The sequence below is a fragment of the Ahaetulla prasina genome, chromosome 3, assembly GCF_028640845.1.
Source record: "Ahaetulla prasina isolate Xishuangbanna chromosome 3, ASM2864084v1, whole genome shotgun sequence".
NCBI lineage: Eukaryota > Metazoa > Chordata > Lepidosauria > Squamata > Colubridae > Ahaetulla > Ahaetulla prasina.
In genome coordinates, this window is record NC_080541.1 from 165392909 (window position 1) to 165537087 (window position 144179).

At 39.8% G+C, this 144179-nt stretch overlaps 4 protein-coding genes and 1 long non-coding RNA gene across 10 annotated transcripts; 4 read left to right on the top strand and 1 right to left on the bottom strand.

Moving 5' to 3' along the window:
* The first annotated feature begins 1169 nt into the window (after positions 1-1169).
* On the top strand, positions 1170-3423 carry LOC131195045 (CARD- and ANK-domain containing inflammasome adapter protein-like). The gene has a single exon (XM_058176671.1). The coding sequence runs from the start codon at positions 1170-1172 to the stop codon at positions 3420-3422; it is 2253 nt and encodes a 750-aa protein (XP_058032654.1). The 3' UTR covers position 3423.
* A 9527-nt stretch (positions 3424-12950) lies between these two features.
* MYSM1 (Myb like, SWIRM and MPN domains 1) lies at positions 12951-46897 on the top strand. The gene is made up of 20 exons (XM_058174341.1): positions 12951-13091; positions 16528-16603; positions 17044-17114; positions 17980-18057; positions 18318-18344; positions 18756-18834; positions 20286-20384; positions 25504-26231; positions 26897-27027; positions 29053-29156; positions 30425-30502; positions 31676-31764; positions 32071-32125; positions 32202-32252; positions 40867-40941; positions 41320-41508; positions 41705-41837; positions 43373-43478; positions 43594-43651; positions 45094-46897. Exons 1-20 carry the CDS (start codon positions 13015-13017, stop codon positions 45256-45258), a joined length of 2469 nt encoding a protein of 822 aa, XP_058030324.1. The 5' UTR covers positions 12951-13014; the 3' UTR covers positions 45259-46897.
* LOC131193921 (uncharacterized) lies at positions 41844-56299 on the bottom strand. The gene is made up of 4 exons (XR_009154061.1): positions 53106-56299; positions 50465-50527; positions 43682-43826; positions 41844-42967 (listed from the first exon to the last, which is right to left on the bottom strand). It is a non-coding gene; the product is annotated as an uncharacterized LOC131193921 (long non-coding RNA).
* A 2103-nt stretch (positions 56300-58402) lies between these two features.
* TACSTD2 (tumor associated calcium signal transducer 2) lies at positions 58403-60061 on the top strand. Its single transcript, XM_058174349.1, has one exon. It carries the CDS (start codon positions 58541-58543, stop codon positions 59465-59467), a length of 927 nt encoding a protein of 308 aa, XP_058030332.1. The 5' UTR covers positions 58403-58540; the 3' UTR covers positions 59468-60061.
* Positions 60062-60217: 156 nt separating this feature from the next.
* OMA1 (OMA1 zinc metallopeptidase) lies at positions 60218-109602 on the top strand. Of its 6 annotated transcripts, none has more exons than XM_058174344.1 (9): positions 60218-61377; positions 73090-73604; positions 74649-74877; positions 78426-78599; positions 78713-78820; positions 79472-79600; positions 85692-85766; positions 91906-92055; positions 105122-109602. In XM_058174344.1, the coding sequence occupies exons 2-9, from the start codon at positions 73114-73116 to the stop codon at positions 105314-105316; spliced, it is 1551 nt and encodes a 516-aa protein (XP_058030327.1). In that variant the 5' UTR covers positions 60218-61377; positions 73090-73113; the 3' UTR covers positions 105317-109602. The 6 variants fall into 6 exon arrangements, with proteins under 6 accessions (XP_058030327.1, XP_058030329.1, XP_058030326.1 ...); XM_058174346.1 differs by lacking the exon at positions 60218-61377 and adding an exon at positions 68888-70306; XM_058174343.1 differs by lacking the exon at positions 60218-61377 and adding an exon at positions 68889-70302.
* Positions 109603-144179: the final 34577 nt, after the last annotated feature.

Here is a 144179-nt window from a genome sequence, read left to right on the forward strand (position 1 = left end):
AAAAAGGCTCTGACGATCCCAGCTGAGCTGCCTGATCGTCAAAGCTGCCTTTTTTTACTTTTAAAAGCATTTTTTTACAATCTATTTGGCTGAATAGGTTGTAAAAAAATGCTTTTAAAAGTAAAAAAAAAGATTGCGCACCGCAGCTGATCACCCCCCCCCGCATGCTGTTCTACGTACCTCATGCCTCCTTTTGGTGTGCACTGCGCGCACGCACACCCCCCTTGCATTTGGTAGCCAGTGAACCAGTAGTAAACCTGTTCAGATTTCACCACTGATTTATCAGATGCCATCCTTATAATATTTGCAAATCATTTTAATCAAAATGCCTACATTTTTAAAATTAGTCTGTATTCTAAACTTGAAATTTAACTTTCCCCAAATGATATGTTCTTTACTAAAATGTGCAAAAATTATTTACAGACAGACACACATTGTGTGTATGTGTGTGTTTGTGAGATAGGGAGATCTATCTATCTATCTATCTATCTATCTATCTATCTATCTATCTATCTATCTATCTATCTATCTATCTATCTATACACACAAACTCACTCACACACACAGAGACAGATGCTAGTTATCATCATAACTTTAATAACACGAAAACACTTCTGGCTAAAGTAATTCTACTTGGCTTATGTTTGTTAGTAATATAGCAATGCATTTCTTGAACCCAGCATGAAAGCCTTTGTTTAATTAACTCAGAGCTTACTATTTTATTTCATCGTTACAAAAAGTCCAGTTTCATAGCAACAGTAAACAGCCTGCTGGTTACAGTAGTTACTGACATATTGACAGATGGCTCCTTATGGCAAATAATGAAAAATATTTCAATTCCATCAAGCGCTTAGATACAAATTCTGAGACACAGATTTTTGTTACAGAGTATTGGTCTACTGGAATACTTTTTAATTGGACTGTATTTTGGTTTTTGTGGGTTTTTATTTTACATTCGTCCACTTTGTTATTGAGCAACAGAAAAAAGAATCAGTGGCACTGAACAGTGAAAGGTGAAGAGTTTATGTTTTTTGCAGGAAGGAAAGTCTGTTCCTGATTTTTCCAGCTGAGCCACCACAATATTTGTTGGCATAAACCTCAATGAGCTACGATTACAGTAAATGCTGAACTTCAAAAGATTCAGTGTATGGTAGTCATCTAAAGACAGAATGTATTCTAGCTTATTCACAAATCCATATGCCACAGAAGTACTGAAAATGAAAAAGAACGAACTTGTGGAAGGCATAAAAAACCCCGATCACCTTCTGGACTGGCTGATAGAAAAAGGTATCCTTACATCTGAGAAAAAAATGATTTTATCCTACTATAGAACACGAATGGCAAAGAACTCCCGCATTTTGGATATCTTGGCTTCTCGAGGTGAGCGAGCTTGCAGACTTTTTTTTTATCCCTGCTTGAAAGAGATAGAGCCCCATTTATATAGCAATATAAGGAATTATGTGAGCGATGTGAATGAGAAAATTGGAGATGCTAGAAGGCAACTGATAGGGTATCTCCTTGAAAAAGATAGAGGATCGATTCAAAAGGATAAGGCTTCACATCAAGGGAAAAAAGATAGCCCTAGATCTATTAAGCCAAAAAAGATGGTTTATAATAAACCTAAATCAAAATCCACTTTGGCAGCAAGACAGTCTCTCAACAATGTTCCTACGGTCTTTGATTTGGTGAGGAAAGGAATTCTTTCCGATCTGGAAAAAGCCTTAAACCCAAGTAATGTGAATGCAACAAACTCTGCAAATGAGACTCTCTTACACATTGCTGCAGCTCATGGGCACACTGAAATAATTGACTATTTAATCAACAATGGTGCCAAACTAGAGGTCAAGGATAACAACGGAAGAACCCCACTGCACAGAGCTGCTGAGAAAGGTCACGATAAAGCAGTGAACAGGCTGCTCCAAGCTGGGGCCAACATGTACAGTTTGGATCAAGAAGGCAAAACCCCCCTTCATTTGGCCAACCGGAACCAGCACACGCATGTCCTAAAGAACATCTTAAAAGAAGAGGCGAGACGGCACAGGAATCAGCACAACTTCCTGCACATGGCTGCTCTCAAGGATGACAGTGAGCTGGTTCAAGTCCTTTTGCAAAATGGTGCTTTGGTGGATGCCAGGGATGAGAGAGACCAGACGGCCTTGAGCTATGCTGTATCTCAGGGACATGAGAAGACTGTCAAGGTATTGTTGGAAGGTGGAGCCAAAGTGGATTCCAGCATAATTGAGGCAGCCTTTAATAGCAACAGCCAATCTCTCTTCAAATTATTGCTGGAATATGCCAGAGGATTATCATCTGAATCTATGGTATCAGCCCTGTTTAAAGCCATAGAAAAAGATCTGCATGGCATCGTGGCAGCCCTAATTGAAAGAGGGACTGACATTAATGTCCGTAACGAAGAGCAGTACACACCATTGCTGGTGGCATGTAAAACGGGCAAGATTAAGTCAGCCAAAGTTCTTATTGAGAAAGGGGCCAGTTTGAAGGACAAGGCCCCTAACTTAAGTTGCCCCTTGCACCTAGCGGTTGAAGCTGGGGCCTTTTCCATTGCACAGATGCTTCTGCAGAAGGGAATAGATCCTAACATCACAGCTCAAGGAAATCAAACGCCCCTCCATGTTGCTGCAATATACAATAGAGGAGCATTAGTTGACCTACTAATTGAAGGAGGAGCTAAAATCGATGCGGTCACCACAGACCTGTTCACGTCATTACATGTGGCAAGTGATAAAGGTCACATTGATGTGGCTCTAAAGCTGTTGCAACATAAAGCTAATGTCAACCTCAAGAATAAGCGATCAAAGACACCTCTTCATCTTGCAGCTGAAATGGGGAATCCTGCAATGGTGGAGCTGCTTCTGAATTTCAAGGCCAATCCAAATGCAACGGATAAAGAGAAAAAGAGTCCACTTCATTTTGCAACTTTGGGAGGCCATTTTTATGCAGTGAAAGCCCTGTTAGCTAAAAAGTCTAGAGTTGCAAGCAAAGACATGGATGGCTGCACACCAATGCATTATGCAGCTATCAGTGGGAATGTGGAGGTATTAAAAGAACTTTTGATGGCGGGTGATAATAAAAATATCAATGACAAAAATATTTGGAGAAAGACACTATTGCATCTTGCAGCAGAACATGGACACAGCAATCTGATAGATTTTTTGTTGAGCAACGGCTCAGCTATTAATGCCTTGGACAACAATAAAGATACCCCGTTGCACTGTGCTTGCAAAGCTGGTCATTTTGATTCTGTACGAGCACTGCTCCACTGGTCTGCAGGAGATAAAGCAAATCTGCAGGCTACTAACAGCTTGAAGAAGACCCCACTGCAAGTAGCAGAATCCAGTGTCACTGAGCACCAAGCTCAAATTGTTAATCTTTTGAAAAAGAAAATGTTACTGATAAGGTAGATTTGCAAAGGGGGCATTATAGATACACCTTCTACCAGGGGTGGGTTCTACTTTACCTTTACAATCGGTTTGCAATGGGGCCTCGCGTGCTTCTGTGCATGCACAGAAGCTTCATGATGTCCGGGTCAGTGGGTGGAGCCTCCTGCCAATTTTACTACTGGTTCTTGCGAACCAGGGGCAACCCACCACTGCCTTCTACATTTAACTTAGGAGATCAGTGAAAGATCTAATTAATGCATATAGGTTGCCCCAATCTGATGTCCTCCTGATGTTTAGGCTCATAGATTATACTCACCAGAGTACTAAATCTTCTCAGTCAATCAATAGTTGGCTTTTCCCTGCAGGGATGAAGCATTCCTGTTTTATCTTTAACTGGCTCTGAGAAAAAAACAATTAAATATGCCCAGGTGTCAGTGGAAGGAGGATTGTAAATTTGATCTGGAGAGCAACCTTATAAAAACCTTCTGACCCATTTATTTGCACAGTCTGACTCACAACTCCAGACACAGTTAAAATTATGTTAAAGATACAAATCTTTCTAGAATAGCAACTGTGTTTTAAGCAGCTTACATTAAAAAATGTAAGCTATGTTTATGTGCATCATACTATAGACTAAGTTGCCTTCTGTAGGGCAGTTAGAGTCAACTTGTTTTATGACAGCAGTAACAAACCTGCAAAATGTTATACTGTGGGAATTTAAGACATTTTCTTCCTTCTAGCCTGTGTTCTTCAGAATAGAATAAAACTATTAACATTTTATAATGAGTAATGGTCAAGCCTATAATTATCTACAATATGCTACTTTTACTAACTGAGTAAGAAATTTCAGATAATAATAGAATAGAATTTTTTATTGACCAGGTGTGATTGGACACACAAGGAATTTGTCTTGCTGCATATGCTCTCAGTGTACATAAAAGAAAAGATACCTTCGTCAAGGTACAACACTTACACTTAATAATGGTCATAGGCTAAAAATTTAACACTTAATGATACAACACTTAATGATAGTCATAGGGTACAAATAAGCAATCAGGAAACAATCAATATCAATATAAATGGTAAGGATACAAGCAACAAAATTACAGTCATACAGTCATAGTGGAAGGAGATGGGTGATGGGAACGATGAAAAGATTAATAGTAATGCAGATTTAGTAATAGTTTGACAGTGTTGAGGGAATTATTTGTTCAGCAAGGATTGGTTTTACTCACTTCTTGCTTATAGTTTTGATCTAGCTCTAACATTATTGCAATCATTAATTTCATTTCTCTTGATTTATATGCACTGACCCATTTTATTTCTGTTAATATGTCACTGTTGTTTTTGAATGGACAATAGCTGCTTCAGGGCTCCAATTCTCAGAGAGGTGAAAGTGAGGTTATTGGCTTTAGTATAAATAAATAAGACTGCTTACACTACTAGAGCTTGTAACTTACTTTACATTCATCCATGAAATATAGATATTACCTGGCTGTATTCCTATAAAATGTGTTGATGTTAGCACCAAGTATAGCATAAGATAAAGTTTTATTACTAAACATATTATTAACACATAAATGGATATGTTCCAAAGTAAACCTGAAAGCTAGGTGCCACATTACTGTATTAGATCAATACTCTTTTGTTTAGAATCTAGAAACCATAATGGAATGTGTTTGATAGTTTAAACACAAAGCATTGCCATGCATTTTATATAATGGAAACATTTTTATATTCAGTGTTTTGAAACCTGTTCTTAATAAAGCCAAATTGTATTGATGGAGACTTCTACTCTCTCTGTATTGTAATTTATTACACACCCTCTTATCATTGACAAACTCAGGAAGTTTTACATTAGGTTTTCAGGCAATTGAGGAAATATTACTCAATTTCTCTTTTTCTTTAGGACAATAATGCCTCTTATTTTACATCCTAACTTGGAATGATTTACATGGAAATAAAACTCTATACAGGTAGTCCTCGATTTACAACAGTTCATTTAGTGACAGTTTTCAGCACTGATAATTTATTTATTTATTTATTTATTTATTTAATCATATTTATATACCGCCCTATCTCCCAAAGGACTCAGGGCGGTTCACAGGCGCCTAAAAACACAAAAACACAGAAAAAAAACAATTAAAAACTTACTTTACATTCATCCATGAAATATAGATATTACCTGGCTGTATTCCTATAAAATGTGTTGATGTTAGCACCAAGTATAGCATAAGATAAAGTTTTATTACTAAACATATTATTAACACATAAATGGATATGTTCCAAAGTAAACCTGAAAGCTAGGTGCCACATTACTGTATTAGATCAATACTCTTTTGTTTAGAATCTAGAAACCATAATGGAATGTGTTTGATAGTTTAAACACAAAGCATTGCCATGCATTTTATATAATGGAAACATTTTTATATTCAGTGTTTTGAAACCTGTTCTTAATAAAGCCAAATTGTATTGATGGAGACTTCTACTCTCTCTGTATTGTAATTTATTACACACCCTCTTATCATTGACAAACTCAGGAAGTTTTACATTAGGTTTTCAGGCAATTGAGGAAATATTACTCAATTTCTCTTTTTCTTTAGGACAATAATGCCTCTTATTTTACATCCTAACTTGGAATGATTTACATGGAAATAAAACTCTATACAGGTAGTCCTCGATTTACAACAGTTCATTTAGTGACAGTTTTCAGCACTGATAATTTATTTATTTATTTATTTATTTATTTAATCATATTTATATACCGCCCTATCTCCCAAAGGACTCAGGGCGGTTCACAGGCGCTTAAAAACACATAAATACAGAATAAAAACAATTAAAAAACTTACTTTACATTCATCCATGAAATATAGATATTACCTGGCTGTATTCCTATAAAATGTGTTGATGTTAGCACCAAGTATAGCATAAGATAAAGTTTTATTACTAAACATATTATTAACACATAAATGGATATGTTCCAAAGTAAACCTGAAAGCTAGGCGCCACATTACTGTATTAGATCAATACTCTTTTGTTTAGAATCTGGAAACCATAATGGAATGCGTTTGATAGTTTAAACACAAAGCATTGCCATGCATTTTATATAATGGAAACATTTTTATATTCAGTGTTTTGAAACTTGTTCTTAATAAAGCCAAATTGTATTGATGGAGACTTCTACTCTCTCTGTATTGTAATTTATTACACACCCTCTTATCATTGACAAACTCAGGAAGTTTTACATTAGGTTTTCAGGCAATTGAGGAAATATTACTCAATTTCTCTTTTTCTTTAGGACAATAATGCCTCTTATTTTACATCCTAACTTGGAATGATTTACATGGAAATAAAACTCTATACAGGTAGTCCTCGATTTACAACAGTTCATTTAGTGACATTTTTCAGCACTGATAAGAATGACTTGTGATTTTTTTCACACTTGCAACATCCCCAATATCATATGATCAAAATTCGGACGCTTGCAGTATCCCAGGGTCATGTGATCACCTTTTGCTACCTTCTTGACAAGCAAAGTCAATGTGGAAGTCAGAATCACCTAACGTCTTAACTTAACAACTGTTGTGATTCACTGAACGACTGTGGCAAGAAAGGTTGTAAAAAGGAGCAAAATTCACTTAACAACTGTCTCACTTAGCAACATAAATTTTGGGCTCAATGGTGACCGCAAGTTGAGGACTACCTGTATATTCTTCTAAGTAATTTTCAAAAGACTGCTGGTAAAAAACTTCAGCTGTGGGGTTCTTGGTGTTCTCTGAGCTTGTTTTCTTGCAGACATTTCATTACCAAACTAGATAACATCATCAGTGTTAGTAGGGAGTGAGGTTGGCTCTCATTTTATATTCTAGTGGCTTGCCCTGTAGCGTAGGTGGGAATGGTCTTGGTGGTCCCTTGACTGGACTGTTGCTTACTGTTAGCTTGTTTGACAGTTCCTTCACCGGGGCATTGTTTGCTTCTTGATTGTTGGTTAATCTTGATGTTAATCACTGTTCCATCTGGGTATTGATTACTGGTGAGGAGGTGTTTTGGTCTTTTTGTTTCCTTTTTGGCTTTTTGATTGTGTCTTTTGAATAGTATGTAGATGTTGTTTATACATATCTACGTGCTGTTGGTGGCCGATTTGTTCGAGTGGCAGACTTCCAGGAATTCTCTAGTAGTTTTGGACTTGGCCATTTCAGTGCAGGTACTGTAGCTCCGTACTATGGTAGTCTCTGAGCTTTTAACGAAACATATTACCAGCCTAAACTCTTAATCAGTTAAAGCACAAATTCTTAGTTCAGGACACAATACTTCAGAACTGTAGCTATAGCTACATGTGAGTTCTTTAGCTTAATAGGACAATTTTACGCATATGATTGACTGTTGCAGATTTACCAACACTTTTAAAAGCTTTTTAAGTACAACAGGGCATGTTTGTTACTATAATCTTGCTTATAAGTACTTTCACTAAAGTTAATGGAATTAATTATCCTTCCAATTGATTTTCATAAAACGCTGGCCCTACTAAGTACTATAAAGAGATTGGAAAGTCTATTTAATTTGCTGCCTTCACCGCTTCTTAGCTGCCTGCCAGTCACTAGACTGCACAGGCAAAGGTGAGTGGAAATTTAATGGGCTATGGGCAGTAATGGCTAATCTTTTCTGGGCTGAGTGGCCCGTGCACCCAAACTCCCAAAATCCAATATGCATGCGGCCCCCTGCATGTGCCCTCCCATGCATGCATGTGCGGCCCCCTGCATGCACCATGCACCCCACATGCACAGCCCCTCCCCACATGCACCCTACCCATCCTGCATGCGCGACAGAGCTGCACTGGGGCAACGGCTCACGGTCCATCAGAGAAGGCACTGCGTGCCATAGGTTCGCCGTTATGGGGCTATGGCATACTGTCCTCTGCTTAGGTGAAGAAGGATGTAACCATGTCAGAACTTCCTTCCCTTTGCTTGTGCGACCAGAAGAATAAGAGAGCTCTTTCACCAGGATCTCTAATCCCATGGTTTGGGAGAAGTGGCAAATGAAAAGAGAAATCCATTTTTTTCTAAATCTGCCAGGTCTCCAAATCCATAAACCCACTGGTGGGCTTTGAAAGAGCCCCATGTCCCAGCAGACCTGGGCTTTTGCATGCTTCAGAGGTGGGAGATGGGTTTTTGCAATATGCACAGAATAGAATCACTCTGAAAAGGAGTTCGGAGGCCTCTAAATTTGATAAATAAAATTAACTGGGTTCCATTTGAACACAAACTTTGCCCTCTTTTTTAAAAAAAAAAGTGAAATGTGTTATAAGGAGTCCAGAGATAAGGGAAGCGACTACATGGTAAAGCAACAATAGAGAGCCGGCCCTTTCCTTCTATAATATCATGCAGGTACCCAACACCAGTCAGTTTTCAGCTGAGCTTGAGATCATCTTAGAAGCGCAGTCAGAGACCCCTGGTTCAAAATGCCAGACTGTAATACAAATGCCATTGAGGTAGAGTTACATGCCTTGGCAACGTCACTTTTTTTCCTGCTATGTCGGCCTTGATATTGCCTGCAGTTCATCCTCTACCCAGGAGAGAGGTTTGAAGTGAAGTGTCCTTTGTTGTACCAGTGTAAACAGAATATTTTATCCCCCCTTATTCTTGCAGCATTCATGGGCAGCATCATGGTTGGTGTTTAAAATCTGCTAGGTTTTGTCACTCGTAAACTTTTTTTTTTGTTTGTTTGTTTACATTTATACCCCGCCCTTCTCCGAAGACTCAGGGCGGCTTACAATGTATAAGGCAATAGTCTCATTCTATTTGTATATTTTTTTACAAAGTCAACTTATTGCCCCCCCAACAATCTGGGTCCTCATTTTACCTACCTTATAAAGGGTGGAAGGCTGAGTCAACCTTGGGCCGGGCTCGAACCTGCAGTAACTGCAGGCTCTATGTTTTTAATAACAGGCTTCTCTATTGCCTGAGCTATCCCGGCAATAGAGGAAATGCAAGTGTCTTCTGTGATTTAAACAAAGATAAGAGAAGGATTCACAATGAGGACAGCATTTCTTCATCAGTATAGTATAGGTTTATGAAAATATAAGAATGGGTAGCTGCTCAGGACTTCTTTCATAAAACAGTTGCTAATACCTGAGGACAAAGGAAGAACAAAACTAGAGTAAAAAAATCAGTTCTAGGTCCAGGTAAATAAGGCAAGGATTCTAACAACCGATTACTGAAACACAGAAGACAAGGATTTTGTTAATAGCACACTAGATCAGGAGTCTCCAACCTTGGCAACTTTAAGCCTGGAGGACTTCAACTCCCAGAATCCCTCAGCGAGCAAAGCTGGTTGGGGAATTCTGAGAGTTGAAGTCCTCCAGGCTTAAAGTTGCCAAGGTTGGAGATCCCTGCACTAGATCATTTCAAACTGCCCTGCCCTAAATTAATTGGTGGCACTGATCCAATTCAGACCGCGTGTTTATTCAGGAGCAAACTCTGATTCCTGGTTGTTTTTCCAGAAACTTTCTCTGTAGAACTTTCTCTTCTGGAGCTTTCTGCTGTCTGCTTTCTCACCCTCTGTTGCTCTAGTGAACTGTTGCTTAGAGCAGCAGTCACCAACGGGTGGTCTGTGGACCACTGGTGGTCCGCGAGAAAATTTTGGTGGTCCCCAGAAAAAAATTTGCATTTTTTATATTCCACTAAATCAGGAATCCTCAAACTAAGGCCCCTGGACCGGATACGTGCAAAGAACGTTTGTGTTGCTGCAGAGAGTCTCCCCTTCAAGGTCTTTTTGTGTGGGTTGGGGTCTGCTTCAGCCTCCTGATGTGAGGCTTTGGGTGAAGGCTGGAGGGAAGCGCTGCTGGTGGTGAAGAGCCGGAGGACCTTGTTCCAGTGGAACTGCATCATGGCCTGGAACTGGCTGACCATCTCAGCCTGCTGAGCCTCCAGGCACTGGTACCCGGCCTTGCACTCCTGCAGGTCTTCCCTCTGCTTGGAAAGCCTATGCTCCTAGTCCTCAGTGAGGTGCTTCTGCTGAGCCTCCTTCTCGGTCAGATCCAATTTGAACTGAGCCGTTTTGCCAACTCTTTCTCATGGTGGCTGATTATTTTCAACAACTGCTTCCTGTTGGGGCCCAAGGAGCCTGGACAGGCAGGGGAGGAATGGGTAGGAGGGGAGGGGCAAGTAGAGACTGGCGAGGTGCCCCTCAACGTGAGTGACATCGGTTATGCCCACCCAGTCACATGACCACCTAGCCACACCCACCCAGCTGGTCATTAAGCAGATCATATTAGTGGTCCACGAGATTTAAAATTATGAATTTAGTGGTCCCTGAGGTCCAAAAGGTTGGGGACCCCTGGCTTAGAAGAACTTTGAACAGGTACTTTGCTGCAGTTTTCCCCCAATAATACTGCTCTGTTTGTCTCAGAACCCCCCCGATCTCCAAGATCCTTTCTGGTTCCTTTTCATCCTCTGTGGATGAATCCTTCCTGGGGGTCATGACTCAGGTACAGTAGTCCTTGACTTACAGCAGTTCCTTTAGTGACTATTCAAAGTTACAACAGCACTGAAAAAAGTGACTTAGGACCATTTTTCACATTTATGACCACTGCAATATCCCCACAGTCAAAATTCAGGTGCCTGGCAACTGATTCATATTTATGGTAGTTGCAGTGTTCCAGGGCCATGTAGTCAACTTTTGAAAAGCAAAGTCAATGGGGAAACCAGATTCATATAACCGTCTTACTAATTTATCTGCAGTGATTCACTTAACAACTGTGGCAAGGAAGGTCCTAAAATGGGGCAAACTCACTTAACAAATGTCTCTCTTAGCAACATAAATTTTGGGTGCAACTGTGGTTGTAAGTTAAGGACTCCCTGTATTCAGTTTGGAAGATATTCTCAACTGATGAACCAGGAATGCCTTTTAGGAGTACATTAATTAGAAGGACCGCTAGGTGGAAGCAGAGATTCCGGAAACACACAACTTTTTGCAGCCCAGCTCTGGCAGCCCTATTTTAAAGCAACATTGTCTTCTACAACGCTCCAGTCTAACGGAATGCCTTGAAAATGTCTACAAACACATGAATAAGTGATTCACAGACCGAATCCAGACTTCTATAAAGACTCCTATGACCTGTCAGAAAGGCCAGTGTGGCTTCTACATGCTGTTTGGAGAGCTACGAAGGTGGGAGCAATGTTAATACTAACTTTGGGTAGATATACATATACACACACACACCAGTGATGGGTTTCAAATTTTTTTACTACCTGTTCTGTGGGCGTGGCTTGGCGGGCGTGGCTTGGTGGGCATGACAGGGGAAGGATACTGTAAAATTCCCATTTCCTCCCAATCAGTTAGGATTTGGGAGGCAGAGAATAGATGGGGGCGGGGCCAGTCAGAATTTTTACTACCGGTTCTCCGAACTATTCAAAATTTCTGCTACTGGTTCTCCAGAACTGGTCAGAACCTCCTGAAACCCACCTCTGACACATACACATATAGTACACACACACATACACAGTGTTTCACTCTGCTCTGTAGGAAACTCTCCCTCCCCAGATTAAAATAGTCTTGATTAAAAAGAGGCAGGCTAGACCAAGGGTCTCCAACCTTGGCAACTTTAAGCCTGGAGGACTTCAACTCCCAGAATGCCGCAGCCAGTTTTGCTTTGCTTTGCTTTGCTTTGCTTTGCTGGCTGGGACATTCTGGGAATTCAAGTCCTCCAGGCTTAAAGTTGCCAAGGTTGGAGACCCCTGGGCTAGACTATTTCCCCAATGGAGAAAAATCTAAATAAAGAAAGAAAGCAGTCCCTGCCATAGGAAAACAGCTTCAAATTAAAAAACTTGCTGGCCTTTAGGAATGCAGATTTTGTATCCATTCAGGAAGACTGGGAATAATCTATTCATAAACAAAACGCACAGAAGGTTTGAACTGATGATGGTATTAAAAAAAATCTACATTCCCCCCACCCCAATTCCAAGAGCAGGACATGACCTTTGGGACCTAATAGGATTAACCCACCACCATTGAAATAAGAAAAGGCACATTGCACATTCCCTTGGAGCATCTGAGAAACCTATAAAATCCATCCACCCACTTAGCCACTTGGTCAGCCACCCCAGAAATATTTGCTTGCTGTCACTGAAGTTTCTGGCATCTAAATAAACAAGAGACCTCCTTTCCAATCAGCCAGCCTCCATTTTATTCTTTTTCTCCCGGATTGGAACAGGACTGGATTTTTCTACTTACAGCTCTTTCTCTCGCCACACTTGAGTCTCTTCATAGCAGGGGTCTCCAACCTTGGCAACTTTAAGACTTGTGGACTTCAACTCCCAGAATACCTCAGCCAGCAAAGCTGGCTGAGGAATTCTGGGAGTTGAAGTCCACAAGTCTTAAAGTTGCCAAGGTTGGAGACCCCTGCCCCATAGCATCTTTCCAGCCCAATCACGTTTTCCTTCGCCACAACCAACTAAGGGCGGAAGCAAGAGCCAACGGGGAGCCGCTCTGCTTTTGCGCATGCGCGGATCTCCCGCAACGTCATCCCGGCCCGAGTTCCAGGGCGGAAAACGCGCCAGCCCACATTGGACTCCCTTCCTGTGTCGTCGCCGCCATATCCGGTGGAGGTGCCAGTATGGAGGCTGTAGAAGAGTTAGATGTCGATGTCGAGGGAGACTCGACGGTGGGACCCGCTGCGGAAGCGCAGGCAGGGTAAGAGAGGGCGAGCTTTGGGCTGCCACCTGGCAATCGGGAAGATGGTTCTGTTTTGGAGGAGAGGCCTCGCGCGGAGTCGTTCGCCCAGACCCTTTTTCCATGGCGGGGGCTGGTTGAAGTCAGTCTTGCTACTGTTTTGCGTCTAGGAGCCAGGGATTCTCAACCTTTGGCCATTTTAAGTTTTTGTGGACTGCAACTCCCAGAATTCTACAGCCAGCCATGCCGGCCGGGGAATTCTGGGAGTTGAAGTCCACACATCTTAAAAGTGGCCAAAGGTGAGAAACACTGATCTAGGGCTTCTGGCTCGACTTGGGGGACGATGTTTCATTCCGTCTGCCTCCCATACTTTACCTGACTGCATACTTGTGCAGTCAGGTAAAGCAGACGTGTAAGTTAATTTATCTATTTTGTTCTTTTATGATTGCCAGAGGACAAATATAATGGGGGGGGGGGGGAGAATAGAAATAGGAATAGAATAGAATTTAATTTAATTTAATTTAATTAGTTTAATTTTTTATTGGCCAAGTGTGATTGGACACACAAGGAATTTGTCTTGGTGCATATGCTCTCAGCGTACATAAAAGAAAAGATGCATTCGTCAAGAATTCTAAGGTACAACACCATCCCTTACACTCCCCGGCTATTCTCGTATATTTACCAAAATAAAGCCGATTATTTTTTGCAAAGGAGAGATCAGCATCTCAGCATGAGAAGGAGTGGGTGTATTTGTTAGTTGTGGCAGCCTAGTACCTTCAGATATTTATCAGTTACACTTCGTGGCATCTTTAACTATTGGTAAGCTTTGTATGTGTTGTCCAGACAAGAAGCACAACTTAGAGTACCAGCTTTATCTTTATTGTAAGGTTGCATCAACAGAATGTTGCAAGTCTGGATGCACCCCTCCCTTCCTTCACTTTTACTCTCTCAATAGTTAAAATGTCCTTCAGAGTCAAATATTATTCACCAGACTGGGCTGCAGCTTTTTCTCCTGCTTCTCAAGGTTATTTTCACATAGCATCACACTATAAGCTGTCCTTGATGAGCTTCTTAAAATTATAACTGTTAAATTAAATTAAATCTGTGTCTGTGCTTGCTGCTTAGTCCTTCCTAGTAATCTTTCAGTGTGATAGCGATAATGATGGAAATTGAATATCTGTAGACTTCTTTGGAGGGTGTGAAGGATGAAAATGCTTTACTCATACAAATTTTGACCATTGTTTAAAAGCAGTAGCAAAAGGAATAATTGATGAAATCTTATCTTGTTTCCTTATCTGTTGTTTATCAGCATTTCATGGACCATAGATTACTTTTCATCTCTGTGAAAATAATTTACCTTTTCAAAGACTTCCATACCTTTTGTTCCACTTCCATACTTCATTGTTTCCCAACAATCATTGTATCATTTCTACTTTTAAAATTATTTTCTCTTATTATTTTAAGCTACTAAACAGTGCAGTTAACTTTTGATACACAGTGTGCAAAGGACTCTGATATTTTTAAGGATGATCTTTCCCAGCTACTGGTTCTTCAGATCAGGTGGTCCTAAATAGAATAGAATAGAATAGAATAGATAGAATTTTTTATTGGCCAAGTGTGATTGGACACACAAGGAATTTGTCTTGGTGCATATGCTCTCAGTGTACATAAAAGAAAAGATACGTTCATCAAGGTACAACATTTACAACACAATTGATGATCAATATATCAATATAAATCATAAGGATTGCCAGCAACAAGTTATAGTCATACAGTCATAAGTGGAAAGAGATTGGTGATGGGAACTATGAAACGATTAATAGTAGTGCAGATTCAGTAAATAGTCTGACAGTGTTGAGGGAATTATTTGTTTAGCAGAGTGATGGCCTTGGGGGAAAAACTGTTCTTGTGTCTAGTTGTTCTGGTGTGCAGTGCTCTATAGCGTCGTTTTGAGGGTAGGAGTTGAAACAGTTTATGTCCAGGATGTGAGGGATCTGCAAATATTTTCACGGCCCTCTTCTTGATTCGTGCAGTATACAGGTCCTCAATGGAAGGCAAGTTGGTAGCAATTATTTTTTCTGCAGTTCTAATTATCCTCTGAAGTCTGTGTTTTTCTTGTTGGGTTGCAGAACCGAACCAGACAGTTATAGAGGTGCAAATGACAGACTCAATAATTCCTCTGTAGAATTGGATCAGCAGCTCCTTGGGCAGTTTGAGCTTACTGAGTTGGCAGAAAGAACATTCTTTGTTGTCCTTTTAATGATGTTTTTGATGTTAGCTGTCCATTTGAGATCTTGCGATATGATAGAACCCAGAAATTTGAAGGTTTCTACTGTTGATACTGTGTTGTCAAGTATTGTGAGAGGTGGAAGTATGGAAGGGTTTTTCCTAAAGTCTACCACCATTTCTACGGTTTTGAGTGTGTTCAGTTCCAGATTGTTTTGGTTGCACCACAAGGCTAGTCGTTCGACCTCTCGTCTATATGCGGATTCGTCATTGTCTCGAATGAGACCAATCACTGTTGTGTCATCTGCGAACTTCAGTAGCTTAACAGATGGATCGTTGGAGATGCAGTCATTGGTATACAGAGAGAAGAGAAGTGGGGAGAGCACACAGCCTTGGGGGGACCCTGTGCTAATTGTACAGGTATTTGATGTGATCTTGCTTAGCTTCACCTGCTGCTTCCTGTTTGTTAGGAAGCTTGTGATCCACTTACAAGTCTGTTCCGGTACCTGTAGCTGGTTTAGCTTAGTTAGAAGAATGTCTGGAATGATGGTATTGAATGCTGAACTAAGTCTACAAAAAGGACCCTTGCATAGGTCTTTGGAGACTCAAGATGTTGTAGGATGTAGTGCAGAGCCATATTAACAGCATCATCTGTTGATCTATTTGCTCGGTATGCAAATTGCAAGGGGTCTAAGAGTGGATTCGTGATGGTTTTCAGGTAGGAAAGCACTAGCCTTTCAAAGGTTTTCATGACTACAGATGTTAGAGCAACTAGAGCAAATAGAGCAAATACGGCATACTGCTGCAACAATAACTGACTGTTTCACTGTTCATCTCATGGGATAAGGAATTATAGATATTTGCTATAAAATAATATTTTTCCAATACTTGTCAGGGGCAAATACCCAGAAGCATTTGTTGAGTCCAAAACATAGAAGAGTTTATTATTGCTATCTATACATGAAAATCTAATCAACTAATGATCAAAACTAATTTGACATTAGATAAGGATCAACAGAATTCAAGAGGGAGCTGGACTTGGGATCTCTTATGGCAATGTTTAACCCAGCTCTCTAATTCAGCCTGTTCTTCTACAGTATTATTTGTTAATCCATATGCTCTTGTAAAAGCAAATGGGTAAGATCAAGGGCAGGGCAATATTATAAGACATTTAAAAAGTATTAAAATACCATGCCTGTGATAATATTTATTATTTGGCTTTTTATTTCAGAAGTTATCAATTTCCATCATCCAGTTTACTCCAAGATCACTACCTTGATTCCACATGGAGAACAGATGTGGTTCTTGTAAGTAAACTACCATTATACAGAATATAATGGAAGAATATATTTTGGGACAAATGTTTTTTTTGATGTGTTTCAATTTCCATGTACTTTGGTGTATAAACTACCATAGGCAGAAAGGAAATATTTCATGCAGTGTTCATGAAAAATGTTTAAGCCTGGGAACAAGTATAACATAGCTAGTTATGTGCAGTATGTTTATGTATACGTCTTTGTCTTTTTGAGGCATGCTTATTATAATTGTTGCCCCTGTTCCTTTTTGGGTTTCTAAGGAAAGGATGAAATTTTACTAATTTATATTTTTTAAAACCAAGTTTTACCTCAGGTTTTCTGAGTTTTCCTACAAATATGCTTATTTTTTCACTTTGCATCTCAGATGATTTCTCTTTCTCTTTATACCACTCTTGTTATGAAAATTAATGTTGCATTATTTCTTCTCTTAGCCTTGGAGTCTTGACAGTACAATTAGTGAAGAAAACAAAGCTGTCATTGAGAAGATGCTTCTGGAAGAAGAGTATCCTTTTCCTGCTGAAAAGTGAGAAAAAGAGCTGTAATGCAGATTTGTAATCAGAAGGCAGCTATTAAGGATTATGACTGATTTTGTAACAATTTGTTCCTCATACCTATTTCCCAAGATACTTTCTTTTGCCAACAGTCTCCTAATCCTCTGTGGAAAAAGAGGATTATTATTTATGTCCTTGTTGATTAGACTTACAAGGACATAAAACATGAAGGCTTCTTTTCATACCGTAGATAAATATGACATACTTATTTGAATAAGCTCAGTAGTCCTGTGTGAAGAGGAAGAACTTGGGTTATGTACTGTGATTGTTTTCTCTACCACCAGTTTTTGTGCTTCCTGGGTAGATTTTTGCTTTTTCCATGTCCTGAAACTTAACTAAAAAAATGTAAGAGGAACCACTAAATATTTGAAAGTTTGGTAATGAAAAACTTACAAGAGAACAACGGATCTCAGAAAGTAGCAAAGACCCCTCATTTCAATTCCGAGCTACAAATATTATTTTTTATTATTTCCTCTGCAAGAAAGAAGTCTGAAAATAAATTAATTCTAATTTCACTGAATGTGGATGGTAGAGAAATTTTATATGTCTTATCTATGTTTTTTTTTGTTTCAGTTATAATCATAAGCACATTAAGCTTTCAATTAAATCTGATTAAATACATGTGGGATTATTTTTCTTCATTAACCAAGTGTGCAAGAATATGTGGTGTTATTAGAATATTTCATGAGTGTTACAACTTAATGAACATTGATTGGGTTTCAGTGACACTGTTTTTAATAAATAACTGCCCAAACATTCCTGTGAAAAATTTTCTCTCACAATACTGTACTTTCTGAAGTCCTTAATATATTTCAGATATTACTTGTCTAGCAAGTCTCTTCCAGAAAAAAATTGGCATGAGCCGAAGGAAAATGATAAAAAATGTACAAAAAGGTAAAATTTGCTCTGTAAAATTTGCTCTGTGGGCCACCAGTGTTTCTGACCACGCTGTTAATTTTTTAAAGCAAGAATTTAATATTTTAAAACATATTTTCATTCTGCAAGGTATAAAAATTAAAACTGAAAATAATAGCTGAAAGTAATCAGTATACTGAAAACTTTTTAAAAATCTACACATTATAAAGATAACTTTACAAATGTCTGCTAAATGAAGAATATTAAGTAACATTTATTTTTATTTTTTTATTTCATAGTCCACACAAGAAAGAAACAAAAATCACGTATGTACTTCTGATGCTAAACCTAAGTTGAAGATCGTTGTTTTATGCTTGTAGAATTTGTTTATAAACACTCTGAAATAATAGAATTTCTTGCATTTATATTGGATTGGATCCAAGATAATATCTTGCTGGTAAGACACTGCTATCAGGACAAAAGATTTTTAATATCATCCACACATTAACAACTCCCAAAACAGAATGGTGGAGTGATAGGAAATCCTATATGCAAGATACTGCAAGTCACAGTCTTTTATCTTGAACCCAAACCCTTGTTTAAGAAATGTCTACTTTTTAGACATGTAACATGCTCTTAAGTATTTTTTGTAAAGGCAGTTGGTTATAAAAAGTTTTCTTTTACATCCTATTATTTAAGTGTATGTGCATGAAATCAAGTATTTTGCTTTCTGATAGGCTTCGTTCACCTGCAAAATCAGCAACTAGTTCACTGAAGTGGACAACAGAAGAAAAGGAAAAGTTTGAAGAAGGACTGGTAAATATTACTAACGCTATAATTTAACATAAACAATTTTAAAATACAACCATACCGCATAATTGTTTAAAAAGGAACAAGAAAGTACAGGTGGTCCTTGGCTCATGACCACAATTGAGCCCCAAAATCCTTTGCTAAGCAAAACAGTTGTTAAGTGAGTTTTGCCTCATTTTAACAACAGCTAAAGTTGTTAAGTGAGCCACTGCAATTGTTAGTAGCACAGTTAAGTGAATCTTGCTTCCCTAGGTCACAAAAGTTGATCACATGACCCTGTGACACTGCAACCATCATAAATATAAGCCAGTTGCTAAGCATCCTAATTTTGATCACATGACCATGAGGATGCTGCAAAGGTTGCAAGAGTGAAAAAAGTCACTTTTTCAATGCTGTAAAAGAATGGTTATAAATTGAGGACCATTTGTAATTCTGCTTGGATTATTTGCTGTAATTTTGGTGATAATCAGCCATCCTTCAGCCTTAACATTAAAACATTCTGTGTTGAATAAGATAAGATAACCTTTGCAAGCCAGTAGGGATTCTAAGATGCATTACCAGGGAAATGCAATTCCTTTTACTGAGTCTCACACTATTGCCAAAAATCCCCAATCATTTACAGCAAATTTGAGAAGGAAGATGGAAACCTCTTATCTTCTGTGAGTAAGATATAATCTGGGTTTAGCTTCCTAATAAGGACTTATGCATCTGAGCTTTAAAACTATATTTTTATTCCTCTTAAATTCCTTAGTCTGTTCTGTTAGCAAAGTTATCATGCCATTCTGGAGATTGCCAGAAGAGTGTATCTTAAAATTAAATTCTAAAAAAGTTATTTGAGAAGGAAGTACTGTGGTTCACTTTGGGTCTCCATGATATTTGTGACTATAGTACTTGTTGGCAGTACAGGTAGTCCTCATTTAGCAACCACAATTGGGATTACTGGGCTACTAAGTAAAACTGCAACTGCAGCTTATGATCTTACTTCAACTCTCCTTTGCTTTTTGGAACTACAAAGGTCTGAATGCAAGGACTGGTCACAGTTTTTTTTCATCATTATTGTAACTGCAAATGGTTGGTAAATGAGTTAGCCGCTAAAGGAGGACTACCTCTATAACTGTTAGCCATGAGAGGTGGTCAATCAAGAAGGACAGTCAGCAGTATTAGATCTATTTTTATTGTAAGGTTTCATTAAGAAAATTTTGTAAGTTTGAAAGTACCCCTCAGTTTTACTCTCCTGAGAATCAGAGAACAGCTGAGGTATTTTTACAACCCCCTCCTCCTTCAAACTCAGTTTTGTTTATCAAACTTTTCTAGGATGAAGCTCTCCCTCCTGTCTTCCAAGGTCATTGCCACATATACATATACCATTACAGTCCCTTACAATACCCATGTTTAGATAAACTGCTATCTTTTCTGTATTCCCACTTCTGAATTTATATATATATATTTTTTGCTAGGCTAAATTTGGCAGAAGGTGGACAAAAATTTCTATGATGATTGGAAGTCGCAACGTTCTTCAAGTAAAGAGCTATGCCAGACAATACTTTAAGAACAAGGTAAATTAGAAATAAGTTTTACTTGGCAGGATGACAAACTAAATAATTTAACTATAAGAAATAAATTGCTCAAATCTATCCAGTGTCCACTTTCCCTTTTAAATATTATTAATTATTTATTTATTTTATTTATTTTATTTGATTTTTATACCGCCCTTCTCCCGAAGGACTCAGGGCGGTGTACAGGCATAATAAAACCGACAATACAATATACAAATTTAAAATACGATTTAAAAAACTTATTTTAAATTAGCCCAATAATTAAAATTTACCATACTAAGAAAACCCCGTTTAAAATTAATGAATTTAAACATTAAAATTTAATTTAAGCCAGCCCCGCGGATAAAAGATGAGTCTTGACGAAATGTCCAAGGTCGGGTATTTGGCGAAACCCGGGGAAGTTCTGCTCCAGAGTGGGAGCCCCACAGAGAAGGCCCTTCCTGGGGCCGCCAGCCGACATTGTTTGGCGGACGGCACCCTGAGAAGTCCCTCTCTATGGGAGCGACGGGTCGGTGGGAGGCGGTGGTAACAGCAGGCGGTCCCGTAAGTACCCAGGTCCTAAGCCATGGAGCGATTTAAAGGTCATAACCAACACCTTAAAGTGCACCCGGAAGGCCACAGGCAGCCAGTGCAGTCTGCAGGAGCGGTGTTACATGGAGAACGCTGTAGCTCCTCTATAACCCCGCAGCTGCATTCTGACTAACTGAAGCCTCCGAGCGCACTTCAAGGGGAGCCCCATGTAGAGAGCATTACAGTAATCCAAGCGAGAGGTAACGAGCGATGAGTGACTGTGCATAAGGCATCCCGATCAAGGAAGGGGCGAACTGCCGAACCAGGCGAACCTGGTGGAAGGCCTCCTGGAGACGGCCACAAATGGTCTTCAAACGACAGCCGATCATCCAGGAGGACACCCAAGTTGCGCACCCTATCCTTGGGGCCAATAACTCGCCTCCAACAGCCAGCCGCGGCTGCAGCTGACTGAATCGTGCCGGCATCCACAGCCACTCCGCCTTGGAGGGATTGGGAGTGGAGGCACCGCTTATCGGTGGTTCTCCTCCTATCTCTCCGACCGTCGCAGACGGTGTTGACGGGGGCAGAGGTCACCCGCGGCGCCTCACTTGTGGGTGCCGCAGGGTCGATTCTCTCGCCTTCTGTTAAACATTAAAATCCCAATTTAAGCCAGCCCTGCTGGATAAAAGATGAGTCTTGAGTTCATGACGAAATGTCCAAGGTCGGGTATTTGGCGAAACCCGGGGAAGTTCTGCTCCAGAGTGGGAGCCCCACAGAGAAGGCCCTTCCTGGGGCCGCCAGCCGACATTGTTTGGCGGACGGCACCCTGAGAAGTCCCTCTCTATGGGAGCGACGGGTCGGTGGGAGGCGTGTGGTAACAGCAGGCGGTCCCGTAAGTACCCAGGTCCTAAGCCATGGAGCGATTTAAAGGTCATAACCAACACCTTAAAGTGCACCCGGAAGGCCACAGGCAGCCAGTGCAGTCTGCAGGAGCGGTGTTACATGGGAGCTACGTAGCTCCTCTATAACCCCGCAGCTGCATTCTGACTAACTGAAGCCTCCGAGCGCACTTCAAGGGGAGCCCCATGTAGAGAGCATTACAGTAATCCAAGCGAGAGGTAACGAGCGATGAGTGACTGTGCATAAGGCATCCCGATCAAGGAAGGCGCAACTGCCGAACCAGGCGAACCTGGTGGAAGGCCTCCTGGAGACGGCCACAAATGGTCTTCAAACGACAGCCGATCATCCAGGAGGACACCCAAGTTGCGCACCCTATCCTTTGGGGCCAATAACTCGCCTCCAACAGCCAGCCGCGGCTGCAGCTGACTGAATCGGGTGCCGGCATCCACAGCCACTCCGGCTTGGAGGGATTAAGCTTGAGCCTGTTTCTCCCCATCCAGACCCGTACAGCTTCCAAACACCGGGACAGCACTGACAACTTCATTGGGGTGGTCTGGGGTGGAAAAGTACAGCTGAGTGTCGTCAGCGTACTGCTGGTATCTCACCCCAAACCACTGATGATCTCACCCAACGGCTTCATGTAGATGTTGAACAGCAGGGCGAGAGAATCGACCCTGTGGGACCCCACAAGTGAGGCCCTCGCGGTCGACCTCTGCCCCCCTGTCAACACCGTCTGCGACCGGTCAGAGAGATAGGAGGAGAACCACCGATATACGGTGCCTCCCACTCCCAATCCCCCCAACCGGCGCAGCAGGATACCATGATCGATGGTATCGAACGCCGCTGAGAGGTCTAATAGGACCAGGGCAGAGGAATATCCCCTGTCCCTGGCCCTCCAGAGATCATCCACCAATGCGACCAAAGCTGTCTCCGTGCTGTATCCGGTCGGAAGCCGGACTGGAACGGGTCTAGATAGACATCTTCATCCAGGTGTTGGGGCAGCTGTCGCGCCACGGCACTCTCTACAACCTTCGCAACAAAGCGAAGGTTGGAGACTGGACGATAATTACCCAAAATAGCTGGGTCCAAAGAGGGCTTCTTAAGGAGGGGTCTCACCACCGCCTCTTTCAAGGCGGCAGGGAAAACCCCATCCAACAAAGAAGCGTTGATAATCCTCTGGAGCCAGCCTCGTGTCACCGCCTGAGTGGCCAGTACCAGCCAGGAAGGACACGGGTCCAGTAAACATGTCGCCGTGAAGCCTCCCAACAGCCTGTCCACGCCTCGGAGCCACAGGGTCAAACTCATCCCAAATGTGCTCAACAAGACGTGCCTCCTCTCCTCGCTTGATCATCCCAAATTCGTCCAGACCGTCCCTCAGCTGAGCGATTTTATCGATAGATAACCACTAAACTCCTCGGCTCGTCCCTGCAAGGGTCATCCCGCACCTCCTGATGTAGGAGAGAGCGGTCACCCCAAACAGGGCGGCCGGGCGGTTATCTGCCGACGCAATGAGGGGAGGCCGCCTCGCCTCATTGCCACTAGGTAGGTCCTAGAATAGGTCCCAACTAGTGTCCGATCAACCGGGCGACTGGACCTCCAGGTGCTCTCTAGGCGTCTTCTCGGGCGTTTCATCTCCCTCAGCCCCTCGGAGAACCAAGGGGCCGGACGAGATCTACGCCGGGTCAGAGGCCGCAAAGGCGCGACACGGTCCAGGGCCCCGGCCGTGGCCCGCTCCCAGGCCACGACCAGTTCCTCAGTCGTGCCGTGAGCCACTGAGTGAAATATAGCATCATACAAGTAGACTTATCACTCATGACACGAGGCTGGCTCCAGGGGCTTACGAGTGCTTCCTTGTTGGAGGGAGTCTTTCCGGCCGCCTTGAAAGAGGCGGTGGTGAGGCCCCTCCTCAAGAAGCCTTCCTGACCCGCTGTTTTAGGTAACTATCGTCCGGTCTCCAACCCGCCGCGCGAAGGTTGTAGAGAGTATGGTGGCATATCAGTTTCCCTGCACCTGGAGGAAACTGTCTATCTGGACCTGCTCCAGTCCGCTTCCGACCCGTTACAGCACTGAGACGGCTTTGGTCGTTGGTGGATGATCTCTGGAGGGCCAGGATAGGGGTTATTCCTCTGCCCTGGTCCTATTAGACCTCTCAGCGGCTTTTGATACCATCGACCATGGTATCCTGCTGCGCCGGTTGGAGGGATTGGGAGGGGGAGGCACCGCTTATCGGTGGTTCTCCTCCTATCTCTCCGACCGGTCGCAGACGGTGTTGACGGGCAGAGGTCACCGCGCCTCACTTGTGGGGTGCCGCAGGGGTCGATTCTCTCGCCCCTTCTGTTCAACATCTATATGAAGCCGCTGGGTGAGATCATCAGTGGCTTCGGTGTGGGGTACCAGCTGTACGCTGGTGACACCCAGCTGTACTTTTCCACACCGGCCACCCCAATGAAGCTATCAAGTGCTGTCCCGGTGTTTGGAAGCCGACGGGTCTGGATGGGGAGAAACAGGCTCAAGCTCAATCCTCCAAGACGGAGTGGCGGTGGATGCCGGCAGCCCGGTACAGTCAGCTGAGTCCGCGGCTGACTGTCGGGAGCGAGTCATTGGCTCCGATGGAGAGGGTGCGCAATCTGGGCGTTCTCCTGGATGCACGGCTGTCTTTGAAGATCATTTGACGGCCGCCTCCAGGAGAGCTTTCCACCAGGTTCGCCTGGTGCGCCAGTTGCGCCTTTCTAGACCGGGATGCCTTGTGCACAGTCACCACGCCCTTGTGACGCCTCGCCTGGACTACTGCAATGCTCTACATGGGGCTCCCTTGAAGGGCATCCGAGGCTGCAGTTGGTCCAGAATGCAGCGCGCTGGTGATAGAGGAGCCCTCGTGGCTCCCGAGTGACACCTATCCTGCGCAGGCTGCACTGGCTACCTGTGGCCTTCCGGTGCGCTTCAAGGTGTTGGTGAACGCCTTTAAAGCGCCCATGGCATAGGGCCGGGTTACTTACGGGACCGCCTGCTGCTACCGAATACCTCTCACCGACCCGTGCGCTCTCACAGAGAGGGACTCCTTGGGGTGCCGTCGGCGCGACAGTGTCGTCTGGCGACACCCAGGGGAAGGGCCTTCTCTGTGGGGGCTCCCGCCCTCTGGAACGAACTCCCCCCAGGACTTCGTCAACTTCCGGACCTCCGAACCTTTCGCCGCGAGCTCAAAACTCACTTATTTATTTGCGCTGGACTGGGTTAGTTTTTTATGGGTTTTTTAATGGGTTTTATTATTTGCTAAATTTTAATTGCGGCCAAATTGAATAAGTTTTTTAGTGGTATTTTAATAGTATTTATTTTGTAATAGGACTGTTTATTTTATCTGGCTGTAAACCGCCCTGAGTCCTTCGGGAGAAGGGCGGTATAAAAATTTAAATAATAAATAAATAAAATGCAGCTTCAAATTCTTCCAAATGCCCAAATTCTCTATTGAAATTTTGAAAACCCCTGATTGAGTTTTTGTGTCTGCACCCCCTTTTCCCCCCATTTTGCATATAGGAGCAATTATATAATCTAACACAAGTTGAAAACACTGACTATTACTCCTAACTATAATTGGTTTTAACTGGAGAACGGGGCAACACTGGTCCTATTTATTTGTCTTAACGAGTATTCTCCTTTGTTTTGATTTTGTTAATTCAGTCATGCAATGCTTAACTCTTCTTAATGTAACCAGGCAAAAAGTGATGGCGTAGAAAAAGTGAAACAGCAGCAACAGCACATCGGTACTCCTCTTCCACAAAGCAGTGAGGATGTTGAAAGGAAGAAGGTGACATGGGCACCAGAGCACTTAAGAGGTCGAGCGGACCCTAATCTGAATGCAGTGAAAATTGAAAAATTATCAGATGATGAGGAAGTAGACATTACAGATGAAATGGATGAACTTTTATCCTTTGCACATCAGCAAGAATCTGGAAAGTCTGAGATAGTAGATGTTCCAAAAAGGCCATCTGAGCAAAGCAATTGGACAGAACCTGTTTTGGATTCTGCCCAACACATGACTGCTGTTCTCTTAACCCAGGACGTTACAAAGCCAGAACAAAACACAGATGAAACTGCAGTCTCCTGCTCTGAGAATAAAGAGCATCAGACTATAAAAACAGAGAATCAGAAGTGTGACGGAACAGGGACTTCTGAAAGTCCCGACTGGTTTCCTAGCCCAGAGCTTTGTGAAGAACAAAAGGACATAACTGATAGCGGCATTCATTTCCTTTCTTCTGAACACCTTGGGGAGGAAAATCGGATGGATGCAGAGGAACTTAAGTCACCAGATCAAGAAATAGCAATAGATAGAAGCATTATACTGGAAGAAGAAAAGCAAGCGATTCCAGAATTTTTTGTCGGGCGTCAAGCCAAAACACCTGAGCGCTATTTGAAAATTAGAAATTATATTTTGGACCAATGGTAAGCATTATTGATGAAGTGGAAGTTCACTTTCGGTTCATCTGACTCCTTTGGACAATAAATTTGCTGTTTTTAAGGGGATCTGATCAATGCACACACCGTGCTGGTGAAACGAATGCCATCGGCAATAGGGTATGCAACAAACATGTTTTGTGTAATTAAGAGTTCGTTAAACTTGCACTGTTACGTAGTGTCCGTTTACAATACATGCCTTGGTAACCATCTATGTCCGCATTTGTGCACCCTGATAACTTCCAGTTCTTTGCAAATCTGTAGAACAGTCAGATCTACAAGTGAAATATTCCTGGCAAACTTAACACCAATCATTCTCTTTCTGCCCAATTTATCTTATATGGTTGTTAACAGAAATACTGTTGTTATTATATATTTCTGTCTTCATATATAACTTAAGGCAGCAAACTTACCTAATTCTCTAACTCCTATTTTGCCCATATCATTAGCCCTATAAAGTAGGGCTGGGCTGAGAGAGAATGTCCATCCCAAGGTCACCAGCTGGCTTTCATCGCTTTTTATGGCTTCAATAGAAATTCTGTAGGAAGAATGGCAAACATCCCTTAGCTTTCATGACTGCCACCCCCTGAAATGATGAGATACATTTAGGTATGTCAAATCTATTTTTAAATTGTGATTCCACTTGGTTTTAGGGAAAGAATCAAACCAAAATACCTGAACAAGACATCTGTACGTCCAGGGCTGAAGAATTGCGGTGATGTCAACTGCATTGGGCGAATACATACATACCTGGAATTAATAGGAGCAATTAACTTTGGCTGTGGTAAAAAGAACACTCTTTCATTAGGTTTATGTCTGTATCCTTTGTTTTTTAGAAGAGTCTCCAGAGCAGCTCCCAACTACCAAAGACAGAAAATTCTAGAAAGCACGGGTAAACTTGAGGTAGAAAGAGAATAAAGATTAAAAATATGCTTATTGTGGTTGGAGGTCAGATGCCAGTCCTAGAGAATAAAGAGCTCATATGTGATTTTTCTCTTCCTCTCTTTTTTTATTACTTCAAATTTGTATTTTTCTGCTACACTGTGTCCTTTGTGGTAAAACAAGAGCACAGCTTTTTGTATCAAAAAGTATCCTATTTACCGTATTTTTCGGACTATAAGATGCACCAGTGTATAAGACGCATCAAGATTTCGAAGTGGTAAGTAAGAAAAAAAAGGTTTCCCCCCCCCAGCCCCTAGGAGCGCTCTACAGGCCTCCCAAACCCTCTGCAAGCCCTGTTTTTTGTAAAAACGGGCCCATTTTTTGCCCATTTCTGTGAAAAACGGGGCATGCAGAGCGTTTGGGAGGCCTGCAGAGTGCTCCTGGGGGCTGGGGGGAGGGCAAAAACACTCCGGTTTTTGCGAAAAATGGGCAAAAAGCGGGCCTGTTTTTGCAAAAAACGGGGTACACAGAGGGTTTGGGAGGCCTGCAGAGTACTCCTGGGGGCTGGGGGAGGGCAAAAAGGCCCCCATTTTGCAAAAAACACACTGTAGGCCTCCTAAACTACCTACGCACCCTGTTTTTGCGAAAAACGAGCCCATTTTTCACAAAAATGGGACAAGTGGGCCGGGGCTTCAGGAGGCCAAAAATGGCTGTATTCAGTGTATAAGACGCATCAACATTTCCACCCTCTTGTGGTGGGGGGGAGTGTGCATGTTATACTCTGAAAAATACAGTAATTATGATGGTAGCTTTTGTGGGCTGAAGGCCAGTTAAAAACTAAGTGAAGTTTCATCAGTAGTTCTGAGAGTATGCATACTTGATTTGGATTCTATATGAGGAGGTCAAGTGTGTTAGTTGATAACAAATATTCTATGAATAGTGTACCAGAAAATGAAACAAAACAATTTTATCCCTGTGTAAGACGTTGGAAACAAATTATCTTTTGATAAATTAGTTCTTTTATTTCTCTTCACTGAATTTTCTTTTGTGTTCAGTCACAACAAAGGTGCTCATGGTTTTTCCTCTTGTGCTTTTTTTTTTTCAAATACTCCCACTTTAGATGCCAGAAGTAGGTCTCTTTGTCTTACAAATGAGGGAATCAGTGATTGTTCAGTACAATATATGGAAGAGGAAGTATATGAATCCTAAATGTATTGGGTTTTATTATGACATCTTGTAATAATGTTACCAGAAGAAACATAAGAATAGAGTCAATATGTTGGTCAACTTAATTGGTATTGGCTGCTTAATCTGTAGAGTGCATGATTTAACTCTGTAAACTATGCATAAGGATCTACTTGAATGTAGATTTTTTATGTGTCTAGAATTTGCAGTCTGAATGAAGCATTTGCTGTTTTCTCTTAAAAGAACATAATTGGTTGCTGTTTCTTTTCCCCCTGTAGTTAGGTTTGGGGACCTAACTAGATCTGATGCCTGTACTCTATAGTAGGTTAGAGACGGATCCCAAAAGTTTATTTTATTATTTTCCTTAATGTTGTGTAATACCTAACTATATTGTAATATCTCTAGATCTTGGCTCCCCTTTTGTATGTTCCTACGTAGGTAGCATTGTTTATGTAACTTATAACAATTCTTAGTCCAGCATTCTTTACAAGGCTTTGCTGTTCTAAAGAGCACATACAGTAAATGAGCAAATTGATTATTTATTTATTTATTTTGGAAGTGATGCTCTATTTTGTCACATAAACCTTGTGATTGCATGGAAATTTTAACTTTAATGATACAATTAAAAAAAGGGCGAAGTTAATATTGTCATCAGATGTTTGGTTTTGACCCTTGGGTTAGTTATTTTTTGAGCATCTGTCTAAAGTGTAGACTGAAGGGCAACATCTCTTCACCTTTACAGAGCAAGCTGTGTATAATAGACCGCAAACAGTTGACAAAGTACGGCCCAGGGAAGGCAAGGATGCTGTTGACGCATATCAGCTTGTGCAACGTCTACAATCTATGGTGAGATGGAAAACAGGCACATGTGTTTGTGATTCTGTGGGTTATTTTTTTCCTCATTCTCTTTCTACTGCGTTCATTTGAGAATCATATTTGTAGAAATGCAAACTTGAATACATTTTTTTTGACACAATGCTGAGATTTCTTTGGCTTCATAAATTATATATTGGCATTTTATCCATGATCTCTTTTTTGCAGAGATTTTGTTAAATTAAATATTGCTGTCAACTAGATCATTGGGGCAGTATATTATAGTGGTTATTCATTTTCAAGTCAATGTATTTAAATTTGGAGGCTGAGGAAAAGGAAATTATTATCGTTCTCAAAAACTGAAGCTACCAGTTAATGTACTATACAGCTAGTCTTTGCTTAATGATGGTAACTGGAACCAGAATTTCCATTGTTAAGCGATGCAGTTGATTATGAGCAAAAAGTGAGGTTATATAAGAAAAGTGAGGTTATATAAGATAAAACAAACGAGAGAAAAGATAAAGATATAAGATAAAACAAACGAGAGAAAGCCTGCAGATTTTCCCCCCAGGCCATTAAAAGCAGCTCAATTTGTCATCACATGACTGGAGGGAGGGCTTAGATCAGGGGTGTCCAAACTTGGTCCCTTTAAGACTTTTGGACTTCAACTCCCAGAGTCCCTCAGCCAGCAAAGCTGGCTGAGGAACTCTGGGAGTTGAAGTCCAAAAGTCTTAAAGGGACCAAGTTTGGACACCCCTGGCTTAGATTGAAACAGTTAGCAACATTCTGCGTTGCCCAATTGTTTTTCTGGAGTTGTTTTCTCTGCAGTTTCCTGTTAAATCCAGCCCATATTCAAACCTGTTCTTTCTTTTCTTGGCATCTCTTTTGACATCATTGCATTTGGTGCTAATCTTAAGAATTGACTAGCTTGATGAAATAGGCAGATACTTGAGCCTATTTACATACTTTTCCCCCCAATCCTAGATTGGAAAGAATAGCTTGAGGTATTCTTTTTCCAGCCCCTTCATCTGCAATTGCTGTAGGAGTTGCCTGTAATTTTCTTCTGCATTGCATCATTGCAATGGGGAATTAGGAAACGAGGCTGGAAAGAGTAAAAATGGGTCAGATTGGGTCAGCTAAAGTTCATGTGTCATCTATATTCATCAGCCGGTAAGGAGAGTGGCAATCCGGATCACTGTACATTGCAATATTTTTGTGACAGTCCTTCATAAATTATGAAGAGAGCTTGCTGCCCTTGGTGCACTTGAATAGATATGTGAGTGCATTTCTGTTTGGTACAGCGTACGAGGAGGCGACGAGTGAGAGACCCATGGGGAAACTGGTGCGACGCCAGAGATTTGGAAGGACAGACGTTTGAGGTAATAACATTTTGGACTCTTGAACTTGCTTGAATGTATAGCTAGGAGGATGCCCTTTCCTGGAACACACTTCGCCCAATTGTAGCCATGCCTCCAGGTTTCTATGTCTGGAGGTTGATGGAAAGGATGTTAAATGCACCTCATGATTGTTAGAATATCACTCCAACTTTGGGGGTTGAGGGTACAGATGAGAAGGCCTGGGGAAAAAACCGGAAAAATTGGGAAAAACACGGTTTTCTGCGCCCCCCAAAGATGTTTGGAAAAAAACTGTTTTCCCCACCAATTTTTCTGGATTTTTTTCCAGGCGGGGTGGTTTAGAATAATACTTAGGGGCCGTAGACTTGTAGTCCCTTAAAAGTTAAGAGTTCAGAAAAAGGAATATTTTTTATTTAACCATTAAAATATTGACCATGGCATTTAACTATTAACTATCAGGCATGGGATTTTTGTGTTATGAGATCATATATCTCATAAGAAATTAAGAGTTGTGGCCATCTTATATCTGTAGCTTCCTTAGAACGCCCTATTATTACTGAGCTAGTTGAATGCTTTGATCTTGTTGATTATGACTATCCAGTTTTCGTGGCCAAAGATTAGATAGCCTATGGAGAAACAGATCAAAGTGCCATTGAGACCCAGTTTGGTATTGTGGGTTAGGTGCTGGGCTATAGACCAGGCATTTTTGAGTTTTAGCCATCCCATAGGCATGAAAGGCAGCTAAATGCCTTTGGACTGGTGACTCTCTTTTAGCCCAACCTATTTCACAGGTTTGTTGCTGTGCGGAAAATAGGAAATGGGAACCTTAGTTATGTATGCCATATTGAGTTGACCATAAATAAGGACAGACTAAAACTAAAGCAGACATACTTGGCAGAATAGTATATTTTAATATTTAAAAATGTCCTTAAGCAGTCTACCAATGGGAAAATGCAGAATGTTCATTCTTTTCATTGAGAGAAATTGTTTTGACTTCTGTAGAAGGGATTTGTGCATTCCTGACACTTAAGTTAGTGTATTTGGCATAATGCTAGTTTAATTGTGGTAGCAGCTGTTAGCATTGACCAGTGGGACAACTAAATTAAGGATTCTCCAGCTAACTGATTTCTTTGAGCCTGAGTATGTTTAACACTCAGTATTAGGTGGTTTTACGTAATGCAAATGTTTTGTTTTTAGCATCTCTCTGCTGAGGAGCTAGCAAAGAGGAGAGAAGATCAGAAGTATAAACTATCAAAAGCATTTAAAGGACAAAGACACACCAAAAGGTTTTTCTTTTTTTAAATTTGTAAAAACTCTTTGGAAGGAAATTGACTGGTGATTTTAGGTTTGAAAGTTTCCTGTCAGAAGAATTTGAGATTAGAATTAATTGAGTTAAATTAATTCTATAAAGTCCATGCTGCGGTAAAAAGATCGAAATATGCCAAGGACTTTTTTTCTTATACATAAAAAGTGCTTATTTGAACCAATCTTGGGATATTGGAATTAAAACTAAAAATATGAAAAAATTATGCAGCATTTAAATGTTTTCATTAATTTTCCAATTTAAGATATTTCTTTTTTTCATTCTATAGTTCATTTGATCCTTTTCAGCTGATCCCTTGCTGTTCCTACACAGAAGAAAAACCAGTAAGTATGATTTAGGAAAGATGAACATGTTTTAGTCTCCTTAAGCAAACTTTTCTTATAAGTTTTATCTTTTCAGGAGCCATTCAAAGTGACAGTATCTGCAGAAGCACTTCTGATTATGGATTTGGTAAGGCCTGTTCTATTGAAATACCTTACAAAATGGCTTTAAATTAGTTAAAAAATGTAATTCATGATTAAATAAAATTAAAAAATTTTTGGTGCATTATAAATGCATATTAAACTAATGCTTGATGTAACTGAAACTGATTCTGCTATCATGGTTAAATGCATTTTAGTATATGTTTAAGATTCTTAATATGGATTTATAGTGGAAATAGCCCATTTTTGTTTTTATTGGCAATTATATTAAAAACAATGCTGATTTGATGTCTGAGAGAATATCGTAATTATTCCTGCAAATAAGTTTGTCTCAAATATCACTTTATATCAGTGATCACCAACCAATGGTCCATGGACCACAAGTGGTCCGTGAGAAAATTTTGGTGGTCTACAGAAAAATTATTTACATTTTTTATATTGCACTAAATACTACCGTATATACTCGAATATAAGCCGATCCGAGTATAAGCCGAGGTCCCCAATTTTACCCCAAAAAACTGGGGTAAACTGGGGACTCGAGTATAAGCCGAGGGAGGGAAATGAGGCAGCTACCGGTCAGGGAAAGCCTCCCTCCCTCAGCCGAGAAGGCTGGCGGCCCCCGCCCGCCTCACTGCACCGCAGGGCTTCCCGCTAATGCAAAGCCCGCCAAGTTTGCACCATCCGGTATAATGTGAAAAAAAGAAGAAAAAAAAAAAACTCGAGTATAAGCCGTATATACTCGAGTATAAGCCGAGGGGACGTTTTTCAGCACAAAAAATGTGCTGAAAAACTCGGCTTATACTCGAGTATATACGGTATTTATCTTTTTAAAAAAATCATATTAGTGGTCCGCAGGATTTAAAATTATGAATTTAGTGGTCCTTGAGGTCCGAAAAGTTGGTGACCCCTGCTTTATATGACATTACATATCACACATCTCATATAAGTTTCATCTTCTAACATATTTTCGTGCTTGTTTTACTTGTTTATCAGTTAGGGACAATAAATAAAACTCCATCTCAGTATACCATTCCCTCTCTGAGGAGCTTAGTCAAGGCAGTAACTTCTCATGTACGTAGTGTCCGTTTACAATACATGCCTTGGTAACCATCTATGTCCGCATTTGTGCACCCTGATAACTTCCAGTTCTTTGCAAATCTGTAGAACAGTCAGATCTACAAGTGAAATATTCCTGGCAAACTTAACACCAATCATTCTCTTTCTGCCCAATTTATCTTATATGGTTGTTAACAGAAATACTGTTGTTATTATATATTTCTGTCTTCATATATAACTTAAGGCAGCAAACTTACCTAATTCTCTAACTCCTATTTTGCCCATATCATTAGCCCTATAAAGTAGGGCTGGGCTGAGAGAGAATGTCCATCCCAAGGTCACCAGCTGGCTTTCATCGCTTTTTATGGCTTCAATAGAAATTCTGTAGGAAGAATGGCAAACATCCCTTAGCTTTCATGACTGCCACCCCCTGAAATGATGAGATACATTTAGGTATGTCAAATCTATTTTTAAATTGTGATTCCACTTGGTTTTAGGGAAAGATGAACATGTTTTAGTCTCCTTAAGCAAACTTTTCTTATACATAAAAGTGCTTATTTGAACCAATCTTGGGATATTGGAATTAAAACTAAAATTGAAAAATTATCAGATGATGAGGAAGTAGACATTACAGATGAAATGGATGAACTTTTATCCTTTGCACATCAGCAAGAATCTGGAAAGTCTGAGATAGTAGATGTTCCAAAAAGCCCATCTGAGCAAAGCAATTGGACAGAACCTGTTTTGGATTCTGCCCAACACATGACTGCTGTTCTCTTAACCCAGGACGTTACAAAGCCAGAACAAAACACAGATGAAACTGCAGTCTCCTGCTCTGAGAATAAAGAGCATCGGACTATAAAAACAGAGAATCAGAAGTGTGACGGAACAGGGACTTCTGAAAGTCCCGACTGGTTTCCTAGCCCAGAGCTTTGTGAAGAACAAAAGGACATAACTGACAGCGGCATTCATTTCCTTTCTTCTGAACACCTTGGGGAGGAAAATCGGATGGATGCAGAGGAACTTAAGTCACCAGATCAAGAAATAGCAATAGATAGAAGCATTATACTGGAAGAAGAAAAGCAAGCGATTCCAGAATTTTTTGTCGGGCCAAGCCAAAACACCTGAGCGCTATTTGAAAATTAGAAATTATATTTTGGACCAATGGTAAGCATTATTGATGAAGTGGAAGTTCATTTTCGGTTCATCTGACTCCTTTGGACAATAAATTTGCTGTTTTTAAGGGGATCTGATCAATGCACACACCGTGCTGGTGAAACGAATGCCATCGGCAATAGGGTATGCAACAAACATGTTTTGTGTAATTAAGAGTTCGTTAAACTTGCACTGTTACGTAGTGTCCGTTTACAATACATGCCTTGGTAACCATCTATGTCCGCATTTGTGCACCCTGATAACTTCCAGTTCTTTGCAAATCTGTAGAGTGCATGATTTAACTCTGTAAACTATGCATAAGGATCTACTTGAATGTAGATTTTTATGTGTCTAGAATTTGCAGTCTGAATGAAGCATTTGCTGTTTCTTAAAAGAACATAATTGGTTGCTGAAAATTTTGTGCCCACTTAATCATACAATCCTTAACCAAATCAGTCTCTGAATCTATTTCTACTAATACATTATACAACCTCTTAATATGCTGTTGACCTTGATCTCTCATTTGTTTTAACAAATTATCTTTTGATAAATTAGTTCTTTTATTTCTCTTCACTGAATTTTCTTTTGTGTTCAGTCACAACAAAGGTGCTCATGGTTTTTCCTCTTGTGCTTTTTTTTTTCAAATACTCCCACTTTAGATGCCAGAAGTAGGTCTCTTTGTCTTATAAATGAGGGAATCAGTGATTGTTCAGTACAATATATGGAAGAGGAAGTATATGAATCCTAAATGTATTGGGTTTTATTATGACATCTTGTAATAATGTTACCAGAAGAAACATAAGAATAGAGTCAATATGTTGGTCAACTTAATTGGTATTGGCTGCTTAATCTGTAGAGTGCATGATTTAACTCTGTAAACTATGCATAAGGATCTACTTGAATGTAGATTTTTTATGTGTCTAGAATTTGCAGTCTGAATGAAGCATTTGCTGTTTCTTAAAAGAACATAATTGGTTGCTGAAAATTTTGTGCCCACTTAATCATACAATCCTTAACCAAATCAGTCTCTGAATCTATTTCTACTAATACATTATACAACCTCTTAATATGCTGTTGACCTTGATCTCTCATTTGTTTTAACAAATTATCCTCAATTTGCTTAACACCTATTTTTGATCTAATTTCCATCTAGCTTGTAGTTGTCCATATTGGAACCATGTATAATTTTTCCCTTCTTCCCCCATCTTTTCTCTAGTTTTTAATTGTAACTCCCCCTTTTCCATACAAAGAAGTTCTTTATAAGTATCTACCTCCATCTTTTGATATATATTTATATTTTCTATCATGTGTCTCGGTTTGCCCATATTGGAATCTTTCCATCTAATTTGTATTGATATTTCCTCCAAACCCTCAATAATGCATTTCTAATTATATTATTTTTAAATATTTTATCAACTTTCTTATCATATAATAAATAGGCATGCCACCCATATAACAAACCATAACCTTCTATATTCAGAACTCTTTCCTCAGTTAAATTAATCCAATCAGTAATTAATGATAAAACAACTGCTTCATAATACAATTTTAAATTAGGCATTTTAAGTCCCCCCCCCTTTCCCTCACATCCTGCATTACTTTTAATTTTATTCTTGGTTTTTGCCCATCCATACAAATTTACTAATCCCTTTTGCCATTCCTGTAATTTAATATCATTCTTAAACACCGGTATCATTTGAAACAAAACAAAACCTGGGCAAAACATTCATTTTATAGCCGCTATTCTCCCCAGCAAAGATAGTTGTAACTTCTTCCAACTCTCCATTTCTTTCCATACCTTCTGCCACAATACCTCATAATTATTTTTGTATAATTTAACATTTGAAGCTGTAATATATATTCCTAAATATTTAACCTTTTAACGATTTCAAAACCTGAAGTTCTTTCTAACTCTTCTTTTGTTGTATATTCATATTTTTAGTTATCATCTTTGTCTTTTGCTGATTCACCTTAAATCCAGATACTTTACCATACTGACCAATTATATCTTTTAAACCAGTTACTGAGTATATTGGTTGAGATACAGTAACAACCAGGTCATCTGCAAAAGCTCTTAATCTATAATCTTGATGTTTAACTCTAATTCCCTTTATTCGATCGGAACCACGTATGTTATTCAGAAGAATTTCTAAAGTTAAAATAAAAGTAATGGGGACAAGGGACATCCCTGTCTCGTCCCTTTCTCAATTTTAAAAGTTTCTGTTAACCCACCATTTACTATTATTTGTGCTGTTTGCTTCTGATATATTGCTTTAATTGCACGAATAAAAAAATCCCCAAATTGCATTTTTTCTATTACTTTAAACAAAAACTGCCAATCCAATCTATCAAAAGCTTTTTCAGCATCCAAAAAAAGGAATGCCGCTGATACTTGGTTGTTTCGTTCCAAATATTCAAGTAAATTTACGATTTGCCTCACATTATATCTCATCTGCCTACCCTTAATAAATCCTGACTGATCATTATGAATTATTTGATTCATCACTGGCATTAATCTATTAGCCAATATCTTGGTAAATATCTTGTAATCAGTATTTAAAAGTGATATAGGCCTATAATTCTCTGCTTTAATACCATCTCGATCTTCCTTCGGTATTAACGAAATAAAGGCTGTCCTCCATGAAGGGGGAACATCTCCTCCCATTTGAATTTTATTAAATAACTCTTTAAGTGGTTCAACCATCTCATTTTGTAAATTTTATAATAAACAGCTGTTAAACCATCTGTTCCTGGTGCTTTACCGATTTTAAGTTGTTTAATTGCTAAGAAAATTTCCTCTGAAGTAATTAATTGATTCAATTCTTCTCTTGATTTTCTGTAAGCTCACAAATATTTTGTTGTTGTAAATATCTTTCTATCTCTGTATCATCAACCATATCCCTAGAATATAACTTACTATAATACTCTAAAATGCTTTTTAATCAAGTTCTTTTGATAAACTTCCTTACCCCTATGTTCTATTTTATCAATCGTTCGTGATTTCTGTTTTTTCCTTATTAAATAGGCAAGCCATCTTCCTGGCTTATTGGCATTATTAAACGTATTATGTTTTACATATTGTAAATTAATTGCTACTTGATCTGCCATCAACATATTAAACTGACCTCTCAATATATTTATTGATTCTTTTATTTTACTATTTCCTGGGCTATTTATCAATAATTGTTCTTTCTTTTAATTTCCTCTTCCAGTTCCTTTTTCTTTTCTGCAATTTATTTTTGTATTTAATATTCATTTGTATAAGATTTCCTCTCATATAAGCCTTACTGAGTCCCAAATCATCTCTATAGATGTCTCTTTTTCATATTCATAATAAAAATTCTTTCATTTGTTTTTACATTCATTTACATTTTGTTCATATTTAAACAAATTCTCATTCAACCTCCATGATCTCCTAGCCTCCTTTTCCCGATCAAATTCAATCCAAACTGGACTATGATCAGATAAAGTTCTTGAACAAATCTTCGTCTTCTTCACTCTAGAATACAAGTCATTAGTAATCAAAATAAAATCAATCCTCGAAAATGATTGGTGCCTATCAGAAAAGAAGGTAAAATCCCTCTCTTCTGTATTATGTTCTCTCCAAATATCTCTTAATTCCAAGTCCTCCATCATGTCAAAAAGCCTTTGGTAATTTCCCGCTTGATATCTTCCTTAAGCTTTTTGTCTTTTGAGTATCCAACACACCATTCCAATCACCCATTAATATATATGATTTATAATCCCAAAATACTATTCTTTTATGTAAAACTTGAAAAATTTTCTTGTTGTTGATTTGGAGCATAAACTCCTATTAATAATGTCTTCTTTCCTCCAACAAGAGTTCAATAGCAATGTATCTTCCTTGCTTATCCACCTCAATTAATTTTGCTGATATATCCTTCTTTATATATATAACTAAACCATTTTTTTCTCCAAAGAGGAGGCAACAAAATGTACTCCCAGTTTTGAATTTATCAAATATTTCTGGTCTAAAGATCTAATATGTGTTTCTTGTAAACAAGTAATGTCATTTTAAATTGTTTCAAATAGTGAAATACTTTCCTTCTCTTCTGGTGAATTCAAACCATTAACATTCCAAGATAATAGTTTAATTGCCATTATCGGCCAAAGGAAACTTTTGGAACACTAGCCAAATCACATTTTGCTTTAGGCCTTGCTCCTCCACTGTTTCCGTTGTAGTAGTTGCCAGTTGTTGTTGTGCCTTCATCTCTTGTTCCTTGCGTTAGCAGCAGCTCTTGTCAGCCTTTGTTCTTTTGAATCTGGACCCGTCATAGGTATTTCCAACACTTGTAATAAATCTTCTTCCATCGCAATCTGTTCTTGAACCTGCTTCACTTCTCTTTCCTTCACTTCAGTCTCCTTCTTCTAGCATCCAGTGGAGAAAGACTTCCAACTTTAATGCCTCAACATAAAATTCTCTTGCTTTTCCAACTGTATTGAGACGATGTACTTTCCTGCATAATATACTATTATACCAGTTGGAATATCCCATCTATATTCAATCTGACGTTTTTAAGTTCATTCACCAGGAAGGCAAATTCCTTTCTAGCCCTTAACATTTTGGTGGAATTTCCTTTAATATTAAAATATCCTGACCAGCAATCTGAATCTTCTCCCCTTATATGAGGCTTGCAAAATCTGATTTCTCACTGTTCTATTTGTAAAATAAATAACAACATCCCTTGGCAACTTTTTTGCCTTGCTATCCAAGAATTCACACGATATATTTTATCAATTTGATAAGCCACATCTGCTGGACGAGCTGCTAATATCTCAGCAAATACTTCAGAAAAATTTCCTTAAATCCTCTTCTTTATTCTCTTTCAGACCACGAATTCTTAGAGCAAATTCCATATTTCTGTATTGTATCAAAACTATTTCATCATCTGTTTTTCCATTTTACTTTGAAATTCAGCCATTTTATTTTCTAATTTTGAATTATGTTGCTTAATTACTTCAACCTCCTCTTCTAATAAAATCACATTCGTTGCCAAACTTTCTACTGCAATTACAAATCCTTCTTTAACTTCTTTATTTCTCACTTGAATTTCTGTTATCTGCTCTTTCATTTCAGACATCTCATCAGTTATTACTTTAAATTTTTCTTCTATAAAGCCTTTTAAGTTCTCTTGTAACGCCTCTAAATTCAATGTTCTAGTCTCTGCTGTATGAGCTGGAGAGGCACCAGCTGATAAAGTTCCAGAGCTCTTTGTTACAGTAGACTTTAATTGTTTGGCTGCCATCTTCTATAAAATTATTTATTTATTTATTTCCAACTTAATATTCACTTTAAATCTTCTTAACTTCTGAGAAACACAGTCTTTTAAAGCAGTATTTAAAAATCTCCTAGATTCTATCATCAGGCAGCAAAGAGTTAAAGCAGCAAGTAACATGCAAATTACCAACTGCAGAGGCACACGCTGAAAGTATCACTTTCGCTTTCCACTCGTTAACTTGTTAACAATTCGCCTCCATTTTCTTGCTGTTTTCAAGCTTGTTACAAAGTATCGGGAATCGGCTTGGCTACTTGCATAAAGTTCTCCCACTTTCGTTCTGTCGGTATAATCCTTTATTGTCCAAAATAAATCTCGGCGTTTGGTCGTGGTGATTGGTTCCGCCAAAGCAGAAGAATCCTCGGATCTGGAGCTCTTCGGGTTGCTGGAGGGAACTTAACCCTTCAAACCCCTTTTTTCTCAGGGGCTTTAGGGAAATTCAACCTCTGCCCTCAGCTCACCCCTTCTCCTTCTCCCGAAGAGGGGGTTTTCCGAACCGCTGGACAGCAGATTTAAGCTGTCCTAGCGATTCCACATAATCCAGAGGTTGGTGATCGTAAAGATCACCGCCATCACCTACGGTGCCAAACAGGAAGTCTGTTATTTACATTTTTTATATTGCACTAAATACTATTTATCTTTTTAAAAAAATCATATTAGTGGTCCGCAGGATTTAAAATTATGAATTTAGTGGTCCTTGAGGTCCGAAAAGTTGGTGACCCCTGCTTTATATGACATTACATATCACACATCTCATATAAGTTTCATCTTCTAACATATTTTCGTGCTTGTTTTACTTGTTTATTAGTTAGGGACAATAAATAAAACTCCATCTCAGTATACCATTCCCTCTCTGAGGAGCTTAGTCAAGGCAGTAACTTCTCATGTACAAATTTTCCCATTTGTAACAATTCAAGAGGTAGCAACTGTTTCATAGAGCTTTATCACATAAGCTTCTAGTGTCTCTAAACACAATACTTAAGAAAATAGTTGGGATAAAATGTCCCAATCTTTATAACTCTACCTGAATATTTCTTTTCTATATATGTTGGAGAAAGAATGACAATGGGCAAAAATTGCCAACATTTTACAAATGATTGTTGAATTATTATTGCTATTTTCCTGTATTTTTAGCACGCTCATGTTTCAATGGCAGAAGTAATTGGTTTGCTAGGTGGAAGATATTCTGAAACTGATGGAATAGTTGAAGTAAGTATCATATTGATTTTTAAATTTAAAAGGGCTTTTACCTATTTGCTATGAATTCTAGACATCACGCTAAGTCCCTATGGGGATGCTTTCCTATGTCTCCTTTAGGGAAATAGAGAAACAGGGAAACAGTTCTGTTATTACTTCAGGGAATAATTTGGACTACAACTTTGAGTACAAGAGATGCATTACAGTGGACTAAACTGAACCAGAGTAGTTAAAGTATCCATTTATGAGCATCATCTTAAGAGCTTAATCATTGCACATTTGGAATTCAGACATCCATTTTAAAATAGAACATGTTCTTCAGAATCTAAAAAAACCCCCAATCCATTCAACTGTAGCATCCCCATTAAATTCATTTTTGTTAACTTACAGGTCTGTGCAGCAGAACCCTGCAATAGCCTTAGTACAGGGTTGCAGTGTGAAATGGATCCAGTGTCTCAAACTCAAGCATCAGAGATACTTGCTGCTAGAGGTTACAGTATCATTGGATGGTACCATTCTCATCCTGCCTTTGACCCTAATCCTTCCCTACGTGATATTGATACCCAAGCAAAATACCAGGTAATATCTCCCTGTTGAATAAAAGGGATAGAACTTATAACTGTTGGAAATGATGCTGTTTATTTATTAGCCATATACAACTTTGAATAATAAAACCACAATATACCACCATTATTGATAACCTTTGCATTCTGATTGATTATATGCAGAGAAAGAAAAGTATGTTTTTGTTTATTGCATTCTTATTTTTCTCCAGAGCTATTTTTCCAGAGGTGGCTCAATGTTTGTTGGAATGATTATAAGTCCTTACAATCGAAATAATCCTCTTCCATATTCTCAGATCACTTGCCTTGTGATTAGTGATGAGACTAGTTCAGATGGATCCTACCGTAAGTGGTTTTTTTAAAAATAATCCTCTCTGTTATAGGTTCTATTTCAATGTGTTTTAAAAGCAGGCTTTGGAGAGATAAGAGAAAGAGTCATTATAATTAAACTATGCTTAATTAGAAACCTTGGGGGTAGGGAAGAAAAGTATATGCTAGTTTTTACAAACTGAATGTTAATTCATGAATTTGAATCTTACGTACTGAGGTGCTAGTGTTACAGGAATCTGTGACCTGTGTTTGCATTTACAGTAAAGCAAGCTTTGGGGGTTGGAGTAAGTGGGCTTCCCCTACCCTGAATACAAGCCTATATTGAAATGACCATGCTGGCTCAGGGATACTGAAAAGTGGAAGTACATATCAATTTTAAGAATATTTAACTATAATCTGGATCGCATTGCAATTATACTAGACCTAGTTGTTTGCCTTGTGACTAGCAATGCAGTGTTTATAGCCACGTCAGTGGTCATAACATTCCTAGGAGACATTTATGCACCCCAAACTTAAATTACACATTTAAAAGATACTTTTAAAATGATCCAAAATTAACAGAATTGAACATTTCCCCATAATATTTATGGGAGGCAAAATATGCAAGATTATATTATATTGTTCAATTTGGGTCTTTTTGTTAAAGCATATTTACAAAGGGGGAGGGTCTGCATTATTACCCTTGTGCCTGACACCCAAAGAGTTGTTTTGTTTCTGGTTTGTATTAGAATGTTAGAACTCCGATTCAGTCTGACGTTCACAGACTGTCAGATGGTTGCTAGCATCTGCCTGACTACATTTAGTAACTAGTACAGTTTATAAATTATCTTTTTGTCTTTAATGTAGAATTTAGACAAATGAACATATGGTTGTCTTAAGTATCTGAAATGCCTGTTGTGTATAGGAAAAGTGTAGAAAGCAGATTTGGGGGTTTGAGTAATTTAGTTAAACCCAGTTTTTAAAAATATTATCAGCAGAGCAAGCTGGTTAAATTGGAAAAAACTAAGCAATAAGAGAACTTGCCTGTGGATTTATAAAATCTGTATCTAGCCTTTAATCTCTTGATATTATCAATAATCCTTTGTAAATTGATATCCAAAGCATGAAGACAATTGAAGTTTGTATAAATTGGAGTATAGGATTATCTGTGATAGAAAGAGGGGAGGAAAAGAAATTAATATCAATTTCAATAATTAAAGGTTTGAGTATCCAAGATGTCGAATGTTTCCAGTTATAATCAAATGGCTTTATAGTTTGTATAATACATCTCATTTTTGAAATTAACAAGGCATGCATTTTCTGCTCAATTATACTATGGACAAGCAATTAAATGAGCAATTCGACACAGATTTGAACCTGATTTTAGAACTTAAGCTAATTTGGTCTGTAATTAAGTTAATTAGATCAAGGTCTTGATGTTATAAACCAGTGTTGTGCATTTTTTTGTCAGTGCAAATAAAGGGAGGTGAACAATAAAGTTTAAATCAAAGAGAGTAGCATTTTTTGTATATGATTTTGTATAATGTGATATATGTTTTAATGGCTTACAGGCCTGCCATACAAGTTTGAAGTGCAACAAATGTTGGAAGAGCCTCAGTGGGAGATAGTATTAGAAAAAACACAGTGGATAATTGAAAAATACAGACTGTCTCATAGGTGTGTAGCTGCTTGCATTTTGGAATCTTTCAAGTTAGTCCAATTTAGTATGTATTTCAATAAAAAGCACTTTTATATATCCTCTGACATTGTCTTGCCATGTTTCATTCAATAGTTGTGTGCCCATGGATAAAATCTTCCATAGAGATTCAGACCTAACGTGTTTGCAGAAGGTAATCATTATAAAATTCTTTGTTTCTCACCTGAAATTTCAGGCAGCATAATTGTGCCTAATTACTATAGAAATCTTGAGTTGGATTCTGATTTCAGTAGAATTGTTCTAAGTGTGACAACTCATGGCATTGGTTTCAGTCATGTGTGCTTGGTGTATCTAAATCTGGATCCAACCTGTTAAATATGAGAGAAAGCGTGCTAAAAATCTGTGAACGAGTGATTACATATTTGCATATATTTATCATTTCTTTGCTGAGACTCCCAAGCAATTTACTCTTATAAAATACTGAAATCAGTGAAAGTTTGGCAAAATAGAATTCTCTTGGGTGGATTAAACTTGTCTTCCGAAACCTATGGCCTGGCTGTCTTGATTTTCATCAAGATATATAAATCTTAAATAGCTTAAAATGGCCAGAATTCTACCCCAATAGATGATCCTTGCAGAAATGAATGTCCCCACACTGAGTCTTCTCACTTTTATCTTTTCCCATCAGTTTCAGTCTACATGATTTTGTTTACAATGATCTGTTGATCATTATATGAAGTTGAGGTTCTTTAGGCTTAAGGAGATCCTGTTTTTTACAGATATTTCACTTGGTACTCCAGCAGGCTTTCTCTGTGCACTAGTTGAAAAGTGAGGAGCAGGTAGTAGATTATATCTAGTTCCATAAATGTATTGATGGTTCCTTTATTTGAATCAATGGAACTAAATACACTCTTACCATTCATTCAAGTGGCTGATTCACACCACACAATAGTGGACCAATCAAAATAGGGTTAGCACCATTTCCAAACATCAGTCAAACAATATTTGCCAAGCAGCCTCCAATCACCAACCAACACTTCCCCAAATTCAAACTCCGCATAGACTATAACATGCTGCAGAATGAATTTGGACTATCATTATCTCAAGAAATCCTTATGTAAACTTTGATGGATAAATGGTGTAATAAGAAGATTAGTGCTGCAACTCTCATTTTAACAAGTCTCACAAAAATTGCCTCTGTTCAGTGAAAAAAAGGGCAGAGCAGCACAGAACACATTTCTTGGATTGAAGAGACGTGTTTGCAAAGCTATTGATATGGCTTTCTATATATAGAATATTTGCATTGGGTAATGTTTGACATGTTTCAGATATAATCACATATAATACCTCTAGCAGAATATGAAGTACAACTACATTAACAAACTGGCTATTCGTCATGAAGAATGTTCTCTGCAGAAAAGCAATTTATTGAATCTGTGATAGCTAGTGATAGGTAGTGTGTGTGATATACATTTGTGAGTGTATGTAAATAAACTTGGACCTAAGGTCTTAATAAGTTTTGGTTGAAGAATCATAATAAATGTTTAGTTGTCTCCCCGCTACCCCATAACTCCTAAATGTTATTTCAGCAACTCTGACATTATTTTTGTCTTTATTCTCCCATCTTAAAACTAGCTTTTGGAGTGCATGAGGAAGACTCTGGACAGTGTAGCCAATAGCTTCATTGCTGAAGAATTCCTGACACAGTTAGAAAACCTGTTCCTTTCAGCCTACCAAAATGAGGAATGGACCGATACTGCTGAGGAAAATAGCATGTGTCCAAATGACCTGCCAACGTGATAACACTGGAAAGAAAAATTGACCACTTTATAATGAAGTGGCCATCGTTGAGAGTAACCGAATCCAGTGTGGCTGAAGAAAATTACTGTTAATGAAAGACAGTATGAAGCAATCATGGTGAACTATCTGACCTCTGGCATAACTTCTAATCTTCTAAAATTACAGTTATACAGCAGGAAAATGAACCATTTACCAGCCCACCATTTAGATAGTAGCTGTCTATCGCTCTAAAAAATTGAAGTGATAATGTTTTACTTGGACCAAGCACTATTAGCTCGATGTTGAAATAATTATATTGCCGTTCTGTTTAGGAAAAACCACCACGTTACGTTTAATGTATATTCCCTAGAGGCTGTCACGCGCATTTCTATTTTATAAAACAATCTATACCATATCCCAAAGGTTCTTTTTCATCCAAGTGAATGAGAAGTGAAACTTCTTCAAAGAAAAACCAGAAAGTCCAGTTGCCTCTTGAAAAAGAACCTTTGGGACAACCATGATCTGGATGACTGAGAATCTCCAGAGACATCAAGCTATGCCATATTTTATAAAATAAGCTTTACCATATCCTTCTGAAAAGGCAACAATCGGTTTAAAAGCATATCAGAATTACGGATAATCTCAGCCTTTCATTTCTCGGTTGTTGATCCATGCCGACAGTATTTGAAGGGGAAATTAAGATTGGGTTTACCTTTGCACCACATTTTGTGGAACTGAACTGAATTGAACAGAAACAAATTTATGGAATTTAGTATGTCTATAGAATAGGATGTTCTTAATGTTATGGATCTGAGAAAAGATACCCTCCAATTCTTGTCCAAATTCTAAACTTCGGACCCACAACATAAAATGCAGATACATACAAGGGAAAAAGACTATCTATAAAGGCATAGGAGAAAGCTGCAAAATTACTTTATAGATCTATTTCTTTTTAACCTGAATATCATCGGCAGGCTAATGTACTGTATCTTCACCCTAGCCTTTCTTGTTCCATTGTGAAGCCAAGTCCCTTCAGTTGTGATTATGGTGGTGTGCAACTTGTGCAAGTACTGCTGAATCGTAAATTTATAGCGCTTTCTCACCGAAAGTCAGCATATATTTGATTTAATTAATTGCATGTAAGGCTCTTCTATCATACCGTGCCATATAGAGTTGCTTTGATATGAAGTCTAATCCATACATTTGTTCCGTCCCCAGGCTATTACGTCAATCAAATTGCATGTGATATAATGGCTTGTATGTCCTACTGAGATCCTAGCATGACACTGAAACCACTGATTTCTAAAAGGAAAGAAAAGCCTCCCAAAATATATATGGAATTTGCAGTCATTGCAACATAATTTTATTGAAAGAAATGTTTACATTTATACTGTGTGTAACGAATGTTGTAAATAGCGTGCCTTTGTACAGAAAGAATGACTGAACTACTTTCATTTCATGTAAAAGCAGAGTACAGGTATATTTGCCCAGTGCGTGTGCATTTTTACGAGGAAGTGAAAGGAATTAACCACTCAAATAATAGAAAAGGCTTTTCCTGGCAATGTTGTATCTCCTTAATGACGTGAAGATATTTAAAATATTTTCCTTGTTTCAAATTGGCCTAAAGGGGACTTTTCATATAAAAGAAACGTAATACATAGTAGGTTTCTTTGTGTTTGACTCGTAGGATTGCATTTCAGAACTGTGGGGCAGTTCCATCAGCCCCTGGCTTATGCTGTCAATTGCAAACCGTACTCTTAAAAGCACATTGTAGGTTTCTAGCTGCACATGCTGCAAAAATTGGGATTTAAAAAAAAAAGAAAACCTGTTGACTATTCATCATCTATAAATATTGCATAAAGAACTTATCACTCTGGGCATTAAAAATGGGTGCCTGAGTAAACGTGTGCTGTAATTGGAAACAACTTGTTTATAATGACTTTCCATGGAGATTTTATAACTTGCTGCAGAATAGTTATTGCTCATAAAGGCCGTAATTGATTGTGCTTCAAACTTTGGACAGAGCCACTAGAGGGTGCTATGCAACAACTGATGCCTAATAAACTCCCTCGGGGCTTAGAGAATAGTACTGCACTCTTTTTCTAATTACCCAGAATTTAACTAAACAAAAACACTATTTTATAAAACCATATAGCTGGGAGGAACCTGCTCCAGAAATCTCACTTTTCCACATCATAGAAATTTGAATAATGGGATTGGGATTTCACTATTCCCACAACTCATTCTGAGAAAAAAAGCTTAAAGCTTGAATCATTGGACTGCTACTGCCTCTTATTTAAAACAATGAAAAACAGGAGAGTTGGGATATACAGGTGAAGTGTCAGTCGGTCTTCTCTGCTAATCTTTATTTGCAAAAACGTCTTTGGCCTGCAGAGTTTTTTTTTTTTAAGTTGAATGGCTTCAGCCAGCATTTTTTTTTAAACCATGCTGTACAAAAGACAAGCAGAGCACATGCTATGGGCTAAATGGAGTTGGGCAAAGAGCTTTCCACAATGAGAGATTACTATAGGCCATGTGTGTACATATTTGGTGTGTTTTACATGGGCTGGAAGTCATCTTGCTGTAGCAGACTATTAATGAAACTGGTTTTCCCTTTCTCTTCCCCCTCCTCTCCCCAGCTGCTAAAATCTGACCTTAATGTTTGAAGGAGGCATTATAATAGATTTTGAGGCTATGTGAAGAAAGAATCTGTACTGTCAGCAGAAAAAAAACTTTTTAGGAAAGCATAAACCTGGATGCAACACTGATCTTTTAAAAATGGTAGTTGTGCTACATTTTTCCAAATGTCTCCTGTTTGCGCTAGTGAAATTGGCATTTTCTTGTAAGTGGTTGTTTTTTCCCCCCTTCTCCTTATCAGAAGTAGCTGACTTGACAATTGTAACTGAGCCTCATCATTTTATTTTTTTGTGAAATGGATGTTGGGTCAGAAAAAGCCTTAAAAGAAATTGTTCTGTCGATTTCACCTTTTTGCTTTATACTAAGTTTCCTGCAAAAGCTGGGAAGAGAACAAAATGGCCTGATTCAGTTAATTTGGGAGCTTGACACAAAGTTTAAAAATGGCCAAAATAGCTTGTTTCATTTTGTAGTATATGAAACTTGCTTTCCACTTTGGGATGGAGCTTTTTTGTACTGGAAATGGAATTTTTTGAATGGGAAATATTTTGCATATCCTATACCCATGATGGCGAACCTGTGGCACGCGTGCCAGAGGTGGCATGCAGAGCCCTCTCTGTGGGCATGTGTGCCGTCACCAGTTGCTCTTCAGGTTTCCAGCGCTCTGGCAGGCGCAAAGGCCAGCTGGCAGGGATGCATGCACGTGCCGGAAACCAGAAGACTGGGGGACCGGCACACATGTGCGCCAGCCAGCTAGTCTTTGGGTTTCCAGGGCTCTGGTGTGCGAAGACCAGCTGGCTGGTGCACATCTGTGTGCTGGCCACCTCGTCTTCTGATTTCCAGTGTGTGTGTGCTGGTCTTCGAGTTTCTGGGGCTCCGACGCACATGCATATTCCAGTTTGGGCTGAAAAGGTTCACCATCACTATCCTATACTATTTCTTGGTTAATTGGAAACCCTGAATATAGCACCTGTTACATGGATATAACTATAATATACTTGACATTCTCTCTATACCTAGCGTCTAAAGCTCCACAAGTAATTTCTAATCAAAAGCTTTGTTTACACACTGCACTGAAACACATGCCTTGATGAACCTGGTCATATCGCTAGTTCTCCCCTCTGGCTCGTCAGAGTAGGAACAGTTCAGGCATAAGGTTGAGGGTTGGCTATCACCCATAGGAATAGCACCCTGATGAGTAGAAGTCTGTCCTTGCTGGAGCTGATCAAACAGAATAACAGTTGGAAGGGACCTTGGAGGTCTTTTAGTCCAGGGATCTCCAACCTTGGCAACTTTTAAGGCTTGTGGACTTCAACTTCCAGAATTCCTCAGCCAGCAAAGCTGGGAATTGAAGTCCACAAGTCTTAAAGTTGCCAAGGTTGGAGACCCCTGTTCTAGTCCAAATCCCTGCTCAAGCAACAGACCCTATACCTGTGATGGTGAACCTATAGCACGTGTGCCAGAAGTGGGGCACAGAGCCCTCTCTGCTGGCACCCGCGCGGTCGCCCCAGGTCAGATCTCCATGGCGTTTCATTCATGAGCTGTTTCCCTGCAAACAACGAAATAGAAGCTCATGAAAGAAAAAGACCTTGCCTCTTGCCTCACTGCTGGTGTTGGGATGCCCCGCCTCCCGCCAGCCAGCTAGTCTTTGGGTCTCTGCTATGCATGTCTGCATATCCGCACAAACACGCATGTCCACATGTGCACATTTGCATGCGCACATTCACGCACATCCGTGCATGCACATGTTCATGCATACGCGTCAGCACCTTTCAGTTTGGGCATGCATGTGCGTGCAGTTTGGACACTTGGTGTCTAAAAGGTTCACCATCACTGCCCTATACCATTTCAGACAAATGGCTGTCTAGTGTCTTTAAAAGCCTCCAGTGATGGAACACCCACAACTTCTGAAGGCAAATCATTCCACTGGCTTATTCTCATCAGGAATTTTCTCCTTAGCTCTAGGTTGCTTCTCTCCTTGGTTAGTTTCCAACCATGGGTGCTTGTCTTGCCTTCTGGTGCTTTGATGCTATCCTATCATCTCTAGTCCTTCTCACTAGACTAGAAATGCCCAATTCCTGCAACTGCTTTAGCCTCCATCTCCCTAATCATCTTCGTTGCTCTTCCCTGAACTCTTTCCAGAGTCTCAACATTTTTTAATATATTGTGACGAAAATTGGATGCAATATTGCAAGTGTAGTCTTACCAAGGGCTTATAAAGAGGTGCTATGTTGGCTTTTTTGATGTTTGTAGTACGCTGCTGGCTCATATTTAAGTGATTGTCGACTAGCACTGCAAGATCCATCTTGCAGTTACTGCTATTGAATCAAGTTTCACCTGATCTGTACCAGTACCCTACTTTTCCCTACATTGAGTTTCACTTTGTTAGATAAGGCAATGATGTTGATGTACTTCTCATTCAGCTGCCCAGCAGTCCGTCTGGCAGAAGTGAACTCTGACCTGCTTTCAAAAGACCTGAGCATGTGCCTTTTCTGACATTTTCATGCAGACCATAACATCAGAAAGAGAGCTCTTTTCTTCCACAAAGATACTTTTGTGGAGTTGGAAGGAAGAGATAAAAAGAAGGGATTACCTGCAGTCTGTCGGAGGCTGAAGCCTTCATCCATCTGTTTGGTTCTGGATGAGAGCTTGGAGTCTATGGAAAAAGCATAGTGGACCAAGTAGGAAATCAATGTCAAGAGATTTCCCATGATTGTTTTTAATGAGTAGAAGGAACAAGAGAAGTTGAAAGGGAAACTTTCCTGAACATGTTTTAAAGGGACGGTGCCAGTAGTGAAATCCATTTTTTTTTACTACTGGTTCTGTGGGTGTGGCTTGGTGGGTGTGGTGTAGCTTGGTGGGAGTGGGGGAAGGATCTCCACTCCCACCCCACTCTGGGGCCAACCAGAGGTGGTATTTGCCGGTTCTCCAAAATACTCAAAATTTCCGGTTTTCTGAGCTGCACAAAATTTTCACTACCAGTTCTCCAGAACATCTGGATTTCACCCCTGGACGATGCCACCATTGAAAAGCTGGAGACAGGTTTGTTTTTATCTCTCCAAGACAATATGCTTTCCCAGAAAGGGGACATTATCAAGGGATAGATAACGTGACCTTCCTGATGTTTCTGAGGACAGCTTGACTACTCGCAACAGAACAACAGACAACACAAATGTCTGAAGGATACAGGATCCCATCCTTGCAATTCATAATTATTAAAGTTGTCAGCTTTCCATCAAATTCTTCCACACAATCCCCACAATTTCTATCTACCGTAGATAATGATCTAACTTTGTTTTTTAATTCAAGGGCTAGGATAAAGATTCAGCTTAGATAGTTCAGTTACCAGAAGTAAAAGTTTAGACTGAATGAGACACAGGATGCAAATGTGAACATTAAGCAAAATGTGATGACTCACCTAAATGGCTCTGACCTAGCATAGATGAGAAACTGGAAAATAGGGAGGAGAAGGGAAAAGTAGGACAGGAATATGTCTATAGAACATGATATGAGGTCAGTTGTCAAAGAAGATCCAAGAAATGGCATCCGGTTTTATAAAAGGACAAATCAAAAATGTGACTGCAGATTCTTAGGTTACTTTTGGCCAAAAGGGAAGGTAAAGTTTGGCTGATTCATCCTGGAATTATTGGGTAAGTAATTAAACTGGTAGCGCAGAGGAACAGCCCATGTAAAAAAATATTCTAAATATCAGTGTTGTTCATTTTCAGAAATCATGTGAGTATGCATCAAGGCTACATGTTCTATACGAGAGGAGTCCAATTTGGCAACTTTAGGACCTGTGGATTTCAAGCATGCCTGATGGGAATTGTGGTAACTAAAGTCCACAAGTCTTAAAGTTGCCAAGGTTGGACACCCCTAGTCTAGACTTTTTTTTAGCCCAGCCGTACAGAAGAGTTTGAATAGTTCTATGTAGCACTGCAGGATAACTCTAAAGCAAGAGGAAGAAAGCAAAGACATTGAATTCTATGCAAAGGTTGGTTAAAGCTGTGCAAAAAAATCTGCTGGACAGAAATGAGTGGTCTGGAACAACTATGGTTGCGACTGAAATTATCAAGTTGTTTGTACTGTAAGCCAATTCAGGTATATGTCCTTATCAAGAGAGGGGCTCAACCAGGGGTGAAATCCAAAATTTTTCTCTACCGGTTCTGTGCGCGTGGCTTGGTGGGCGTGTCAGGGGAAGGATATTGCAAAATCTCCATTCTCACCCCACTCTGGAGCCAGCCAGAGGTGGTATTTGTCGGTTATCTGAACTACTCAAAATTTCCACTACCAGTTCTCCAGAATCTGTTAGAACCTGCTAGATTTCACCCCTGGGCTCAACTGTTAAGCATCTTGTTATCTACCACAGAGAAATAATGGAGGAAAATCTTCATTTGAACATGGATCTTTATTTTGATTAGGAAGTTCTGGGGAGAAGAATGAAAATGTTAGGAAGCTGTATGCAGAATAAATACTGTATATTAGCCCCATAAATTGTTTTGGGAGACCCTGTGAAACCCATATATTCCAGAATTTTTAATACTTATATTTATGCGCCCGAGACACTGGATTCCGGCTTGTGTTCTCACTAATGTCTCTCCTGCATTATTATTTAATAAAGACCATTTCTAAGAACTAAGATGATTAGATAAGTCACAAACATGGATTTATTTACTTACTTATTTATTTATTCATAGCATTTATACGCTGCCTATCTTACTTCAAGGTAACTCTATAGGGCTGCCTAAAAATGAAGCAGCTAACAATTTTTTGTGGAAATTTCCATTTCGTGGCTCTGGACCAGCCCCCAGAGGTGAGGCTGGTCCCTACTCTTAGGGTCTTCCAGAGGTTAGTAAAAACTTGGGTTTTCTGGAAGGCCTTTCCGGAGTAGCTATGGAGCATGGCTGTCAAACTTGATCACATAACATATCACTATGTTTTTTGCCTTTGCAGAGCCAGGGTGGGTGTGACCTGCACATGATGCATCTAGTCCACAGGCCGTCAGTTTGACACCCCTGCTATAGAGCAATGAGGGCTAGAGGTAGTATTTAAGGTAATAGTGTAATATGTTATGGCGCTATAGTTGTGGTTTAATGTTATTGTTTTCATTAGGTTATTTAAAAAATGATCTTTAAACCCCTAGAGTCCCTCTGGACTGAAGCAAGGATAAATTGCATAGCTAAATAAATGGTGCAATCCTTGATCCATGTAAATGTATGGAAATTAGGACTTACTTAACTAGTTGTCTTTTCCAACGAAGGATGGTTCACACACTTTATTGCTTTTGACCCATTATTAAATAGCTCATGAAAAGCAAAATAAATAGTTGCCAGGCCATCAATCTTAACTCTAGACCCCACCCCTTGTCCTGAAAAACAGGCAATGAGAACCTTATGGAGACAATTTTCTTGGATAGGTTCATGTAAATGGAACAGCTGTGGAAAATCAGCATGGTATCACATTAAAACAAGCATTTGTAGAAAGATGTGCCCTCCTGATTCAGCTGCAGATGCCTGCTGGAAAGCTTTACAGGCTATACAGTCCGTATATTGCCTTACAAATACAAAATAATTGACAGTTTACTGGAGAATTTAAACTTCTGTGCTCCTCTTGTTTCCCTCAACATTTGTAGAATAACATCTTTTCTACGGATGACATACTGCTTGCACAGTCTTCCTGGTTCTACATAGGTCGGAGAATGAATTAATACTAATTACAACGGTTTTGTAAAAAACTTTTGAGTGCATGCCTTTTTTTTTAAAAAAAAAAAGCCAAAGTAATTTACTTTATCTCAAGACTGATCAGAGCTATTATGTTAGCTTCTTCTGGCAGTGATGGATTATTGTGTTCTTATTCTGATAGAATTAGTCTACAGTAGTTTTTCCCTGTGCATCTTGTCATTCTGGGCCAATATTGGATTTAACTTGATAGTTTCATTGTATGATTTGGTCTGTGTTTTTAATTTGCCTGACTTCAATTGCAGGTGGCCTGGAAGTCTGTGGAAATAGGAAACTAGCCTATATATATGTAGGTCTTTGGTTATTCGGGTTTTCTCCCGCGTAAAATTGGAAGTGTCTTGGCGACGTTTCGACGAAGTCTCATTCGTCATCTTCAGGCTTCAGCTTCGTGCTTCTGGAAGCAATGTGTGATTACAGCTGTTTCTTCCTTTTTAACTGCTAGTGGGGGTTTGAACTGATTGGGTGGGAGCTTGGCTGTGCTCTGATTGGCTGGGGTTTTTTTTTGTGTGCTCTGATTGGATGGGGGTGTGTCCTGTTTGGGTGGGGGCTAAGCACATCCTAGATCTGACCAATCACTGCCTGTCCAACACATACTTCATCTATAACGGACAAAAATACAAACAAATAGAAGGAGCACCCATGGGATCACCCCTCTCACGTGTCATTGCCAACCTCTACATGGAACACTTTGAAACCCAAGCACTAGAAAAATCTGATCACAAACCCAAACCCATGCTGTGTGGGCGTTTTTCTATCTCGATGGCTTCTCTGATTATTCTGTTGTTAAAGTGTTCAGTTTTGGCGATAGTTCTGGTCTTTTTAAAGTCAGTATCATGTCCTGTGGCTTTGAGATGTTGGACCAGGGAAGAAGTGGGTTCCTCTTTTTTGACTGAGTTCTTGTGTTCTTCAAAAAACACTGAGTTCTTGTGTTCTTCAAAAAACACTTCCAATTTTACGCGGGAAAAAACCCGAATAACCAAAGACCTACATTCAAACACTTGCGAAAACCTCAGAAAACAAATATATATATACATACACACACACATATATAATCTTTGTAGTAATTAGGGAATGAAAGATAATGTTATTTATACTCAGATGTTGTTGGAGAGCTGAGACTAAGTAAAACAGAAGGCTTCACTCAACTATAATAGATAGAAGAGATCATATTCTAAGTAGCGTCTTGGAGATTAAAAACTACAGCACTATACTTGAGCTGTTAAATAGCACTTTTCCAAACTGCAGAAGGGAATAGGACCAACACCTCTTTTAGGCATAATAGACACCAGGCACCCATCTTTTATTACTTTTTTTTAAAAGATGAAAATTAAGTTATTGATTTTCATGCTTTTTAAATAACTTCTTATAATTATGCTTTTTAATAAGTCAGGCAAGTAATGTTTACATTTTGGGCCCAAAATGTGAACCTCCAACCAACCAACTTATTCATAATCGATAAGCATAGTGTGAATACTAAAATTTAGTATCTTAAATCAGAGGTGGTAGACACAATTGGCAACAACAGATCGCTATTACAAAATAATGCCTCTACTACCTACTGTTCCCATTTCTCTGAACAAACACAAAGAAAATGTTGAAAATCAGATTTCATTATATGCATTATAATATTCCATTATTGTTTTTATGGCAGGAGGGGTCCACCAAAGCACAGGTAGCTGAGCTCATAAGAATCATTCATGTAATCCTGGGTAAGAGGCATGCCTTTCAGAGTTTTCCCATATATACATGGGAAAACATGAATATACACAGGAAAAGCACAAATTACCCCATAAAATAACACAGCAATTATTACTGGGCAGAATTTTTCCTCCTTTCTATATTAGGATTCTGTTTGCATGGAATTTCCAGGACAGACGTTATTTCATAGATCGTTCCACAATCATAGCACCTGCAGTGTGTGTGTGTGTCACAAAAGTCAAGAAGGTAACTGTGATTGTGGGATTGAAGCCCAGCCATTTTTCACATGGCTTCTGTGTGACACACATAAAAGAGGGGGGAGGGTTTCATTCCCATGGTTACAGCTGTCATCTTGATTTCTTCTATATCAACCTTGGGGAATTCTGGGAGTTGAAGTCCTCAAGTCTTCAATGCTGCAAGGTTGGACACCCTTGTAGACAAATCTGCTAGTACAGTTAGTCCTCAACGTACGACCACAATTGACCCCAAAATTTATGATGCTAAGAGAAAATTTGTTAAGTGAATTTTGCTCCATTTTACGCCTCCTTTTTGCCCCCTTTCTTGTCACAATCATTAGATGAATCTCTGCAGTTGCTAAGTTAATACTGCAGTTGTTAAGTGAATTGACTTTGCTTGTCAGAAGGTTGCAAAGGTGATCACATGACCCTGGGACACTGCAACCATCATAAATATGAACCAGTTGCCAAGCATCTGAATTTTTATCACATGACCATGGGGATACTACAACAGTCAAAAGTGTCAAAAATAGTCATAAGTCACTTTTTTCAGTGCCACTGCAACTTCAAAAGATCACTAAACAAATTATTGTAAGTCGAGGACTACCTATCGTACACTTGATCGTATTCTGTTTCACGTACAGAAATACTATCCTAAATGAACTGATACCCAGTTAATAGTGATGGTGGTTCTCATAAAAGTGGAAATTACCCTATCCTGTTTTTCATTTTCCTTCAATTATCCCTCTCCTCTGCTTCAGTTCTTTCCTGAAATAAGAAAGTTGTTTACTTACTCAAAACCTGTTTGACATCCTGGCACTCTGCAGAGCCTAAAATTTTCAGCCAGCTTGGCATTCCGTCGCTATGCATTGAGTGCTTGGGAAAGCTGCTTTCAAATTTTGCCTGTTTTTTTTTTTTTCCCCTGATGCTTTCGGAGAGCCGCACAATTTTCTAGCCAGTGCTTCTAATGATACACTGAGGAATGTTTTGGCAGTAATAAAATAGTAGGAGGAAGTAACACCTGCAGGAGAAAGAGCTCAAGCAATAGTGTTTGATGAGTAGCATTGGAGAAGCATTGAGGAACAGAAAAGAAACGATATACTGGTTTCAGAGATAGTTATCCCAATTCAGTTGGCAGACATAATACTAGGCACTCACTGAATAATTAAAATAAGAAAGTGTCTTGTGGCAACTTAAAGAATAACAACTTTAATTACTCTTTAAGGTACTACAAGTTTCTTCCTTATTGCTACTATAAATGAGTAACATGGGCACGTACACACCTCCGAAACTGTGTAATTGAAGTACTTTAGTTAATCATTACTTGTGTGTGTAAAAAGTGCAGAGACAAAAGTTGGTTTATTACAGGATTCTCAGTCTTCGGTATCTCAAAGGCTACCAGAGCAAAATCTTAGCACATATCTCAAGTGCCACAGAGACATAGCAAAGTAACGTTTTTGATACGTCACATGAAAATATTACAAGACTGTTTTCTTATAATGTAACTCTGGACATCTGCAGTAAGAATAAAAATTCCCACCGAAAGCCAAGTATTGCAGCTTTTAAGAATATATAGGTATTCTTATGACAATGCAATAGTCACCTACGTGTGAGTTAGAGAGGCCGTATATATTTGTTTAACAAATAATAAACTGTTTTGAAAAAGCATTGGGATCCAATTTTTAAAAACTTACTGAAAATAACTAACATGAGCAACATGCACCAGAGGCTATAAAATAAAGGAACAGGATTTTGGAGTATATTTACTGTATAGGGAGCTGAAATGGAGGTTTCCTCATTGCGTGAAATATCCCTCCCTTGATAACTATCTATCTGTCTGTCTGTCTGTCTGTCTATCTATCTATCTATCTATCTATCTATCTATCTATCTATCTATCTATCTATCTATCTATCTATCTATACACACACACACACACACACACACACACACACACACACACACACACACATATATATTCCTTGTCCCCATTGCTACACTTTTGTGATCCAGAGAAGAGGATCCAGAGAATAAAGGTCAGTGTGACTGGGAGAAACTTTCACCAAAAACCATTTCATTGTAAAGGCCATTTCTCATATCCTGCCAAAGCAAAACCCAATTTGCCATAGAGGACTGGTCAATCATAGTTCCCTGGTGGACATCCTTGCAGATGTCAGTGTTTGCCAGAGGTACACTTTGTAAGTGAATAAGGATAGGCTGTGTGAAATTACTCTGTCAGGGACATCAAAAATCCACTTTATATTAGAGGAAGATGTAATTGGCTGAAGCATTTGGGTCATCTCTAGAGATACCAAATATTCCTCTCAGTACTCCTTTGAACTATCACGTATTTGCAGGGTCATCACTGTTTAGTAGAAGAACTAAAGAGCTGTTCATCTTAAATCACGGAATAGTTGACCATCAAGAACCACTGAATCCTCAAAAACCTGAAAGAGAGCCATTTTTTTCTCCATCCCTCCCATTGTGTATACTGACTGACCCCTGAAGTCAACGTGAATCTACCTTAACATCTCTTCACCTTGTCAATATTAAGATGTGTGGACTTCAATTCCCAGAATTCCGCAGCCAGCATGCAATATGGTTTTTCATTAATATGTAGCCTGGCATATTATTACCTCAGCCCATGAGGCAGGTGTGCCTGAATTCACAAAAGAGCTTATAGTTGTGTTATATTGGTTTCTGTGTTTTTGGCAACCTGTACTTCCTCATTCAGTAGGAGGAAAGAAATGAGAGTTGCTACCACACCCTAATGGAAGAAGGTGTATGCTTTTGGACCTCTGTTATGACCTGTTTTGTTTGTGAGTCACCAACTAAATTGATTGGGTGGGTCTGACATTCATTTTCAAAGTGAGGAAGCAAGAGTTGCATTCAGTCACACAGAAACCGGGCGGCTCTTGCTGTGGATGGATCTTGTCTTTAGGTTTCTGTATTCACCTGCTCTTTTCTAAAGTCAACTTCTGCTCCTCTTTCTCCAACCTATGGAGGCTACTTTCAGAATTGTATTGATTTTGATGGTCGTGGCTGCATCGGCAGAAGATGATCACTGCTCATGTCCAACCAACAGACGGACGCATTGTGCCATGGAGCAAGGCAGCTGTGTCTGCAAGGCTCAGGGTTCAAATCAGAAAGTGGACTGTTCAACTCTGACATCTAAATGTCTGCTTATGAAGGCAGAGGTGAGTGCCCCAATAGGCAGGAGGTTTCCAAAGCCTGAAACGGGTTTTTTGGACAATGATGGACTGTATGATCCAGACTGTGAAAACAGTGGCATCTTCAAAGCCAGGCAATGCAATCATACAGATACTTGTTGGTGTGTGAACAGTGCTGGGGTCAGGAGAACGGATAAGGGTGATAAAAACTTACAATGCAACGAACTTGTTAGAACAAACTGCATTGTCATTGAGCTTAAGCACAAAGAGAGGGAAACTCCCTTCTCCCAGTCTGAAGTAGCCAGCAGTCTTCGGCACCTCATTCAAAACCGGTATATGCTTCATCCAAGCTTCATCTCATCTATTGAATATGATCACCCATTCATCAAAATTGACTTGAAACAGAACGCTTCACAGAAGTCTTACAGAGATGTGGATATTGCAAATGTAGCCTATTACTTTGAAAAAGACATCAAAAGTGACTCCCCTTTTGTCTCTGATAATAAATTTAATATCACGGTCAAAGGAGAACCATTAGATATTGAAAAAGTCCTCATTTACTACGTGGATGAAATCCCTCCAGAATTCTCAATGCAATTCCTGAAAGCTGGTGTTGTGGCAGTGGCTGTGGTGGTTCTTGTAGCCATTTTAATTGGGATTACTGTGTTTGTGTTTATGAGGAGATGGAGGACTGGAAAATATGAGAAAGTTGAGATTAAGGAGATGGGCGAAATGCAAATAAATCGAGTTTCGTAGATGCTGTAATCTGAAATCAGAATTAAGATTTTGATACTGAGGAAATGAAAAATAGATAAGATTATCCCCTGTTGTTTGAAGGGAAGGAGGCATTAATTTTTCCTTCTAATAATAATCAAAGGAGAAAACAATAGCTTTGTAGAATCTTCCCCAATTGCAAAATAGAAAATAGAAGAAGACTGAAGATATATTTGAAGTTTCAGAGAAAAAAAATATCCTAATGCTATAATCTCTTCCTGAAATGTTCCTGTTTCGTGGTGGTTTTTAAGAAAACAAAGTTGTTCCATAGCTACACAGTTAGCTTAATTTATCAACTCTGTTTCTATACCTGTTTTTATGTGTATATTAAAATAATTTTTTTTCTGTGTCTCTCAAGCACAAGACTTATTCCTACATTTAAGATTGTCTTTTTGTTTGTTAAAAATGTTACACTTTTATTTTGTAAATTTAATTGACTGAAAATATTTGCTTCTGTTCCAGATCTAAAACTATAGGAATGCTACTTTTGTAAAGTAATGCCAGCATAGCTTTTCTAATGGAATCTATCTTGTGTAACATAATGGTGTCTTTAAATAAATGTTCTTAACTTTAAAATGCTGTTAAACTTAGTTCCGTGATGATAAATTGTATATTGTATAGACGGGTTGAGAGCATGTGTCCCAATGAACTACAATTCCCAGTATTCCTCACTGTCGTCCATGCTAGCTGAGCTGCTAGAGGTTGCAGTTCAACCATAGTGGAAAGACACAAGTTTCCTCATAAACTGTTGGAGAGCAACCGTCCCATTTGGGAAGAGGGTTCAAGCAGGAAATTAGCTTGGAGCCTTGGACTCATTACATGACATGTGTGTGTCTGATTGTTCTTACCTGACATAAACCGACTACTGATCTTCTGGCTTTTATGTTAGGATACGTTTTGGAGTACCTTGCTGAATGTCTGCTCTAAGGTTTCACTGTCTAGTACTTACACGGTGGCATGTAAATTGCTTAGACTACTTTAAAGTGGATGACCTAATTTGGCCATTTCAGTCACTACTATTTCCTTTTCATCTGATGGTAGCACTATTTCATGGTAACCTAGTGCAGCTCTGAGGAAACCCAGCATCATGCAAATAATTGCTGTTTCCTTGTAACTTAGTTATGGAAAACCCCACTCACTTCCCCCCACACCTCTGCTGTTTAACAGCCAAAAAGGATTCAGCTGAGCACTTAGAATATGACACGTGGTTTGCTGTTTCTTGTTTACCAAGACAATCCTTTAAATAAGTAATGCACTCCCTCTTAGCTTTGTAACTTTGCCAAAATGTAAGAACTAGCAATGCTGCCCATTTATTTTAATTTCAAACAGTCTAAAACTACGTATTGAAATGTAATTATTAATGGCAATGCATCTCTACAATTAACAGTCTATTAAAAACCTATGCACCATTGGCATCAACCTAAATAACGTTGCAAAAAAAGGGAAGGGTGCTTATAATTTTTAAAACTCATCTTTGCAGATAGACCCAGTCTACATATATTGATCCACTGTTTTATGCGGTGCTTCCTGCAACTTCAGTGCTAGGCTTAATGTTTAATATGCAATATCTAACCTTTAAGGCCAGTTCTTTGGTTAACTAATGACAAAATACAATATAGGCAGAATAAAATCATCTCTAAAAAAATGTTGCCCTACTGTAAAATAGTCACAGTCTCCAGATTTCTCTCCTACAGTAACAGGCTATTAGAATAGTTATTATGAATTTTAATAATGATCACAAGCTTGCACAATTGCTTTCCTCATCATACGTTATTTCTTACACAGAAATAGGTCCAAGTTATCTATCGTAACTGAATAAAAGCTGCAATGAAGAAGGATTTCTTAGCATAGCTCTGTGTCACATCAACCTAGTGCTTGATTTCCAACAACTGGTAAGAAAATGGATCCCCTGAGTTGCACGTATAACGTATATATAATATATATATAATATATAACGTATATATTCTGAAAGTCTGCTCTAAATTATTCTTTCAAAACCTTGAGCTGGAATTGAAAGGAGCTGAGTTTTGTTCAAACTGTCTTGGTTTTGGAATAGTCTCTATTGTGCTTTGTGTTCAGTGATGGACCCACAAATTTTATTATATAAACTTAATCAGATGCAAAAGAAAACAGGTTATTGCATTTGTAAGCATTGCGTACTAGCAGAATTATTTTCTGTAGGTGTTACAGTCATGCAGGTACTCCTTAAAAATTGTTTATAAATGAACTTTATAAATGAACTTTATAAATGAACCTACAGAAACTTCAAGAGTTCTGTATCTAGCCAGCATCAAATTTGCAGTATGTAGAACTCAGTTGTCCAGCAAAAATTTAGTAGCAATAGTTGCTTCTGTCTCTATTTATCTATATATTAAGATTCCTGAAAGCTACATTTCCATAAGGCCAGGAACTTTACGATAGTTGATGCAGAACATTGTAGCCCATCTCTTACTAGACAAGATAAAGTGGCTGGACAATCTGTCACACTATGCCATATTATTAAAGGTAAAGCTTACCCTCGCACATATGTGCTAGTCGTTCACGACTCTAGGGGGCGGTGCTCAACTCCGTTTCAAAGCCGAAGAGCCAGCGCTGTCTGAAGATGTCTCTGTGGTCATCTGGCCGGCATGACTAAATACCAAAGGTGCATGGAACGCTGTTACCTTCCCACCAAAAGTCCATTTTTCCTTAGTAGGAATAAAATGATTATTTTATTTTACATAAAACACACAACACAAAAAGTCAATTTTCCATATACTGTATTGGACTAAATGATTAAATGCAAATAAAGATGAGGGTTGCTGAAATAATTAGCAATTTGTAGAAGATAGTGCTATCAAGATTATTAGTAATTATGGTTTTACACTATTTCTTGGATCAGAGGAAGATGCTCTAAAAACCATTAATGTGGAACAATAAGCCATGACTGTGTATTTCTGGGGTTCACAGATATATGAGTAATTTTACAAACAAGATGCTTGGCAAGTTTTTATTAATAAATAAAAATAAGATAAGCTTTTCATCTCATCCATATGAGCTCTTCTCAACTTCCTCTATTTTTAGCCACTTTTTCAAATGAGTTCCATTGAATTCAGTGGGAATTATTCTCAGGTAAAGTATAAACAAAACTACATTTTGTTCAAATGTAGTTCAAATCATCTGGACACTTCCATCAAAATTGTTTTGAGCAGTCCGTGTTTCAGTGAAGCAAAACTGGTAAGATTCTAGGTTGCTTGTGTTCTGATGAATACAATATATAATGACAGAAGAAAGTTGAAAGATTTAATGGATAGCAAGGAAGATAAATGCGATTAATCAAAATTGTAACACAAAACAAAACCAGAAAAAAATCTCTGATAAATAAAGAGGGTAAAGAGAAGATGTGTATGAACCAGATGTATAGGAGACAATGAAAGCCGGATGAACCATGCAGTTTAAAAATGATATCCTTTTTTTCTGTAATTTTCTGTAATTAGTTAACCTCATCTGAAAATGGATAAGCTTTGGTATTTCTATGTGTGCCATTGAGAAGGAACAGACAAAACTCTGAGGTTATAAATGGGGAGGGATATTGTACTTTATATGTCAGTAATTAATCAAAGGAACACAAAGATTAATTGCAGCAAGGAACATGTAGAATATATCTGGCCATATGTCATTTTCAATTCAAAGAAAAGGCACTGGAATAACAGATCTTTAGCAAATTTTACCCAGGGTTGAGGGACCTGTGGCTTTTGAGTCCTAGCAAAAGGTGGTGTTGGGAGATTAGTTTTAGTCGCTGTAACCTTAACAAATGAATGAGAAACTTGAACCAACATGTTCCATAGTTGCTTCCAGCTTTTCCCTTGCTGAAAAGGGAAGGAATGAACAGGTCTAGGAAATGGTGCAATTCTATGGTAAGGTAAAGGTAAAGGTTCCCCTGCACATGCGTGCTAGTCATTTCCGGCTCTAGGGGCGGTGCTCATCTCCATTTCTAAGCCGTAGAGCCAGCGCTGTCTGAAGTCTGCATGTGGCCTGCATGACTAAATGCCGAAGGCGCACGGAGCACTGTTACCTTCCCACCAAAGTGGTCCCTATTTTTCTACTTGCATTTTTTACGTGCTTTCGAACTGCTAGGTTGGCAGAAGCTGGGACAAGTAACGGAAGCTCACTCTGTTAGGCAGCACTAGGAAGTCGAACTGCTGAACTGCCGACCTTCTAATCGACAAGCTCAGCGTCTTAGCCACTGAGCCACCATGTACCAATCCTATCATCGAAGATGTCAAAAAGGCAATTTAATTTCTTCAGAAAATGAAGAATAGGAGAATGTTTGGAAGTACAGTAAAGTGCTCAAAAAGTAAAGTATTGCGGGCCTCAAAGGTTGTTGGATGTAACAGACTAAAGTGTACTTTTCCAAAGGGAAAGTTACAACTTTCAACCATTTGTTTTCTGATCAGTTGAAGTTACACTGGTACTAAAAACAGTGACTTATGACTAGTCCTCACACTTATAACCATTGCAGCATCCCCATGGTCACCTAATAAAAATTTGGGTGCTTGGCAACCAGCATGTATTAATGAGGATTGCAGCATCTCAAACTGGCTTCCAACAAGTAAAGTCAGTGGGGAAAGCCAGATTCGCTTTAGTACCACATGATCCACTTAGCAACTGCAATGATTTGCTTAACATCCATGGCAAAAATGGTCATAAAATTGGGCATGACCGGGCAACAGAGATTCTGGTCCCAATTGTAGACATAAGTTGAGGACTATCAGTAGTAGGAACATTTCTAGAAACGTCCTTGATACTATGCTGTATCTAAATCTTCAAGTGACAACAGTGACACGAAGTGCATGCTTGTACAAATGTACAACTAAACATTGTACATTTAGAGAAATGCCACCAGTCCACATAGGACTACGCTTGAAAAGTATATGGCAAGGATCATGGTTTTATTTCTTCAGTAAGGTTGTCTGAAAGATTGTTTGAGGGCTTCTGCCTCACTCCCAGGATTTCCCTAGGGAGCTAAGACATGTAATTTTAATTTTCTCTTGCAAATAGTTAGCAATTAGATCTTAAACACAGTTTTAATATTGTGGATATTTTTCCTTTTTAATTTTCATCATACAATACATTCAGTGACAACTGTTGAAAAATGGGATTGAAACACTATAAAAGAGATTTCCTTGTATTGTCTGCTATTTTATAGGATTCTTTTTAAAAAGTGTAATTACAAGTATTTTTCATAAATGAGATATATTTCAGTCAGGGCGGGTGACATCAATAAACAGTCATCTTCTAACAGCAATAAAAACAAAATAATCTATATCTTACATTTTTATTTAACCACTTCTTCAGCGAATGATTGCAATATTATAAATTGCTCCTCAATTCCCTGTTCCTTAATAGGGTTGTTAATACTATTACAACCATAATCTTTCCCATGCAGGTACAATTAGCATTTTCAAAGCCTCCCCATTGATCTGCCTCGGGGTTTTGATAAATTTCTAAGTGCTGCAATTACCTCACTTTAATGCTGAAATTAATCTAGAAATATTACAATGGCCTATTAGGGTAGTGAGATTCGACTTTTCCAGATTTTTTTTTAATATGGCTTGGTAGCATTATCAAAATTCCTTATGCCACAGCTTCGTCTTGTTAAAATTGTGCACACTGGATAAGCTGACAAGGTCCTCATTTTGATTTTCATGAAGGCCTTGAGTCCCCGAAGGACGAATAGACTAGGAATCCTTTCCCAGCTTACTTCACGACTCAAGGAAATAATTATAAGCCACAAGGCGACTGCTAAATGAGAGAATGAAAATGGATTTGTAATCCTCCTTTGAGATCTTAGAGCTAAGTCCAGGAGAACTGGTGACATTTGCTTCTGTTATTTTTCAGGCAATTCTTTGGCATCAATGTGTCTGAATATATACATGTGCGTGTACTACAGTGTTCGTGATTGTTGTTATTATTGAGCAAGGGATTGGACTGGAAGACCTCCAAGGTCCCTTTCAACTCTGTTATTCTGTTATTGTGGGCTACTTTCAACAACACTAAATAAAAAAAGGCTACCTTTGTTTCAATCCTTTAACTGGGTGAAAATTTCAACGTGCCAAAAATTGGATTTTTTTTTTTAATGCATATGCCTCCCTTTCCCTTCCCATTCCCTCTCTTTATAGGCATAGTTACTCAATACAAAAATGTTAAAATCTCTTCACTACTTTCATTAAAAAGGCTCCTGGCAAAGGACTGAGAAACTTTCTTTTGAAATATAATTAAGAAATGAGGACTTGAGCTGTTCTCTTATGAAAAATAGTGATAGCGGAACATATTGCCGCAATAAAAACTATATATTCTAGAGCAGGGGTGGATAACTATGGCCCCCTTTACGACCTGTGGACTTCAACTCCCAGAATTCATGAATTCCTGCTCTAGACACATTCATGAAGCCACCAGCAATCCAGCCCGACTTGAAAACTTTATGCATGCTGTGTCCACAGACCCCTTTTGATCAGTGAAATGCTCCCGGATCAGACTGGATTGTGCAATCCGGTAGCGATCATGCCGGGAGTTCAGTGATCCAGTAGCGATGGCAGAGTGAAGCTCCACCCACCTGTATGTCATTACTTCCTGGTTTTTTACCTTCTGCGCATGCGCGGAAGGTTTTGTGCATGCTCAGGAGGTCTGTGCGCGTACGGGACGCGTGCACTTCCAAACTGGTAAGGAAGGTAAATAGACTTCACCCCTGCTTCAGAGTTAAGAACTTCCTAGCACTTTGGTTCCCTTGAACCAAATCAAGATATGAATCTTCAATACCCATCAGTCCCACTCAGCATAATCAATGGCAACAGATGGTGGGAGCCATATACCAGGCGTGAGCAACTATGACCCTTTCCGACCTGTGGACTTCAAATCCCAGAACTCCCACACTGGCTTAGGAATTCTGGGAGTTGAAGTCCACATGTCGGAAAGGGACCATAGTTGCCCATCCCTGCCATATACCCAGACATTTAAAGAGGCAATTTGCCAGCTTCTGCTTTATAAAGAAGTCATAAAGGTAAAGGTAAAGGTTCCCCTCGCACATACATGCTAGTTGTTGCCGACTCTAGGGGGTGGTGCTCATCTCCGTTTCAAAGCTGAAGAGCCAGCGCTGTCCGAAGACGTCTCCGTGGTCATGTGGCTGGCATGACTAGACACCAAAGGCGCACGGAACGCTGTTACCTTCCCACCAAAGATGGTCCCTATTTTTTCTACTTGCATTTTTACGTGCTTTTGAAACTGCTAGGTTGGCAGAAACTGAGACAAGTAACAGGAGCTCACCCCGTTACACAGCAGCACTAGGGATTCGAACTGCTGAGCTGCCGATCTTTCTACAAGCTCAACGTTCTAGCCCTTGAGCCACCGTGTCCCTTAAAGAAGTCATATGGTGTGCTTTTTCTTGCTTATTTCAAACATGAGGGAAGAAATGATGTTGCAGACTAAGGGAGTTGGGAATCAAAATCCAATGAATTTGGAAGTTAGCATGATAGGGAATCTCCAAGCTATTAGAAGGTCTAAGGAAGTCAAATTGTGTAACTGTACATATCCATTAGATCTATATATTCCCATCTTTCCTTCAGCTCAAGGAAGCAGTCAACAATTTTTATTTATTAAACTACACGGTTAGACTAAATACCGAGAAGTTAAAAAAAGATACTACTCAGCATATGAAAACCTACTCATGCCTGAATTAGATACATGTGGGGAAACAATCAGATTCAAAACTTACTAATTATCATGGTGATGGTACAAAATTTAGCTACAATTGTGGGACTTCCCAATCAGGGTCTTTTAGTAGGTAGATTACTCTGACAGAGGTCTCAATAATTAGCACATGTATTATCTTCTCTAATTTTTCCCCATAAAGATCATGTAAGATGATTGGCTCAGGAAATACAACTATTCAAAGTTATTCAGTAAGTTTCAACGGCTCATGGAAGATATAAACCTGGATACCCTACATCTACACTAATCACTAGTTGCTCACAGATCATAGGACAGTTTCTGAACTCTTTTTTTCATCCTCTCTTCAAAATAAAGGTGCTGTTTCCTCATTAAAATTCAAGAACAGCCACTGCTTGTAATGACTACTTACAATGTCTTTTGATCTAGCTGTCTATTTAAAGAAAAATGCACTTATAAATTTCTAATTGTATGACTACACATGCCACATTTACATATAAAGTAGTATTCATATTTGTATTTAGTAAAATTATCCTATAATTATCTATGTTACATTTGGTGACTAGCTTGGAATTGTAATATATAGGTTTGTCAATCAAGGGTGTTTCTTTAAAAAAAACAAACCTAGGGTGCAAAATTATTTAAATCGCCAGATAATTTGATTGTAAGCCACCCAGAGTTACCTTGAGGTAAGATAGGCAGCCTATACATTTTATAAATAAATAAATAAATAAACAAATAATAAAGAAACCTCATTAGGTTTACTTCATATGCTCACAGGTGATGTAAGATCCCAGGTACATGAACAGAAGATTCCAATTTTTATGGATATTTAATATTATCATACTTTATTTTAGGTTTCCTGATTTTACAAAAGTATAAATAGCTTCTCATGGGAAACAAGACTTTTTTTTTTTTTTGCTATCCCAGCTATCATAAGTCAAACAAAATAATAATAATAATAATAATAATAATAATAATAATAATAATAATAATAATAATAATAATAATAATAATAATAATAATAATTTATTGAATTTTTATACCGCCCTTCTCCCGAAGGACTCAGGGCGGTGTACAGCCAGAGATAAAATACAAAATATGTACAATTAAAACAAATTAAAACATATCAAAATTACAAAATTACAAAAATGGCTAATAATTAAAATTAAATTTAAAATATTTAAGAATATTAATAAAACCCCAATTTAAAATCAAACTATTATGCCAGTCCTGCTTGAATAAATAAGTATGTTTTTAGCTCACGACGGAAGGTCCGAAGATCAGGCACTTGACGTAGGCCAGGGGGGAGTTCATTCCAGAGCGTCAATGCTCCCACAGAGAAGGCTCTACCCCTGGTGGCCGCCAGTCGACACTGTTTGGCGGACGGCACCCTGAGGAGACCCTCTCTGAGAGCGTACGGGTCGGTGGGAGGCATAGGGTAACAGCAGGCGGTCTCGTAAGTACCCGGTCCTAAGCCATGGAGCGCTTTAAAGGTGGTAACCAAAATCTTGAAGCGCACCCGAAAGACCACAATGTGAGTAACGATTTTAAAAACTGGAGATTGAAGAAAAGATTTTAAGCAGAAGGGAAAAAAAGATACTGGCCTGATTAGAGGCGCCTCCAGAGGCGGACAGCAGAGAGGCAGAGGAACAGGAGGAGCCTGTTCCTAGTGCACGCATGTGAAGAGCTGCCAGAAGGCAAGAGCAGCTAAAGCAAAAAGGATAACTCGGGACTAAGGCCAGGAGATGATTGGCCCCTCACTTAAGGCTTAAAAGAGCAGCAATGGCTCTTGGGTTCTTTGTAGGAAAGCAAAGTTGCTACAATTGTTTTTGCCAGAGTTTCCTGACACCGATTAGATGTCTTTTTATATACTTTTGAGGGATGACAGTTTGAAATGTTCCTCCAGATTCTATTCCTTTATTCATAATAACAGTTTCCTAGATGTTGCCTGTTTTCATTTGTAAAGGCAAGAAAGTAATACAGTTCGAAAATACTGATCTGAAAAAAAAAGCCTCTACCGCAGCATGCACATTATTTCTCACCTCTGGTTATCATTTCTTACTTTACAAAGGCTCTTATACTTTTCTCAACTTGCACAACATTTCTAATAAAGATTATTCATCTAGTGACTGGAGATTTAGAGAAAAAAAACCCACGCACACAGAACCAGTGTTTTATTTACTATTTCTCTTAGGCGCACGCGTGTAAACACAAACTTGATCAGCCAGCCTGGAAAAACTTGCTTCTGAACGGCCCCGCAGCACGCCTAGTTTCAATCGAAGTGCAACACGATGTAAAGTTTTCTCATTAAAATTCAGTCCAATCATACTTAGTCTTGACGATTACCAGAACGAAGCAAAAGATGCTTGGAGCACCTTGCTGTAGGTTTAGGTCGAAACCCAGCACCAGCCTCTCGATGTAGAAGTTAAGAAGCATTTGTGAATAAAATGACTAATAAAACATAAATATTTTAAATATTTTTATAAAATATTTTTGATTTTTTTAAAAAAAATATAAAATGTATTTTTATAAAATTAAAAAAAATGCTGCAATAACAGCAAGGCAGGTCGGGTAATGGGTGGGCATTTCCAGGGCCAGGCAGCTCTGCCCTGGCAATAAACTAAGCAAGGAGGTGCAGTGAGCAGCCTTGGCGTGGGCAAGTTAGCTTTGCGGCCGTCCCTCCTTGGGTGCCACTTTGCCACCACTAGCGCGCGAGTCGAGAGCCTTTCCCTGCGACGCTCCGCCCTCAATCCCGGAAGGGAAGCGAATTGAAGGGCCGGCTTCGGCCTTCAGCGCAGCCAAAGCCCTTGAACCGGACGGACGGACGGAGGGTGCGGCTTTGAGGCTCCGAGAACACCGCCTCTTTTTTGCGGTGGGGGTCGAACGGGTTGTAAAGAGACCCACCCCCGCGATCGCAAGCCCCTTTCTTCCCGCGCCCCTTTTGAACCCCTTCGCCCGCGTCTCAGTTCCTTCGGTTTCGGGGAAAGGCAGAACTTGAAGAAGGACGAGCTGTAAAACTTTCGGCTCCTCTTCCTCCTCCTCCGCCGCCGCCTAGGGCGTCTGATCTCAGCCGTTTCCCCGGGCCGGATGGGTTCATTCCCACTTTGGTGGTAGGTGCGGAGTCTCTACGGGCGCCAGCGCTGCCCGAATCCTTTCCCTCTCTCTTCCCCCTTTGTGTCTCTACGTCCCATAAAGCAGCTTTCTCCAAGGGAGTCGCTCCTTAGCCTCTGTTGGACTACATGTCCCGTCATTCCCAGCAGTCCCTGTTTGGGATGGTGGGTAGCATAGTCAGCATTCCTGGAGGGAAATATGGATCAGGGCAGGTTAACGTATTAGACCAGATTCCAAAACGTGTTATTGCTACCATTATTATTAGTATTATTTAATATCAGAGAACATTATCATGGTTCTATGGAGTCCTTGATGCTCTCTGAGCTTGGGGACTTTATTTATCTTATCTATTAATTTTTTTATGCTGCCCATCTCCTTTACAAGGTGACTCTGAGTGGCTTTACAGCTTATAAAACAAGTAACAAATAGTTAAAAGATGAAAACAACGCACAGTTAAAATTATATTAAGAGCTATAGTAAAATCGAACTAAGAGAGCTAACAGCCAGATGAGGATGGGGATGAGGTCTTCTTACTTGCTCAGCAATCTCCAACAGTCAGCACCTCCCAAGTCATCTGGCAAAGCCAGATGCTTCATTACCCAACTAGGTAACATCAGTATTGCCCTGATGATGTTAGGTGGATAATGAAATGTCGACAATAAAACCACCAAGCTCAGAGGGTACCAAGGACCCCACAAATCAACCCTGAGCTACGAATATTCCCTTCTATTGGTAACATTAGTTCTGTCTGACATAGAAACAGACTGGAGTTTTTTTTGTTTTTGTTTTTGCATGGAGGTTGCAAGAAAGTTGAAGAACCAGAAGGGCAAGCATACGTGGTATTCCCCCTTTACAGTATGGAGGCGCATGATTTGGCTCTTCGGTTGCATAATCTGTGCTGGAGAATATGTGGTGTTTGTTCTCCACACTGGGTTTGGAATCTCAAAATGCAGATGTGCAAGTTCAGCGGGGTGATTCCTTCAGTCATAGGTTCTCCCTGTTTTAAGTACTGGCACCTTGTAGTCTAAAATACATGTTTGTATGTTTAATGTTGAGAAGGGAGATGGAAATACGATAGGAGTACTTGTTTTTAAGTCTCAGTTGGTTTAATGGGTGACTTATTATATTGGCATGGAGTCTAGATAAATGTACTATATGGTATTTGCCTCCCAGAGACACTTTCCACATTTTGGAAAAAAGAAACTTGATTGGGCAGTGCCCAATTGTCATTTTGCTCACTCTGCTAACCCTCCCTCCATCTTTTGACACTTTCATCAGGCTATATTTCCCCATGTTTCTCAGTATTTTCCTTAGCTAAAGTGCATTTTGAATATTGCCTCCTTTCTTTTAATGAGGGGGAATGTTCCTTGAGTTATAGGCAGTCTTGCTACACTTTAAGGATCGATATAACTAGTATCAGGGCATTGTAAGGGCTTCACGGAATATTACATTAATTATATTTACAGTTGTGTTGCATGAGATAGTAAAATATCACATTCCTGTAGGTGGTGAATGAATGTTGGAGAAATTGTAATTTACATAGCAACGAGTTTAAGGTTCCTCTGACCAATTCAGTTGGTTATTGTATTAAGCCAGAATTATCCGTGATTTGTAAAGCCATCTATTATGCAGAAACGTACTACAGTAGTATGATTCATGCTGAATCAAAACCAAACCAACTGAGTTGTATGGCTTCAGGCTTAGCATAAAATACAAATCCATAAAAGGTATGAAATTAAGCTTGCTTGAAATTCCTAGTCTTTTATTTTCTTTCTTTCTCCTGTAACTTGTTGCCTATTTGCTGCCATCCACTTTCTCCTTCCCTTAAAAACCTGTTGTAATTTCTCTTTCACTACTTCTTCAGTCTTGCTTCCTGTTTCCAAAGTTCTGCTTTAACTGTTGCCATTTTTAATTGTGTTTGAAGGGATTAGCAGTTTTGAAATACTGTACTAAAATAATGGAACAAAAGCTAAAACTACAAAGGTTGGAATCTAGTTATGTCATACCATTGCATCCCCAGGAAGGGCAGGGATGCTGTTCTCCTTTCCCTTTAGTTGTTGCATGCTGTTAAAATCTGCTTTCTGTGTCTGTATGTGATAAATAACAAGGAGTGGTTCTGCCACACAAGCAGGATTCTAGTCATAGCTGTGTTGAAAGTTATGAAAAGTTAACTCAGACAAGCTGGTGATTCAATATAATGAGTTTCCTTGTTTGGCCTTCTTGGCTTTTTCTTGGTCCCTAGATCCTGTTGGACCACAAATATACCTAACATGATCTATCCTAGAGCAACCTTTATGAATAAAAAATCCCAGGAAGCATATTGTCCATGTTTACATGCTGGTTCCTAGCTGGTTCTGGTTCTTTTCTTTTCATACTTCTTGTTTGGGACCATGTTAGTGTTTTATTTATATATTTGTTTGATTTGTATGGACACCCATTGCAGCAAGTGACTGATTTGTATTAAGCCTTGTATTAAGTTGTATGCCCAAATGGTGGAATTCTGGCTTTTATTGACTTATAAAGAGTGTAGATTTGGCTTGTAAACCGTTAACTATTATTTGAAAACTAATTAAAGATTAACTAGTGGACTTTTTGTTTTTGTCTTTATAAACAAAATCTATGAATCCTGGAATGATTGTGCAAGACCAGGCAGTTTTATCATGTAGTGCTCAGAAAAGGTCTGTCAATCTTACATGAATTAATTGATTTGTTTTCCCTATTTGTATCACATGCTTACAAATTCATTCTTTCTTTTGTAACATAACATTTTGATTATCTTCATTTAGATATCAAAACTCAACAGCAGAGAGATGGCTTCCTTTGGTGGCCCAAGAAACTGTATTTTAATTCAGTTGGCATCTTCAATTAATTGGGGAAAATGCGTTAATCCTTACACATTTTCCAGTAAAGCTTTAAACGGAGCCCAGCATCAATTGACAAAGTGCCAAGCATGGAGTAAAAAGAACAGCATTAGATTTTATTTGTGGAATGACAATTCCAGAATCTATGGAAATATCATGAATAGAACCCACAGATGGCCTCTGGATCCTAAAGACCTAGAAATATGTACAACCAGATACAGCTATTTTAGAAGGCCTTGTATACTCACTCATCAAAAAGGAATGAGAAAATGTGTACTATTTGGAGCTACCATGTCTCAAAAATTACAAGACGTGGCCACTCAGAATATCCAGACCTTCAGATGCTTTCGTGGATCATCAATACTGAAAGCTGCTCCAGTTCCAATCTTACTGATGATCTTGAAACCAGTGCAAAAGCTTTTTGCTATCATCCTTGGGAGGTAACCAATCAACATTGTCCTGGTCAAAGAGAAAAAAAGTAGGAATAATTGTTTGTAAAGTTTGTGGTGTGTTTACAAAGGAGCAGTTCTGATAAAAGCTCGTGATATGCAAGAAAATAATCTTGAGTTTCTTCTGGCTCTTTTAAAATTACTGAGGTAGCTCATCATATGGTAGCATTTTGGTTTTGGGTGAAAAGCAGAATAAAACAGCTCACTCACTGCTGCTTGGGATCAGTCAGTTGTTGGGTCTACATCAATCACACATATCATCTTTATTGCTAAGAATTTGATATATGAAATAAATTCCCAGTTTATTCTGTAGAATCCAACTTGGATTGCCAAAAGTTCCAGCCAGTTTCTTCACTTAGGTTTATAGGAGCTTCTGTCTGTTAAGTTCTCATGCACTGAATATGGTGTGTCATTTGTTAGTTTGGAGAAAAATACATAGAAATACTAAATGTACATCCTAAATATTTAAAATTCCAACCAGTTTGTGGTTTAAATATATATTATTCTTCTACTTTTGATAATTGGTATATTTTGCAGCCTCTGGGCTTACATTTTGAATTAAACCATAGTGTGGTTTGTTCAATTGACTCAAAGTCCAGTGCAAATCTTAAATTGTTTATTTAGTTTGGTGTGTTTAAAAGATAGTTAAGTATAAAATAAACACTTATTTTACTCGTGAAAAGTTACATAAGAACATGTTTCTTCATATAAGTAGTTGAAGTAGCTAAATGTATTTGAATCTTTTATTACAAATAATATCTTTAAAGTATGATAAAATAAATATATATTATTTTATATAGACTCAATGATTTTACCAATTTGTAAAGTTTGCTTTGCAGTCCTTCGGTGGAAATGGAAGGATATTGATTTATTGTGCTAGAGTAAGAAACAATTGTACTTTATTTGTTTTTCTTTGACTTCATAACAGCCAAATCAGTTGTGAACCTCTCATCTGGATGTAATCTGTGCCCAAGATTATATATTCTAGAAATCTGGGGGCAGTTGTTTGAAAATTATAATATTTGTGTCTTCTAGGAGTATAAGAAAATGGTGGCATGCACTTCCTCCAAACAAGAAGGAGTTATTTAAAGAAGCTGTGAGAAGAAATAAATGGAAGATAACTCTTGGAATTTCTAGCTTAGGAGTTGTATTTATTCTTTTTTATTTTACGCATTTGGAGGAGACACCAATAACTGGACGCACTCGGCTTGTAGTATTTCGCAAGGATCAGTTTGCAGAAATGACAGAAATTGAGTATAACATGGTAGGTAATTACTACCTTGTGTTTAAGGTAAACAGAACCTTGGTTTCTTGTTCCTTTAGAATGGCCTTTTTTCTCCAAGTGCTATAATAGATGAAGTACAATGAGTTCATCCATTTATTATGGTATTGTGTAATTCTGATAGGTGTTGACTTAGTGCTTTGGCTTTAACTGTTACAATTTATAATCCCACAGACAATATTAGAGAAAATTTATATTTGCAATTTTAGAGAAAATATATATTTGCAGACTTTCAATTGGATATCAAAATCAGGGTTGGTAGAAATTAAGGATATTCTTTTGCTACCATGCCCTTCTTGGCTTGTGAAAATGGCCAGGACATGTCTGGGTGGGTTCTAGCGGTGGTGAATTCTTCTTTCAGTAGGGAAGAGTTTTTCCTTTGCATCTTAAGAAGATTTTGTTCACCCTCTCCTTAAGAAGCCATCACTGGACTCCATGATGCTGGACAAACTTTTATCCAATATCCATCCTTTTCCTTTTTGAGGAAAGCGATTGAGAAGGTGGTTATGCAACAACTTCAGGGGACTTGGATGAATTATCTGCATTTTTTCCAGTCAGAATTTAGACCTGAATATGGTATGGAAATGGCATTGGTTGTCCTTTTGGATGATCTGTGGCATGGGCAGGATGGTGGCTTTATGTCCATCTTGGTGGCTTTCAGTACCATCAACCACGGTGTCCTGGACCGACTCAGAAATTGAGGATGGGTGTTGTGCAGGTTCACCTCTTTTCTACAGGGTTGGTTCCAGTCCACGATGATTGCAGAGGAGTCCCTGCTACGTGGGATGCCAGAGGAGTCAATGCTCTGCCCTCTCCCATATAACATCTACATGAGTCCCCTGGATGAACTCATCCATCGCCATGCGATGAACTATAATCCGTATGCTGATGATACACTTGATACTGATGATAAAATATTTTTAACATCCCTTCATCTATTATTCTTTGTTTTAATTTGGTTTTTATGCTTTTTAATATACTGTATTTTTCGGACTATAAGCAGCTCCAGATTATAAGGTGCACCTAGCTTTTGGGAAGGAAAACAAGAAAAAAAAATCCACCTCTGCCTCCCAGCAATTTGCCTCCTTGCAGCAAACAGCAAACAGCCTGTTCAGCTTCAGCACAGCCTGATTTAGCATGGGCAGCTGATTGGCGGTTGGATCTGCCTCCCGGAATATCGCCTATCAGCTGTTCCAGGCTATGGGGATTGCCGCTGCCCATTGCCGTTGCCACCCATCACCGCCTTCACGCACCCCATTTTCGGCCTCCATGTATCCCGTTTCGGACTCCGCGTGCCCCATTTTTCAGCCTGTTCCAGGCGGCAGGGATTGCTGCCACCTATTCCCACCGCCTGGAATGGATGGAAAATGGGGTGCGTAGAGGCCGAAAACGGGTTGCACAGAATTCAGTATCTGCAAAAAGTATGTTTAGACCGCCGCAAATCAGTTCTGGTTTAATTTTGACGGTGATTCCAAGAGGGTGTATGATTCAGGTTTGTGGATTGTTAGTGAACTTTTTTTGGTTTCAGCTGCCTTGAGATTCTGCTTGAAAAAAGTTCATCCTAAACTATAAAGCGCTGGTTTTTTTTTTTTTAATAGAATGCTGTGAAAATATCAGGATTTGAACCGCCTTTGTTTTGTAACCTTGACATTTTAAAATATGCTCCTTGTTTTGAGGCAGAGATAGCAAAGATTCCAGAAAGACAGCATAGCAGCCGCCACGTTCTCCAGCAAAGGGTCTATTTTACTCTAAACCAATGCAGAAATCATCCTGCACAGAAACTGTTGGTGGGTGGATAAGCTCTTGATTTTCCACTTGCTTTTCTGGGATGTCCAGCTTAATATAAGATTCGCCCCTGATTTGGCCTTGTTGGTGGGTGTTTTGCCAGGGAAGTTGGTGTGGTTGTTTGACAAGTTTAAGCCACTCCTAGGGAAGATTTCCTCATCTCTGGCTTCAGTAGAACATCAGACTGGGTAGGGCGTATTGAGAGTTTGGCCTTCCCTAAGAAGCAAGACTTAGTAGAATAACCACTGACTTTTGAGTCATAAATTGTAGTTTTGCTGCCTCTTGATTACTAAGCTTCATAAGGTGCCAGGAGCATTGGCAAGTTTGGTTCCTACAATTTCTAGCTAAGCTTGGTTATGTCAGGATTGTGGCTTGCCTCATATGTTAAGTGTTTAGCTCCTGTGAACTGTTGCCACTGGATCACAGTACCAGAGTGAAATACAATGCCACAGATATATGCGGGGCAGGGGAAAAATTAACCCCGGTAATTTTGTCTCCATCTGTTCATTTACCTTGGCTTACACTCAGTTATTGCCCAGAAGCTTAAATTTGCCTGACCAAAAAGAATTTAAAAATAAGATTTGATCCAAGCATGTACTGGATAGGTCAAAATGCTGAAAGCTGAATTGAGCTTCCTGTTGTAGAAGCACAGCTTCTTGCTGTTTGGGGAGAAATTGTTACATGATACCCTTGAGGCAAGACACCATTTTTACGTGCTGCAGAAGTCAAAGGCTACGGGAGGCCGTCGGAAGAAAATTATTATTTGCAGCAAGAATTTTCTCCCTTCTTCTGCTTATCTGTCTTGGTTGCCCTGCAGGATTTGAGTGGCATTTATCTGCATATATGATGACTGCCTTCTGTGTGGTGAAGGCTTCAATTGGTAATAGAAGTGGAAGGAAGAGAAAATGAAGAGAATGAGAGGAGCAAAGAATATTTAAAGCATCAAAGGAGAAGCTTCTTTATAAAGGCACTTGAATGCAACTGTGGTTTCTGATTTTTAGCGTTTCCTAGCAGGGTTTTATAATGAGAACCATTGTTCCACCTTCATTATTAAGCCAATTCAGTGGATCAATTAGCTTGGCACCCTCTTTAGTACATAACAGTTCAGGGTGTTAAGCAGACTTTTTTTCACCTGTGCTGCTTGTGAATAATTTGAAATACAAGGGAAGGTTATGGAGCTGAATCGTAGCTACTATAAGAGTGTATTTCCTTTTGATTTTAAAGATTGTTCATACTGGTAGGTTACATTTGGTGGAGACTGTGGGGAGGGTGTGTCTAAGTGATATAAACAGCATTGCAGTCTCATTAAACAAGTCCTACCCCTTATCTGGTGTGTTGTGATGAAAGCTGCAAGAGCTAGTAGACCTATCTTGGCAACTTTAAGACTTATGGACTTCAATGCTGGCTGGGGAATTCTGGAAGTTGAATTCACAAGTCTTAAAAGTTACCAAGGTTGCATATCTCCAATGTGGACACTACTGTGTAAGATTTACTTTCTTTTACTAAAGTTAAAAAAAAAAATTCCCCATAACAACATTCTATTCAAATCCTAAACTTTATCTCCAGCAGACTGTGCCATGATGGATAGCGTTTTTCTTCTGAATAATATTATCTCGTGTGTTTATTATGTCTCCTTCATAGATATTCATATCTACAGTATGTTGCAGTTTGAGTCATTTGGGAGAATTAATGTGCTTTTTCCCCCTCCCCTTTTTCCCCACCCTCTCCTTTCTTAAATATTTCAGTGGATGCTACAATTTCAGAATAAAATGTTGCCAGAAAAAGACCCTCGTTACCAGGTGGTCAAGAAAGTTGTCACTCATTTAACTGAAAGCAACAAGGACATTCCAGGCTTCTCTGAATTTACCTGGACTATACATGTGGTAGAAGAGCCTAACGTTAATGCTTTTGTACTTCCAGTAAGTAATAACTGAAAAGAAATGATGACGCATAATTAAAAGAGAGAGAGAAGGAGAGAAAAGAAAATACATAATGGCTTTTCTAAATGTTTATTTTATCCTTTTGCCTACAGAATGGACAAGTGTTCGTTTTCACTGGTTTGCTAAGTGCCGTGTCAGATATCAATCAGCTTTCATTCATTTTGGGGCATGAAATTGCTCATGTTATTCTGGGACATGCTGTAAGTTTTGTTTAGTTGTGTTTTTTTTTTAAAAAAAGAAACGTTAACCTAAAAATTGTTCCATCAGGATACATGTAACTGCCATAATTGAGATTGCCATGTTTTCTGCAGTGAAATGGGGTAGATGGATAACTTTGCACTATGAAACTGGGTTAGTCTTAATCACTTATTTCACAATAGACAAGGTGCAAAATGTTTCAAGGTTAAAAGTTAAAACACTCACTTTTGAGTTTGAAGCCATTCTTAAAAGTGAATTATAGGTAATATGGCTTCTAGGGAGAACATGAGAAGAGAGCAAGTGTTTTCCTACTTGGTAAGCTTTCGGAATGCATTTGAGTGGCCACTGTGACATCAAATGTTTGTGTTAGACAGACTATAGGCCTGATTCAGCAGAGATTTTCTTATGTTCTTAAACTAATTGCCAGATGGTTGGTGCATGCTTTTCCCCATCATTTTAATAAGATGAGCTACATCTTTTTTTTTTTTTTAGGTAATTTGATTGTATCTTTTGGGGCTGTCATTGTTAATGAGGGAAAAGTGCTTTAAACATTGTCCTTATAGTTTTATTTCAGGACTAAAATATAGGAGAAATTGAACAAAGAGAGAAGAATGAAAACAATATATTTATTCCCCCCCCTTCTTCATTTCAAGGCAGAAAAAGCAAGTCTGATGCACTTCCTGGACTTCTTCTCCCTTATTCTGCTCACCATGATTTGGGCTGTCTGTCCTCGAGACAGTTTAGCTATAATAGGCCAGTGGATCCAGAGCAGGTTTCAAGAGGTAAGTTAACTAAGTCCCACACCGCAGCTTACATTTCAGTTTTGACTAATACCCAGATTAGTTTGAAATCGTTTCCGTCTCAAAGGTGCCAGAGCCTGTTGGAAACAAGATGCTGCGAACAATAGATTCAAATCTGATCCAGAGGGCTATCGCCTTTCAGAATGCTGGGCGAAACTATAGATTAGCTTCTGTGAATAGCTGATACTGCAAATCTCATGACTTTTCTCCGTAGGCTGATGCGAAGAATGTGATCTCCCTGATTAAAAATTAATGAGTACGGATATTAAACAGGATCTTATCTGTGACCTATTTCTTTTTTATTAAGATAGGTGGTATTTTGATCCATAGTGGATCATAAGAATTTCTTTAGTCTGATACGTAACAATCCTCAGCCTCAAATGCTGTCCCTTTCACCTTTGTTTCACCCACACTTGTTCGTTCTTTTGACATTATGACAAAGAACTAGTCTGTCTGGGAATCCTGCTTTCTGCTAATTGGTAGGTCACGTGGTGCATACCTCCTAGATTACTTAGTATTTGTTTATTTGTATCCCAATTTTATTGTTTTTGCAAATAACTCAAGACAGCAAACATATCCAGCATTCTTTCCTCCTCCTATATTCCCCACAACAACAGCCCTGTGAGGTGGGTTGGATTGAGAGAGAGTGATTGGCCCAAAGTCATCCTGCTATCTTTCATGGCTAAGGCAGGACTAAAATTTACAATCTCCTGCTTTCTTATCTGGAGTCTTAACCACTAGACCAAACTGACTGTCTTCTTTGAAGCAGTGGACTAATTCATGAAAGACTATATATATATATGTGTGTGTGTGTGTGTGTGTGTATGTATGTATGTATGCATGTATCGGGTGAAATGCTCCTGGTTCGGACCGGCTCGCCCAATCTGGTAGCGATGGAGGCTGGTGGTTCGGAGAACCGGTAGCAAAAATCCCTGGCCCCACCCCCTGCCCCTGCTGAGCCGAGAAAAGATGTTTCTTCAACTCCCAGAGTTCCTGGCTGAGGAACTCTGGGAGTTGAAGTCCACAAGCTTTAAAGTTACTAAGGTTGGAGACCCCTGATCTAAAAAATATAAATAAAATATCATAAAATATTTGTGCAGCTTTCTGAGATTTGGTGTGTTTCTGTAGTGTTTCACTCTAACTACACAAACACACAAAATCTCGTAAAGCTGTATGTGGCATTTTGTGTGTGTGTGTGTGTGTGAGTCAGTTGTGTTTTGTTGTGTGTGTGTAAAGTGTGAAAGTTGGTTTTTGAGCTTTTTGTGGCTGTGTGAGGTTCCTGCTTGTTGCAGGGGCCATTTTGGGTGAAGTGCAGCTGCTTTTACATTGTGTGTGAGTCTGTTGTGTTGTGTTGTGTTTGTGTAAAGTATGAAAATTGGTTTTTGGTACCTCTTATTGTTTTGTATACTTTGTTTATTATTGTTATTATTTAATGTTATTGACCACGCCCACCCAGTCATCTGACCACCAAGCCATGCCCACCAACTAAGCCACACCCACAGAACCGGTAGGGAAAATTTTTAGATTTCACCCCTGGTATGTATGTATGTATGATGTATCTATGTATGTATATGTATACGTGTATATATATGTAATATTTTTTTATTTCCTTTGCTAATTCAGGTGGGTTTTTTTAAACTCTGTTCCAGCAGCTGCATATATTCTACCAAATGATGTAAGGCTTTTCTGGAATCAATAATTTAAATTCAGCTGTAGCATTCTTCCTTTGTGGTGATATTAACTATTGGAACAATGGCGTGCAGTTTGTGGTTGAGCTGTCTTCTTTTATTTACGTTATTCCTTTAACCTGATCACCCAGAAATAATCCAGAACTTGGCTTCTTGTGATTGAATGTTGCAAAGCTCATTCATCTGGAACAAAGAAGAGAATAAATGCCCTTATTCTTCCTGTAAAACTTCTTATTACACTTGTTCTTCCTGCCAGTCAGGAATAAAATCAAGAGAAGTAGGAAAAGGCAGTTTAGTTGCCTAGCCTAAATCAGCTGAAGGAGCTGTCAGAGTGATCAATGGTACTTCAGCACTGAGCTTTCTTTCTAGTTCAAAAGATGCCAAGCCCAGTTCTTTGCTTCGTGTTATATCTGGCAGCTTCCTTCTCTTCATGTTGCAGAAAGGGAAAAATTGGGGGTAGCATATTTTGTTTTTTTCTAAAAGGCAGAACCAGAGAAATCTCTAGGGTGAGGCTTGGTTTTTTCTAGTTTCTAAAGGTATCTGGATGAATGTGCTGTTCTTACCCTTAATAAAAGTTTCCTGTTCGTAGTACTAAGAGATGGAATATTGCTCACTGGGGAATTCTGGGAGTAAAGTCTGTGCATCTTAAAATTGCTGAGGTTGAGAAACTCCAACTTAGATTTATAGTAACAAAATACTGTGGTTTTGTGTGACTTTCACATTGTAGTTGATTCATTTCTAGTTGAAAAGAATGATTTTAGAATCTTCTTTTCTTTTTTGCATTTCCTATCGCCCTTAAAGATCTTTTTGAGATTTATGGGTTCGTTTATTAACTCCGGTTTATATGCCACACTGGTTGAAGACTGTGAGCTACTTACGAAATCAATGTATACAGTTAGTAGGGTTAAAAGACAATACAGAATCAGGGATGAAAAGCAACTAATAAAGATAACTGACCACAGAATTACACAGTTCATATTCAGGTCATCTTGCCTTGATATTGCTTTGTAGCACCTTATTACTATTTTCTATGTTGTAGTAGATTTTTTTTTTTACTTTTCTATTTTAAATGGTGTAAATGTATTTTAATGGGATTTTTTTATTTCCAGAGAGTACAATAATATATAAGTACATAAATCAGTGTTGGCGAACCTTTTCGGCACCAAGTGCTGAAATGGGAGCATGCACGTTCAAGGGGGGAGCCCCAGAAATGGGAGCATGCACGTGCAGGGGGAGAGCAGCTCCCCGGTGTGCACGCGCAGGAGCATCGGAAACCGGAAGGGCAGTACCCTGGCATGCATGTGCATGCCAGGAAGCTGAGCATCCAGTTTCCGGCATGAGCATGCAACCCAGTCACCTGGTCTTCTGGTTTCTGGCATGCATGCACACGAGAAGACCAGCTGGCCAATGTGCATGCGTGTGCTGAAAACCGGAAGCTCAGCTTCCCAGTGTGCGCATCAGTGGTGGGTTGCCCCTGGGTTTGGACCGATTCGCAAGAACCGGTAGTAAAACCGGCAGGAGGCTCCGCCCACTGACCCAGATGTCATCAGGAAGCTTCTGTGCATGCAAGAAAAGCACGCGCGCGCGGGAGCCCCCGTTGCAAACTGGTAGTAAAGGTAAGTAGAACCCACCCTGGTGCGCATGCGTGCCTGGGAGCTGCTCTTCTTGTTTCCCAGGCGCTCTCTTGCAAAGTCCAACTGGCCTACAGAGATTCTCATTCATCCAGGTCATGGTGGTCCCAAAAGTGCTTTTCCAGGAGGCAACTAGACATTTTTGTTTTTTCTTTGAAGGCATTTCGCTTCTCATCCAAGAAGCTTCATCCAGTCAGAGCTGAAGAAGTTTCTTGGATGAGAAGCGAAATGTTTTCAAAGAAAAAACAAGAAAGTCCAGTTGCCTCCTGAAAAAGCACCTTTGGGACTGCACTGATTAACTTGACTGTGGCAAAAATAATGTAAAATTGGGTGTGAATTACTGCCTTGCTTGGCAATGGAAATTCTGGTCCCAATTGTTGTTGTAAATCGAGGGCTACGTCTAAAAGGTATAAACAAAAGACATCGTAGTAGATTTAGACATTTATGTATTTGAATTGTTGGATGCATTTGGTATATTGTGGTACATTACTTTTTTATGTAGAAATACATTCCCAATGTAACACGCATGGGTGTCAGCTCATTTGGTACCCTTCAGTCTTATCTCTCTCAGGTTTGTTTTTCCTGTGTGTGTATCTGTTTGTGTGCATACTTATGAATTATTCTTGACAATCCTGATGATTGTTTGGACTAGTCCCTGCAGTTTTCTTGGCAAGATTTCAGGAGTCGTTTGCCATTACCTGCTTCCTAGGGCTGAGAGAGAGTGGCTGGCCCAAGTTCACCCAGCTGGCTTCAGGCCCAAGGGCAGGGCTAAAGTCTGCTGAATTCTAGGGATGCCATAACCACCACGCCAAACGTGTTTTGATTTTTTTGCTGGATTCTTTTCATTTATAGAATGCATGAGACAGTAGTGTGCAGCAAAGAAAAATTGCAACATTTAGTACTTCTTCTGTTTCTAGCAATGCTTCTACTCCCCATTGAGAACCTTTTTACATTGTCTCATGCCCTCATCACCACCTACTTAAATTACTGGACATGCTCTACATGCAGCTACTTTTAAACACCACCTGAAGGCTACAGTTAGTGCAAAAGGCAGTGGATTAGATGCTTATTGGCCGTTGTTCATGAAATCATATTGCATCTGATTTAAAGTGTTGGCTTTCATCTCTGTTGCTCTTTAAAGCTTGGCTCTAAGTTACTTGCAGAACCACTGGAATTCCCAACATTGGAATTAGCTTGACTGATCCTATTGGCTCTTCCCTGTTTTGGGGAGGTTGAGTGAGCCAAAGCCCAGAAGCAATGCTTTTTCTGTTAAATGGGAGTTTGAGAAATGACAGCAGCTATTTATTTTTAGTGGAGCCTTTGTGTTTTATTTTTGGATTATTCATATATATATATATATGTGTGTGTGTGTAGGTCTTTGGTTATTCGGGTTTTCTCCCGCGTAAAATTGGAAGTGTCTTGGCGACGTTTCGACGAAGTCTCATTCGTCATCTTCAGGCTTCAGCTTCGTGCTTCTGGGAGCAATGTGTGATTGCAGCTGTTTCTTCCTTTTTAACTGCTAGTGGGGGTTTGAACTGATTGGGTGGGAGCTTGGCTGTGCTCTGATTGGATGGGTTTTTTTTGTGTGCTCTGATTGGATGGGGGTGTGTCCTGTGTTGGTGTTGTGGGGACCACAAACACGAAGCCAAACAACAGCAATGCAGCTCACCAGCTCAAATCCCCCTGCAACTCAGACTAATCTGAGCACAACCAAGCCCCCACCAACACAGGAAAACCCGAATAACCAAAGACATATATATATATATATATATATATGTATATGTATATATATGTATATATATATATATATATATATATATATATGTATATGTATATGTATATGTATATGTATATGTATATGTATATGTATATATATATGTATATGTATATGTATATGTATATGTATATGTATATGTATATATATGTATGTATGTATGTATGTATGTATGTATGTATGTATGTATGTTTAATTTAGGATATTTATTTATATTCCATCTTTATTATTATTTTTATGAAATAATTAAAGACAGTGAACATATCCAACACACTTTCCTCCTATTTTCCTCACAACAACAACCCTATGAGGTGGGATGGGCTGAGAGGGAGTGACTGTCCCATATTTGCCCAGCTGGCTTTCATGACTAAGGTGTAATTTGAACTCACAGCTTCCTACTTTCTATCCTGATGCCTTAACCACTAGACCAGGGGTGTCAAACTGGCGGCCCACAGGCTGGATGCTTCACACATAGGCCACGGCCACCCCAGCTCTGCGAGCAGGAAAAATGTCACAAAACATCATGTGATGGCAATGTGATGCCGCAAGTTTGACACCCCTGCACTAGACCAAATGTAAGCTGCCAAAGAGTCAGTCTGGATTTCAGTGGGGTATATTTCAGTAAACAAATAATAAATCTATACCCTTGAGGTAGGTAGTCTTATAAAGTCAGAATTGTAGAGGGTTGGGAAAAGTAAGCTATGTCTTTTCCAAATCTCATAAATTCAAGACAAGAAGCTCTTGGTTTAAAGAGGTGCTTATGGTCCCACCCTGCTCACTATGTGTGCTTCAAAACATTTTTTTCCTCTTTTAATTCCACTCACTAATCATCTCTATTTATATTACTAAAAAAAATTGCACCCTTGCATTTCGCAGAAACGCAATGCGGGTAATTTTCAAGTAGTTTTCAATAAGAAACTGGTTTATTTCAGAAAGTGGCAAGTATAAACACTGTTATTTTTCCTCTTCTTTCATTCTAGTTACTTTTTGATATGCCATACAACCGGACTTTAGAAGCTGAAGCTGACAAGGTTGGACTTCGATTTGCTGCTAAGGTAAGAATTGCTTTTCTTCAAATCACGTTAAGCGTTTCAGTTGAATTAATTCTCAGTAGATGGTGTTGTTGAGCTTCCCCCTCTAGTCGTAATGTCTTTAATTTTAGTTTTGGGATTATTTTCTTCCACTAATTTTGCATTCATTCTTAATACATGTATGTTTATATACTTATAGTCTATATGTGACATGCATATCATTATATACCATCACTGCCACCTAGTGATAATAAAAATATATATGAGGTTTTTAGAATATTTTTAGAACTCTTGGACTGCTAAATACAGCATTATATTTAAATAGTGTTGCTAAAGTTCTAGCGCATGTTAATTAACAACAATATCAATAACTTTCCTTTATATTTGTGGGCCAGAATTCTTTAAATTCCTTTCCAGGATTTTATTATTTATACAATGATGAATCAATTTAAATGGCTTCTATAGAAAAATCACACTGTTACGACTTTATAATGATAATATTCATTCCTTTCAAAAAAGGGAAGATGGGGTAAGTAAAGTAGTCTTTTATTTGATCAACGACCAGCACAAGGAAAAATGGGAGTAAGCAGTGAAACCCAAATAGCTACCTTCTTTCAACCCATAACATTCAACCTATAAAATTAATTAAAAGATGGAACATAACACATTCCCTACAGACCACATATTCTCCACTGCTATTCATATATGTGATGATGTGCTCATATGAAAATCCAGGCTTGTTGTATGAACACACTGTCTATCTGGAGATGCTGATTTCTCTCCCCCACCCCCGGCATCTGCCGTAGGTTTTATCATCCCACATTCTTACCTTTGCATTTCAAACAGCCTGTTCTGTCCCCGCACCCCAGTCCGGGAGACATGAGCGATGACTTAATTAGCTGGCAAATCAGTCCACGGCAACTATCAGCTCTGGCAGCAAACCAGCGAGCGTCTGCCAAGTGTCTCTGTTATCTCTCTTGATGCCGGTGAGTCAGCCAGGAAACAGTACTTCAGCTCAAGTTCTCTTCCTCTAAGCAGTTGATTTGCTCGCCACGAAATGGTATAGCAGCCCTTGCTGCTTTCATACCCTGTGGGGTGTGGCTCCGTGACTCAGCACTTCCTAGGCCTGCCCCACCCCTGCTTCTGTTGTTCCCGCCTCTCCTGCCTATGAAACCTAGAGTCCAGCCAGGCCTGATTGCCATCAGCCAGGTCTGGAGGCGTGGCCTGGGGGGGAAAGAATCAGGGGACGGAGGCCTCGTTATCTCCTCCACCTGGCCTGCCTCTGGCTCCTGGAGCTGAGCCAGGGAAGCCGGTGCTCCAGAGGTAAGTCCTGATGGCCCTTCTCCCTCACTTTCCGAGTCATTTTCTGGCAGGGGGACCGGCTTGGGGTGCACAGACACAACACAGCCTTTTATAAGTGGAATACGTATAGGTAAAACACACACTTATTTAATTTATTTATTAAATTGGTTTATATGGCCACCCATCTTACAAATGCAGCTTTTCACTAAAAGCAAAGGGAGAGAGAAGAAAAAACTAATAGTGGTCACAGAAGATAAATCCAAACAAAACCATTATTAAAGGAATAAAACTTTTGAGGTACAGAAAAAAAATTAACCATTTATCCCTATAGTAGTTCCTTCAGTACCTTCTATATTTGTAAAGAATGTTTCAAAAGTCTTGTTTTTATTGTTTTCAGATTGCCACAGCAGTTTCTTTCATATTTGTGTATGTGTGTGTATGTGTGCACGTGTGCTGATCTTAGTTCAGGTAGTTTTGTTTCTTTTCGCAAAACTAGTATCTCCTTTACTTATATTTGTACCAGAGGTGGGTTTCAGCAGGTTCTGACCAGTTCTAGAGAACCGGAAGCGGAAATTTTGAGTAGTTCGGAGAACCGGTAGTAAAAATTCTGACTGGCCCCTCCTTCCATCTATCTCCTTCCATCTCTGCCTCCCGAGTCCCAGCTGATCGGGAGGAAATGGGGATTTTACAGTATCCTTCCCCTGGAGTGGGATGGGAATGGAGATTTTACAGTGTCTTTCCCCTGCCATGCCCACCAAGCCACACCAACAGAACCAGTAGTAAAAATTTTTAAAACCCATCACTGATTTGTATGTGAGTCAATTACTCATCTCCAGCTCTTCTTCCGTTCCAGTTAAATAATGACTTCCTCTTGTCAGCGTCAAAAAGTTTCAGACAAAACTTACTTTTATTTATTTATTTATAATTGAATTTCTATACCGCCCTTCTCCCGAAGGACTCAGGGCGGTTTACAGCCATAAGGAACATAGCAAAGATGCCTCCTTCCTCTCAAATCACTTGATCTATTCTACCCATGTGGATTAGTTTGAAGTAAGAGGAAAGAAGGTTAGGGAGGAGACAAACTAATTTGCTACGAAGATAAAAATGTTATAATTGAGCATTCTATGAGCTACCTTATCCCATTATGTCTGTTGTTTAAGGTTCTTCCTCCTATGAGTGATCGCCTGAATAATCATGATTTCTAAGCAAGGATGTTTAACCAAACATTCTCTACAATAATTACACCGATTGTGAATTCTGAAAAGTCCATGCATCTGGGAACTTCCAGTTAGAGAAGGCTAATTCTGACTCAGTAAATACATCCCATCTTTCTCCCACCCCGGCATCTGCCGTAGGTTTTATCATCCCACATTCTTACCTTTGCATTATCAAACAGCCTGTTCTGTCCCCGCACCCCAGTCCAGGAGACATGAGTGATGACTTAATTAGCCGGCAAATCAGTCTACGGCAACTATCAGCTCTGGCAGCAAACCAGCGAGCGTCTGCCAAGTGTCTCTGTTATCTCTCTTGATGCCGCTGAGTCAGCCAGGAAACAGTACTTCAGCTCAAGTTCTCTTCCTCTAAGCAGTTGATTTGCTCGCCACGAAATGGTATAGCAGCCCTTGCTGCTTTCATACCCTGTGGGGAGTGGCTCCGTGACTCAGCACTTCCTAGGCCTGCCCCACCCCTGCTTCTGTTGTTCTCGCCTCTCCTGCCTACAAAACCTAGGGTCCAGCCAGGCCTGATTGCTATCAGCCGGGTCTGGAGGCGTGGCCTGGGGGGGAAAGAATCAGGAGATGGAGGCCTCGTTATCTCCTCCACCTGGCCTGCCTCTGGCTCCTGGAGCTGAGCCAGGGAAGCCGCTGCTCCAGAGGTAAGTCCTGATGGCCCTTCTCCCTCACTTTCCGAGTCACTTTCTGGCAGGGGGACCGGCTTGGGGTGCACAGACACAACACAGCCTTTTATAAGTGGAATACGTATAGGTAAAACACACACTTATTTAATTTATTTATTTATAATTGAATTTCTATACCGCCCTTCTCCCTCACTTTCCGAGTCATTTTCTGGCAGGGGACCGGCTTGGGGTGCACAGACACAACACAGCCTTTTATAAGTGGAATACGATAGGTAAAACACACACTTATTTAATTTATTTATTTATAATTTAATTTCTATACCGCCCTTCTCCCGAAGGACTCAGGGCGGTTTACAGCCATAAGGAACATAGCAAAAATGCCTCCTTCCTCTCAAATCACTTGGTCTATTCTACCCATGTGGATTAGTTTGAAGTAAGAGGAAAGAAGGGTAGGGAGGAGACAAACTAATTTGCTACGAAGATAAAAATGTTATAATTGAGCATTCTATGAGCTACCTTATCCCATTATGTCTGTTGCTTAAGGTTCTTCCTCCTATGAGTGATCGGCTGAATAATCATGATTTCTAAGCAAGGATGTTTAACCAAACATTCTCTACAATAATTACACCGATTGTGAATTCTGAGAAGTCCATGCATCTGGGAACTTCCAGTTAGAGAAGGCTAATTCTGACTCAGTAAATACATCCCATCTTTCTCCCACCCAGCCTTTCTGTGCGTATTTAATCAACATTTTCTATTTCTGCCTTAGTGTTTTCCCATGAATGTCAATGGGCAAGGTTCTCTTATTGCCCATTGAAATTTTTTTCCTTCTACTATCCAGGAGCTGTTCGTTTTTAAAAGGGTGTAACAAAAAGATAGTCATTTGAATCAAGTCAGATAATTTTGCAGATATTTACCACAATCTCTGGATACTTATGAAAATGCTCACCCAATTTTCTATTTTGGTATGCACTGTTTGGGTTTTTTCTTGTTTGCTGATTTTGTAGCCAGCATCCCACAGCAATTGATTTTTGCAAATTACTTGATGCTATTAGAATAGAATAGAATAGAATAGAATTTTTATTGGCCAAGTGTGATTGGACACACAAGGAATTTGTCTTGGTGCATATGCTCTCAGTGTACATAAAAGAAAAGATATGTTCATCAAGGTACAACATTTACAACACAATTGATGATCAATATATCAATATAAATCATAAGGATTGCCAGCAACAAGTTATAGTCATACAGTCATAAGTGGAAAGAGATTGGTGATGGGAGCTATGAAACGATTAATAGTAGTGCAGATTCAGTAAATAGTCTGACAGTGTTGAGGGAATTATTTGTTTAGCAGAGTGATGGCCTTCGGAAAAAACTGTTCTTGTGTCTAGTTGTTCTGGTGTGCAGTGCTCTATAGCGTCGTTTTGAGGGTAGGAGTTGAAACAGTTTATGTCCAGGATGCGAGGGATCTGCAAATATTTTCACGGCCCTCTTCTTGATTCGTGCAGTATACAGGTCCTCAATGGAAGGCAAGTTGGTAGCAATTATTTTTTCTGCAGTTCTAATTATCCTCTGAAGTCTGTGTTTTTCTTGTTGGGTTGCAGAACCGAACCAGACAGTTATAGAGGTGCAAATGACAGACTCAATAATTCCTCTGTAGAATTGGATCAGCAGCTCCTTGGGCAGTTTGAGCTTACTGAGTTGGCGCAGAAAGAACATTCTTTGTTGTCCTTTTTTAATGATGTTTTTGATGTTAGCTGTCCATTTGAGATCTTGCGATATGATAGAACCCAGAAATTTGAAGGTTTCTACTGTTGATACTGTGTTGTCAAGTATTGTGAGAGGTGGAAGTATGGAAGGGTTTTTCCTAAAGTCTACCACCATTTCTACGGTTTTGAGTGTGTTCAGTTCCAGATTGTTTTGGTTGCACCACAAGGCTAGTCGTTCGACCTCTCGTCTATATGCGGATTCGTCATTGTCTCGAATGAGACCAATCACTGTTGTGTCATCTGCGAACTTCAGTAGCTTAACAAATGGATCATTGGAGATGCAGTCATTGGTATACAGAGAGAAGAGAAGTGGGGAGAGCACACAGCCTTGGGGCGCCCCTGTGCTAATTGTACAGGTATTCGATGTGATCTTGCTTAGCTTCACCTGCTGCTTCCTGTTTGTTAGGAATTGTTTGTTAGATATTACAGTATTGGTATCTATTAATATTTGTACTAGCTGTTTCCTTGAAACAAACTTCAATGTAGGTAGCCTTATTCTGTTGTTTTTGTGCTGCTCTAGAAATTCAGTTATTCTTCGTTTCAATTCTTTTTTAGTTAGAGGGCTTTGTTCTTTCAGTGGCCATGCTGGCTTTTTTATTATTACCCTATTCACTTCTAAAGGGAGGAGGTCTACCAATTACTTTGGTTTCATAGCAAGGGGTGTCACAATTCCTGCAATGAAAACAGTCCAGGGGTATTCCTGTGCTTTCTGTCTTTTGCTACTTCTTTGTTGACAGCAACTTCCCTGTCATAGTGCAGTGCTGAATAAAGATTGTGACTTGAGCAAAACCTTAAATCTAGCAATTGGCTTCTATTTTATCAAGGCTGAAAATTATCTTAATGTTTGAGCCAGTTTGGTGTAGTCGTTACGGCATACCATGAGTTCAAGACCTACCTTAGGCACAAAGCCAGCTGAGCCAGTCACTTGCTCTCACCCTAAGAAAGAGGCAGTGGCAAATCACTTCTGAAAATCTTGCCCAAAAACCTTTAGGGACTAGTCCAGGTAATCACTAGGAGTCAAGCCTGAGTCAAAGGCACCTCCACAAAAACCTAATGACTTTACTGTGTCTTGTGAGTTTCAGCACGTTGATATCTTAGGAACTTCCTACAGAAACCTATTTGATTAATAGATAAATTTTCTTCGTGTCAAGAAAGCAGCCAGCAATATTTGCAAGACTTCTAATTATTGTGCAAAGAAAATGTATTTACTAAGCAGTTTTCTGCATATATTTTCTAGGCTTGTATGGATGTAAGAGCCAGTTCTGTCTTCTGGCAGCAAATGGAACTGGCTAAGATTCTACAGAATGAACCCAAATTACCAGAATGGCTTTCCACACACCCATCACACGAGAATCGAGCTGAACAATTAGACAGACTGATACCAGAGGTTGGTCACTCTTTGTAAACCTTGTGTGCCTTGTCTTATTTGTTAATTACAGAGAGTTTCAGTCCACATGAAATAACTTAGAAATGAGATAATGAGGGTGTCCAGTCTCTTTAAAGTGTTGCTGATAAATATACATAATGTGTTTTAGAGTCTAACAGCAATGATGTCTTTCCATTTTCTTTCTAAAGAAAATTGTCACCAGGTTGCATGCTATCAATTTGCATTGTATTTTGCAATCCACGCATAGATGCTTCAAAATAATAATAAAATAAATAGTACAGAAATTGGCTAGTATAAGACATAACCCGAGATGATAAGGGTTAGTTTTTATAATTGACTTTCCAGTCGTCCCTCTAGTCAGATGATCTGCGGTAAGAATACCGGGTGGACTGAGAACACGTATGGTCTATTTATTATTCTGTCTCATTCATTTGTTTACTCCCATAGCCATTGGGTATTGAAAAGTTTGTGTTACTCTACTCCTCCACGTGTTCTAGTGGGAGTTACCATCAGTAAATTGCTTGCTGTTAGAATTGATGTCATTGTATGTATGTATGCTGTTCTCCCCCAAATGTGATTTTCATCCTTGTTCAAAGAGGTAATTCTATGGAATCCTGCCCAGAGGATTCAAAATACTGATAGTGGTTTGTGATGTAACAAATAAGGAGAAAAAGTATATAATGAACTAGTATATAATGTATGCATGCATCTTCTGGCAGTCATTGGCACACTAAAGCACTGCATCAGAAGTACAGGTAGTCCTTGACTTACAACCGCAATTGAGCCCAAAATTTCTGTTGTTAAGCAAAAAGTTGTTAAGTGACTTTTGTTCCATTTTACAACCTTTCTTGCCACAGTTTTTAAGTGATTCACTGCTGTTTTTAAGTTAGTAACACGGTTGTGTTAAGTGTATCTGGCTTCCCCATCGATTTTGCTTGTCAGAAGGTTACAAAAGGTGATCCCATGACCCAGTGGTGAAATCTGAACCGGTTTGCTACTGGTTCGCTAGCCGTCATGTGTGCTGCGCGCCAAGCGTGCACTGCAAGTGCATGCACAGTGCGCACCAATGCGCAGTACGTGCCAAAAGGAGGCTTGAAAAGGTAAGTACAACAGTGAGTGGGGGGATCAGCTGTGCTGCGTGATTTAGCTTCCTGCTTTCCATCAAAGCTATACCATGCGGCATAGCTGATCATTGGAAATACCGGTTGAGAGGAACCGGTAGCATTTTTTAACTGCCTGTTCAACCAAACCGGTAGCTTTTTTTTACTACTGGTTTTCCTGAACCGGTAGTTTTTGTCACTACCGGTTCATCCAAACCAGAGTGAACTGGTAGCATTTCATCCCTGCCATAACCCCAGGACACTGCAACCATCATAAATATGAGCCAATTGCCAAGTGTCCGAATTTTGATCATGTGATCGGGGGATGCTTCAATGATCGTAAGTGTGAAAAATGGTCACAGGTTAGTTTTTTTCAGTGCCATTGTAACTTCAAACAATCACTTAATGAATGGCTGTAAGTTTATTTATTTATTATTTACATTTCTATACCGCCCTTCTCCGAAGACTCAGGGCGGTTTACAGCCAAGTTAAAAAGACATATACAAAAATTAAAACAATATTTGAAATTTAAAAATCTGAAACCATAAGGCCGAATATTAAAATAACAAGTAATAAAACCACCCAATTAAAAATTACTCTTAGGCCAACCCTGCTCGGTGAAACAAAAAAGTCTTGAGCTCACGCTTAAAGGCCCGGAGGTTGGGAAGAAGGCGTAGCCCCAGAGGCAGTTAGTTCCATAGGGTAGGTGCCCCTACAGAGAAGGCTCTTCCCCTGAGGGCCGCCAGCCGACAATGTTTAGCTGACGGCACCCCGAGGAGACCCTCCCTGTGGGAGCACACAGGTCGATGGGAGGCTTTTGGTGGCAGTAGGCGGTCCCGTAAGTTGGAGACTACCTGTGTGTGGAATTCATATAGTTGATTTCAGGGAAATTGCAAGTGGAGCTCCTCATCTAGTAACACATAATGCTTATTTTCAGTGTAATGAAATATATAGAAATATGCATCATTTCTCTGTTATTTTTCAATTTACTGGACACACGGAATATAAATTATGCTTGCATTTAATAAGTGTAGAGAAACACAACAACTCTGCTGAGTTAAATACTCATCTAGACCACAGAATAAAAGCAGCCAACAGGAAAATAAGTAGAGTTTTATGTTGTAGCCTGAGGCAAAAATCCTCAGCTTCATTGATCAGTGGCACACTTGGAGTTTTGAGAGGTTATTTTGTGGGCATTGGACTGCCATAAAGGCGGATAGATGTCCATTAATAAAATTTTGGTGGCGGTGAAATGACCAACCTTGGTCAGATCCCTCCTTCCTTCCTTCCTTCCTTCCTTCCTTCCTTCCTTCCTTCCTTCCTTCCTTCCTTCCTTCCTTCCTTCCTTCCTTCCTTCCTTCCTCCCTTCCTTCCTTCCTTCCTTCCTTCCTTCCTTCTTTCCTTTTCTCTCTCTTCTATCTCTGTCTGTCTGTCTGTCTATATCTATCTATCTATCTATCTATCTATCTATCTATCTATCTATCTATCTATCTATCTATCTATCTATCTATCATCTATCATCCACACATATGAAGCATGGAGCTCAGACTGCATCAAAGAAGAGATTTGTGAACAAATTAGAACTGAAGGGCCCCATACTGGGAACTTTTGCAGTCGTTCATTATGCAAGATTCGCACTAAGCAAGATCAAAGGATCAAATTTATGGTATTTGCCACATTGTCATCTTAAAATGTTAAAACTTCAATTTTTCAAGAGGCCACATATTGGAGGATCTGGGCAATGTGAACTGATAAGAACAACATACTTGCCTTCTTCAGTACGTTGATGGGTTAGGGTTAGGGTTAGGGTTAGGGTTAGGGTTAGGGTTAGGGTTAACCCAACTCAATATTGAGGTTTCTTCCATCCTCTCATATATGCATATAAAGGATAGTGAAGTAGATAATGAATCAGATTTTCAGCTGAAGAAAATAGCATTAATGTTAAAAACACTTCTGCATCCTTCAGAACAGGTAGTCCTCAACTTACAAACAAATTGGGGTTGCAGTTTGGATTGCTAAGCAAGGAGATCGAGTCATTACATGACCAGACCGGATTTTATGACCATTTTACTATACCATGGTTGTTAAGTTAATCAAATGGTTGTTAACTGAATCTGACTTCCCCAATTGACTTTGCTTGTTGGAATTTAGCCGGGAAGGTCACAAATTGTGTTCACTGCAAGATGTTGCAACTGTCATAAATGCAAGCCAGTTTCCAAGCATCTGAATTGTGATCTTGTGACCATAGGAGTTTTGTGACAGTCCTAATTTCCAGAACAGGTTGCAAGTCACTTTTTTGGAGACCATTGTAAATTCTAATCATCATTAAACAATGATCATAAACGGAGGTGTACTTGTAGCTCATATTCAAAAGCATATTGCTTCCAATGCTAAAGGTTACTCAGCCATCAGGAAAAGCTGACATGAATAGTCTAATACCATTCCAAAGCTGCTGAAATGTCAATGGTAATCATTTGTAATAGCAAACACTATAATTTAATTACGTTTTATATGAAGAAGAACTTCCCTTTTCTGTCCTGACTTTCTCATTACTTTTAACTTAATTGGATGTCCCCAGAACTTAGGACAAAAGGACAAAAACGTTTTCCTTTGCTTTTTCTACAGAATACCAGCATTTTGCAGGAATAATATCCTCCTTTTTACTCACATATTTTACATGAAAAGTGAAAGTCATAACTCTTCACCATTATAAAGTAATTAGAGTCACAATGATTATTTTGATTAGTCTTTCCCAGAATTTCTTCCAAGTCAGCAATATACTCTTTAAGACAGGTATATAGCAGGGGTGAAATGCTCCCGGTTTGGACCTGATAGCCCCATCCGATAGCGATGGCGGCGGGTGGTTCGGAGAACTGGTAGCAAAAATCCCTGCCCCTCCCATGCCCAGCTGAGCTGTGTGATCATCAGAGTTTTTTAAAAAAACTTTTAAAAGCATTTTTTTCTTCAGCTGAAAAAATGCTTTTAAAAGTAAAAAAAAAAAAGCCTCAGATTTTCGCACAGCTCAGCTGGAATCATCAGAGATTTTTAAAAGCATTTTTTAAAATGCTTTTCAGCCGAAGAGGTTGTAGAAAAAATGCTTTTAAAAGGCTCCTCTGGCGATCCCAACTGAGTTGCCTGATCATGAGAGGTTTTTAAAAGCATTTTTTTAACAACCTCTTTGGCCCAAGAGGTGGTAGAAAAAATGCTTTTAAAAGTTAAAAAAAAAAAGTTGGCTACGCCCACCCAGTCACATCCCCCCCCCAAGTCACGCCCACAGAACCGGTAGTAACAAATTTTCCATTTCACCCATGATATATAGGGTATTTCAAGTAAGATCATAGGACATTACATAAAAACATTACATAAAACATTATGACACTGACAATTTAAAAAAAATTCCTATTAAACTTAGACAAATAATTTGTTGCAAATTGAGTTGATGATTTTGGCAAACTATCCACCACATTCATGTGATCCCTTTCCAGGACAGTTGTTGCCATGTCAGACTTGCCATCAGTAAAGCTGAGCTACTTTAGTTTTAGCACTGTACATACGTTTGCATTGAATAATATCTGTCATTGAAATGCCTTTTCCATGAGTTTAGCTACTGTTTTCCTCTCTTCCCTTCCTCCTCCTCTGATCTTCAGTGTTATTTTTTATTTAACTGTTCTAAATAATTTGTTTCCATCAAAAATCAGCTCCAAATAATTTATGAATAAAATATTCATTAATTTCTCTGTTTGGATCAGATGAATTTGTAGTCTCCACAACTCTTAAATTATTGGGAATATTGGAGAAGATTTTCGAGTTTACATTTCTGATTTGTACTGGAAATTTAAGCATGTAAGCATTCGGTTCTGTCCCTTACCTCTAGTTTTGTCCTACAAACTAGCTGAAAATTTGAATGAATCTCGCTGTATAATTCCTGTATGTCTATTCAGAAATAATTTCAGCTGGACTCAATTAATGCCAACGGCTAAAGTTTAATTGTTAGTTGCAAAAAGGAGGGATTTTCAGATTTTTACTAATCAAATGTAAACCTGTACAGCTATGATTGTGGGTCATTTCCATTCAAATACTTCACATAATGTTTTTCTTTCGAAGCAGCCCCATATACCTTAATGTTTGAGAGCACCTCCTGAAATGGAAACACACATATGTTTTTCTATTTTGTGACCATAATGCATATTTAAAAAAGAGCTATATTCTTGTTGAAAGATGGTGTTATCATTATTATTTTACAGATCTAACCATCCACTCAATGTCATAGTGATAGAAACGAGAGGAATCTTGGTGCAGGAAATCATGAATACTATTGTATCTTAGAAGTTTTCCATGATTATAACCAAATGGTTACTTATACTGAGAAACCAAGAACTCATTCTCACTTCTAATTTGCTGAGACTGGAAGATGACATTTTTTAAAACACCGGCACGTTTATTTAAGGAAAAGCTATTCCCTTTATAGCAAGAAGTGGAAGGAGATTTTCAATTTAGCATGGAAAAAGAAATCCTTGAGGAGACATCTGAAATACAGAATTGGTTTGTACAGATTTAAGATAAGCAAGTCAGAGGGGAAATTTAACACTTGGATGATCGAAGATAGATGGAGAAAAGTATTCTGGGAATGTATCATTTAGGACACTATATATGCTGCCGATCTGTGATTATTTGTGTAAGCAGATGATAAGCAGACAAACTTGTGTGGAGACCATATATTATATTTTTAAACTGTGTCATTGGTTCCCAAACTGGGTTTATTTCTTCACATATTGAAACTGAGGCTGGAGTCAGCACTGTAATTCAGGAGACTATAAATATATATTGTTTACTGTGTTTTTCCTTTAAAATTTATTTTACTTGCCTATAAAATTGTAAGGCTTGCAAAAACGAAAATGGTATTTACAAACCTTTGGAGTCCTGTTCCTTGGGGATAATTCGCAGCCTGGCCTTTTTAAAGGTAACCTTACTTCCAATAACCCGAACTCTTAAGTGATACAGTGGATGTTGTTTTCTATATACATAATGAATGTGGCATCTGCTTTGGAGAAGCAATCAGAATTTGGCAGAAAGTACAGTGCACTGAAGCTATACTTATATACTTAAGGCAGGGGTGTCCAAACTTGGTCCCTTTAAGACTTTTGGACTTCAACTCCCAGAGTCCCTCAGCCAGCAAAGCTGGCTGAGGAACTCTGGGAGTTGAAGTCCAAAAGTCTTAAAGGGACCAAGTTTGGACACCCCTGACTTAAGGGATGTGGTATAAAGAAGCTGTTGTAAAATAGGGCACAGAATATATATAATCTATGTACACATTTCCTACTAGACAAGACACAGCCAAAGCTTTCATAAGCATCATTTATCTGTTATCTTTTAGACCTTCTTCAAATGTCACAACTCTTGCAGTTCATAATCTCATAATCTTGTATACATTTGTGATTGCTATGCCAAATTGGGGGTGGGGAGAACTTCCAGTCTGGAAGAAATATTGATCTGACCACTAATGCTTACTGCAGGCTCAGGGATAGTTCTAGAAGTTTCAGGTAAATCAACATTGTTCTGTTTTTGTGCGCCTCCAATCACATTAAACGCCATGCAGACTTTATGCTGAGCCATAACGTGGAACTTTGTTCGCTAACGCAGAATTGAAAAAAAATGAATTCTCAGTCCATCCCAGTTGCATCTTTTTCAAGAGCTGTCACATGCTATCAAACAATATAGACCAGGGGTCTCCAACCTTGGCAACTTTAAGCCTGGCAGCTTTTCTGGCTGGGGAATTCAGGGAGTTGATGTCCTCCAGGCTTAAAGTTGCCAAGATTGGAGACCGCTTATGCTTGCTAGGTATGTGCCAAGAAAGTGTTTCTAACACAGAAAACATGTTTAAGAGGTCTCTGCCTTGCAAGAAAGGAACAACTAATGGCTTTGAGCTACACTTCAGTGGGTTGATGTTTCTTTTCCTGGCAGAGTTCCTGTGTCTTGAAAGAGCCTGTATGAGCAGAAATAAATGAAGACCGTATTTCCTAACACAGGATCTTCAGCTTCTTTTCTGTTTTTAACTGTTCAAGGCATAGCAATTTCTAATTGAGTAGTTATCCATTCCAGACCTCTGTTATAGATCTGTTATGCCCCAAAGCACAAATGAAGCTGAATCATGCAAAGCGTACCTTTCATCCAGTAAGCTCGTGTCTTCTTACCTCCCCAAGAATAAATAATATTTTAAAAAGGCTAAATAATAATGGATGAACATTAGGATGCAGCGTGGATTACAGTCGATACCAAATTAAATCTCAGGAGAGTGCTTTAATCATGCTGTGAATTTCTTGAACTGTTTTAAATGGAAAAAGTGGTAATGGACCAAGATTAGGCTATTTTTCTTGCTAAGTTTCAATTCTGCTAGGATTCCCTCTTAAGTCAGTTCAATAAAGGGAGGATTTCCCTGGAAAGATGAGTCTTGGAATTAGAGAAGTACTGTCAAGTATTGGCATTGTTTGATCTAATTAATAAAGAAAACATGTAGCTCTCTGTAATTTAACACATGGAAGAAGGAAATGCATTGATAAATGATGTTAATACAGTTCTTGTTCCTATCAGTTCCAGAATCTTTTTTTTTTTTGGCTTTTCCCAAAATATAATGAAAACTGCAAGCCAAGGTACTTGAAGTATACTCAGACAAAACATAAGGCAAAACATAAATGTGTATAGCGACATTGAATATTGATTTTATTTTTTCCTTCACCCTACTGATGAAAAGAAATGTTGAGTGAACTGTACATATAGTGTATTCAAAACAAAGACACTTGTAACAGCTAAATATACACAATATTCATGGCCATTAGATGGGATAGTCAGGGTTTGCATTAATTACTAGATAGGCTAGAGATACAAGAAAAGTTATTGGTAAAGAAAAACCACTACTTTGAATAGTACCCAGAAGCCTACTAAGAACTTATGCAACAACTGCAGTATTGATATAACTCAGGTGTTGTGGTTTTCGGTTGTTAGTAAGTAGATCATAATGTTCTATATCAGTTGCAGCTTCTGAATTTCAGATGGTCCTTAAACAGTATAAGGAATAAACTGCTATCATCAGAAGTGGATATGCTCTAAATACATTTGGTCTGCTAGCTGAAGCTGAGCAAACATTTTGGCCACAGCCTCCAACTGCCCAGCAGGTAGCCATGAATGCAGGAGGACCCTTAAATCTTGTATCTCCTATTTCAGGGTGAATGCTACCCTATCCAGGGTTATCACTTGAGCAGAAGGAGAACCAGTTGATCCCTGGACATAGAAGAACTCTGTCTGGTTTACGTTTCACTTCAATCTTTATCATTTCATCCAGACACTCACAACTTCCAGGAACTGAGTCAAGATTATAACAGCATCTGTGTGGCTGAGCCCCAATCCAATAGATGACCCTTTTTCCAGCATCCTCATACATATGTTAAACAACAGAAGTAAAGGACTTAGTCTCTGGGAAATCCCACGGGGAAAACCTATGGAACTGATCTCTCCTCCCCTGTCCTCCCCTGTACTCTGACTGTAGTGTAGAGCCGGCTTGGGAAGAAATGAAGCCATTGTAATGCAGTTATTTCCAGCCCTTACAGTTTGTCCAGAAGAATCCCATGATCAGTGGCATCAAAGGTAGTTCAGTAGTCTGATAGGACTAGGAGGAAGAGGGCTCCCTCCATGAGGTTCTAACAAAAATCATTTTCTAGAGCAATCAGTGCCATTACTTTCCTATGCCTAGCTCTGAAATCCTGATTGAAATGACCCAGATAATAATCCCTTTCCTCTAGAGCAGGAGTTCATAACTGTTCTGTGCTATAGACTCTTTTGAGAGTCTGGTGAAATCAACAACCCTGTTTCATGAAAATGTATTTAAATGCATAAAAAAGCATGCAGAGATGTAGATTATTATAAAGGAAGCCAATTAAGCTCAAGTTTAGTTACCAAAATACTAAAAAGTAACAACCATGTAATGTAATAATAAATGTGCTTCTTTATTAATCCATTTATCAATAACAAGGCAATGCCCTTTTTTTGATGTAATAATTTTAGATAGTGAGATTTATTGAAGTTAACAAATATCTTTGGAGTCCAGAGGTCATAAATTACTTTATTGCCTCCATACATTATTGAATGAAAAACTAAATTTCACTTGTTTAGTGAAAATAAAGTTATTTTTCCCATTCAACTTTGTGGACTTCCTGAAATCTATCCACAGATTCCAAGCCATTTGTGGACTCTAGATTGAAAACCCCTGCTCTAGAGCAGGGGTCTCCATACTTGGCAATTTTAAGACATGTGGACTTCAATTCCCAGAATCTCCAGCCAGCATGGCTGGCTCAGGAATTCTGGAAGTTGAAGTCCACACATCTTAAAGTTGCCAAGTATGGAGAGCCTTGGTCTACAGCATTTCTCACTTCCCATTCAGCTTCCTCTGCTGAAGCAACTTCCAGTATCCAATTGCCAATCTGCATTCAATTCCCAACTTCCAGCATCCAATTAGCAATCAGTATAAGGCTCCCATTTTCCAGTATCATCTTTTTATAACTTATTCAATGCTTTGAAGCAAACAAAAGGCCCAACAGCTGTATGAGCTATGATAGAGATATAAAGCTAAGTATCATCAGTGTATTGATGATACCTCACCCCAAACTCTTATATTACGGTATCCCGCAGCCTCATGTAGATATTAAATAGGAGAAGAAAGAGAACTGAGGCCTGGGGCGCCCCACAAAGTAGGGGTGGCAGTCTGATCTTTTCCGCACCTCCTGACATCAACACTGACTGGAACTGACCATAGGAGGAAGAAAATCTGCGCAACACAGTATCACCCACCCCCAAAGCAGGTCCGGAAGCACACCATGATGTGGTGAAGACTGCTAAGAGGTCAAGAATAATGAGGCTGGCCGCACTCCCCCATCCTGCTCCCATCAGAGATCATCTAAGAGTATGATCTCAGTCCCATGAAGCCTGACTGAAAAGGATCCAGATAATCTAGTTTGGTCTAAGTTGAATAATAATTATTGCAGCATTTACAACTTTCCCATTATTTCGGCCTGCCCTATAAGATCCAACAGGGCGAACAAATCCCATCCATTAAGCAACCTGTCTGGTGAGCTGTAGAAGAAAGCAGGCCTTCTTTGTCATGGTGCATATCTTCTAGAATAGTATCTTTCCCCAGATGCTCTGCAAACCTTTAGACATTTAAACCTGGTTTTCCCCCTAAGCTCTAGGATAGATTGTTGATGTGCTCATTTGATCTGTATAGTTATAGTATGTGCTTTCCTCATTACATGCTATTAATTTTTTGTTATTGTTCTTCCTATTGCATTGGTTTTAATTGTATTCCACCCAGAATTGGCTTTGAGTTGATTTATTTTGTAAATCAAAATAATAAATCAATACTATATTGTTTCATATGTTTCTACTTGCTTTGGTGAAAGAATATGGGGTTAGCTGTACAACAAACAAGGAGAAATTAATACTAGCTAATGCTAGAAGAAAGCAAGTTGTTGTTAAAGGGCAGATAATGCAGCTTTCCCTTTAACATTAGCAGGCTTTCAAAAAGAAATTAGCATCAGTTGGATGGAGTAAGCGATGGGGGATTTCCCTTGCTTAAATTCTGGAAAAAAATTCCTTCCCTGAAGGGGCTCTTTACGTGGGGAGAAATTAATGCCTTTAGAATGAAGTGCTGATGTCTCACAAAAGGGAAGGGCTAAACTTGACCAAGAGATTCAAAGCACAGGAAACGACTTCCAACCCATTCGTTTAGTGACCTTCAGAAAAATGACCTATTTTCACACTTACGACTGTTGCAGGATCCCCGTGGTCACATGATTAAAATTTGGGCACTTGATAACCAGCAATGTATTTATGATAGTAGCAATGTGTCGAGGTCCTGTGATTGCTATCTGTAGCCTTCTAAGCCAGCTTCCGACAAGCAAAATCAATGGGGGAAGTCAGATCCACTTTTTATTTTATTTTATTTGAATTTATATCCCGCCCTTCTCCGAAGACTCAGGGCGGCTTACACTGTGTTAAGCAATAGTCTTCATCCATTTGTATATTATATACAAAGTCAACTTTTATTGCCTCCAACAATCTGGGTCCTCATTTTACCTACCTTATAAAGGATGGAAGGCTGAGTCAACCTTGGGCCTGGTGGGACTTGAACTTGCAGTAATTGCAAGCAGCTGTGTTAATAACAGACAGGCTTAGTCTGCTGAGCCACCAGAGGCCCTTAACAACTGCACAATCCCCTTAACAATTACAGTGACTCACTTAACCACTGTGGCAAAAAAAAAAAAGATCAAATGAGGCACAACTCATTTAGCAACTGCCTTGCTTAGCAGTGTAAATTTGGGACCCAGACATGGTCATAAGTCAAGGATTGTTCTGCCTTTAGGGCGTTAGGTATAAATCAATGTGAAGAACTGCTTTGGCAGGCTTTCAAGATTCTGCCGCAGTATGCTATTTGCAGTAAAGTTCATTCCCGAAATGGAAGCGATCCTTGTTTCCGAAGTTCGGCTTTGGGGTTTGACGCTGTTGGAAACATTTGGAAGGAAAGGTGTCAAACTCCCGCATAGGCCATATTCATTATTTTCTTATTTTAGCTCTGGGAACATATAAATAGTAAGTATGCATTCAAATTTGCAGACAGATTTCATGATTAATTATTCTGCTCTGTTGAAGCAAATGACATAACGTTCTGTCCATACTTCAAGAAAAGGTGTTTTTCCTTCATATCCTTGTACTGACACAGGAACACATTTGGGAATGGCGGAAATGGGGCAGCACAGCAGAATATTACTCTTTTTGGTACATTGCAGAAATGGGATTTGTAAATATGGACAAACTGTATTTTTCCAGACCTAAGACTTTATTTCCACATGCACATACATGCAAGCAGCCATTTTTAGATTGAAGTCAAAGAATGCACTATGGCATAATTTAACTAAATTATTGACTAAAGAGATATCACCGTTATTTGTTTCCATATAACTATACAGTGGTATTTCTGCTGTTGCAATGCAACCGGTAACAGGTCTTAAACTACTTTGTGGTCCACAACATTATTGGCACTAAATAAAACAAAATAGTCAGCACAGGACATTCCCTCGGTGAGTCTAAATTTTCAGTACCAGCAATAAATCTTCATACAGGAAATTGTTGCAAATATCATTTTGAGTGGCCTAAAGTTTCAGAAGGTTCCCTGCTGAGCATAACTCTCTATCTCTCCTGCCTATAGCCTTCATTTTGTATTTAATGGATGATAAAACAGTGTGAAGTACGTTTAATCAGGCCCCTCTTACCCTCTCAAACTTGCACAGCCAAAATACTACTTTAAGCTGTGCCATGCCTTTTGCAACTTCAGCTCTGTTGCCGATGTTCTGTTAATTTAAATAAAAAAACTAAATAAAGGGAAAATGGGTACAATACTCTGTTTTACAAAAAACCCAAACACAGCAAGATTTTTTTTTCAGAAAATGCTACATTAGTATGAAAGGAACTGAATTTCCTCTTTTTAAGAAATAACCCAAATCGTTATGCTTGGCTTGAGTAATACCATTTGACATTAATGCAGTCATGCAGTGGCTTATGTTCAACACGAGAATAAGAGAAAACTCTGTCACTGCAAATATCTGTGAAGTTATTGATTGGTAAGTGGAAATGACTGGATCTACAGCTAGTGAATTTTTAGAAGCAATATTGAGAAGACCATGTGCAAATCAAAATGTTCTTTTGATTTTTTTCCCCAAAATTATTGGTAGTGTGCAAAATAGGTAGAAGTGTTATATTTTTAAAAAATGCTTCAGAGTAGTTTTCAATCCAAGCCAACAATATTGAATGAGGCAACATTGAGGTTTTGGTTGGAATTAGGATTTCCGGGTTAAATTTTGTTGATTAATGGTTTTGGGGTTTTTTTTTGCTTGTATCATAACACACCCTTTCTCTGTTTGCAGGCACTGAAAATAAGGGAAAGTTGCAACTGCCCGTCTTTGCCTGGTCAGGATCCTCGCCTTATATTCAAACTGAATATGCAGCATCTCTTGCAAGCATCTGAAGGCCAAAAAACCCCAAATATTACTCCTCCCAACATTAAACTTCCATTCTCAAAAAGGGGAACAGTCCCAGTTGACCATGTCAGTGGAAAATAACACTCAGGATGAAAGCCAAAATATTTCTGGATACTTTTTATCCAATTGCTCATCACGTGGTGGATCATATGCCAAAGGTTTTTGTGCAAACATTTGAAGACAACATGAAGAGAAAGATGTGAATCACGACTATGATTCCCCCACCCACTCAAAAAAAAATCCTAATGTGGATAAGAAACATGATGTTTGGATGAATTGGTAGAAAATGGCTTCTTATACACAGGGTTGTAATTCATCCCTCTTTGGAGTTGCCTGAAACTGGCTTCATAGAAGCGTGGATTCTACTTACGTAACAAGATATCTACCAAGGGCTGTTGCACCAGATGCTCAAAAACAAATGATTGTCCAATTTTCTTATAAAAATACCCATTATTTATATCGCATAATATCCAGCTTTATTTCTATATGAAAAGTGAGAGGGGATTTTTTACTTTCTGGTACTGGAAAAGTTAAAATCTTGCTTCTTCTTGAATGTCTGTTTAATTATGGCTCCTGTTTGCATGGCACATTTAAGTCATATTCACTAGTTCCCAGTCTATTATAAGCTTTAAACAGCTTTGTTCAGCTTGCATTGAATTGCAAAAAAAATTGCACCGCCTGTCATAAGAAGAAATGTGCAGTAAACTCTACAATGAACTGGGAAGAACATCGTCTAATTTATTGACTTCATATTGAGTCTCTTGTATTTCTGAAGACAGGTTAAGTCAGGTAGAGTCAGGTGTTATGATATGCTCAGCTGGTAACTATAAGGCTACAGCCATGTTGTTTCCTTAGCGTCGATAAGGAAGTAGCTTCTTGTTGCCATCTCCTGGGAAATTTTATTTTTAATTTCCAATTTCTTCTCCAGTGTTGGCATTTTCTCTTGGTCTCCCATTCATATTCTAAGAAAAATCCAATCATGCTTAGTTTTTGAGATCACTACATATTTCAGCCCAAAGTGTTGTGGAAATAAGTAAAAGTTAATATAGCAGAGATTTGATATTTATATCAACGTAAGTACTGCATGAAGACTTCTTTGCTACACTGAAGGCCAATACATCGCAACTTTTCCGTAGATTGATAAAAAGCCTTGTAATAAAAACTCTGGTGTTCCTTTTTGTCAGCATTTTGCAGGAACCAATATGTCTGAGTAGTTTCCTTTATTCCTCACCTATAGTCAGAAATCTTGCCAAAACTGAAGCAGCTAATTGCATCACTATAAATATACTCTGGGAATTGCTAGGGTGGAGCCATGTTAACTCTCTTCCTCCTGACCATCAGAGTTGATATTCAGCAGGTTCTGACCAGTTCTGGAGAACTGGTAGCGGAAATTTTGAGTAGTTCGGAGAACCAGTAAATACCACCTCTGACTGGCCCTGCCCCCATCTATTCTCTGCCAAGTCCCAGCTGATTGGGAAGAAATGGGGATTTTGCAGTAACCTTCCCCTGGAGTGGGGTGGGAATGGAGATGTTACAGTATCCTTTTCCTGCCATGCCCACCAAGCCACGCCCACCAAGCCACGCCCACAGAACTGGTGGTAAAAATTTTGAATCCCACCACTGCTGACCATCCTTGGCTGCCTCTGCCCTCTGGAATGTAGCCCCTCTCTCTTGGGAATCCAGACAACATTCACCACATGTTTTGCCTACCTGGCTTACAGTGACAGCTGTGCAGTGATACTTGGGCTTGCTGTTGACATTGGAGCTAGTATGTGATGTTGCATGGAGAAAGGCTAAACCTTTGGCTCTAAGGAATAGGTACCAGGAACTCCTTTGTAAAGTGAAAGCAATAAACTTCAGGGGGAGATGTCTCCTTCCATACCAGATGCACCAGTATTCTGCCTTGCAAATCTTGTTATTCTCTCTCTATATTCCCTTTTCAGATGCCCTCAAGCAGGAGGAAGGCCTTGAGATGCCCTCAAGAAACAGGAAAGTCATCACAACCACTTGTTCTTCCCGCTTCTCCATTCCATACATTTGTTACAGATTTAGACTGACACAAATCAGTCTGTGCTTAGTTAGGGCAGGTCTACAGGTATCTGTTGTTCTAATCCTGCATCAAGATGCTACATCAAGATGCTATAAGTCATGACCAAGAAATGAGGCTGAAGTTGCTCCTGCTCTTCCCCCTGTGGTGGTTACCACTGGTAGAGTGTTTTTTTCTGGCTCTGACTGGTGGCTTTTTGATATGGGAGTAGGATTGTCCCCTGTCTCTTGCGTTGCCTTGTCTTGAGTGCCAAACCATTTCCTCTTAAGCCCAGGAGGTTCTGCTATGCCTGACCAAGAATCATCAAGGTTGCTGTCACTCCTCTGGAGTAAGCATTTCTGTTCTGAGCCATTGGCAAGACAACACCCTACTTCCTTTCTCTCAGTCTGGCTGCAGAATTTCCTCTTGCCTCACTTGTTGCACCCCTTGAAATGGACAACTTCCATTGGGATAGTCCTTTGCAGCTGAGGGAGAAATTACTACTGCCTAATTTCAGGAGAAATCAGGGACGTGGTGGCTCAGTGGCTAAGACGCTGAGCTTGTCAATCGAAAGGTTGGCAATTCAGCAGTTCGAATCCATAGGGCGGCATAATGGGGTGAGCTCCCGTTACTTGTCTCAACTTCTGTCAACCTAGCAGTTTGAAAGCACATAAAAAATGCATGTAGAAAAATAGGGACCACTTTGGTAGGTAACGGCATTCCATGTGCTTTTGGCGTTTAGTCATGCCGGCCACATGACCACGGAGACATCTTCGGACAGTGCTGGCTCTTTGGCTTTGAAACGGAGATGAACACTGCCCCCTAGAGTCAGGAACGACTAGCACATATGTGCGAGGGGAACCTTTACCTTTACCTTTTAATTTCAGGAAGGCTGTGAAAAATGACTTCCTCAAGTTTGTGATGCCTTTTGGATAGTTTAAGCTTACGTTTCCTTCGTTAAAGATTAATATAATTAATGTAATTAAATATAACTTTCAGCTGCGTAGGGTAGATGAAATATCACTTAGATTGAACTCAGTGGATTTTTTTGTTTGGCTATCCATCGATAGGAAGTTCATGTGTTCCAGCTATGTGATATACTAATTTAAATTGTTGGAGTGAAACTGGAAATCTATTCTCAGCCATGGAAATTTACTAGGTCGCTGAGGCCATTCACTATCTCTCATCTCAACCTATTTGACTCAATTGACCTTGTAAAGAAAACTTAGGAGAGAGCGCCCTGTATATTGCCTTGAACTCCTGCAGAACCAGCATGATTTAACTTTAATGATTAAACATAAACATTTGGTGAGGACCCTGCCAGGCTAGAGCCTGTTTCCTAAAGCACATTGCTAAGATACATTGATACCATTCCTGAAGAAGTGCCTGAAGGCATGAGGATTAAAACAATCCGTCTAACCTTGTATTGCCTATTCATTCCTGTGTCCCTACTTTGAACCTAATTCATAACTAGCCCATTTGCACAGGGTTATCCTTGCAGTGTTTTCATTTTCCCCGTACATAAATATTCTATATTGAAACATACTGTTGCTAGCAATAATGATGATATCGCTCTTGGCCAATATTATAATAGTTCTGCAGCCCAACTGTTCTAGGGAGAACATGACTGTCAGAATGTAGTCCTTATTTTAGAACATTTGTTTACGCTATAAAACTTATTCCCTAAATCCCACTTCACCTATTACAGCAAAGGCTTTCCAATACTGGACAGCCAAGTTTCCAAAACAATTTAAAAGATTTACGCATCTTTTACTAAAGATATAAAAATACAGGAAGATGAGAAGTAGGAGATTTTTCTTCCATGTTATTCTGAGAAAAGTTTCCACCGGAATAAAGTATTTCTTTAAAAAATCTTAAGTAAAGTGTTCGTGAAATAAAAGCTATAGAGAATATTTCTATAACCAGAGACATTGCTGCCAAATTCCAGATTTCAGAAGTTCATCCATTGCTAGTTATGGTAGTCTCTGTATTTGTCAGTCAAGGTACATTGAAAAATTAATGTGTGGAACAGTTTTCAAAAATTATTGAATACATACCTTCACTTTTTTGTCACAATATGGGTGTGGCTGCTGTTTTCAGCCAGGGAGGTTAAGCCACAATAAGGATAGTGTGCTAAATGTCTATGCAACCCATTCACTGTCACTAATGAAGAGTGAAAGTTAAGCAATAATAAGAATTGATATTTAATTAATAATAATAATAATTAAGCCTAAGTGAATTATAGCTTAACGTTTCATCCAAAACTGAGATGGATGTTACCAAGCATGCCATGATTTGAAAATCCAGCATTAAGGCACCTCATGGTGAGATCGGTGGCAAATAAAATCAATCAATCAATCAACCAACCAACCAACCAATCAATAAAATAAAATAAATCAGTGTTTTCTGGTTTGTTAAACCTTCAACCCAAATCTGAAGCTAATCCATGCTTATGTTGTTCTGCTTTTTCACTTTTTTTTGCAAAATAGGACTAAATAGCTTCTATAAATTAAAGATAGGTCAAGTATATAATAGCATTAACTACCTAGAACCCTTGTTTAAAAGTGACGTGCCACCGATACTAAATAAGCCCAAAGTATTAATGTATAATTGGGAATGAGGTGTCTTGTTAAGGGCTGTTCTGCGAGGGGGGTAACTCTTTGGTTGTTCGAAATGCTCCTTTTTTATTTTGTTTTCACTAAAGGAAAGCAACTGAGAGAAAAACAATACTAGTTTATTTACTAATATTGAGCTTCATCATTACATGTAATTTATCTTTATCCAGAGAGGAATGTCCACAATTGGCGCTCTCTATTGCCAGTCTTGATTCTATACCAGTTGATTTAGTGTGCATCATTTTCAATTCTTTTATGCTTCAGAATGCAAGACCAAGCAAAAGGCACACGTTGGCCATTCTTGGCCACACCATTATTCCTATTTAGAATTTTGCTGCCCATTCTATAAACAGAAAAACATCAAAATACACTAAGCTAATGTACAGCATGTCTATGGAGATTCTCAGAAAAAAAAAAGCAGTTTTGGGATAATATACTGTAGTAATTACTTTCCCCCTATAGATCAAATAAATAGGTTAGAGACTATTTAATAAAAAATAAATAGGTTCTGTAGAAGTAAATGATGTAGGATGCCCGCACATTTGATGGGAAACGAAGAGAATATTTCTTGGCCAGTGTGTGTGAGATAACCCTTGTCTGCTCTCCTGCTGGGAGGGAGGACAATAGGAAAAAGGAGAAAAAGTAGTGCTTGTTTCACATTGGCAGGATGAAAAGATTGAGCATCGACACAGAAAGTGGCTTCAGACTTAGCCTCATTTTAAAACTAAAATCCCTGGGGTAGAGCTCTGATATAGAAAAAGAAACTGTGCTTTACAATGGTTTCCATCTATATCTTTTGAAAATGGAAGTGGATAACAAAACAATAGTTAAGTGTTTAGTTAAGCTACAGGACAGAGTTAAATAGCTATGGACAAAACAAAATTACAAGAAATGAAAAAGCTGGATAGAAGATGAAAGATTGGCAATAAAGCCCAGGATAGAAATCAAATTGAAACTAAATGTTTCTCATTTTTTACTTCGTGTGTAAAAGTGCTATTACTTGGCATATACATTCTATTCATTTGGCATGATAACTGAGAATGCCTTCTTCCAGTTGGATCGCTACAGATTTGGTCTGGGAGTTACATGGACCAGAACTTCAGAAGTTGAACAGGAATTCAACACAAGTTGAATGAGGAAATGTATTCAAATCCCACGTTATTAATGGAGGAAAAAAATCGAGAACCAGCATTTTAAATTGAATCTGGACAAACATGATACGCCCCTGGATAAAATATGAAAGCATTGGACCATACTGAGAATTTCCACATACAATTTTAGAGTAGAATAGACGAGACGAGACGAGAAGAGAAGAGAAGAGAAGAGAAGAGAATTATTTATTGGCCAAGTGTGATTGGACGCACAAGGAATTTGTCTTGTGCGAATATGTTCTCAGTGTACATAACAGAAAAGATCATCAAGAATTCTAAGGTACAACACTTAACGATAGACAAATAAGCAAGCAGGAAACAATTAGCTATACAATTTGGGATGAACACCCTTTGAATGGTGTGGCAGTAGAAATGGACTTCCAGAGAAAAAACTGCAGACTACAGAGACCAGGAGCACTACTCAGGTGACCCTGAGGATGTAGATAAACACATGACCCTCTAAAAGAATGCAAATGACCAGCTGTCTGCAAGGAATATAAATCCTTCCATTCCCCATTATCCTGTCAGAGCTGAATAAGCTTCTTGGATGAGAAGCGAAATGTCTTCAAAGAAAAAAACAAAGTCCAGTTGCCTCCTGAAGAAGCATCTTTGGGGATACAATTATTTGATACTGAATGGAACTGTGTTTGATGATTCTGATTCAGAAAAGACGGTGACAATATCTTACTAAGAATATATACAATAGATACTACTGTGCCACGGACACCATGGACTAGGCTTAAGACGGAATGCTAGCAGAACCAATTGAGAATGGGAAGTGTTATAACATTCATTCTTATGGTGCCTCACACTCTTCTGGTGCAACATGTTGTATTTTATGGCTTTAGAATAGAATAGAATAGAATAGAATAGAATAGAATAGAATAGAATAGAATAGAATAGAATAGAATAGAATACATTTTTTTTATTGGCCAAGTGTGATTGGACACACAAGAAATTTGTCTTGGTGCATATGCTCTCAGTGTACATAAAAAAAGATAAATTCATCAAGAATTCTAAGGTACAACACTTAATGATAGTCATAGGGTACAAATAAGCAATCAGGAAACAATCGCTATCAATATAAATTGTAAGGATACAAGCAACAAAGTTACAGGCCTACAGTCATAAGTGGAAGGACATGGGTGATGGGAACCATGAGAAGATTAATAGTAGTGCAGATTTAGATGGGGAAACTCAGTCTCCCCCAATCTGGTGACCTCCAAGTGAACTTGAACTGTTAAGTTCCATAACTGACAGGGTGTCTGAACTTGCTGGCTAGAAATTTTAGGAATTGTATTGCCCATAGCTTAGGAGAATGGCTGGATAAGAAAAGAACTTGGAGGCAGAAATCGGTGCAGGGCAATTTAATTAAAACATTTCATTTGTATATTTCAATGTGTATTTCATTTTGCAAATGCCCATTATAGTTAGGTAATATTAAAAGATAGTTTATATGAGAAATATTTACATACCCCAAGGGTGTATTGCAGACTTCATTTTCACCTCGCAGTGCTTAGTAAATAGAGGATGCCCCCAGCTATGCCCAATCCGACAAATGGATATAAACTTTTAAAATTCCCGCTAAATGGAGAGCCTAATTCACTTTTCAAAAATTTGTATGCAAAACCAATTTCACTTGCCTCATCTTCTCTAGAAAGTTTTGTATAGTTTGTCTGAAGGACTTCATTATGACCTTTTTACCTGGTTGGGATTTGGAAAATAGAAACTGAAAAAATTTCTGAATAATAAGTTTCTTTGCAAAACAACAGGTCATTTTAGAAAACCCACCCCTCCTTCTGTCTCCTGATCATCTGACCACTTAGGCCACTTGACTTTGATTGCTTACTCTTTAGTAGTTCCCTTTGAACCAGATGAAAGCGATCAATGCTGGAGGAGTTTTTGCTTTATTGCACAGCAGTGGTGTCTCAGCAGGTGGTAGCATCTGCCTGACCTTGTTTGAGCTTGAAAGGGAAGCAAAGTCGGGCCTGGTTATTACATGAAGGAGAGTCCAGTAAGACACCTCATGGTTATAGGCAAAACTGGAAGTTAAAAAAAAAATCTAGACAAAGACGATGTCAGTCTCCTTCCTTACGGTTGCCAAGACAACCTCATGGACATGTCTACTGTATGAGTTGGGCAGGAGCTGTGCTTAATTTGAAGACTACTCAACTTTTTTACGTAGCAGTAGAATATATGTCTTTCTGCATGGATGAATACACTTTGGCTATTAACCCTTAGTAGAAGTCTCCCCATAAAAAGGATCTCTTCAACTACAAAGCAAGGCTAGATGTACTTCCTAAAGAATGGTCCCCAATACGGATAGTCCTTGACTTACAACCATAATTGAGTCCAAAAATTCTGTTGCTAAGTGAGTTTTGCCATCTTTTATGATCTTTCTTGATGCAGTTGTTAAGTAACATAGTTGTTAAGTGGATCTGGCTTCCCCATTGACTTTGCTTATCAGAAGGTCGCAAAAGGTGATCACATGACCCCAGGATACTGCAATATCATAAATTTGAACTTGTTTCCAAGCATCTGAGTTTTAACTACACGACAATGTGGATGCTGCAACTGTTGTAAGTGTGAAAAATGGTTATAAGATTTTTTCCCCCAGTATTGTTGTAACAAAGACTACCCGTATAATAACACATATCTTCCCAAATAACTTCGCAAATAAAAGCTGTGCTGGAAGAGCATCCCTTAATACATATTGCCTAATTAAAGTCCCTTGATTCAAAATGAATTTCATGACATAATGCAATATGCTCCTTACCTTCTGTGATGGTCAGAAAAGGAGGGAGTTGAGAGGAAGCATGTTGGCTGGGGAATCCTGCAAGCTGAAGTCCATGCATCTTGGACTTGTTGAGGTTAATAAACTCATCATGACTTGGCTCTGAAGACCACAGTGTGAGGTTTTATTCCTACTGGTGTCTTTCAGCTCACATATAGTGCTTTTGTGTTTTTTGTGTCATGGGAAAAAAAATTGGTGCTATAAGGAGAAATAAAAAATGCAACAGCACACCACAACCAGAGAAAGGTAGATCACAGCACCAGATAGTAGCAGCAGAAACAATTGGAAATGACGATGCATGTTCAGTTCCAGAGACCAACTTGCTCTCTCCCTTGTGGGGTATTTTCCCCTACATGGTTAAACTTTTAACTGGCAAGAGGCACCTCCAGAAGATAAAAGAGCAGGATGATTTTTATCCCAAACATTACAATAGTAATGTTGCATTGCAAACGAATCTTTCTCTGTCCTCTGTGACCAATTTCTAGGACATCTGTGAAAGTCTGCGCTGGTTACAATACTTCTGTAATTTTTTTTCTTTTGCTCCAGATAATTCTTTCCTAGTGATGTTGCAGCCTGTTTACCCCATTATCAGTTAGTTGCAGTGAACAATGTAGCACTTACGTGGCCTCTGCCCTTGTTCAAATGCTTCCTGTCCTACTGTCTTATGCATTTGGTTGAAGGCTTGAGGTAATTAAATTTCTCTCCTTTTCCCTCTAGTAACATTGATCCATATTGGATATTTAGACTCCAGAGAATCAAAGCTCTTTATTCCTGCCTGGAATATGTTGCCCTTTGATTTATTCCTTACGTGCACAGAATAAAGGAAAACTGACTAATGTATTAGAGCCACAGCAACAAGAGTTGTTAACCACAAGATGGCAGTTCAACTGTCTCTATGAGACTCTTTTAATTGATGTGTTGAAATTGCTCAGTTTTTAGTCTAGCTTTGGCAAATCGAGATGGTCTTTCTTTGGGGCTTTTACTTTTTTTAAAAAAAATTTTTTTGATTCTTGCACAATATTCCATGTTCAAACCGGAAGCTTTTTGGAAACTTACTATTTGTTCTGATGATGCTTGTATTTCTAGGAAGTTTAAGATTTTTTTTTTCATTCCACATGCTCTAAAATGGCAATGGAAGATCTGTGGGTAGAATTACTCTTGCAAAGTAAATAAAGAATTAGTAATACTTGGTACCGTAGTAGTTTAGACCTTCCCTCTTCTCCCTTCCTCTTTATATAGGTTTCTTAAAAACATGTTCTTGTGTGCCATAATCTGTTTGAATATCAAGATCTGCTAAGATGCAGTCATCTGCTAAGATGACTTTAAACCTTCGGACCTTTCGCCGCGAACTGAAGACATATCTTTTCATTCGCGCGGGGCTGGCTTAAATTTTATTGATTTTAAATTTTCTACCATTAATTTTTAAATGGGGTTTTAGTTTTTATATATTTTAAAGTTTCAGGCCAATTATAATAAGTTTTTTAAATTTGCATTTTAAACTGTATATTGTATTGTTTGTTTTTACTTTGCCTGTACACCGCCCTGAGTCCTTCGGGAGAAGGGCGGTATAAAAATCAAATAAATAATAATAATAATAATAAATAATAATAATAATAAAACAGTACATTTTTTTTAAAAAAATCCATTATTAACAAAGGCCTTTTGTATAATTGCTACTCTATTGGTACGGAGACTGCTGTCAGGCCTGCAAGCCACCTTTTGCATTGGGCCTTCAGGCCTGCCACATTTACTACTGTGGGAAACTGGGAGGGGGGATTATATGGAGCATGGGTGATATATAGTCATAATAACATTCTGTTCTCAGAGACTCAAGGACATCTTGCCCTGGGAACTGGGAGGCATCTCCAGTTGAGAAGGTGCTTTGATTGAGCCATGTGATGGACTTGTGGGTGGGGAAAACCTGGAAGCTTTCAGATTCAGGTTTTCCCAGATGTGCCAATATGACATCTCTAATAAAATGGAACTTTGAGGAACATCAAGCCTTGGAGTTTTCTTTCATTGGAGGTGTTACTTGGAACGCTGACAGCTGCTTTAGAACTACAGAGACCTACTGGATTAAGCGAAGGAATGCTAAATAGCCCAGGAAGGAAATAGTGCTGTAGTAAAAAGGGTTAGATAATAATAGCAAAAGCTTTGCTTATGAGCCCCAGCATTACCTTTTCAATGTAGATCTAAAGAATGTTCCCTCTTCCTCCAGATCTGAACCAGAGGTGGGTTCCTGCAGGTTCTGACCAGTTCTGGAGAACCGGTAGCGGAAATTTTGAGTAGTTCAGAGAACCGGTAATAAAAATTCTGACTGGCCCCACCCCCATCTATTTTCTGCCTCCCAAGTCCAGCTGATCAGGAGGAAATGGGGATTTTGCAGTAACCTTCCCCTGGAGTGGGGAGGGAATGGAGATTTTACAGTATCCTTCCCCTGCCACACCCACCAAGCCACGCCACGCCCACCAAGCCACACCCACAGAACCAGCAGTAAATTTTTTGAAACCCACCACTGATCTGAACCAGTCTGTTCAGTACTAGACAGTGTCAAAATATGGAAGGAATTGTCACCTCAAATTGGATGATGTTACGTTGAACTGGGATTGTAGGACTATATGGTTTAATATGCTCCTTAGGCAGCTTCCTGGGTTCTTGTAAAAATCCTAGGTGGGTAAAACTGACAGTTGTTTCAGAAAAAAATATAGAACTGTTTATTTTGGGAGTTATCCTTGATGACTGGAGGCTGGTAATAAGGAAGTTAGGAAAGGTTGTCTTAGAGACTCCTTTGCCTGTGTAATGTATGTATGTTAAACTAAGTTTTAAATTGCTTCTATAAATCTTTCAGTCTAAAAATGAAGCTCACACTTTGTTTAGAATCTCCTATATAGAAAAAGCCAGCGGGAGGTGGCATTCAAAAAATAGATTTTAAGAAATGTGGCACTATTTCTTTATTTTAGCTACTCCAGTGCTCCTCCTATAAATTTTATGTAATTCCAGAGTCAAATGTGAAATAGAGGGCACCAACACAAACAGAAATATGGAAATTGGGGTCACAAATAACCAATAAAGAAATCAGAGTTTACTAAACTGTGTCCTCTTTTTGGTTTAAACCGTAGAACAAAACCCTCTCCAGAACAATGGAGAATCCTTGTTCTCCTTATATGGATTTACACCAGGTCTTAGCTGCATAGAAGTTTTATATAGGCAGCACCAAGTTCTGTACTGCAGGCTTCATCTGGAATATTAACTAACATGTTTCATAAATTATTGGCAATCTTTAAAAGAAAGAACTTTTGAAGTATTATTGAGTAAAAACCAAAGTTGAGGGAACCCCCTCAGACTACATGCTCGTTCTGAATAAATATGTTTGAGTCTGAGTAGTACGCAGTAAGATGAATCTATCTATCATACATGTTTAGCGCAAAAGCCTATATTTGCTTTTCTTTTTATCCATACAGATTCGATCACTGCAGCTGGTTTGCTATTTGTTAAATACATGGGTTTTGCTCTCCGGGACCTCAGCTCATCAGTTACCAAGTGAGCAACCTGTCAGGGAAGCAACGCATATCATTTATTACTGTCAGATATCCAAAGATCAGAATCTTCCTTGAGCTTCTTATCCTTTGATGGCTTGGAAATGGAATAGCCATAAAAAAAACAAAAAACAAAACAAAACTTGAGCATAGGAAAAGAAAACGAAGGGCATAGAAGCAATTCACTGGGTGAAGTTGGATTGAATTCGTTTTGGTTTACAATATAGGCTGCTGTTTGAAAGTGTTGCTGACTGAATGTATCCTATTTATTTCTAAGTCTGCCTTCATATGAATCTGATGCCAACTTCTAGGAATGCATCAGTATATGTCCTGCTTTTATTTGTGTATTTTTCCAAAAGTTGGCAGGAGGGAGATACCTTGTTTTGTTCCCAAAGTATATCCTCTCCCCCACCATTAAGCCTTTTTTCAAAATGTCTCTTGTGGAAGATCAAGAATCGGAGGGAGGGGGAGGTAGAAACAATTTCTAAATAATTTTCTGATTTGCTATGTAGGCCCCTGTCAGAAACAGGGCTTCTTCTTACAAATCAGACCAAGATTTTGTATCAAAGGAGTTTTTGTTGGTTCTCATAAATTACTGAAACTTCACCCAATTATTTTGTCTTTCTGGAATCATGTAAACTAGGAGTCAAAAAGTGCCCTGGCCTTAATTCTTTCTCCATTCCTAAACTGAAATGTTACTAACTGTTGAATACGCAATAATTATTGTGCCACCCAATTGCTCCCTTTTCAGTCATCTCAGTCACTTGGCTGGGTAACAGGTAACAAAGCATATCAGATACTATACACCTCAAGGTGGCCCTTAGATCAGGGGTCTCCAACCTTGGCAACTTTAAGACTTGTGGATTTCAACTCCTAGAATTCCTCAGCCAGTTTTGTTGGCTGAGGAACTCTGGGAGTTGAAATCCACAAGACTTAAAGTTGTCAAGGTTGGAGACCCCTGCTTAGATGGCATCAATATACTGAAAGGGAGAAAATACTGTACTAATCCCCAAGTCAGATGCTAAAGACAACTTAATGCTGTCACCTTAAGCTGACTGAGCCATGGTTGCACAGTGGTTAGAATGCAGATTGCAGGCTAAATCTGCTGATAGCCAGGAGTTTGATTTTGCCCAGCTCAAAGTTGACTCAGCCTTCCATCCTTCTGAGGTTGGTCAAATGAGGACCCCTTTGTTGGGGGCAATATGCTGACTCTGTAAAACCGCTTAGAGAGGGCTGTAAAGCACTATGAAGTGGCATATAAGTCTGCTAATGCTATTCCTGGCCTAGAGATGAGATAAGGTCACTGTCCTTTAAGGACCCAGAAGTAAAAAGACACTGCCAATGTGCACAGTATGAATTGTGATTAAGGGCAAGTGAGGAAAGGCTTTTAACCTTTTCTTATTTGAAATAAATTGTCCACATTCTCTGAAACCTTAGAGCAATTTTAAATGGGAAACCCATAACAGATGGTTTAATTTTGCTTACCAGTCTCTGAATGTGAAATCTCCCTGCTGTTCTCCAACCTGACCCCTATGAACCATATCTTGAGAATGGATGCTTCACAATAGCTAAGCTATTCCATGCATCCTTATAAAGTTTCCTAAGGTTTTGTTAATTTCTATGTCAGTCACGTTTTAGACTAATAAATTCAAAGCATATTCTTGATAATCTTTGCTTTTCTCCTCTATCCAGAGATGAACTGATCGAGAAGTCTCCAGGAAAACCTTCGGATTTCCCAAATAGTGCAGAGTGTAACCAATGGTTTAATTTGATTGGTCATCTCTCTGAGTTGTTTGCAGGATAAAGAAACTTGAAATGGAAGAAGATCATCTATGAAGGAGGGAGTTCTCTGTTTCTTCATTAAAAATAGAACATTTGCATTGGAATGAAAATCAGAAAAAGCCGACAATAGAGTTTACTTGGTTCACAGAATTGATTGTAACTGCAATATAGTTTGTTTTTCACTTAATACAACTAAACATTGCATATCAACTTGGCCATTATGCCTAACTCAACAAACCATTGTTTTAAACAATCTTGGCCTTATTTATTTATTTATTTATTTAGTGCATTTGTATACCGCCCTTCTCCTGAAGGACTCAGGGCGGTTAACAGCCAATTTAAAAGATACAATAAATATACAATCAAAACAAAACTAAAATTAATATAAATAGTGGCCAAAATTAAAAACTAAGTAATATAAAAACTAAAACCCCATTTAAAATTACTTAATCAGGCTAGCCCAGCTCGACGGAATAAAAGAGTCTTCAGTTCACGGCGGAAAGTCCGAAGGTCTTACATTATATGCCTTACATTATATGAAAGGGAAACCTATAGCTCTTTCTCACCTCTACGTCAAAGGTTTATTTAATTACTTCAATTTGGCAGCATATAACTCCAGAATGATTCCAGAACATGTGCTGATAATCATGTATTTTTATACCATGCCCTCATAACTTTCTCTTTACCCTAATACCCTTCTTGCTCTCATACAATTTGGCAGGTTGTACTGACTGCTTTGTTACTGATGCAATTAAGGGTTGGGACCTGGCTCCTACTGGTCACTTTAAGCTGCTGCAGATGCCCAGGATCTCCTCCTCCTTGGCACTGAGAACTGCCAAGCATGGCCATTTTGGATGAACACCTGGCTTCTGCAGAGGCCTTGCCATGTAATGGCTGACCAACGCTTTCCAAAGCATCTGCCAGTCTTTTATCAATGTAATGTTCTCGCGCTGCACAGGAAGTCAATTTAAATTGGGAAAGAGAACATGATTTTACCAGCTATGTATTGCTCCTTCTGTTCCCATCAGCACCATCTCTGTGTTTATGTATGTATGTACAAAATTTATACGCTGTCCATCTCATATACATGCCTCCAGATAGTTCACAGTTGAAATGCTTCAGAAAAGGGGTTGCATGGAGGTATTTTTTACTATTTTTACTAAATTTGGGGGAAGCAATGACACCCTTTCCTTTCTGCCTTCAGAGGGCCTGAGAGCCATGGTGATCTGTTATTATGTGCAGGCTGATCACATGTTCTGTCAAGTAGCTATTTCCATTTCCTTATTTAAATAATTTATACGATCACACAATCTCCTAACAGCGATTCCAGGCAGGGTACACAGACTAACGCAACTGATTACAAACAATAGCCCACGACTGTTTGAGATAAATAATACATTCCAATCATAAAATCACATCAGCAAAGGTTGCCTAACCTCTCGCCCCAAATACCTGGGGAAACAGCCAGGTCTCCTGAAAAACCAATAGGGTTGGGGGCTATTGGGCAGGATGCTGCTCCACAATCTAAGTGCTGCTACAGAGAAGGGGTGACTCCTGGCTCCATCAAGATGGCATTGTTTAATAGAGGGGACCTGGAGCATGCCCTCTCTGCTAGATCTGGTGAGTTGAGCAGATTCATTGGGAAAGAGGCAGTTCCCTCGAATTGCCTGGCCTTATGCCATGTAGGAGTTTAGAGGTGACAACCACACAGGTGCACAAGCCAGGCAGTTTAATTAATTACTGCCAGCACTGTCATTCTATTGCAGCACTAATCATTCATTCGTTGTTATCATCTCCCCCTTCCCATTGTGCCTCTACTCCATGCCCGTGAACAGCAGATGAACTATTTTTGGATATGGGTTTAATACTCTTATCAGGAGAACAGTAGATCTGTCTTCAGAAATAGTTCAACTAAAAGGCACGAACCAGTGGTGGGTTTCAAATTTTTTTTACTACCGGTTCTATGGGCGTGACTTGGTGGGCATGGCATGGCTTGGTGGGTATGGCATGGTGGGCGTGGCAGGGGAAGGATACTGTAAAATCTCCATTCCCACCCCATTCCAGGGGAAGGTTACTGCAAAATCCCCATTTCCTCCCGATCAGCTGGGACTTGGGAGGCAGAGAATAAATGGGGACAGGGCCAGTCAGAATTTTTACTACCGGTTCTCCGAACTACTCAAAATTTCCACTACTGGTTCTCCAGAACTGGTCAGAACCTGCTGAAACCCACCTCTGGCACAAAGGGACCTGCCAAGCAAGAGCATCTGGAACAGTGTTTCCCAATCTCAGCAGCTTGAAGTTATGTGGACTCCAACTCCCAGAATTCCCCAGCTAGTGTGCCATATGTCTTCACGTTGCCATGGTTGAGAAACACTGATCTAGAAACTCACTTGTCTCATCCTGTGCACCTAGCCTGGCTAAGAGGCTAAGACACTGAGGCTAAGACTGAGGCTAAGACACTGAGGCTAAGACACTGAGCTTGTCGATCAGAAAGATCGGCAGTTCGAATCCCTAGTATAGGCCTCCTGTGTGAACAAGGGGTTGGACTAGATGACCTCCAACGTCCCTTCCAACTCTGTTACAGTTACCTCAATTCCTTCAGTCTGTCACTGAGTGGGTGATTAAAGCACCCATTTATATTTGCCAAATGCCACCCTGGGAGAGAGGTTGTAAGCTGATTTCCCATTGATTGTCAAGGTTAAAAAAAAAAAATTGGGAGAACCCAGCAGTCTCTTTCCTTAGTATGACCTGCAGTTAATACATAAGGATGGTACTCTCTGCTGCCTTGTTACTACTGCTGGAATAGAAGGCAGCAATATTTGGGCTCACATGCTTTTTTGCCAGCCAGGGCTGTCCTCGGGGAAGGAGTAAAAACATCAGGATGACAACCACAACTGTGCAATCAAAGCCTCACCCCTTTTTAATGTGCCTCATTATCTTGATTATTTTTTTTATCCTCCTAGGGACACCTCTGCTGTCAGCTTAAGTCCTTGTGCATAGTACATTACTAGTCAAGCTATTTTCCCCCTCAGGTACAAAGCACACTGTTGACATTCTTGCAACCATTATCTTTTGTCTAGGTCAGGGGTGTCCAAACTTGGTCCCTTTAAGACTTTTGGACTTCAACTCCCAGAGTCCCTCAGCCAGCAAAGCTGGCTGAGGAACTCTGGGAGTTGAAGTCCAAAAGTCTTAAAGGGACCAAGTTTGGACACCCTTGGTCTAGGTTGTGTGTTCTCTCTCTCTCTTTCTCCCTCGCTCCACCTTTCACACTATCATTCAGTTGCATAGCTGCCAAATACTTGATTTTCCAACTTAATTTTCCCTTTCTAAAAGACTTCCTCGTGGAATGGAGATTAATCTGGCCAACTGGAGTGTTTTCTCTCAGCAAAAAGCCACTATATATCTAACCAGAAATTACTGGGGGTTTTCAATCTGGGCTGGTTATCACAGGCTGAAATCTCTTTAAGCATATATTGATAGCTGTTCGCTTTTCATCAATATGTCTTAAGAGACCGCTAATGCTGTAAAAGATCCTCTTGAAATTCCTGTGCCTGCTAACACAATGATGCTTTTTATTGCTGCTTGAGGAATAGCTGCATTTATGGTGGGCCAGTAAGTGAAACTTTAGTTATGTGACATACAGTTTTATGGAATTCTAAGCAGATTAGTTAACTTTGCTTAATAAATCTATGGGGCCCATTGTCTAATTTCTTTATTAAAATATTTTTGAGCCACCGTTTTCCCACCAAAGTCATCAAGGAGAGTTGCAATTTCATAACTAAGTTAAGAAAGGATAAACCACTTGTTCAACACACAAATCTGGCTGATAATGCCATGGATAATTTCATGGATAGCCTAATTGTTGTTGCTAAAGAAATCATAATTAGGTGAGTTAACAAATTACAGCAAAACAAACCAATTAGCATAATAGGTTGAGTTAATGGGTTAAACCAGGGGTCTCCAACCTTGGCAACTTTAAGACTTGTGGATTTCAACTCTGGGAGTTGAAGTCCACAAGTCTTAAAGTTGCCAAGGTTGGAGACCCCTGGGTTAAACTGCACACAAAGCCAACCTATTGTAAAAAATAAAACACCAAACGTGCATTAATAGTTGTCCAAAACTTGGCATAATGGTGGCTGATGTGACCTCTGTTATACTGAAACAGATTTTTTTTATGCCCTCACCTGCAACACATACTGTATAAAAACCAGCCAGAACATTGATCACAATATTGTGATTGCCATCTTAACTTTTTGACCGTCCCCTATGGACATTTCTGCTTAGACACACTTGGAGAACTTCTGAAATTCTCCACGTATTATGGATATATATGTGGCAAGAGTTAAATCTTTTAGGGCTTCTGTTTACAGACTTCTTAGGAATTTCTTGATAAGAAGGAACAAACTCTTGGAAATGCATTTGGAAAAAAAAAGCAGGTCAGGGTAATTGGCATAAGATCAGTGTTTCATAAACTGTAGAACGCATAAAGGAAAACAAATTGGCTGCTCTATTTGGTACTAGCTGTGGTTTATGACCATCCAATAGCAGTCATGCAAAAAGCATATCGTGGTAATCTAAATGGAGATCAATTAATACACAGATCATTGAGCCACAGACGTCACCAGGTCTCCAGCAGCAAGGGAGAATCTGGAAGTTTCCGCAAACGATGCACCTCAGAAGGGCAGCTTACCTCATTCAGAAACTGCTGTTTTTCCAAGGCCAGGCTACTATATCTACTGGATGGTGAACCAGGCCTTAATTTGTCAACCCCACGTCAAACTCACCCTTTCAATTGACATGCAATCATTTGAAAAAGGGAGAAACTAAGCTCCGAATTTCAATTTCACGTGACTTCCCTGACTCAGTTGTTGACAAATTGCCAACAAACGATGTTAAAAGCAAAGGACCTACTTTTCTCACACCGAATTGCAATCTTCCACAAAGGCAATATTGCTGTAAGATAGCGATGCAACATTTTACAGTCTTGCTTGCTTGTAACGACTTGACAAACAGTATATCCCTGGCTATTAGTGAGCAACCACGTCACAGTTTGAAAAATAAAAAGCTGTTCTCAATTTGCTAATTATACTCCTCTACGTCTATCTTTCTGCTCCTAATTAGATTCCTCTTAAACAAATCAACCCTCTCCTGATGCTCCTCAGACACATAAGGGGGGGGGTGTTATTATACACTTTCCTACTGCCTGCCATCTTCCCTTTGGTTCATTAATATTTCTAGTTTTACTCTTGTCTGAATTCCCAGGCTGCTTCTCAGTATCTTTCTACGATAGTACACACATATTCTGGAATCAAAGGAAGGCTTGCTATGTCACATCCTTTCAATGCTGTTGTCCCATGTGCAAAGTTGCTTGACTTCTTCCTGAAGAAGAATGCCAGTTGCAAACATCTACATGGGAATTGAGAAAGAAGCGTATTCTGATTCTACCACCAAATCAGTGGTGCGATTGTACCAGTTCGGACTGGTTCTTGAGAACCATTGGCAAAAATCTGGCCAAGTTCGCAGAACCGGTAACGATGCCCAGCTGACCACATTCCCGAACCAGTTCCCTTGGCTGAAGAGGTTGTAAAAACAAAAGGTTTTAAAAGGCTCCTCTGGTGATCCCAACTGAGTTGCCTGATCACCAGAACCTTTAAAAAACATGTTTTCTACAAGCTCTTCTGCCGAAGAGGTTGTTAAAACAATCCTTTTAAGAGGTTCTGGGCTGCGATGAAGCAACTTCAGCTGTTATTGTCAGACGAACCTTTTAAAATCTTTTTTTCCTCTGGCGATCCCAGCTGAGTTTTCTAATCATCATAGGCTTTTAAAATCACTTTTTTACAACCTCTTACAACAGCCCCCGCCCATGCCCACCCAATCACCCCCTCCCCATTTGCATTATTGCTGCTCCACTTGGGCTTGCAAATGCAATCAGTTGCATCAGCTAGCAACTGAATCTGCCTGCCTGCAATCGATCTCCTTGGTGAGCAACTCAATCTGCCTGCCTCAGTTGGGTAAGTAAATTATTAAAAAATAGTTAATTGGGTTTTTTTTTTAAGGAGTTGGGTTTTTAGACAGCAATTTAAAGTTAAGGAAGTTTTAAAGTTAGCTGCTTTTATCTAAAACGGGGTCTCCAACCTTAGTAACTTTAAGGCTTGTGGACTTAAACTCCCAGAGTTCCTCAGCCAGATGTCCTCGCTGAGGAACTCTGGGAGTTGAAGTCCACAAACCTTAAAGTTACTAAGATTGGAGACCCCTGATCTAAAAAATATAAATAAAATAAAATAATAAAATAAAATATTTGTGCAGCTTTCTGAGATTTGGTGTGTTTCTGTAGTGTTTCACTCTAACTACACAAACACACAAAATCTCACAAAGCTGTATGTGGCATTTTGTGTGTGTGTGTGTGAGTGAGTCAGTTGTATTGTTGTGTTGTGTGTGTGTAAAGTGTGAAAGTTGGTTTTTGGTACCTCTTATTGTTTTGTATACTTTGTTTATTATTTTTATTACTTATTGTTATTGGCCACGCCCGCCCAGTTACATGACAGCCAAGCCATGCCCACTGTCACATGATCATCAAGCCATGCCCACAAAATAAGCCACACCCACAGAACCAGTTTAAAAAAATTTAGAACCCATCCCTGCCCCAAATAATGGAAAAATGTAACCATAAACCAGAGAACACACCTCATTGCTCTCCACGAGAACTGGACTACAATTGGAAGGAAATTCTAGGCATCATAATTCTATGGTCCTCAAGGACACCATCATGGATATTATTCATTGTGATATCATTAGGAAGTAGCCAGACTTGGGTTTCAGCAGGTTCTGGGCTGCGATGAAGCAACTTCAGCTGTTATTGTCAGAGGAACCTTTAAAATCTTTTTCCTCTGGCGATCCCAGCTGAGTTGCCTGATCACCAGAACCTTTAAAATCTTTTTCCTCTGGCGATCCCAGCTGAGTTTTCTAATCATCACAGGCTTTTAAAATCTTTTTCCTCTGGCGATCCCAGCTGAGTTTTCTAATCATCACAGGCTTTTAAAATCTTTTTCCTCTGGCGATCCCAGCTGAGTTGCCTGATCACCAGAACCTTTAAAATCTTTTTCCTCTGGCGATCCCAGCTGAGTTGCCTGATCACCAGAACCTTTAAAAACATGTTTTCTACAAGCTCTTCTGCCGAAGAGGTTGTTAAAACAATCCTTTTAAGAGGTTCTGGGCTGCGATGAAGCAACTTCAGCTGTTATTGTCAGAGGAACCTTTAAAAACATGTTTTCTACAAGCTCTTCTGCCGAAGAGGTTGTTAAAACAATCCTTTTAAGAGGTTCTGGGCTGCGATGAAGCAACTTCAGCTGTTATTGTCAGAGGAACCTTTAAAAACATGTTTTCTACAAGCTCTTCTGCCGAAGAGGTTGTTAAAACAATCCTTTTAAGAGGTTCTGGGCTGCGATGAAGCAACTTCAGCTGTTATTGTCAGAGGAACCTTTAAAATCTTTTTCCTCTGGCGATCCCAGCTGAGTTTTCTAATCATCACAGGCTTTTAAAATCTTTTTCCTCTGGCGATCCCAGCTGAGTTTTCTAATCATCACAGGCTTTTAAAATCTTTTTCCTCTGGCGATCCCAGCTGAGTTTTCTAATCATCACAGGCTTTTAAAATCTTTTTCCTCTGGCGATCCCAGCTGAGTTGCCTGATCACCAGAACCTTTAAAATCTTTTTCCTCTGGCGATCCCAGCTGAGTTGCCTGATCACCAGAACCTTTAAAAACATGTTTTCTACAAGCTCTTCTGCCGAAGAGGTTGTTAAAACAATCCTTTTAAGAGGTTCTGGGCTGCGATGAAGCAACTTCAGCTGTTATTGTCAGAGGAACCTTTAAAATCTTTTTCCTCTGGCGATCCCAGCTGAGTTTTCTAATCATCACAGGCTTTTAAAATCTTTTTCCTCTGGCGATCCCAGCTGAGTTGCCTGATCACCAGAACCTTTAAAAACATGTTTTCTACAAGCTCTTCTGCCGAAGAGGTTGTTAAAACAATCCTTTTAAGAGGTTCTGGGCTGCGATGAAGCAACTTCAGCTGTTATTGTCAGAGGAACCTTTAAAATCACTTTTTACAACCTCTTACAACAGCCCCGCCCATGCCCACCCAATCACCCTCCCCATTTGCATTATTGCTGCTCCTCTTGGGCTTGCAAATGCAATCAGTTGCATCAGCTAGCAACTGAATCTGCCTGCCTGCAATCCATCTCCTTGGTGAGCAACTCAATCTGCCTGCCTGCAATCGATCTCCTTGGTGAGCAACTCAATCTGCCTGCCTCAATTGGGTAAGTAAACTATTAAAAATAGTTAATTGGGTTTTTTAAGGAGTTGGGTTTTAGACAGCAATTTAAAGTTAAGGAAGTTTTAAAGTTAGCTGCTTTTACATTGTGTGTGAGTCAATTGTGTTGTATTGTATTGTTGTATTGAAAGCGATCACGTGCTCCGGCCCCTCAGTCCCTACCCATTCCTCGGGCGGCCATGATCCTCAGAGCCTGGGTTTTCGATTGATGTTATGTAATGCTTGGTCCGTGGTTAATAAAGCTCCGGGGATTTGTGATCTTATTCAGGGGGAGTCCGCGGACCTTATGGGCATTACGGAGACCTGGTTGGGCCCAGAGGGGGGGGTTCCCCTTGTCGAGTTGTGCCCTCCAGGTTTCCGAGCATTTCATCAACCGAGGGCCCAAGGTAGGGATGGGGGGTGGCGGTTGTTATTAGGGAAGATCTAGATCTTAGGGAGGCCACTGTTCCTCAGATTGCCGGTTGTGAATCCCTCTTTGTGAGGTGGGGTCATAGGAATCAATTGGGCTTGTTGATCACGTACCTGGCTCCTTGCTGCGTGACTACAGCCCTACCCGAGTTGCTGGAGGTACTTGCCGGGGTGGCAGTTGAGACCCCCAGACTTATAGTCATGGGGGATTTCAACTTGCCATCGACCAGCTTGTCATTGACTGCAGCTCGGGAGTTCCAGGCTTCCATGACGGCCTTGGACCTGATTCAAGTAAATGATGGCCCTACGCACATGGGGGGAGGCACGCTGGACCTACTTTATATCTCTGGACAGTGGCTAAATGATCTGGAATTAGATGATTTAGTAACAGAACCGGTGTCATGGTCAGATCATTTTCTCCTTCGCCTGGACTTTCGAACCGCCGCCCACCACCACAGGGAGACGGAGCCAATACGTTGGTTCCGTCCCAGGCGCCTGATGGACCCTGAGAGATTCCTGACGGAGCTTGGGCCATTTCCTGAGGATCTGGCCCACGGCACGGCTGAAGAACTAGTTGCAGCCTGGGAAGCTGGAGCTTTGGACCGTGTCGTGCCTTTGCGGCCTCTGACCCGGCGCAGACCTCGTCCGGCCCCTTGGTTCTCCGAGGGGCTGAGGGAGATGAAACGCTGGAGAAGACGCCTAGAGAGTACTTGGAGGTCCAGTCGTTCCGAAGCTGATTGGACACTAGTTAGGTCCTATTCTAGGACTTACCTAGTGGCAATGAGGGAGGCGAGGCGTTCCTACGCTTCCACCCTCATTGCATCGGCAGATAACCGCCCGGCCGCCCTGTTTCGGGTGACCCGCTCTCTCCTTCATCAGGAGGTGCGGGATGACCCTTTGCAGGGACGTGCCGAGGAGTTTAGTGGTTATCTATACGATAAAATCGCTCAGCTCCGGGATGGTCTGGACCGAAATTGGGATGATCCAAGCGAGAGGGAGGAGGCACGTCTTGTTGAGTCTGTTTGGGATGAGTTTGATCTTGTGACTCCCGAGGACGTGGACAGGTTGTTGGGGAGGCTCCACGCCACCACATGTTTACTGGACCCGTGTCCTTCCTGGCTGGTGCTGGCCACTCAGGAGGTGACACGAGGCTGGCTCCAGGGGATTATCAACGCTTCTTTGTTGGAAGGGGTTTTCCCTGCCGCCTTGAAAGAGGCGGTGGTGAGACCCCTCCTCAAGAAGCCCTCCCTGGACCCAGCTATTTTGGGTAATTATCGTCCGGTCTCCAACCTTTGCTTTGTTGCTGTGGCGCGGCAACTGTGGTGCGGCAGCTACCCCAATACCTGGATGAAGATGTCTATCTAGACCCGTTCCAGTCCGGCTTCCGACCCGGATACAGCACGGAGACAGCTTTGGTCGCGTTGGTGGATGATCTCTGGAGGGCCAGGGACAGGGGTTATTCCTCTGCCCTGGTCCTATTAGACCTCTCAGCGGCTTTTGATACCATCGACCATGGTATCTTGCTGCGCCGGTTGGGGGGATTGGGAGTGGGAGGCACCGTTTATCGGTGGTTCTCCTCCTATCTCTCCGACCGGTCGCAGATGGTGTTGACAGGGGGGCAGAGGTTGGCCGCGAGGTGCCTCACTTGTGGGGTGCCACAGGGGTCGATTCTCTCGCCCCTTCTGTTCAACATCTATATGAAGCCGTTGGGTGAGATCAACAGTGGCTTTGGGGTGAAATACCAGCTGTACGCTGATGACACTCAGCTGTACTTTTCCACTCCAGGCCACCCCAACGAAGCTGTTGAAGTGTTGTCCTGGTGCTTGGAAGCCGTACGGGTCTGGATGGGGAGGAACAGGCTCAAGCTTAATCCTTCCAAGACAGAGTGGCTGTGGATGCTGGCACCCCGATTCAGTCAGCTGCAGCCGCGGCTGACTGTTGGAGGCGAGTTATTGGCCCCAAAGGATAGGGTGCGCAACTTGGGTGTTCTCCTGGATGAACGGCTGTCGTTTGAAGATCACTTGACGGCCGTCTCCAGGAGGGCCTTCCACCAGGTTCGCCTGGTTCGGCAGTTGCGCCCCTTCCTTGATCGGGATGCCTTGTGCACAGTCACTCATGCGCTCGTTACCTCCCGCTTGGATTATTGTAATGCTCTCTACATGGGGCTCCCCTTGAGGTGCACCCGGAGGCTTCAGTTAGTCCAGAATGCAGCTGCGCGGGTGATAGAGGGAGCTTCACGTAGCTCCCGTGTAACACCACTCCTGCGCAGACTGCACTGGCTACCTGTGGTCTTTCGGGTGCACTTTAAGGTTTTGGTTACTACCTTTAAAGCGCTCCATGGCTTAGGGCCTGGGTACTTACGGGACCGCCTGCTGTTACCTCATGCCTCCCACCGACCCGTATGCTCACACAGAGAGGGACTTCTCAGGGTGCCGTCCGCCAAGCAATGTCGGCTGGCGGCCCCCAGGGGAAGATCCTTCTGTGGGGCTCACCTCTGGAACGAACTTCCCCGGCTTACGCCAAATACCTGACCTTGGACCTTCCGCGAATTGAAAACACATTTATTTATTCGCGCGGGGCTGGCTTAAATTTTATTGGTTTTAAATTTTTATTATCAATTTTTAATGGGTTTTAGTTTTATATGTTCCAAAGTTTTAGGCCAATTATGTAATAAGTTTTTTAATTCGTATTTTAAATTGTATATTGTACTGTTTGTTTTACCTTGGCTGTACACCGCCCTGAGTCCTTCGGGAGAAGGGCGGTATAAAAATTGAATAAATAATAATAATAATAATAATAATAATAATAATAATAATAATAATAATAATAATAATAATAATTGTGTGTGTGAAAATGTGAAAGTTGGTTTTTGGTACCTCTTATTGTTTTGTATACTTGGTTTATTATTTTTATTACTTATTGTTATTGGCCACGCCCACCCAGTTACATGACAGCCAAGCCACACCCACTGTCACATGATCATCAAGCCATGCCCACAAAATAAGCCACACCCACAGAACCGGTTTAAAAAAATTTAGAACCCACCCCTGTCCCAAATAATGGAAAAATGTGACCATAAACCAGAGAACACATCTCATTGCCCTCCACGAGAACTGGACTATAATTGGAAGGAAATTCTAGGCATCATAATTCTATGGTCCTCAAGGACACCATCATGGATATTATTCATTGTGATATCATTAGAAACCAGCCAGACTTGGGTTTCAGCAGGTTCTGACCAGTTCTGGAGAACTGGTAGCAGAAATTTTGAGTAGTTCGGAGAACCGGTAGTAAAAATTCTGACTTGCCCCACCCCCATCTATTTTCTGCCTTCCAAGTCCCAGCTGATGAGGAGGAAATGGAGATTTTGCAGTAACCTTCCCCTGGAGTTGGGTAGGAATGGAGATTTTACAGTATCTTTCCTCTGCCATGCCCACCAAACCACGCCCACCAATCCATGCCCACAGAACCGGTAGTAAAAAGTTTGGAAAGCTACCACTGGGTTGCAGGAATTGGGTATATCTAGTTTAATGAAAAGAAGAACTAGGTGCGTGTGTGACATGATAGCAGTGTTCTAAGAGGCTACCACAAAGAAGAGGGGGGGGTCAATCTATTTTCCAAAGCCCCTAAAGGCAAGACAAGAAGCAATGGATAGAAACCAATCAAGGAGAGAAGCAATCTAGAATTAAGGATAAATTTCCTGACAGAACAATTAATCAGTGGAATGACTTGCCTTCAGAAGTTGTGGGTGCTCTAACGCTGGGAAGTGACCTCAGAGTCAGGACATTGTAACTGACATAAATACATGCCAGTTAACAAGCATTTAAAATTTGATCACGTGACCACTGGGATGCTGCAATGGTCACAAGTGTGAAAGATGGTCACAAGTTACTTTTTTCAGTGTCACTGTAACTTCAAACATTGTCACAAAATAAACTGTTGAATGGAGGATTTTCTGTATTCCAAGAAAGTGCTCTCAAGGCAGCTTGGATTTCTTTGTCTTTTTTAAAAGGGGTGTGTGTGTGTGTGTGTGTGTGTGTGTATGCTCAGTAAACAGACAAGTCCATATTTACCATCTGCCACACATAGATAAGGCAGGCATGTTTTCTGTCCCCCTCAGTTAGACATGCCCAATACCCAAATCTCATTCAATCTCAGAACAATGCTTCTCAAGCTGTAAATAGGCAATTAATATTAATTTAGCTTGTTAATTCAGTAAACCAGTGTTTCTCAACCTCGGCAACTTTAAGATGTGTGGACTTCAACTCCCAGAATTCCCAAGCCAGCATCTTAAAGTTGCCGAGGTTGAGAAACACTGCAGTAAATAGTTGCTTAGCAGAAACACAAATTCTACATGAAGAATATCTTTTATACCACCCCCAAATTTGCCCAAAAGATTGGGGGCTGCTGCTGTACAGTCTTCATTTAAATGGTCTAATTGTCTTTTTAAAAATGCTGCTGGAACATCATCATAGCAGAGACAACCTGTGATGATCCTGAGCATTTAGCAATGTCACAAGTGAAAATGTTGTTTTGTTGGAACTACTAACTGGGTAGACCTGCATGATACTTGTACACATGTACACATGGATATGTGCACACACACTTATAATTGAACAGAAAAAGAAGTGATGCAGTCATGCCAGCTGTAGTGATCTGCTCACCAGGCTGTATTTTATTTTTCAATATGGCATGTTCATAGTATGTCCACAGCTGTATGTGGATAAAATACCATATAATCAAAAATGGAGAGCCTGTTTGGTGTAGTGGTAAAGCAGTATGCTAGAAACTGGGATGCTATGTATTCTAATTTTTCCTTAGGCACAAAGCCAGCTGACTGATCTGAGGTCAGTCACTTTCTCTCTCAACCCTAGGAAGCAAGCATTGGCAAATGACTTCCAAAAGTTTGCCAAGAAACCTGCAGGAACTAGTCCAGGCAGTTGCCGAGAGTCAACACTGATTCAAACGTAACAAACACATACAGACACCCCCCCCTCCCCCGCAAAGCTAGCGGCCATCTCTTACTAAAATAACCCCAGGATCATTTTCCTTATTGTTTCTAATAATGGCAAGTTGAAATTCTCTCTAGAGCAGGGGTCTCCAACTTTGGCAACTTTAAGCCTGGTGGACTTCAACACCCAGAATGCCCCAGCCAGCTTTGCTGGTTTGGGCATTCTGGGAACTGAAGTCCATCAGGCTTAAAGTTCCCAAGGTTGGAGACCCCTGCTCTAGAAGTATTCACTCATGTGAAGTCCTTCCAATGTTTGGAAGTACGATAGTAAAAGTTCCCAACCAGTGTGTCTTTTGTTGAGAATGTGGGACATTGTCTAACACAGAGTTGGGAAAGGGCTGTTTTTGTAAATCTATAGCAAGGTCAAGGAATTGCCTATGCTTCCCATTCAATTTATGCACACCCCTTAGTCAACCAGCAGGTGGCAGAGGCAGGAAAGGGGGCCTATGTTGTAGTAGTTGCCGGACCGCAGATTGTGTTCCCACCAAAAAGTGCATTAGGTATTCTGTATGGCAAGCCTCAGCATTAAGGCCCAGTGGAAATGAACGATCCCATCAGGTAATCATCGATGGTCAGTTAGCACTCTAATAAAGGCAGAAATATTCATGTATTCTGCCCCCTTCTTGCTGTTGATGTTATAGATTCGTATTAATGTTTCATTGATTGATTTCTTTCCCCCTACCTGTCTTGAAATGTCTTGTTTCTGAATTCTACAAATAAACATAACTGAATAAGTTGGTGTGAAGTAGAGCTTATTAATCACAACACAATAGGTTTGATCCCGTGCCTACTATAACAGGGTTGGGAATAATCTGTTTGGGGGCAAACAGAAATTAAATTGTAGTATAGTGGCAAATGCCTTGGAGAAACATGTTTAACAGCAGAAATGGCAAAAGATCTCCTCATTTTCCGAATGAGGTTGCTAAACAAAGAAAGCGGAGGTGGGAAAAAACAGGATAGGAAAAAAAAACACCTGTATACTTTGGTTCAGAACTAAAAATAGAATATTTGAGTTGAAATAATCCTACCTTCATGCATTTACAAATTATCTCACTGAGGTACAGTGGGAAGATGCCTCTGATCCCAAGCCATTATTTTGTGTCTGGCTTCAGGGGATGGATTTCAGACTTCTGACAAAAGAAGGCACACCAATCCTTCTGAAGTTTTCTCTTCCTCTGCCTTCCACAGATGTTTCCCTGTGGTTCTCTTTTCATGCTCTTTGATCTTGCCATCCATTGTTTACCATTAACGGCTTCCATTTGCTTGCTCTTTCAGCAGTGAGAAACAATACAGCCTCCCGCTCCAAATTCCAGAATGTGGGAACAGTTACAGTACATATTAAAAGTGGTAGTGGGAACATTTCTTTGATGTGTACATTTGTTAATCACAGGTTGACATAATTCCGATGCCGATAACAGACTGGGTGTTTATAGATGCTCGGTATTCTTATAGCTTTAATCAAATTGTTTGCAATCAATCCACCCCGGTTACAGACGTGATTTACATTTTCTCTAGCTCCTAGCCTATGTTTGGTAATGATTACAGATGTTGAGTGGAAATGGGGGTTGAGGACATGAAAAATAATAATAATAAACAGGCTGATCAGTTCTGGAGGGATGATTTGCAGAGGAACTGGACTTTTATTCTGTTATGTCCCAGAAATGCTCCGAGTTCAATTAAAAACTATTTCTACTGTCTTATATACATGAGCAAGCAATGATTACGGTGCCCTATAGCATCTGTCCTGCCATGGTAACAGTTAACACATCCAAGGCAGAAAATGTCAACTTGCTAACACCAAGCTGTAAAGATTTACTGCCTTAACAAATAAATCATACTTTTCTCCACCTTCTTTCCACCTAGATTTCCCACCACCACCAGCAAAATGAGCTACCTTATAATTTAAAATTGAGACTGGTTTATTTATAGTTTTGTACCCTCTAATGCCAGTGTTTTGCAACGTCTAAGATTGTGGAATTCCGAATCCCTGAGAACAGGTGTCAGAGCGTGTGTACATGAACGTTTCTATCTGAATGCTTTAATCTTCTCTGTTTGCTGTAAGGCTCAATTTATGAGCTTGTCCGTCAAGAGTTTAAGGACACTCATGATTGCGTTTTTGACATCTCATTGAGGTTGCATCAGTCAAAAGGGCCACCAGCAGAACATTTTGTTTTAATTGGGTCCTTCATAGCAGCTGAAATCTATTTGTAGCTAATGGTTTCTTGGAGGAAACCAAGATAAAGTTTTCATAAATGTAACCGTCTCTCCCAAATGGTGACAGATAGCTAAAAATCACCTCCTCTCCACTCAGTCACATACACGGTGAATGTAATTCTGCTTTTTTTTGGCTATTCCCATTCTGGGTAATGGGAAAACTTTGTTTTGGTTTTTGTTCTTAATGGAGAAAACATGTTGGAAAATATTTAAGAGTAGGATGCAGAAAAGTTGCAATTTACTATTGAGGACTGGTTGGGAGAATTGGGGAAAGCTGGCTAGGGAATACTGGGAATTGAAATCCATAACTATTAAAATTGCCAAGTTTGGAGACCCACGCTCTAAAGTGCTGAGTTTTGCAATATGTATTATTGTCACTGACATACTAGAGTCACAGCATTGGAATTTATCAGTATGGATATTTATTATTTATTTATTTATTATTCAAATTTTTATACCGCCCTTCTCCGAGGACTCAGGGCGGTGTACATCACAAATAAAACATAGATATCGAAAAAGTTAAAATACAAAATTAGTTAAAAAACTGATTCAATGCTTTAAATAATTAAAATAGGGATATAAAATTCTAAAAATACTAAAAGTTCCACTAAAAACCCTCAATAAAAACTTTAGGCCAGCCCTGCTTGATGAAAAAAGAAAGTTTTGAGCTCGCGTTTAAAGGTCCGAAGATCAGGGAGAAGGCATAGCCCCACAGGTAATTCATTCCACAGGGCCGGAGCCCCCACAGAGAACTCTCTTCCCCTGGGAGCCACCAACCGACATTGTCTGGCTGACGGCACCCTAAGGAGGCCCTCCCTGTGAGAGGGCACCGGATGGTGGGAGGCTGTTGGCGGCAGCAGGTGGTCCCGTAAGTATCCCGGTCCAATGCCATGAAGCACTTTAAAGGTGATAACCAGGACCTTGAATTGCACCCGGAAGACCATCAGTAACCAATGCAGCCTACGCAGGAGGGGTGTTACACGGGAGCTACGTGACGCTCCCTCTATCCCCCGCGCGGCCTCATTCTGCACCAGCTGGAGCCTCCTGGTGCTCTTCAAGGGGAGCCCCATGTAGAGAGCATTGCAGTAATCCAGGCGGGAAGTAACGAGTGACTGTGCATAGGGAGTCCTGATCAAGAAAGGGGCGCAACTGGCAAATCAGGCGAACCTGATAAAAAGCTCCCCTGGCGACGGCTGTCAAGTGATCTTCTAAAGACAGCTTGATTTGGCTCAAGTGTCTAATTCTAGATGACAGTTATTACTTTCAGTTTAGGAGAACCAAATTGAATAATAGTTATAATCTTATTTTGATGGAAGAAATAGAAAGTGAAATGTGAATGATACATTGCCATCTAAACTCAAGCAGAAACTTCCTTTGAAGTTTCTTCTCGTATCAATCATTGAAGACTGGTACGAGAAGAAGCATAAGGATGTTGTTTTGGTGACCTAGAAGCTGTGCTTTTGGAACTCTTCTGCTTCAAAATAAATAACAAGCTTCTGTGGTGGACAATATAATCCAAGAACAACCTAAAAGATCATTCCTATTTTTCTCCAAAGTCTGCCAAATCCACTCGGATATAAAAAATTTACCCAACTGGTGAAATGAAAGGACCTTGCCATTTACTTTCAAGCTATGTTTAAGAAATAGTGATATCTACAATGTCAAAAAGTTATTTTGAAAAATACAATGTATTTTTCTATGATTCCCCTCCCATTTTTATGCATCCGATAACATTTTGAAATTTTTAAAAAATGTCATTTATTCTTCTTGTATATTACTAAATCTCATAGAACTCCTGATAGTTAACAGATAAAACACCCAAAGAAGGTAAAAAAATTCGTGGTAAAAATTATTACAACTTACATAAAGTGTTTATGTTTTAGGAAAAAAAATAAACATGAAATGAATCATTATAAACACATCTCAACTCTACGTATATTCAGCCTAGGTGATGCCAGCAAGTCTACAAATTCTTTATGGAAAAGAATTCAGTTTTGAGCAATTTTCTGAATCTGGGAGGCTATTAAAAAAATTAAAATAGAGAAGATACCTCATTATCAGAATCTGAAACTTATAGGAATATTTATTCATATTTTAAAAAGTCTGTACCATAAAAACATGGTTTTATATTTGGAAGTAAGACACATTGCTCAATAGTTCTTAATAAATACATACTTCCAATTTTAAAGCGATATGGAACTGCTTTTAATTCTTACTAGATATTTTCACCTTTCTTTTGAATGATGAAAAATAATTTAAACTCACCTGTATGACATAAATGTGCTTGAGTACTAAGTCGCATGCCTTGGTGTGCTTAAAATACTTCTGGATAACTTTTCTATGCTTTTTGGAACATGAGTGAATTAATAAGATGTTTAACCCTTTTCTCAATTGAAGACTTTTTTAGTTAACTATAGTAATAGTGCTACTTGGATAAATATTCTAAATCTTGCTTTCTCCCTGTTAGTTTGCATGTTGTTACTATCCTCCTTATGAACATTCTCTTAGGCCAGCTTTCCTCAGCTCAATATTTTTTATTCATTTTTACACACACACACACACACACACACACACACACACACACACACACGTATGGGTATGTATGTGATATGTATATGAAGGTCTTAGCCAGTTTGCCAATGATGAAAATTATGGTAGATAGAGCATCACGCATCTGGAGGACATCCAGCTGAGGATGTTTTTTTCTTAGTTGTTTCAGATTGTGTGGCCTTAATTGTTAAGTCAGTCTTAGAAAGGGTGAGCGTTTAATGCTATTTTTAATGAGATCTGATAACTCGAATCCCCTAAGACTTGTTTGACAAGCCTTGTGTGGATTTATTAGATTATCATTATTAATTGTTAGTGGGTTGACTAGGACTGAAGAATGTTAGGAGAAACTCACTTGTCTGCCTTCATTCTCTCTGCTCTCAATCCTGTGACTTGGATTATCAATACCTATAAATACGTACAAGTTTAGACCTGTCATTAATATAGTAATATATATTACACACACACACACACACACACACACATACACACACACACACACACACACACACACACACACACACACCGTGTTTTCCCAAAAATAAGACCCAGTCTTATTTGTTTTTTTGGGGGGGGTGGGGGCTTCAAAATAAGCACTAGGACTTATTTTCAGGGAAACACGATTTCAGGGTGTTCAGCCGAGCTGGATGCCCCCCAGCACATGCACAAAAGGCAGTGAGTCCATGGGGCTAATGTCCGGCAGCAGCTGCAGCCTGCTGGCCTCTTGGTCTGCATACTCTGGGGCTGTGCAGCTCGTGCATTGCAGGTGAGTTGATTATCTGTCCAAGCAGCAGATGGCAGCAGAGGCGGGTGGGGGTGGGGAGGCATGTAATCCGGACGTGCTGGCGGGCTGCAGGAAAGTGGACAGTCAATGGGCCGGAGCAAGTGACCAGCCACCTTATGCTTATCTTCGTGTGGCGGCACTGGTAGCAGACAGACACAGAGCAACGGGGGGAGACACGCAATCTGGACATGCTGCTCAGGCTACAGGCAAGCCGAGAGACGGTGGGACAGAATGGGCGGACAGACGTGGGAGGATTGTCTTCACATCTCTCAGCTTGCTTGTGGCCCGTGCGGAGTGCCAGGATTGCTTGCCTTCTTCCCCGTGACTCTGCCTCCATCTGCTGCCACTGCTGCTGTACAAAGATGAGCCTCCACAAAGATCTGTCCAGTTTCCTGTGGCCCACATGGTGCATCTGGATTGCCTGCCTGCCCCCCACCTCTGCCTCTGCCTGTTGCTTGGACACAGTTAGGGTTACTCACCTATGCTGCACAGGCTGTGGCTGCTGCCAGACACCGACAGCCACCCCAGCCTTGCTGCATCTGGTACTGGCCACCCCCACTCACCCCTCAGGCTGATAATAATCTTCACCTTATTTTTGGGGTAGGGTTTATATAAGGCACACACTTAAAAATAAGGCTAGGGCTTATTTTCAGGGTAGATCTTATTTTACAAGTGTAACTGTCAATATATATATATATATATATATTAAAAGGATCAAATAAAGCACTATTAGATGCACCTACAGAAGCTGCTATTGGTGATTAAGTTTTTTTTTTTTAATTTGCATTTATATCCCGCCCTTCTCCGAAGATTCGGGGCGGCTTACACTATGTCAAGCAATAGTCTTCATCCATTTGTATTTTATATACAAAGTCAACTTATTGCCCCCAACAATCTGAGTCCTCATTTTACCTACCTTATAAAGGATGGAAGGCTGAGTCAACCTTGGGCCTAGTGGGGCTTGAACCTGCAGTAATTGCAAGCAGCTGCTGTTAATAACAGACTGTCTTACCAGTCTGAGCCACAGAGGCCCTTTAGGTAACTAAGATATTTATGGCCTAGCACATTTTACAACCCCAGCTACTTAGTTTTTAGTTCTGTAAATGGGGTGAACTAGAGAATCAGGTTAATTCAGGAACTGAGTTAAGACTGTTGAAAGAAGATAGTCCTGGGGAAGGAATTGATCTTGCAAATGCCTTTGGATTCTTTGTCTCACCAAGCTAATTGATTATGGACACTTTTAATCTTTGTTTTTATCCTTGTTTTGAGTCTTTTTTTAAAAAAGACTGATTTAGATGTAGTTATTTTTTCTTTTTATTTGTTTGTACACTGTGCAGAATCATTTAGGATTGGCGCAAGTTCTAAGTACTGAAAAATAAATATGTAATAAATAAAAGAGTTCAGTCATAGAGAAATTGGTTTGCATACAGAAGACTCCAGTGTCAGAACTTATAATTTCCATTAGAAATAAGGTGCAAAATCCATTTCTCCATTAGAAATAAGGTGCAAAATCCATTCTCTTCTTGAAACAGGGAAGTTTATGTTGCCATTCAGAAAAGGAAATATGGACTAACTGACCCAAAACCCTAACTTAATATGAGGTATGTTCTTTATTTAATCTAAGGAATGATAAAAAATTGGAGATGACCAGGCTGAGCTGTAAGGAAGGGTCAAATGTGTCATTAGTCTCAAGTCCCTTCATTCCCACAAATGATCTCAAATCCAGCCACCTTGCATTCCATTTACTTTTATCTAACACCAATTTGCTTTGACCTTTAGTAGATCAGGTTATTGTAGGGAGCGTTAGCATGATATAAACTTGTAGTCATTTGAACCGCCTTGGCTCCTGGTTTCCTGTGCTTGACAAAAATGCATTTACTGATAGTTGGATGTTGCATCATTACTCTTTCCCCCGAGTGCCATAGAGTAGATTGAACAATGTTCTGGGAAGGTACCTGTGTTTATAGAGCAGATCACCTTGAAGAAGGAATGCAAGAACGATTAAATAAATGCCTGCTCAGCCTTGAAAAAGAGGAGGGGGTTGCTCAATATTGGAAGAAAGAAGAATTACCTACAATTGAAGAATGGACACTCAAAGTATCAAATCTGGCAGAAATGGCAAAAATTTCTGCTTACTTGAAAGACTATACACAAGAAAAATATATTTTAGAATGGAAAATGTGGATTGATTATATTCAAAATAAGTATCAGATAAAAAAATATCGAATAGCATATGAGTAAATTTAGGAAATATTTTGTATTAGATATATTTCTGAAGGAGAGGGGAACTGAAAGTGTGATTATGTGTGGAGTGACTAGAGATTATAATTTAGGAATTATTTTGGATTATGATTGTTAGTTTTGATACCCGCATTTTGTTCTGGGAAGTCGGGGTGGGGGGTGGGGTGTAAGGGGGAAGGGAATTGGGGGGTTGAGAGTAGAGGATGGAGTGATGGTTAATGTACAGGGATTATTGAAGATGTATAAATATAATTAATGTAGGGTCGGGTCTGCCCAGTTACCATTTTAGAACGGTGGGGAGGGAGAAAAGAGGAGAGAATAGGAGGTAGGAAAGAGGAGAAGAGGAAGGAAGAGGGATAGAAGAGGGAGAAGGAAGGTGTAGGGTGTAGGGAGGAGAGGATGTAGATAAGAGAAGGAGAGGAAGGTCTGGAAAGTAGAAGAAGGTAGAAGAGGGAAGAGTGTTAAAAAGGGGGGTGGTGACTGGGCGAGCCCGACTAATTGTATATAACTGTACATTGGATGAGCTGTTTGATATGATTGTAAAAATAAAACTTTTTTATGAAAAAAAAAAAGAGGAGGGGGTGAGCAAGAAACACAAGGTTACCCCATCTTGATTTTCTCTGATATAAAAAAAAGCAAAGGGAAACTTTGTTAGGCTTCCAAGGAGTCTTTTATTATACCCAACACCAATAAGGTATCACTCCAGTAACTTTTGCAGTGTCTTTTTCCCCACTTGGCTCACCTCAAAAGGCTGACAATGTTTTTTAAGAATGCAGAGCTTGATTATTCAAGGGCTAATTTCAAAGGTGGGACAGCTCTCCTCATTTTATCTCCTGTAGGCACTTGGATAATGAGAGAAATATTGGTGAAAGTCAAAACCGAATGTTGCCCTTATTCTTTAAGAACTCGTTAAGGGCAAAGAGACATTTAGCTAATGAAAATCTAGCATTTGTATTAAAAGCTTCATAATGATATACAGACAAAAGACTGTAGCGTCCAGATAATTGGGCGTTTTATTTGTCCTTTTCTTCTGGGCAAATGTCGTGGACAATATGGCAGTTTCTCTAAACTAAAATAATTAATTGGACTATAAAATATAAGTGCCTGGAGCTTTTGAGAATAAAGAAGCAGCAATTGTGTAAGCATTAATGTTTTTTCTTAGTACTGGCCAGAGATGTGACTGGGAAATTATAATGTGGTCAAATACATATTAAATAATGCACAGGCAGGACTCAAAAACACTCCACTGAAGATAGGAAAATATTTTATTGTATCCAGGAGACAAAACACAGAGGCTTTCCACAATCTAACTTGGACTATAGGTAGAAGTTAACCTAGATGTACTCCAGCATACAAAAATAACTACATTATGAAGGGGTGTCTGTGGGGTAGGGTGTGGGTCCAAAAAGTTGGGTCTGTGACCACTTGACAAAAGCTTATAATTTGCCTGAGATGAAAAGCAAAAAGATGTGACCACGCATTACTCATCTCTTGGACAACGAGCAGGCAGAGTGACAGACCAAGTGGACACAGACCCTAAATCCTATACTCTCTTCCAAATGCTTACACCAAGTTATATCAGGCACCTCTTTGCCAGAATCTGCCTGTCTGATAAAAGGCCTGTTAAAAGTTTCCCCTCTCTCTGAAGTGAGGGAGGTAGGGAGAGAAGACAGGCCTTTTTGGTAGTGACTGTCAAGACTGACTCACACTTTCACCTACATTCTTGCTTTGCTTGCAGCTTGACAAAAAAAAAAAAGGGAGGAGATGGAATGGAAAGAGTGGAGGGAAATGGCATCCAAGCAAAGGTAGTATTGAGTCGATTCAGACTGGTTCACCTGAACCGGTAGTGGAAAACGTGGGTGGGCCTGCCCACCCGCCTCGGCTCTTTGCCATCCTATTTAGACATGTTTTGAGGTCAGGTTATAGTGACCAGACGTCCCGCTATGGGTGGGACAGTCCCGCTTTTTAATAATTTGTCCCGTGTCCCGCGGCATTTCAAAAAAGTCCCAATTTCATTCACCGCGACTCCATTCACTTGGAGAGAAGGAGGCGCGAGATTGCCCGCTCTCACGAGAGCGGGCGGAGGAGAGACGCCGCTTGACTTTGCCTGCTGGAGGCTGCCTGGAAGAGCCGAGAGGAGAGGAGAGCCGAGCCTGCCTGGAAGAGCCGAGAAGCAGCAGCCGCTCCTCCTCCTTCAGCCAGGTGGCGAGACTCAGCGCGCATGCGCAGCCCCCCCCGTCAATGGTGTCCTGCTTTGCCATCGCTGAAATCTGGTCACTTTAGGTCAGGTGCATGTGCGAGAGGCTTGCGCATGAGCAAAGCGCATGCGCAGAAGGCCGGGCACATGCGCAGAAGACCGGGCACATGTGCAGAAGGCCGGGCACATGCACAGAAGGCAGGCACACGTGCGGAATGCAGGTGCACATGCGTACTGGGCGCGTGCGCGCATGGCGAACCGGTAGTAATATAATGTGAAACTCACTGCTGCATCCAAGCAATGTCTTGTGAGAAATTGCTTCCACCTCAAGGACACATTGAGCAGATGTCCCAGCGTGACTAGCTGGTTCCCATAACAAAATGAACAGAAGTGATTGGTGGGTGTAATGGACTGTGGGCGGCCCATAGGGGAAGAGGGAATTAATTATGCTTGCTTTTGCATGGGAAACCCAGAGCTGGTTTCGCTTCTTCTGTGCCAATGTGGTTTATTCAGTAACTTTTGGTAAAATAATGACCCAGGAGCTTATCTGACTGGATTCACCAACTGAACAGTGATAGTGAGCCCCACATTTCAAAACTCTTTATGACCAGAGGTCTATAAAGCTCTTTCCTGGTTTTTAGATATTTAAAAGGTTTTTTTGCCAGACATTAATTCTAGCCAAGATCTATTGGTATCCTATTGTGGGGGAGAAGATGGAATTATTACTATTAATCTATATTGATTTTTATAATTTTGATTTCTTTTATCATGGTGTTTATCATTTCACCTGTGACCTATCCAGACTTTTTCTAGTTGAGTGGGCTATAAACACCATAAAAATAAATCAGTAAATTCTCTAACTGTCTTCTATTGTCCCCTTGTGATTAGTAGGTCACTAGGGGCTAAAGTCAGGACCATTGTACTTTCAACAGGATAAATTTGGCTTCCAAACTCAATTACCCTAATTAGGAGCAGACAAAGATGAATAACATGATGGAAGACGGATTACTGGATTGACTAGGATGTGCCAACAGAAGCTATATAAAATTGTTTTAGAAAAGCAGTGCTGGTTAAAAATGTAGTATAAAAAATTGTTTAAAACTGGACAAACTTGAAAGCATGGCTTGTTTTGAACTTCACTATACCATGAAAGTCTTTTCTTACTATTAGTATAACACTCACAGCCTGCCAACACAAACTCTAGTAAATTAAGTGAAATGGGCTTCTAAATTGGGTGTTATTGACTTTTCAATTATACCGGTCATGGGGAGAAAGCTACCAGACAAGATATAGATTATAGGATCTCTGTCCCA

Excerpts from the sequence above, each read along its gene's own strand:
- MYSM1 (XM_058174341.1), top strand. The coding sequence starts at position 13,015 with ATGGAGGCTGTAGAAGAGTTAGATGTCGATGTCGAGGGAGACTCGACG. Across the intron at positions 32,126-32,201 it reads CCTACACAGAAGAAAAACCA|GAGCCATTCAAAGTGACAGT; the intron begins GTAAGTATGATT and ends TTATCTTTTCAG. Across the intron at positions 41,838-43,372 it reads TAGTTCAGATGGATCCTACC|GCCTGCCATACAAGTTTGAA; the intron begins GTAAGTGGTTTT and ends AATGGCTTACAG.
- OMA1 (XM_058174342.1), top strand. The coding sequence starts at position 70,432 with ATGTCCCGTCATTCCCAGCAGTCCCTGTTTGGGATG. Across the intron at positions 78,600-78,712 it reads TTAATGCTTTTGTACTTCCA|AATGGACAAGTGTTCGTTTT; the intron begins GTAAGTAATAAC and ends TTTTGCCTACAG. Across the intron at positions 85,767-91,905 it reads GACTTCGATTTGCTGCTAAG|GCTTGTATGGATGTAAGAGC; the intron begins GTAAGAATTGCT and ends TATATTTTCTAG.
- LOC131195045 (XM_058176671.1), top strand. The coding sequence starts at position 1,170 with ATGTATTCTAGCTTATTCACAAATCCATATGCCACAGAAGTACTGAAA.
- TACSTD2 (XM_058174349.1), top strand. The coding sequence starts at position 58,541 with ATGGAGGCTACTTTCAGAATTGTATTGATTTTGATGGTCGTGGCTGCA.